This window comes from Solanum lycopersicum, chromosome 9 (genome assembly GCF_036512215.1).
Source record: "Solanum lycopersicum chromosome 9, SLM_r2.1".
NCBI classification, from domain to species: Eukaryota; Viridiplantae; Streptophyta; class Magnoliopsida; order Solanales; family Solanaceae; genus Solanum; species Solanum lycopersicum.
In genome coordinates this window covers 32,607,038-32,751,216 of record NC_090808.1, presented here as the reverse complement: position 1 = coordinate 32,751,216, position 144,179 = coordinate 32,607,038, and the positions used below count along the sequence as shown (strand labels likewise).

The window sequence follows — 144,179 nt, the reverse complement described above, 5'->3', positions numbered from 1 at the left end:
GACATTGGCGCCAATTCTCCTGATTGGAGCCTTGGGAATTCGGTCGAAAACCCACCATTTGATCATTCATCATATAAGAGTCCGCCTCATAGTAATATTTATAATTTGGCGGTGGTGGTTTAGACAAGTAGTTCACCGCATTTACCTTTTCTGCACCCCCAACAACATGTTTCAACACCAAACCAAGATCAGTTCTCATTTGAGACATCTCCTTATGAAGATCATCTAGGACTGAGTTGTGTGTGGATTGGACTACTTAAGTGTTTCTCCTAGTATCTGAATTTCTCATACTCCATGCTTTATTATTTTTGTAGATTTTCTCTAACTTTTTAGCAATTTTAGCATAAAGACACTTCCCATAAGAACCACATGCTATCGTATCCAACACCGCTTTGTTACTATCATCTTGTCCCTAATAGAAATACTCTTCCAGAGACTCATCATCTATGCGGTGATTTGGGACACTTCACAAGAATGAAGTGAACCTATCCCAAGAACTGCTAACTGACTCTCCCGATAGTGCCACAAAGTTGTTCACTTTGTCTTTGTCGTTTAGTTTCTTAGGCACCTAGTAGTTGCGTTCTAAGAAATCATCCCTTTGTTGATTACAACTGAAGATTGAGTTATAGAGAGGGTCAGTAAACCAAATAGCAGCCTCTCCCCTCATTGAGAGAGAAAAAAATCTTAGCCCGATTAAATTCATATTTAAATCGGGCCTCCCTACACAACTTTTAAACACTGCCCTTACCTTAGTGATGTGGGCAGTGAGCATTTGCATCAGACTACTAGTTACCAACAAAGTGTGGCCGTGTGCTAGAGGGGGAAAGACGAGTGGCCCATCAGAGTCAGCGATATTTTCATAGCCCCTATAGTACTCTTGAAGGCGTGGAACAAGAGGTTGTCTCCGTATTTCACATTCCATAGGAATATCAGGTAATAAAAGGTTATGAGCATCGACCAATGGTGGAATATGTGGGTTGACCTCATCACCTTGGATGCCCAAAATTTCTGATTCAAGCTTCTTAATGTATGAACTAGTTCGGGGTTATGTTCAATTACAGGTATTACTCTACTCCGTGTATTTGGCATATAAGGAAGTTAGACCTAAAGGACACAAAAATAAAAATAAAAAGTAAAGTTAGGAAAATGTTAACTAAACTTCGGTAATAAGCTTAAAGTTAAATCTAAAACTCACTTTCCCCTACAGGGACGCTAAAATTTGATACGCTCAAATTTTCTTCTCAAAACGTAGTAAAAGTGGTCGCATCAAGTAAAGAACCAAACTAGTGAGGTTGGGATCATTCCCACAAAAAAATGGTTCAGACTGAACTTAATTCTATTATTTCTTCTATTTAGTCAATTATCTCCCGAAAATAAATACTAAAGGGGAGTTATGATTAATTAAAGCAATTATCCAAATTAAAGTAAACAAGTGATTGGTTCAAGTATTGAAGTTTAATCAAGTAATGAGAGTAACTAGGGCGTAAGTGTTCCCCACGGGCTCCTAACCTACTAATTCTATCTATAACAATCCTTTACTAGTATCTTGCATGTAAAGTTATAAGTTAGGTATCTTTAAATCCATGGTCCAGTATCTAGAGAATTTCACTCCGCACCTTGGTCCGGTTACGTGTGTTGCTTTACTAAACATTATGTTTACCTCATATTAAAAATCATATTAAATATTTGAATAGGTTGTTACTTTGTACCAACCAATAAGAAGACTTCTAACAAAAAAATAATCAATACATGCAAGACACAATTCTAGAATTGTTATTTTAGCTAGTTTTTACCTTGTTATTTACCCATGGTTCCCACAACCCTAGTTATGGAGTTTATTTACACATGTTAAGAATCACACAATTCATAATAATAATGTAAGAATTCATGCACTTACATTGATGAGAATGAACAAAATCTAGAAATTTACTTGAATAAATCACAAAACACGAATAATCAATTCCGAAAAAGTAATTTCAAATCCCAAAATCAAATGTTCAATACTGGAAAATAAAACATAAAATTTTCCAAGAGTCTAACCTTAAAAACAAGGTTTTTCAAAACTATTTATTGTAAACAAAACATTATAAAAGAAGGAAATCTATTTAAGGAAAAATCTGCCAAAAATGCGTCAGAGTCGACTACCCTTGTGACGAACTATCGTGGCTTCCGTTGCTCCATACTTAGCATACATCTATTGAGCTTTCTTTATCAAGTCTCTGTTACCCTCGACAAACAGGTATGACGGACCATTTTGAGCACGACGCTCTGTCGAGGAGTTTTGTTCCACGAGACGTAGAATCTTCTAAAGTTGGGTACTGGGACTACTCTCTTTTAGCATTAACGATTATGCAGGACGGACCATCATGAGCCTCCGTAGTCCCACACTTGGAAGAAATTCCCCAACTTCCTTCAGCAACCATTATTTTCTCACAAAGGTTGACAATTACGGACTGTCACAGTCATGATTGACCATGTGGGGTTCATAGGTGGTCACTTCTACAATTTCAGCTAAAAATCTTCGTGTTCTTATTTTGATAGATTTCCTTGAAATAAATAGACAACTACATCAAAAATCAATACAAAAAGGCTATGACACTCACTAAACTTAAGGCAACGGCATTGAAAATACCGTGAAACCATGATACGTCAAGAACCCTTTCTCGCAACTTGAGTCGTGATATCTTTAACCCGAGTTGTGATGGCATGTGCCCTCTGCATGAAAGCATTCCCGACTTCACCATCGGTCAACCAATCTGGGTTTACCGGCACTTGTTCAGCAAGTTGGGGCTTGATGAGGAGCTTGATTCCCTTCCATAGCTTCTTTCTCAACTCTTCTCGTGTCATTTCTCCTTGTGTTCATTTTCTACACGTATACAAAAGAAGAGAGTTAGATCCTCAAAATTACATAATAAATTTCAATAGGCTCCATGGCACGATAAAGAGTAAAAGAAGGGAGAATTTCCTATGATCGCGTAGTCTCTAAGTCATAATTGTGGCTAGAAACTACGTAACGTGGTTGTATTGAGATTTAGATCCTAGGTAGTTTAATCTAATTCTCTAATACCATGTTTGTAAGTACACAAATTCTGGAATCCGAATCACCATTGACATCGTTGACCTGTCAGAGGTTGTAGACAAGCCTCATCTTGCATTCATCACTTTCATCTAGTTAAATTTGTGGAAAATTTAAAACATGTTATATGTATGAAGATTACGTAGACTTGATATAGTAATTACAAATTTATATCATATAATAAGCTCAACATAAGAGAACAACCATCTACCATAAAGAATCAATTTGAAACTATAAATGAATATATCGTAAGTAGTTTGCCAAACACACCCTTATCACAAAGCTTTGAAATGAAATTACGAAATAAATTCTAGGGACTAAATCCACTAGCTATGTCTAAAACTAAGACTAGACTAAAATTGTATCATCCTCGAAATCAAGAGGACCTACCAAATGGTTTGGAGAAATGCTGAAGTCCAAAACCGTTGCAAGGGTCGTCAATCTTCTCCCTAACCTGCACATAATAAAATATTAAATAGTAGGGGGTTAGTACACCAATCTTACTAAGTATGGTTGTATGCACACATACACATAAGCTATGCAGGATAAATGAAAGCTCTTCCTAAGCAATATGTCATTTCTTGAAAGTGTAGGCATTAGACTCTCCTAATTCGTTAGTTGTGAATTGTGGTATGAATATAATGTATTTTAATGCATTCAAAGCACACAACTCATTTTCTATATGATTACAAGACAATAGTATCATCAATATAATTTTAGAACAACTACAACTAAGATTTGAATTTAGTCTTCGTAACGTGAGAGCTAGTTTTTTGACAGTTAGATATTTTTCAGTCTTTTTCTTATTATTGTTGTTTAGTTAAATTATTCCTTTGTTCCTATTATTTACATACAAGTTCAATGATTTATTATATTCCCATACCCACAATGAATCGATGTAAGTAATCCGAGGACTGAGGAATGATTTCCCTAAATTATGGTAAATCATTCTTTAAACTATATATTCATCAAATTTCATATGCCATTCTCTATTTATCATGCCATTTATTTCATTCCGTTCATGTTAGGGAAGTTATAAGGTATTTATTTAACCTTACGTTTTTACTTCCCTTTATTGCATCATATAAGAAGTCATTATATGCCAATCTTATTGGCTTTGCCCATTATTTCCTTAAACTTCATGAGTAAGATATTCGAACTCGACCTTCCTAAGCTCTTCCTCATTGCTCACTTTGAACATACGTTCCATCATCATCATCATTATCACTTTCATAGTGACATCATTAGGAATAAGATCATGCAACCTTAACATTAAATCCAGTGACTCCACCAAACTGAAAACAGGTAATTCATTGACTGAAATGAATCTAGACCGTTTGAGATACTCATGGAATCTTGTGTCTGTACCACACCAAAAATCGGTGATCCTGTCTAAGGCGAATTAATGTCAAGTGTTCACTCCACAGTGACAATGAGTTGCTCGCGGGTATAGTGAACCATGAACATATCATGAGCATTAACCGACATAGATCATATTATCTAAACATGAAATCCATTGTCTAACCCACACCAAAAAGGAGTGGAATAACCGGTAAAGATTAAACTTAACATGTCTAGGTCCCTTAGGTGGAACCCACTGCTAGTTCCTATATTGGCTAGACATAGTTCGAAGACTAGGGACATAATGAGGCTACTTATCCACCTCGATGGTAGCCTAGTTTCATGATACTTATATGTGTAAGCACATGCTAATAACTAGTCTACCGGTGCTATGCTCAATTTCATTATCTTCTTTATCTTTTAGAGTTGACTGAAGCATTATGGAAGCTTACTTCTCGATTAAGATTTACTTACTCTTTTGATGACTTGTCATCCTTACTTTACGTTGATGAAATGTGAATTTTCCTTATATATCATCCATACTTTACATTGATGAAATGTGAATTGTCCTTACATATCATCCTTAGGTGTTAATCAAACTAGTCCCACACATTCTAACACCTTTATTCGTGAGTATTCTTTTAACATAGTAGCTTTTGTTTACGTAAGACTTGTATCACCTTTTTAACACCCCATTCTGGTCACTTACTTAATTTAGTCCCATTTAGTTATGTTACAACTCACGTTACTTATTTACTTTAGTGTAGTAGCTTTATTTCATCGTTTATGGACGATGAACACTTCTTTCAATGAGTTACGTATGTTCATGGTTCATTCTTGTAGATCATGTTTAGATTTTTCCAAATAAATGTCATTCCCTTGGTTATGGATTTAGTGAGTTACTTTATAATATCATTTGATACTCTAAGTACACAAGATTGACATATGATTAGTATTGGCTAAACATTTGGATATTAAACTTCATGACAATTTTTGTTGGCATATAAAAATTTTACGTAAATTTATATTTAAATTGAATGTGTATAAACCTTTAGCCAATATTTCAATCATTTACATAAGCTCCTAGCCATTAGCATGCATTCGTTTTGACACCAGATAGTCAATTCATTCAAGATGTAATTTCATAGTTGTCTTTTATGCCAATCTTAGTTCATGACTTTAAGGAAACCTTTTTAAGACATATTGGACATCATCATATTAACAATTGATGAGTATAACATCTTCATAAAGTAAAAATCACAACAATACAACATTTGGACAATACATCAACACTTAAATAATTACGGGTGTTACTAACACATCGTCAATTCATGATTCACATTTTAAACACTAAACTTTATACGTTCACAACATCATACGTTAATCGACATTAATAATTAAAGAACATTACCCATAAGATCAGTCAGCACCACATACAAACAATATGATCTCTAACCTACTCAACATAAAATCGAGAAGGATACTAGGGACAAGGAGTTCGATGAGAAAATGGGAACAACCCTAGTTTTCAAGATCTTTGAATCATTGGAAAGAAAAAATAAGTCCATTATAGAAACCCATAGCTTATGTTGATTTGAATCTACAACGATTACTTTACATGAAATCCTTGAAAAGTACTTTTAAATCGCCTAGTATGTTCTTGCGGCTTAGTCATGACTCTCTTTTGAATGAACGTGGTTTATAGGTTTTTGAAACTAATTTTGAATTATTCAACTTTAGGTTAATTTACTTAATTAATAAATTTATTAGTTAATTACTTAGATACCCCTCATAAGTTGACTAGATATAGGAGGACGATTGACTTTGATAAATCCAAAGTTGGCTAGCTGTCTCGGCTGGACCAAGGTTTTAAATTGATTAGTTTGGTATCTTAGTTAATTTATTAAGGGACTTAAGGTGTTACTAAAATACCGCTAATTCATTATGACCACAACTAATAACTCTGGACCATCCTAGGTCAGGTACTAGGTTGTCCCTAAGTTAGTTAGGTGCCACCCGACCATGTCCTAGGTTTTCGGCTGCATTAGGGGGTCGAATTCAGTTAGACCTAGGTTAGCTGTGTAGTAAGAATAGTTGGTTAGGAATTAGAGTTAGTTATGTTGGCTGATCCTACATGGAGGGACCCGACCGTGTGTGTCATGACTAACCGACCTAACCAAATTCGGTTAGGGTAGTTTCGTGGTTCCCTTGGCCGGTTCCTTCACGTGTGATGCCCAAGTGCTTCCACATGGATGTGTTTCACTTTCCTAACTAATCTATATTAATGGATCATTTGGGAATGTTTACTTATGATCCCAAGGATCCCCACTATGTCCTTAGCACTGCTTAATCTACATGATCATTTTAATAGATCAAGTGCCATGATATCTAGGCTTGACACTTGGATGTCTCATACCTTTTGTTAGTTGGACGAAATATATTTTATTATCTTAGGGTCTTCCTTGGAGGTAGATTTTGTAAACATCAATCTTGGATTGGGGCATGACCACCCAAAAGTAAATGTCATATTAGTATATAGAATATTTGGCTAATATCTCTTAGCCAATTTATCTATACTATGCCCAATATTTCTCAATATTGGACATTGGGGTGCCTATGTACCCTAAAACGCTATCCTAAGAGCTTACTGGGCTCTTAATAAGAGATATTATTTTCTGGAATGTTACATAAAAATTCACCTCCATGCGAACGCCCACACTTACCACAAGACTTGTTGTTTCGCTAAGAACCTCTATCATATCCCTTTTTGGGGTCAAAGTTGTTAAATTTTGCATTAAAATTTCCTGAAGGAGCAGAATTACCTGAATGCCTCATGAACTTTGGCCTGTTCTGGACTGCAAATGAGCCCCTACCAGAGCTAGAACTAGTCTGGTTTGTGGCCTTAGACTTCTTGCCTTCATGGATTCGCCTTTTTTGGCGACTCTCCTCTACATGCTGAGCATACACCATCAATCTTCCTAGATCCATATTGTCATGCAACATGGATTCCCGACCATCTTCTACAAGATCCTCCGACACGCCTATCACAAACATGCTCATTTTGTCCCTGCTATTTTCCCCAGGAGAAGAAGCATACTTTAAGAGATTAACAAATTTCAAGGAATACTCCTTGACCGACATACCTCCCTGTCTTAGGTTAATAAACTCTTCAACCTTGGCTTTTCATTGCTCTCTGAGAAAGAATCTGTCCAGAAAAGTAGTCTTCAAAAGGGTCCCAAGTGATAGGTACATCTCCTAATGCTCGACCATTTGTCGATATTGTATACCACACTTGTGCCACATCTTTGAGCTGATATGATGTCAGCTCGTTCTTTGCCTCTTCATCAAATTACATGGCACATAGAATCTTGTGGACCTAATCCACGAACTCCTGGGGATCCTCATTATTATTGGACCCGTAGTAGTCTAGAGAATTCATTGTGGTGAAGTCCCTCAGTCGGCTAGCCATTGTCTTAACATGCGAGTTCTACGTGGGAGCACCATCTTGTGTGGCTTGAGACGTGATGTCTTACCTCTGAGTAGTGATAGCCTGCGAAAGCTGCAGCTATGCTTCCCTTCACCATTTGTCAACACAGCTAGGTTGACAGGTACTTCAACTTTAATAGTTGGGGCAAATGTTGAGGAACTTGGTTTCCTCCAGTAGCTTCTTCACCAACACTCCTATCTACATGAGGAAATAAATTTTCATATTATCATCTAGCATAGCCGAACAATATTCTTCTTTCAAATCATCCTCTCCCGTCACCAAGCGGCTAATCTCATCCCTAAGGTCGGAAACCAAAGAAGGATCATACTTTGGAAATATAGTAAATTTCAAAGAGTAGTAAAGTACACTCATACCTACTTGATGAAGGTTGATTGATTCTTCCACATTGGATTTCCTCTTCTTCCGAGGAAACAACCTACCAAGAAAGGCCTTCTTGAAAATCTCCCATATCACCGGTCCACCCCTCAAACACTTATTGTCTCTCCATTGAATGTACCATGTTTGGGACACATCTTTGAGTAGGTAGGTTGCTAACTCGGCCTTCTTACTAGCAGTCAACCTATAGCATGGAGAATTTTTTAGGTTTCATCAATGAATTCTTGTGGGTGTTCCTCCACTTTGGATCCATAGAAAGTATGGGGGATTTATCCTAGTTAAATCCTTCAAATGGGAGGCCATGGTGCAAACATGTTGGCTTGCTCGGGCTACCACCTCCCGATTAGATTGAGCCGCCATGGCTTGGTATTGAGTAGTAATGTCTTGGGCCATTTGGAGAAAGAATGCCCTTATGTCCCCATCCTTTAATGGCGGAGGATTGGCTGGAGCTTGATCATCAATAGCAACTTTTTCAAGAAGAGGGACTTGATTTCTTCGGGAAGAAACTTCTGCATATGAAATCTCTTCATCAAGTCTTCGAGTTTCTATTTATCCAATATTCATTGCCTAATAATCAGAAAAAATAATTAGATGCTAAGAGCAAATAGATTCAAGAATCTAGAGGTACGATATTGGATTTCTAAGAAAATGAAAATTTCCTAAGAGTCATATTGTTTCCTATTCATATGTTTGGCGTGCTTCACAATTATGCGTAACAATGTACATAGACGCGGCTAAATAAGACATCGACTCTAGAGATATTCAACCTCATGCTCTGATACAAAGTTTATCATATATGGGGAGCACCCGCTGGACATACCGCCATCGTCGTACTCGAGGAGGACTAAGAGTAGCCTCTTAACATTAGATTCATAGGTTAAAAATGCAAAAAACTTAAAACTTTTCTTCTAGTTCTATCATGAGGTTTACATAAACCACTCTCATCCACATGATATATATTCACATCGAGTATACTTAAAACCTTCGTATAAGAGGATTACATAGTCTTCTACGTTTGTGGAACACGCACGCACACACGCCCGCACACACATACACACACACACACACACACACAGATATATATATATATGTATATATATACATATATATATATATATATAAGATACAATATAGTCTTAAGAACTTATGTCTCATATCATAACAATCTAAAAAGAGTATAACAATTGGGCATAGCCCATAAATCAATACAATAAGAGTCACATATAGGCTATACATTCTTATTACTCAAATTAAAGGAAATGAAAATAGTATCTTTAAGACTAATCAACATCCAATGCTAGAAATTGACATAGCCCTCGAAGAGGTAGGGACCTACCCAACTTGAAGAATAAGGATCCAAGTCTTTGTTCAAATGGCCTCAACCTCATCAACGATCAGAACCTTAAATGTTAGGGAAAAGGGAGAGAATGGGGTAAGCACATCATTTTTACTATGTATAGGAACAATGCACACATAACATAGAGTTCATGCGTGAAAATGGACAATGTGTAAAGATATGCCAACTTACTGTAACACCCCACTTTTATGCACAATTAAGAATCATATGAACCAATAACCACATGACCTTCAATACAATATCATATTCAACATAAGACCAACATACTAAGTCAACTCAACAACGGTATAACCAAACAACATCTACATAATATTATAAGCACAATTCATGTATTAGAACTTCATAATATATGAACATATACAAGACCCTTAACCATGAACCCTTATAAGGTATAAATTTCCAATACCCAAGCAAAGCCCCATAACCTAACTTAGACAAGTAAAACAACGAGAACCATAAGCAATGCCTAATCCTCACATAACATAACCTCAAGAGAAAGCATCAACGAGGACCATAAGCAATGCCTAATCCATACATAACATAACACAAAGGGGAAGCATCATCATACTTTAGCAACATCAACCAAAACCATGCTAATAAGTGAAAGTAACATCATATAGGGTCAATAACATGTCAACTTAATATATACATAACATATCCATTATAGAAACACAAGAACCACCTCCTAAGGCTTCCGTCAAGGAAAACTAGTGCAAGACATAAGTAGATTACATACCCCTACCAAGGTTAAGTCCAACCTCTTAAGTCACCCTAGTTATTGTCTACTTTATAACTTTATTTTACATTTGGGAATACTTTCGTTAACCCACATAGTCCATAAGAGCTACATGTGGAATCCGGTGTTGTAAAACCTTACACCGATGGAAGGTGGTATACCGGCCAAAGTATAACCAAACATGAACATAGCATCAGGTGGATCCACAAGCTAGTATTCCTATGGAGGCAACATAGTTCAAGAACTAGGAGATATACTTGGGATCCTGTTTAAGTACATCACATTATAGTCTCCAATATCTTTGAATACAATGGTGAAACCTACCTTCCCTCATTAGGAAAGTGTCAATCTCACATCTACTTCACTCGGTGCTAAGCTAGACTCTTTTTTAAAAAGTCTTTCATTAATAGTAATAACATTGCTTAGGTCATAGGATTCTACTCCTTGTATATCATCATAATTAGATCATTAAGAAATGTATGAGAATCACCTTTCAATACATTACTTATAGTTAGATCAACACTATGTATCATAAATAGTAATGCACACAGATGAATCAACATCATCTTCATATCATTACAACCTTAACATGATCTCAGAATTCATAAGATAAGACATTTTAATACCAACATCATACCATCCTAATAAATTCAATCACAACACATGTACTTCAATATAACTTCATCACTAAACACAAATAATCATAATTTAAGTAAAGGTTTGAGATCACAAGATTTAACCAATATCCATAATAAGCCACCATCCATGGTTTTACCATCAACCAATAAATTCCACCAAACAATAGGCGTAACAACATCATACAATAGTAATATATTCAATAGTAAGTTAATTGTATCATCACCATCTCAATCAAGTTCAATTCATAACCTAGTGTTTGAGGGAGTAGGTTTCATCATGAATACTTCATGAACTAGGTCTAATCCTAACATTACATGTCCCTAGGTAGTTCATAGGTTGAATATGATAGTTACAACAATCAACACATTCATAATTCCCCTTCAATTCATAATAAGAAACAACACTTTAGAAAATTGGGGAAAGGACATGATCTATACCAAATTCCCACAAATAAAATAAATTGCACCATAATCTACACTAATTAGTCATAGGAAATCATAATTATAAACAATTTTGACTTTATAAGAAAACATATTTATAAAGAAAAACCCTAAAAATTTTGGTAATTGAAATTCAAATTTGAGAGGAACTCTTGAAAAAGGAATCCCAATAGTGAAGAACACATGCTTTAATGAAGCATTATTCCCAAAAATTGAGTGAAATCTTAGAGACTTTCTATTTTTACTCAAGCTTTTTGTTTTTTAATGGAGGATGAATGAAAAAAGAGAAAGTAGTGAGAAGTGCGAGTAATTTGGGTTTCAATTTGGGTTTGTGTTTTTGGAGTGGCAAATGAATAAAATTGACCTAACGTCAATATATAGTCTACCCCCAAATACTGAAACTACTCTTTGTTAAGTTGATCTTCCAAAAGTGAAGTCCAACTTCACTTAATTGTGAATCTCTCATCAGTCACCAGGCCGTACTTCACAGTACGTCAAGTTCTCAATAGACCATAGTGATTATCGCTGAGTGGTGAGGCAATACATCCCCCAAGGATCCCCTCTCAATTTTTCCCACCAAGGCAGGTCCATGGAGCACTTTGTTCCCGCCCTTGAAGATGTTCCACTATGCCTTGAAAAATTCTCCACATTTAGCTAAGGCACATTCACGACCCAACCCTCCTTCCGTTAAGTGCACCATGAGTTGTGAAATGACTCCTTGCACCTTGGACAGTGGCAAGGTAATAATATCTTCATTCCCCTATGTCCATGTAACCTTCACGATCTCCCTACTATGGCCGTGGTCATGACCACGAGACATGGTCGTGCTCTTTAAGAGTGAGGCAGTAGCCTTTCTTGTGTAACCTCTTATCTTTTGCTTGCCCTTGAAGGTTGGCACTCCTCACTTGGCCTTGCTTCCATAATCCCCATATTGGAACCTACTTTCACAATTATCACTTCACCAATATTAACCCTGAGTTACTTCCTTAAAACCATTCTGGCACCACACAAGTCCATGTTACAAAGTTCACCGGATGTCGTGGACGTTCCTTCATGTTTTAACTCTTAAGCTACATAAAATGACTTTTGTACATTATTCTAAAATTGAACTGGTGTACATACCCTTAGAAACCCATGTTATGTTCTTATTATATCCTAAACTTTTTGAATGTTACGCATATCGTATGAGGGAGATATGCCTTCTGGAAGCTGGGTTGTTGGAGAGAGAGAAGCCTAATTCTGATTTAACTAAGGGGAAACTTATCTTTTAACCCTTCTATTTCCTAATTCATTTTAATTGTATAATTGGGGTGAAACTAGGCTTGAATTCATATTACAAAAGTATATAGGGCATGGGAGAAAATAGAAGAGAAGAGAAGAAGGAGAACGGAGAAAGAACAATATTTCGACAAGAACGCCAAGGAAATTCTAGTGGAATTATCTGGGGTGTTACCTATTGAGGTATGTTTTTTCCATATTGTGTTAGTTCACACACACACCAACTTGTGATAAGTGAAGTTCTTATAGAACATTGTTGAATTCTTGTAGGCTGATTTGTAACACGCCTTTAGTTTATTTAATTCGTGTTTCTAGGATTTTTTAGTCAAATCTATTGGGTATTGAAGGTTTTAGTTATACTAAATGTTTCAGAAAGAACCATGGAAGTTTAGAAGGTTTAAAGATGGAAAACAGTAAAAGAGAAGTCAGAACTCTCGTTCGTCAGGCCTTAGGTCACCACACAAGCCAGAGCCCCACAAGACAAACTCTATCCTCCGTCCCAGGAGCGCCGCGCCATCTAGATCCCCTCATAATAGACTATTTCTTCAGGCTCATAACCCCACGCCTCTCAAAGTGCGAAGGACGCCTGATGACCCCATTCACTCCCCATATTTTCGTACTAGTTCCTAAGTAATGAACTCACGTTTCTTAGTTGATTCCAACACTCTAAGGTATATATAAACATTATGAAATCATCAACAAACATGAGATCATGAACCTTTAATTTATAATCTAATTCAACAAAAGTTAAGATCACAATTAATGAAATTAAGAGTCAAGTCTAAAAGTTAAGAAACAAGTTAAAGTAAGTTCTTACAATTTTCAAGTGTCTTAAACAAACATTTTAACTTTGTTTTAAATCTAAAGCTAAAAATTATGAAAAGAGTAATGACTTGAGTTAAATTCTCAAAAGTTATAACGTAACTAATTGATCCTAAAGAGTTATGTTACAAGTTAAGAAAAGAGTAAAGAGTTCAGTTCATTTTTCAAAATTTATAAGGGAACTAAGTATTCCCTAAGAGTTACAAATGAATTCACATTTTTTCCAAGTAAGAAAGCTAGACTTCTGACAAAGCCTTTGGTTAGTTTTAAAAAAAAAGAAACTATGATTTCCAAGAAGATCTTTTAAAGTTAACTTTGAGCAATTACCTCAATCTAGAGAAGTTGTTAATAAAACATATGACTTAAGTACTTTAGGAGTAGTATTGAGAACCAATATGGGACGCGAGTTCATATTAACTCAAGACCCTATAAACCATGTATCCAACATGGACAGAAGAAGGGTCATACTTTTTAGATTAATCCTTAGTGTTTTTTAGCATAGACTAGCGGATCCACATACTAGTTCAGATTCTATACTAACGGTAAGGTATAGGAAAATCTCCTGCAACGTGAGGTAAGACAATGTACAATCTCTTAGGCTCATAAAGATGATTGTTGGTTAGAGAATCTTCCAATGAAACTAAATTACTTTCATATATTACTAAATTAAAGTTTGTTATTGTATCTTCTGTAATAAACTTAGTTGTTTTACTTTTAAAAAGCTTTACGTATATCGCATGTGTTTTTAGTTCATGAGTAGAGTAGAGTCAAGGTAAGTTTCTTCTTACTCCTTCAAGCTTAATGTTGTTGTTAGTTTTTCAACTCACATACTCATACGTATAATGTACTGATGCTAGTTGGTCTGTATTGTCTTATGATCAGACATAGGTAACCTAGATCAGCATCCAACACATTGTTGATCAAGTTTGAGCATCCAGAGTCAGTGGTGAGCCTCCTTGCACTGGAGATCTCCTAATTGTTTTATGTGTTTAAATTATTAAAATGTTGTGGGGTTTATGCAAACATTCATCTTAGTATTTAGAAGCTTCATAGAAAGATAATCTTAGCTTCTTGGTCTTTTCATTTCAATTGTAAACGATGAAACTTGGGTTTTCATTTTGGCTAAGTATTAATCTTTATAGTTGTTTTGTGAGTTATCTCTTGTGTTCTGCTAAGTTATGTAAGCCAGACCAAGGGTTAGATTAAGGCCATGAATGATCATTGTGCATCGGCAACGTCCAAGATTTAGGCTCGTGGCGTGAAAGAGGCAATCTAAAATTTTAGTTTTTCAAGACACAATCTATTCCCTATGAGAAATGAGAAGAAACAAGTATAACTTCAATTACTACAAAATGTGGGGGTATCTAGCTAAAAACCAAGTTTCTATTCCTAAAATGATTAAAATACGACCTTAGACAGTTGACTATAAATATAGACTTGAGTAGTCTAGTGAAGGATTTAAAATACCTTGGAAATAAAAAAAATGAGGAATTAGTTAATAAAGAGATTTAGAGGCAAAGTAATATCAATAGACATTTACTTTCTTTGAATATGATTTCATAGCATTTTATATGTCTTGTTAATAGACTCATCCTTTTAAAAAGATGGTGTCAATAATGAGATTTGTTCAATATTTTGCAATCCTCTTGGAAGTTTGTTGATCTTCCAGTAGGAAATAAACCTCTGGATTTAAACTGAATCTTCAAAAGGAAAATAAAAATTAATGGAACTGTTGACAAATATAAAGAAAAAAGTTTTGTTAAAGGATTTAGGCAAAACAAGGTATTGATCTTGTTGACAGATACTCGTCAGTAACAAGAATTACATTAATCAGGATATTAATATTATTAGGTGCATTATTAGACCTCCAAATTCATTGTGAAAACAATTTTCTTAAGTGGAGAAATGAAGGAAGAAATTTATATGGAACAACCTGAGGGTTTTTTGTTTTCTACTCTAGAAAAGAAGTATTAGAACTTTTTAAATCATTTTATAGACTAAAACAAGCACGAAAACAATGACAGAAGAAATTTGACCAAGCCTTGTTGGGAAATGGATTTAAGAGCCATAAAAGTGATAAATGTTTTTACATTAAAAGCACAAGATCATTGTTTGTTTGTATAATGATGACATGTTGATCAGCAATAGAGACACTAATAACATAACTTCTACTAAATGTTTTCTAGAAAGCAAGTTTGATATAAGAAATCTTCGAATTGTTGATGCAATATTAGTTCCAAGAGTCATTAGAACTCTATAATGTTTAACATTCTCACTGTCTCATTGTATTGAAAAGATGTTCGACTAGTTATAATATTTGGATGTCAATATGGCTAAGACTCCAATACGTGTGAGCTTTGTATTTATGAAGAGTGACGGTGAAAGTGACTCACAATTGGATTATTCTAGAGTTTTGGGAAGTATTATGTATTTACGAAGTTCACGCAATCAGATATAGCATGTGTTATTAATAAACAGAGTATATTCATGTGTGATCCGAATGGACTTCATTGGATGACAATGAAATTTTTTGAGGTATTTAAATCATACTAAAAACTATGTCTTGCATTATAACAAATATCCAGTAGTATTGAAAGGATATAGTGATGAAAATTGGATCATCGAAATCAACTGAAGTAAAATCTACGAGTCGATATGTATTTACTCTTTATAGAGGAGAAATCTCTTAGAAAACATCCAAAAATATATGCACCGCTAGCGCTACAATGATCTTTGAGCTAAGTGTTATAGATAAGGCTGGTGAGTAGGTTGAAGGACTCTTAAATTTCTTGATAGATTTGCACTTTTGCCCCAGACCATTGACATCAATATGCATATACTTTGATAGTCAAGATAGAATATGTAGGTCATGGAGCATGATGTATTATGGAAAGTGTCGTCATTTAAGACATAGACATAATACTGTTAGAAAATTATTCTCTACGTAATTATCACAATTTACTATGTAAAGTGTAAGAACTATCGTCGGATCAACTTAAAAAAGGTCTAACTAGAGAGAAAGTTGAAAGATTATCTAAGGGAATGAGTTTACGGCTTAGCATAATTCATTATGACGGTCACTCTATCTAGCAGACTGGACATCCCTAGATCTAGATTCAAAGACAAAAATAAAATTGTGACAGATGGTACGACATTGTCAATAAACTCAATAAATTCTCATGATTAAGACAATGTGATGAGTTAGTTTAAAACACTAATTCTTGTTAAAAAGTTAAAGCTTATAGTTTTTAATGATTTGCTATGTTTGGCAGACTTTACCAAATAGTGTATCTACGCGATAATACAGTTAGAAATCACCTATGTGTGTGTGAAGTGTTAGCTTCTTCAAAGAGTGTTATGGTCGAAAGTGTATTATCTATGCACGCATGAAACCAAGAGGTGTTCATGGCTACACAAACACAATGGTGAAAACCATAAATGGCAAAGGGTTAATTGTGTGACATATAGTATTTTAGGCGTACACTAAAGCTCGTTGGTTCATAGATATCGCATCTACCAATTGACCGAGTATATCCGGCATATGTTCACCACGAAAAAACCAAGGGAAACCCTACTTATCCATATGTAATTATTCTTTATTGTAAAGTATACATAATTTCTATTTATTTGTCTAGGTTCCATTTATGCGAGGGATTGTTGGGTTTTAAAGGTTTTAATGGAAATAAAGATTTTTTACTTTTATGAAGATTTGTGACTTTTATAAAAAAAGTTGCGATTTTTATAAAAACTTGCGACTTTTAAGAAAAGTTTTGACTTTTATGAAGAGTTATGATCTTTACGAAAGATTTGATTTTGTAAAGGTTTGTGACCTTTCCGGCAAGGCATAATGAGAAACTTTTCCTACTACTCTTTGTTTTCTATAAATGGAGGGGTTTACTACTAAATCTAGTATTCTAATGGCTCTATGACACCGTGGTTTTAGGTACCAATGCACTATTGAGTAAGATCATTCTATCCCTTGAGGATATATTCCATTGACCTCGGGTAATTGAGATGAATAATTTCCTTCAAGGAGACACGCTGCATTTAGTGGGCTCAAAATCTTTCTTTGATAAAAATATTTTTGTGGTGTTTCTATTTCTGTTTCTGATTCTATATTCTCTACTAGCTCTATATTTTTTGTTAAAAAATACTCTTTAAAATTTGTTGTTTATTACCAAGTTCTTTAATGTTTTGTTCTAATTATCTTAGGAATACAAGATGAACAACAACTCTATATTTGATTAGAATGTATATCGTTTACATTCATCATTTCATATTATGATATTATTTTTTATTTTCAACGTTATTTTATAGGACAAGACAAAAAAATCCTTCCCAGACCACCCCACCCCTCTAAATTATCACAAAATTGTCAGATACAGAGGGTCTTATTATAGTGGAACTTAACTTTTTTATATAATTATACCCTAAAACTATTCAAGGGTTTATTATCCTTTTAACGTAAGTGTCAAACTTGCAGTTGCATTAAGTTTAGACTGCTAAGTACACTTGCATTTTTTATTTTTTTTTGTATTTATGAAACTACATCACTCATTTTGACATTTAAAACTTACTCTTGATAATTAGCACATGTTTTCTTTATTTTAAAAAATTGTCGTATATTTGTTAAGTTGATACTTTGCCCAAGTTTTTTTAATTTATTTGGTATATAAAACTGGAGTAAAAACTACAGTTAGATAATAAAGCAAATTGACGAATATAATTGAGAGGTTAATATAATATGAAAAACATAATTTATTGGGTAATAGAAACCTCCTATAGTTTAGAAATCTATAAATTAAATAAAAGCTAAATTGAGAGGGATAATAAAATATTTCTATAATTTAAATGTACGTTGAATAAATTTGCGGAACTGCAAGGGAGATTCTTATTCATTAATCCTACTTTATTTTGTACGTTCTAAGTAGTACACACAATTATAGGGTACGCCCTATCCAAAAAGCATGGAATGGTATGACCAAGTGGTTGCTGACCCATTTCGTACACATATCGTTCATCAACATGACGTAATATATATAATTATTATCTCAACTAGCTAGCTAAAATACTAATACGAGTAATTTGTATCTATACTACACAAGATCCATACAGAACAAGCGATTCCTAATAAAAAAACATGATAAATAAATTCTTAGTTTGAGATTATCTGATTAGAAAGACTAATCCCTTCAGGAAAAAACATTAATGATAGTTAAAAGATTGTTATATTTTCTTATTAGTGTAAAAAAATTACTTTCAATATCATTTTTGTGTTAAACAAAAATTCAGGCTATGCATATTTTTAATAGTTACAAACTTTTGAAATCATTCTTACTAATTAAAATTTGTATTTTTGTCAGACTAAAATCCATAAGATGAAAATATTCTAGTTTTCATTTATGTTTTACAAATCTTGAAGCAAAGTACAAAAGGATAGAGCACCTGCTACATGTATATAAGAACATAAATATACTATGTTTCATTACAAATTCATACATTATATTCACTTTTCGCACCAACAGTTATTTTCCATCCCTTATTCATATAATTTTTTTTCTTCTTCTCTGATAAATTTTTTTTTTGTTTATAAATCCTAATTTATAGCATATTGAGGGTAATCTTCATCAACAACAATTTACAAGTCATAGACAATTACTTAACATACCAGGTATAATTTCATAACTGAATTATCTAAGTGGTGGTATTTATACATCTCTAGCCCCACCTTCTGCATGTGTGAATATTATTACAATTGGTTGGGATAGGTTGTTCAAACAATGGAGTCTTATACAACCAACAGATTCCTTCAAATATCTTTCTATAAACCGTATATATAATGGGTATGTATATTACTTACTTTCATATTTTATTAAAATGATATCGTTATTAATTTTCAACACACGTTTATGGGACAAGTCATAAGAATCACCCCCTCCCCCCCCTTCCTTCGAAATATGATAAAAATATCAGGTACGGAAAAATAAGTGTGAGGGTACCATTGTTTTTTATCTAAACTTTTTTATACTATTTATACACCTAAACTGTTTGGGGGTTCTATTTTCCTCTTAATATAATTCTCAAAATTCTACGTGTTATTATGTTTGAACTGTTAAGTTTACTTGTGCACTCATGTTTTTATGAAACTACATGACTCATTTTAATATTTAAAAAATTATTCTTAAGAATTTACAGAAGTTTTTCTTTATTTACGAAATTGGTTTATGTAACTGGAGAAAAAACTACAATTAGCCAACAAAATAAATCAGACCAAAATAATTTAGGGGTTTAAATAATATGAAATAATTAATTTTAGTGTGACATAGCACCCTCATATAATTTAAAAGGGTAAATAATACATAATAGTTAAATTCGGTCTATGAATATTTTTTATTGGACACGATGTTTTAAAATCATTTTGTAGACAATAAAATTCTCGTCGAGAAAACACTAATCAAGAACAGAAAAATGCAGTAACAATCAATTTTATTATTTCAAATGCGAGTGTTACAATCTCTTTAATTCCTCTTCGCCTTTTCAAATAGAAATTCAAGGGCTTTAAAGCTTGTTCTTGAATCTATGATGAATTTGAACTTGAATTTTATCTTAATCTTGACTTTTATAAAAATTCAAGGGCTTCGCGCTTGTTCTTGAATTCGGTGGTCTTGATCTTGATTGTTCTTAAACTTGAATGTTGTTCTTAAGCTTGTAGCTTTGTAGAGAATTAAATGGCGTTTGTACCACGGATTTTCTCTAGCTTCTTGTTTAGAATTTTCTCTGTCCCTTTTCTGAATTATGAAAAACCCTATTTATAGTTTTAAAATAGAGGAGTCGCGATTGAAATAAGATTTCGTTCAGCCAATCAGATTTAAGTGACATGACATATGAGCTTTATGGAGCGGGCTTATTATCTTTGACATATGTCATGCTTCGATTGGTTTTTTTATTTGACTTGGCATGCAACATCATCTGCACAAGTGGCGCCAAGATGGGTTCTAGAATGAGATGGGATTTGTTTTAACAAATTGGGTTCATCCAGTGTAGCCCAAATCAATTAATTTAGACTTTAATTAAATCCGTATTTATTGGACTTAAATATTTAAGTCAATTATAATCCACAATATTTATTTGGATTAATATATTTGTGAATTCAATATAATCCGAATCAGTTTATAAATTTATATTTAATAAATTTTAAATGATTACAAATTCCCCCTACTTCAAGTCTTGTCGAGATATTTTATCTTTTAGAGACTAGGCTTGAAGCATTAATCGGTTACTAAATTAACTTTTGTTAAAGATGAATTATAATTGAATTAACAATTGTAATCCTACTCAATTTTGTATTCCTATATATGGTTTATTGCCCAAACCAAAAAGAAATTACAATTCAATTAGAAATTGTAATCCTACTCAATTTCATATTCATATATATATGTTTTATTGTCCAAGCCAAAAAGAAATTGTAATTGAACTAGGAGAAGGATTTTATCCCACCACATGACATCTATATTTATATACATTGTCTCCACAATTTTATCTTCAATTAAAGATTGTGACACTACGACGAAAAGGGCATACTCAAGGTAAATTTCCTCCATTTTTATTTATTTTCGTCACTTTTTTACAGCTTGACATGTCTGTCGCAAATAAATTTATATCTCATTGTAGAAAGAATAGTTTGATTTTTGAGAAATTAGACTTTTCAATCTCTAACATATTAAAAATTCAAAATTTAATACATTCAGAATCTTTCTAGATGATATTTTGAAATTTAACTCTAGATTCTGTCATGCTAAAAATTCGTCACCTTTTTTACAGCCTGACATGTTCGTCGTAGAAAATTAATATCTCAACGTAGAAATATTAAAATCATGAACCATTTGAATTTTCAGAAACAAGACTATTCGAGCTCTAACATATCCAAAATTCAAAATTTAATACCATAAGAATATTTCTATATGATTTTTTGAAGTTAGCTCTAGATTCTGTCATGCTAAAAATTTGTCACTTTTTTTACAGCCTGACATGTTCGTCGTATAAATTCATATCGCATTGTAGAAAAATAAAAATCATAAGCCGTTTGATTTTTCAGAAACTAGACTTTTAGATCTCTAACATATTTAAAATTCACAATTTAATACAATCAAAATCTTTCTATATGAGTTTTTGAAGTTAGAACTAGATTCTGTCATGCTAAAAACTGTCTGATTTGTGTGACTCACTAAAAATGTCGTGTGTTGACGTAGGAACAATGAAATCACAATTGATAACTCCAAATATAGATATAAAGGTCTACAACCCATCCAAGATTCAAGATTTAGTACCTTTCGAGTCTCAAACATCTTGACGGGTAACAATCTCTCTTTCACTTATATTTTCCTCCTTTTTTTTTTGTAGACCAGCAAAAGAAATTTAGTATTTTACGTAGGCTACACAATATGGAAGGATTTATCACATAAAAATGTGCTTAAGTCAATGCCTTTAACAAAATAAATAAATAATACTCTCAACGTGTTCCATGACCCCGATTACTTAACCAATTTGAAACTTTACTAGAATGTCGTGTAACGCTCCCGCCTTGAAAACAAACTCAAGGTGTTACAAGGTCCCGAGTTTTTAACCAAGAAGCTTTACTAGAATACTGTGTAACACTCCCACCTTGAAAATAAACTCAAGCTGTTACAAAGTCCGGAATGTTTAATTAACTTGAAACTTTACTAGAATATTGTGTAATGTTCCCTCCTTAAAAATAAACTCAAGGTGTTACAAGATCTTGAATGCTTATCCAACTTGAGGATTTTCTAGAATACCGTGTAACACTCCCCCCTTGAAAATAAACTCAAGGTGTTACAAGGTTCCGAATATTAACCAACTTGAAGCTTTAATAGGATACCGTGTAACGCCCCGTCATGAAAATTAACTCAAGGTGTTACAAGGTCCTATTTCTTAACCAACTTGAAGCTTTAATAGGATACCATGTAATGCTCCCGCCTTAAAAATAAACTCAAGGGTTACAAATTTCTGAATGTTTAACCAACTTGATGCTTTAATAGGATACCGTGTAACTCTCCCGCTTTGAAATAAAATTCAAGGTTTTACAAGGTCCTGAATGCTTAAGCAACTTGAAGCTTTAATGGGATACCGTGTGACGCTCCTGCCTTGAAAATAAACTTAAGGTGTTACAAGGTCCTGATTGCTTAACCAACTTGAAGCTTTAATAGGATATCGTGTAACACTCCCTCCTTGAAAATAAACTCAAGGATTACAAGGCCGCGAATGTTTAACCAATTTGAAACTTTACTAGAATTCCGTGTAACGCTCCCACGCCTTGAAAATAAACTCAAGGTGTTGCAAGTTCCTGAATGCTTGACCAACTTTAAACTTTAATAGGATACCGTGTAACGCTCCCTCCTTGAAAATAAACTCAAGGTGTTACAAGTTCCGGAATGCTTAACCAACTTGAGATAGGATAAACCCGTGAAAAGAACAGTTGAAGGTGCAAAGGGACAAATATTGTCCACCTTAAGGAATGGAAATTTAAAGAACCTTTTAAAGATAAATCAGTAGGAACTCTAGCTTAAGGTGCAAAGGGACAAGTTTGTCAACCTTAACGCATAGAAATTTAAAGATTCGTTGAAGGATAAATTTGCAACAAAGCTAGATTAAGGTGAAAAGGGACAAATATCGTCCACCTTAAGGCATGAAAAATTTTAAAGATCTTTTTAAATATACACCCATGAAAAGATCAACTTAAGGCGCAAAGGGACAAATATTGTCCACCTTAAGACATGAAAATTTAAAAATATTTTTTTAAGTAGACACCCGTGAAAAAGGTCTTACTTAAAGTGCTTAGGGACAAACCTCGCGCACCTTTAGGCATGGAATTCAATTACATACTCATTTGGAGACTTCTACATACATACTTGAAGTCTTACCTTCATACTCAGAGGATTTTAATACTTCAACCTGTATACTTAGAGAATTTGGATACTTCAATAATAAACTCGAAGAATATAAAGACTTCAATTTGCATACTTGATCTAATTTAAGGACTTCCATTGTACTAATAACAGATTAATATTTTATTAGCGGTTCCCTTTCCATAGACCCATCAATACTTTGTACAAGTCTAAAGGTTGATGAGACAAGATAAAATACATATATATCACTTTGACTTTTCTTTGAATTTAAGTGGGAACATTTTTATTTTTGACACTCATGCAACTGAATATAGAATATAGTTCTAAGCGCCTACGTACCTCAATAAAGCGGATCGAATCACAACGTAGTTCTAGGGATTTGAGTGATTATTCTTTTTTTTTTGTGGTTGTGCCTTACAAAGTTTATACTCTTGGGGGCTAGGAGTGACATGCAGTTTAGGATTGTACCTTAAAAAGCATCATCTTACTTCAAGGATAGTATTTCTTTAGGAATTTGGCATTAATAGGACCGATCCTTAAGCCATAAACATTAACAAGCTTTTAAGCACCATTTGAATATGCTTCTTGTACGACATATGGTCCATCCCACTTTGAGGTAAATTTGCCCCCACACTTTTGCGAAATAATGATTGGTTTTCTTACCTCAAGAAGTTGATCTCCAACTTGAAAGCACCTCAAGCGAACCTTCTTATTAAAATCACGAGATAGATGAGCTTGATAACATTCAAGGTTTTGTTGGGATTCTAACCTCTTTTCATCAAATGCTTCTAACTCAGCTAGACGCAATTGAGCATTTTCTTCCTTAGTGACCCCTTCTTGTATAGCAAGTCTTAAGGAGGGTATTTGACGCTCGAGTGGCAGGAATACTTCAACTCCAAAAGCAAGTGAATATGGTGTTGCTTGAGGTTGTGTGCGATATGTTGTCCTATATACCCCCAAAGCTTCTTCCATTCTTTCATGCCAATCCCGTTTGGATTTGGGAAAACTTTCTTGAGCAGGTTTCATAGAGTCTTATTGAATGCTTCATCAAGACCAGTAGTGGCAGCATGGTACATAGAAGATTTACGCTGCTTAAAGTAAAAAAGATCACAAATCTTGTTCATTAACTTGTTATCAAATGGTTTGCCATTGTCTGTTATTATATAGAGAGGGATGCCAAAGATATAGATAATATTTACTCGGATAAAATTTGCAACATTCTCTTTCTTCACCTCTTTATTAAGAGCGACAACTTTAGCCCATTTTGAAAAGTAATCAATTGCAGCCAAGATGTACAAGTGTCCACCAGATGAATTTGGTAATGGTCCTACAATATCCAGTCCCCAAGCGTCCAATGGCCAAGATGCGATGGTTGGGTGAAATACTTCTGGTGGCTGATGAATGAAATTCGTATGAAATTGACAAGCATCGCATTTCCTGGCGTAATATAAGCAATCTTTCACCATTGTTGGCTAGTAATACCCCATCCTCTTGATGTGAAAATGATGTTTTGGTCCAGATTGATGTGATCCACATACTCGTGAGTGTGCTTCTTGAAGAGCTTGAATCGCTTCTTCCACTCCCAAACATCGTAATAACATACCCTCAAATGATCTTCTATAAAATGTATCCTTGTAGTAAAGGAAACGAGGTGCATGACGACGTATGTATGTTCTTCTTCTTGGATTTTCTGGAAGTAACCCATAACATAGGTAGTCAATGATGGGTTGTCTCCAATCTTCCTTCGCAGCTTCAACAATGGAGACGCTATGATCAAGCTTATTTTCAATATATTCTTCCTAATTTGACGGTGGTATTATACTTTTGTGACAGACAATTACATGCGATTGATCAGGAAGGGTTAACGTTGAAGCTAGAGTAGTCAATGCATCAGCTTTCTTATTCTCTGTTCGACGCACATGTCGAAGGGTTACATCCCCAAGCCATCTTATCAACTTTTCAGCATAATCAAGATAAGTTCGCAATTCAGGCTTTTATACCTCATAACTTCCTAAGAGTTGATTAATCACCAATTCAGAGTCACAAAAGACCTGTAAATGTAATTGTTTCATGTCAACGGCCATTTAAAGTCTAAGTATTAGTGCTTGATATTCAACGACGTTGTTGGAGAAACATTGTTTTAGAGTAAAAGAGAAACGTAGAATCTCTTTTTGTGAAGTGATGAACACCACGCCAGCACCACCTCCATTGTGATGTGCAGCCCCGTCAACGTACATTTTCCAAGGAGGTTGAACTTCAATTAACATTTCATGTTCATCGGGAAAATCATCAGTTAACTCCCAATCATTTAGTTTAGGATGGTCTGCTAAGAAATCCGCTTGTTCTTGTCCCTTCACGGATTTTTGAGGGATGTACGCAATCTCAAATTGTTGGAATTGGAGGCACCATCTTGCTAGTCGGTCACTAAGGACGGGTTTTGACATAACAAACTTGATAGGATTTTCTCTAGAAATAATACGGACAACATGAGCTTGAAATAATGCTTCATATTTTGAATGAAGAAGACCAGTGCCAAGCATAACTTTTCAATTGGCGAATAATTTAGCTCATCTGGCGTCATCGTTCTACATAAGTAATAAAGAACATTTTCTTTGCTTTCACTATTCTCTTGAGCAAACTGGGCTCCTACAGACCTTTCTTGTGATGCAATGTAGAGTATCAATGGTTTTCCAGGTATAGGGGCTTCCAAAAACAAGAGGTATCACTAGATACGATATGATACTCTTAAAGGCTTCGCTACATGTTTGGTGTCATTTAAAAGGAGCACCTTTCTTCATCAGATGACTGAGTGGTTGACATCTCCCCGCTAGATTTGAGATTAACCTTCTCAAGTAGGCTAACTTTCCTTGGAGACATTTTAACTCATGAATATCTCGAGGTTCAGGCATCTTTGATATTGCATCGACTTTGGCTTGATCAATTTCAATTCCTCTATGTCTCACAATAAAGCCAAGGAACTTGGTGGAAGTAACTCCGAGGGCACATTTCGATGGATTCATCCTTAATTGATATCTTCGGAGTAACTCAAACACCATCCTTCAGTATTTCCAATGATCACTACTCTTCCTCGAGTTTACTACCAAATCATCAACATAACATTCAACATTTTTATGGACCAAGTCATCAAAGATATTTTGCATAGACCTTTGATATGTGGCCCAGCATTCTTTAAACCAAATGACATCACTTTGTAGAAACAAATACCTTTTGGCGTGCGAAATGCAGTGAGTTCTTCATCTTTTGGTGACATGCGAATTTGATTTTATCTAGAAAAACCATCCATGAACGACATTGCCTCATAACCAGTGGTGGCATCAATCATCAACTCTTGAATAGGAAGAGGAAACTTATCTTTAGGCATGAATTATTGAGATCTCTAAAGTCAATGAAAACTCAAATTTGACCAATCTTCTTCCTCACATGAACAATACTTGAAATCCATGTAGGACATTTGACCTCACGAATAAAGCCTGCCTGAATGAGTTTGTTAACTTCATTTTTCTATCAACGGAATCAAGTCTGGTCTAAAACGTATTTGAGCTTGTTTAACTGGATGAGAACCATTTTTGATTGCCAATTGATAGACCGCTACTCTAGGATTCAATTCAGGCATTTCTTTATAACTCCAAGCGAATACATCTCTATATTCTTTGAGTATATTCATGTAAGCGACTTCTTCATCAATTACTAGAAACACACTCAAGTAAGTTTGCTTCGCATCTTCATCAGTGCCAAGGTTAACTTCTTTTAAAGGATCTATTGTGATATTCACGCCTTCTTCAAGTTCTTGTGGAGCATCTTTAGCATCTTTATCTTCCACAGTATTATTGTCATTGACTGATATATGACAACACGAGACAATATCTTCTACCTCTTCCTCAATCCTCATTTGAGGCAAAGAATCGTACTCATTTTAGATTGTAACACGGTTCGAGGAATGTACACTTTCTTCATCTTCCTCGCGCTCTTTGTTGTAAACCACAGTATGAACCTTTGCCTTGAGTTCCTCTTTACAGGAAACCATAAGTTCTCTTGTGCGTTTTGTAGGGAGAGCCATATCTAGCACTTGATCTTGAGCGACTGACTTTTAAGGCAACTTAGAAGACATGTTTATTGCATCAATCTGTCTGATAGGAAGAGTTAGACCTCTTAATGCATTTTCTTCAAGGTTAGATGGTTGATGTTGTTCTTTCTTCGCTTTTGGAACAGAGCAAAATCTAGAAGTCTTCTTCTTCTTTGAATACAGGATCTTCTATTCATTAAGAATGGGACAAGAGTCTTTAGTGTCAATTTTCACCTTTTCGATAGACACATCAATTCTTTTGCTTATGATCTTATAAATATTGATTGATTTTACGTCATTGGATTTGACCCTTTTAACAACATAACTTCTCAAATAGAATTTCGCATCCGCAAAGTGTGTCTCCACTTCGGTGAAAGGATATCATCTGCAACTATCTTTCTTTCAATTCCACCTTCAAGATATTTAAAACATTAATAGTAAGAGGATGAGGCAATTCTATTATCATGTACCCAAGACCTGTCAAGTAATATATTGTATGATGTCTTTGTGTCAATCACATGCATCGATGCGCTTGATCACAAATCTCCCATAAGGATCTCTAATTTTACAGAGCCTATGGACCTCTTCCCGCCTTGATTAAATCCTTGTATGAACAGACGACTTTCACTAAGTTCCCCTGTGCTGATTCCAAGATCCTTCAACGTGTGGATAGACAAAATATTTCCTCCAGATCCTTCATCTATTAATATTCTATTTATCTTCTTCTCTAGCACATGACCCACCATATACAAAGGACGATTGTGTAGTCTTTCACCAAATAGAAGATCGTTATCTATAAATATGATTTTAGTATCACAAACATGTTCTTCTTGGGAAGAAAGTTGAATAGATTTTTCAGAAGATGAAAGAGACATCATTTCTGAGATTTCCCTTGTTTCTTTTTCTTCTTCTCCAGGAGACACTTTTTGTGAGGATTCATTCGTTGTTCCTTCTTTTATAGTAGGAGGCACATTCATTGTTTGTTCTTTATCCACATTGAAACATGATGCCTCGAGATTGCCTTGAGTAGACTTTGTGACGAACGAGCTTGGCAAGAATTCCTCTAGAGTCACAAGACGTCGAGGTTTTTGGTAGTGGTACACTTCAACCTTTTCCCTTTTGGGACTCTTCATTGATTTTTGATTTTCTGATTTCTTCACCATTTTTCTTCTAACCGGTTGCTCGCATAATTCTTTTCTTAAGCTTGACTTGTTACGTCTTCACCTAGTTACAAAAATCCAACCCTCATCACCATCTATGTCAACGTACTGGTCAACTTGATCTTCTTCATGCTTTCCAGACATATATATTTGGACCGGATCCATTGACCCAAACGTGATAGAGGTCTTGTTACAACTAGCCTTCTCATGATCAAGGATAATTTATTTTCGTTAGCCAATCACATCACTCTATCCTTAAAGACAAAACATTTTTCAAGAGGATGAATTAAAAGTCTGTGATACTTGCAATAATTTGGGTCATCAAATTTTCCAGCTTCATCGGGTCTCTTCATCTCTGACAATTTAATGAGCTTTAACTCATGCAATTCATCAAAAATTTCAAAAACGTCAGAATCAAAGAAGGGATACTTTTTCCTTTCATCTTCCTTAGCGTCAACTTTTGGTTTGAACGTTCTTGGAAAGTCGTTCTCGCGTTTTGTTTTACACCCTCATTTGTGGTGAACTTTGCGGGTGACACATTTACACTCATTGATTCTTTGTTGTCATTTCTGGGTAGAAACTTGCTCTGTCGCTTGGGTTCCTGCTTGTCCCTTCCTTTGCGAGGATCACGGACAATAGTCATATCTTTTTTGGCAGATGACATGCTCAACTCCATATCATGAGCGCGAGTAGCTAAATCCTCGAAAGATTTTTCTTTTATTCCTTGCAAGATGTAAAGAAGATCCCAGTGCATTCCTTGAATACACATTTTGATTACAGAAGCTTCATTATACATGTCCTTGCAATTTAGGCTCACGTTCCTCCATCGATTTATGAAATCTATTACCGGTTAATCCTTACTTTGGCGCGTATTCGTGAGTTCTACCATGATCATTGTGTGCCTTGTTCTATAGAAGTGATTGAGAAACTCATATTCTAGTTGCTCCCAACTATCAATAGCGTTAAGTTCGAGATCCGTGTACCAATCAAAGGCATTTCCTTTTAGAGAGCGGACAAACTTTTTCACAAGATAGTCTCCATATGTTCCAGCATTTACATGTCCACGAAGTGCGTGACATGTTGTTTCAGATTTCAAATTTGGGACGCTGATAACCAGCAGGCATTTTAAAGTTACCAATCCTAGCAGTGTATGGCTTATCATATATATGAGAAGACTTAGTGGAGACTTCATACTTATCTTTGATAGTGCCTTCAGTAAACTCCTTCAAGCGCTCGAGTGGGATCATTCCTTCCGAAGAAACTGGGATCTCTTTAACAAACGAGGATTTCTTAGCAAGATCTTTGATTTCTTGAACTTCAATGCCCTTTCAAGGTGCATGGCTCGCATCTCCATCTAAATGTCCTTTATCCTGTCCATCAACTTGTCAATTTGAGATTCTTGGTGTTGTACATTCTTCATCAATCCTTCAACCAACTTCGTCAGATTTGCGAGTTGTTCCTCAGGAGAGGAAGCAGTAGTCACCATCGTTTGCATGATCATCGGAGATGCAGAAGAGTAACATGGATTGTCGCGTAAGTTAATTTTCAGTGGAATTACATTACACGATATACGTGGAGATGTCTCATAATTTGAATCACAGTTCTCTCTCTTGGCAGAGTTCTTAGAACCAGAATTCTCAAGTATAGCCAATGTTTTCTTGATCTTTTGAGCAACACTACTTCCTCCTTCTAGAGCATTTGTGGATGAACTTTCTCCTTTTGGACTCGAAGACCCAAAAATAGGAGTTGATTCAAAAGAAACTTGAAGCATTTGTTGTCCTAGTGTAGCGGCCTTGCTTCTCCTATTAGCTCGAAAACATCAAAAGGTAATACCGAGGATGTCTTAAACTTCAGTAGAGAACTTGGAGCTAGTGACCTTAGAGGCGGTTGATCGAGAGTTGTTTTTCATGGAATTCATCCTGATATTCTTTGACGTTTGAAAAGTTGAGATCAGAGGTAGAGATTGTCCCACTAGGCGTCCCAAAATTTTTAGACAATAAAATTCGCGTCGAGAAAACAATAATCAAGAACAGAAAATTACAGCAACAATCAATTTTATTATTTCAAATGCGAGTGTTACAATATCTATATAATTCCTCTGAATTGGCCATTTCAAATAGAAATTCAAGGACTTTAAAGCTTGTTCTTGAATCTACGATGAACTTGAATTTGAAATTTATCTTGATCTTGACTTTAATTTAAATTCAAGGACTTCTAGCTTGTTCTTGGATTCGGTGGTCTTGATCTTGATTGTTTTTGAACTTGACTGCTGGAATTCTTAAGCTTGTACCTCTGTAGAGAATTAAATGGCGTCTGTACCACGGAGTTTCTCTAGCTGATTGTTTAGAATTTTCTCTGTCCCTTTTCTGAATTATGAGGACCCCTATTTATAGTTTTAGAATAGAGGAGTCGCGATTGGAATAGGATTTCGTTCAGCCAATCAGATTTAAGTGACTTGGCATATGAGTTTTATGGATCAGGCTTGTCATCTTTGACACATGTCATGATTCGATTGGTTTTTTTATTTGACTTGGACTACCAAATCATTTGCACACGTGGCGGCGCCAAGATGGGCTCTAGAATGAGATGGGATTGGTTTTAACAAATTGAGTTCATCCAATGTATCCCATATCAATTAATTTAGACTTTAATTAAATTCGTATTTATTGGACTTAAATATTTAATTAAATTATATCAATCCACAAAATTTATTTGGATTAATATATTTATGAATTCAATATAATCCGAATCAGTTTATAAATTTATATTTAATAAATATTAAATGATTACAATTACTAATTAATTTTGTATTTTGTAACACTAAGATCCATAAAATGAAATAACATTGAAATCAATTCATAATATGCTAGTCTCTCACTTATCTTTTTCAAATCGTTAAACAAAGTATAATATGATAGAGCCCCAGATGCATGTATCTATGAACATATATCTATTATTTTTGCTTACAAATTTATACATTATATTCACATTCTGCACATACTTTTATATTCCTCCCCCTTTCATATAAAAACATTTATTCTCTTATAAAGTATTTTTTATTTATTAATCCTAATTTATACCATATGGAGGGTCATCTTCCTCAACAACAATTTACAAGTTATTTATAACAACATAAAATGCCTGGTATATTTTTACAAGTGAAATATATGAATGGTGGTATGTATACATCCTTAAACCAACATTGTGAAGGAAAAAACTATTAAGTTTTGTGCTGTCTCTAACATAGCTAAGTTCCCAATGACACCCAATTAGAAGTTTGTGATGCACCAGATGCTGAACTGATGAGTTTGCAAGGAGATTCAGATGATGATAATTCAAAAAAATTAATTGTTTTAATGCAAGACGAGATCTGGAGGATTCAAATTTTGAGTTTACACATAGTATGATTTTCAGTTATAGTAAAGAGTTCCAATGGGCAGTGGAAGTGCGTATTGTGATGAAGAAAAATGAAATTATGCGTATTGTGATGAAGAAAAATGAAATTAAGTTTAATAAAAATTAAACTAGTAGGGTGAGGGGAATTTTAAAGGTGTCAAACTGCAAGACGTTCATATATGCATCAAATCCTAATTAAGATGGACCTTTCATGATAAAAACAATAGGCCCTGACAATTCATCTGGAAATCAAAGAGAAAACAAAACTATTGACTCTGGATTTTTTGCTAAGAAATATGTAGATGAGTTCAAAATATGAAAGAATTTCTAGCTAATGTGATAAGGAAGCATAGTTGCACAATTAGTAGGCATCAATCTTATAGGGGAAAAAAGAATTTTTTAGATCAAATCACGAGGACTAAAGAAGAACAATTTGATATATTATGGGACTATCGTGTAGAGTTAAGGAGGAGTAGTCCAAGAACTACATTTATTCTGAAGTTGGATGATTATCCAATAACGATGGTCAAAGATAGAATTTTTTAAAAAGAATTTATGTGTGTTTTGCAGCATGCAAACAAGGATTCTTAACTAGATGTCGACCTATAATAGGGGTTGATGGATACCATTAGAAAGGTTGCCAAAAGGGAGGGTAACTATTGACTGCAGTAGAGTTGATGTTAACAACATGTTTCGTTCTCAATAATGAGAGGTGAATTAAAGGAAACATGGAGCTTGTTTCTTACAATTCTTGACAAGGATCTAGAAATATTACAAAATTCTTTTGCAAAAAGGTTTACTTCCATCAATTGAGGAGATAATGCTAGATGTTGCCACAAATTTCTAATGAGGCATCGACACAATAATTTTAGATTTGATGTTTTGGAGGGCAGACGTTGAAAGAAGTCCTATGGAAAGCTTCTAGGGAAACTAAAGAACCTGAATTTTCCAAGCATATATATATATTCCCTAAGGGGTTCAGTAATAAGCCTCTCATTAAGTGGTTAAGAAGAGCTTTTTTCTCTTCATTCACAAAGTGTGATATCTTATTGAATAGTATGTGTGAGTTATTTAATAGTGTACTTCTTCTGCAAGAGACCAGTCCATTCTTATGATGCTTGAATAAACGAGGATCTATATGATGTAAAGACTTCAAAATAATATAGATAACATGATAAAGCATAGTCACAAAATCTACCCACGGAATTTTATTGAAGCTATATGAAAAAAAGGATAAGGATGCCGAGTCTATCGCCATTGAATTTTATAAATTTTATTATCAAATTTAGGAGCTTCATCTAAGACTGTTCTCTATTAATCTGAAGAAGAGGACATGTTCTTGTAGGATATAGGACTTAACAGGGATGCCTTGTGATCATGTTATCGCAACTATATGGGTTAAGAAGGATTAACATGAAAAATATGTTCATGAATGTGTAAGAGTTATATGAAGAGTTATGATCCAATCATTTTTAAAATTTAAAACTATGAGCAATGGTCTAAGAGTGGCATAAAACCACCACTTTCAGCCATATATAAATCTCAACCAGGCAGACAAAGAAAATTAACAAACAGAGGAAGTCAAGAGACAACTAAAAAAATCATATTCTAGAGAAGGTACCCTTTTAGAAGCATCAAGAAAGGGACAAAAAGAAAGAAATATGGATTATGGGGAAAAATAAGTTATAATAGTAGAAAATATCCTATTCTTACAAGAAACAATCATTTTGAAGTTCAATAACAACATGTTTTCCAAGGAGAAAAGAAGGTTCATCGACACATAATAATAGAACAAAACTATGTTTTCAAAACGAGCTTATTCCCTTGAATGTTTATTAATAATAACAATGCTAAAAATGTTATTTTGATGTAGGTTTTAAGCACTCTTATAGAGAACATGACATCAGTACAATCCGATTCCTCATTTGTGTGTAAACAAATCGTAATAACCTTTCATATAGTATATTCATGTTGTTTGTATTGAACTTTACTAAAATTTTTTTTATGTATTGTATGTCATACAACTTCTCTCAAGCGAGTTGATTATCGGTATGCTTGCTTCGCCAGTAATGATAGATGATCAACCTTAAGTCCCCTTAAGGAGTTCTACATTTATTTTAGAAGAAATTGATGAGCATTCTAGAGAAGGTATAACGCCACATCTCATCAAGAGAATGGGATAAAATTACATCCCGTAGTGAATCTTACAAAAGGATCTTTCGCAAACTAGACTGATAGTAGTAAATAGAGCATATGCTACGAAGAAAAATATTCCATATATTTCTTTCTTGCCAATTAACTTTGAAGTTATTTATGCTTCACCGAGATGTTCTTGTTTAATTACACACAACTTAAACAATTTGATTATGTTCTTGATTTGAACATTTTGCATATGAAAGTAGTAAGATTAGATGCATCACTCCATTAATTTTACAACAAAAAGATTGCTATGTTTCTACATATCCCAAAAACAATATTGAAAGAGCATCGAAGGGAGAGTCACAACCTAAAACGCAGCCCTTCTATGTCTAATTTATCTTCACACATCTACACACCATTCCAGGTGATAAAAAACATATGTAATAATCTTACATCTGTCACGACCCAAAACGAGCCGCGAGTGGCACCCACACTTATCCTACTATGTGAGCGAACCAACCAACCTAAACCCCAACATTTCAATCATAATAAACTGAAAATAATTCGGAAGACTTAAAACTAATTAACGAAATCAATAATTAACTTCTAAAACTCAAAACTTATCATTATCCCCAAAACCTGGAAGTCATCATCACAAGAACATGTATCCTCAAATTACTAAATCTAAGAGTATCTACGAAGCTAAAATAGATAAAAGAGATAGTCCATGTCCGTACTTCAAGACATCAAGACGTGAAAGAAAGAATCCAGTCCGATCTAGGAACAACAGCTCACCCTCAAATATGATTATGCTGAAGTCTGGCTAGAGTTGCGGTTGAGTTGAAGATGACGGTACGTTTACTGCATTCCACAAAAAACAAGGAGAAAACATACAAGTAAGGGTTAGTACAAGCACAAGTACTGAGTAGATATCATCGTCCAACTCAAAATAGAAAGCAATATATATCGAATAATAAGATAAAATCAAACAAAACACTTAATAGGTGACAACAACAAGTACCATAACCATTGGGCACAACCTAAACACATCTATGAGAACTCAAGCCTCCACACCATACATCATTTGGGAAATAGGTTCATTTAATTGAGTATCTATTGACATAATTCAAGATCCATCCTTTTTACTATCCTGGTGTCAGAACGTGACACTCCGATCCACTACTATCCTGGTGTCGGAACGTGACACCCGATCTATTAATACTATCCTGGTGTCGGAACGTGACACCTGATCCATCAATACTATCCTGGTGTCGGAACGTGACACCCGATCCATTAATACTATCCTGGTGTCGGAACGTGACACCCGATCCATTAATACTATCCTGGTGTCGGAATGTGACACCCGATCCACTATTACTATCCTTGTGTCGGAACGTGACACCCGATCCACTAACCTCATTCTTTTAGTTCACCAAGCCTTCTTCAATACCAACGCATCATCATTAACAAAGAGGTTTTTAAGGTTTAAGATTCAACATCCTCATCATGCTTATTTTATCACAATTATCTATAATCACATCATGCAAGCACACAATTAAGCATATAGAAGACTTTACAATACTACCCAATACATATCATTCGCTATTAAGAGTTTACTACGGAATAACATAAACCATAACCTACCTCCACCGAAGAATTCGTGATCAAGAAATCTACTTCTCCAATGCTTTGCTTTCCTCTTCGTTTCTCCCTCTCTCGATCGTTCGTTCTCCCTCTTCTTTTCTTTCTATTTTTCCTTATTCAAGCTCTTATTCTTTTACCCTAATTACCATATAATTAAGTATAAAGATGCTAAAAGTAACACACTATTTATTCCAAGGTTATCTCCTTTAACCCCCAAGTAATTGAATTATTAACATTAAACCCTAACTTTATAATTATAAGCAGGAATAGTCCAAAATGCCCCTTAAAATATTTAACAGAATTCGACCCAGTCCGGGTTACGCAACCTGTGACGGCCCTTCGTGCCTGCGACCGGTCCGTCCTGCTGCTTCCGTCACAAAGTTCAGAGACTGAATTTCACTAAAGGGCCTGTGACGGTCCGTCGTGCCCACGACAGTCCGTCCTGCCATTTTGTCGCGAAGTTCAGAGAGTTGTTCTCAGTATCCAATTTTTCAGAATTCTAAGTGTTTTGGAACGAGACACCCTCGACGGTCCGTCGTGCCCATGACGATCCGTCATGCCCGTGACGGTCCGTCGTGCCCGTGACAATCCGTCATGCCCGTGACGGTCCGTCGTGGGATCCGTCGACCCAAATAGTTATTACCAGAAATAAACTCTACTGCTCAAAACGACTAACAAGTCGTTACAATAGATACCAATTTACCCATCGTTCGTCCCCGAATGATCACAAGAGGAAAAATAAGGGCGAGAAGGAGTACCTGAATCTGTAAACAGGTGTGGGTATTTTTCTTGCATATCAGCCTCCTTTTCCCAAGTGGACTCTTCAACTGGCCGATTCTTCCATTGAACTTTGACAGATGCAATCTCCCTTGACCTCAACTTGCGGACTTCTCTATCTAAAATAGCAACAGGCTCCTCCTCATAAGACAAATTCTCATAGAGAAGAACTGAATCCCAACGAATGATGTAGTTTTCATCGCCATGGTCTCTTTTAAGCATAGACACATGAAATACCGGGTGCACTCCTTAGAGTCCTGGGGGCAAGGCTAATTCATTAGCTACCTCCCCCACGCGCTTCAGAACTTCAAATGGACCAATATACCTCGGACTAAGCTTACCTCGCTTACCAAACCACATCACCCCTTTCATGGGTGAAACCTTCAGTAAGACTTGTTTACCCTCCATAAACTCTAAGTCTCTAACCTTTCGATCTGCATATTCTTTCTGTCTACTTTGAGCCGCTAAAAGCTTTTCTTGAATGCATTTCACTTTATCTAACGATTTCTTCAGAAGGTCAGTACCCCAAGGTCTAACTTCAAATGCATCAAACCACCCAATGTGAGACCTACATCTTCTCCCATACAGTGCCTCAAATGGGGCCATATCAATGCTTGAGTGATAGCTATTTTTGTATGAGAACTCTGCTAAGGGTCAGAAGTTATCCCAATGACAACCAAATTCTATGACATATGCATGAAGCATATCTTCCAACGCCTAAATCGTTCGCTCAGACTGACCATCGGTCTGAGGGTGAAATGCAGTACTAAGATCCAACCTAGTACCTAACTCGGCATGTAATGTTTTCCAAAACATAGAAGTAAACTGCGTACCTCTATCTGATATGATGGAGAGTGGAACTCTATGCAATCGAACAATTTCTGAGATGTAACATTTGGCTAACTTCTCTGCATTGTAAGTCACCTTAACCGGAATGAATTGAGCAGACTTAGTTAATCTGTAAACAATCACCCAAATAGAGTCATACTTACCCATCGTCTTTGGAAGACCAACCACGAAGTCCATTGCAATTCTCTCCCACTTTCATTCAGGAATGGGCATTCTCTGAAGTGTCCCCCCAGGCCTCTGGTGTTCATACTTTACTTGCTGAAAATTTGGGCATTGAGCAACAAAATCAACAATGTCACGCTTCATCCTACTCCACCAAAAATGTTGCTTTAGGTCACGATACATCTTGTTTTCACCAGGATGTATAGAGTACTTTGAACTGTGAGCCTCTGCAAGAATAGTGCGAATCAAATCATCGACGCGGGGTACACATACTCTTCCCTTAATTCTCAAAACACCTTCCTCATCGATTTTTGCTTCTTTAGCCTCTCCTAGCAATACCTTATCTCGAATTCGGATCAGCTTCTCATTGGTAAACTGCTTTCCTTTAATCTTATCAAGAAAGGAAGATCTTGCCTCCACACAGGCCAAAAATCCTCCCTTCTCATTTACTTCTAGCCTCATAAAGCCATTAGCCAGAGTCTGAACCTCTCTAGCCAATGGGCGTCTAGAAACCTGCAAGTGGGCTAGACTTCCCATGCTCCCTGCCTTTCTACTTAAGGGATCTGCCACCACATTAGCCTTTCCCGGATGATACAAGATAGTGATGTCATAGTCCTTCAGTAGTTCCATCCATCTCCTCTGTCTAAAATTCAAATCTTTCTGAGTAAAGATATACTGTAAACTGCGATGATCTGTAAAGACTTCACACTTCACCCCATATAGATAATATCTCCATTGCTTTAATGCAACACTACTGCCGCTAGCTCTAAATCGTGGGTCGGATAATTACGTTCATGCACCTTTAATTGTCTCGAAGCATAAGCAATTACATTCTTCTCTTGCATTAGCACTGCACCCAAATCAGAATAGGATGCATCACAATAAACAGCGAAGTTCTTTCCTTCCACTGGCAAGGTGAGAATTGGTGCAGTAGTCAACAAAGTCTTGAGTTTCTGAAAGCTTTCTTCACACTCGTCCGACCATACAAATGGAACACTCTGCTTAGTCAAGTTTGTCAATTGGGAAGCAATGGAAGAAAATCCCTTGACAAATCGGCGGTAGTAGCTAGCTAAACAAACGAAGCTCCTTACCTCTGTAACATTAGTAGGTCTTATCCAATTCTTCACTGCTTCAATCTTGGAAGGATCCACCATCACTCCGTCCTTAGAAACTACGTGCCCCAAGAAGAATACTGCATCTAGCCAAAACTCACACTTAGAGAATTTGGCATAAAGCTTTTTCTCCCTCAACATTTCCAATACCATTCTCCAGTGCTCCTCATGTTCTTTCTTGCTCTTCGAGTATACCAGTATGTCATCAATGAATACAACGACGAAGAGATCAATATATGTCTTAAAAATCCCCTTTATCAAGCTCATGAAAGCAGCAGGGGCATTCGTAAGACCAAAAGACATTACTAGGAACTCATATTGCCCATACCTGGTCCAAAAACAGTCTTGGGCACATCCGTTATTGATGGTAACCAGATCTCAAATCAATTTTTGAGAAGGTACAAGCACCTTGTAACTGATCGAACAAATAATCGATGCGAGGAAGAGGATACTTGTTCTTAACAGTTACCTTATTCAGTTGTCTGTAGTCAATGCACATCCGAAAACTTCCATCCTTCTTCTTCACAAACAAAACAGGAGCACCCCAAGGGGATGCACTTGGTCTAATAAAGCCCTTGCTTAACAACTCTTGAAGTTTTGCCTTTAACTCTCTTAATTCAGCGGGAACCATCCTATAAGGGGGTATGGAAATGGGACGAGTACCCGGCTCCAGATCAATGAAAAAGTCGATATCCCCATCCGGTGGCATACCAGGAAAGTCTGCAGGAAACACATCAAGAAACTCATATACTATTGAAACCGACTCAATGGAAGGTACTTGGGTAGTATCATCCCTGAGGTGTGCCAACAAAGCTAAAAAAACCCTTTCTAACCATTCTCTTAGCACGAAGGAAGGAGATGATACAAATTGGAGTGGAAGTGTAGTCACCCACCCACACTAACGGATCTGTCCCAGGCTTGGCCAATGTCACAGTTTTGGCATTACAATCTATGATTGCAAAGTTTGGAGAAAGCCAAGTCATACCCAGAATTACATCAAAGTCAACCATTTCTAAGATAACCAAGTCTACATGAGTATTTCTCCCCATAAAAGTCACAAGACAGGACCTATACACCTTTTCGACTATCACAGACTCACCCACCGGAGTAGAAACACGAATAGGCATGTCAAGCAATTCACAATGTAAATTAAGACCAGTAGAAAATGAGGAAGATACATATAAAAATGTGGATCCAGGATCAAACAATACAGAATCTATGCAATCACAAACAAAAAGATTACCTGTGATGACACCATCTGATGTCTCCGCTTCAGATCTCCCAGGGAAAGCATAACAATGGGCCCTATGACCTGTCTGCCCGTTTCCCCTACCATGTTGCTCTGCCGAAGCTCCAGTTTGACCGTCACCCTGTCCGTTTTGGTGACCACCATTACCTCGGCCACCACGTTCTCCCGAATAGCGGCCTCTTCCATGACCACCTCTACCTCTGACTATTGGGGGTTTGTAACTCTGTTTTGGACAACATCTCTTAATATGTCAAGTTTCCCCACATCTGTAACACACTTTGGGTTCAAACATAGGTCTCTGTGAGAATGATGAAGTCTGGGGGTAACCTCCAAACTCAGAGAAATGTTGACCGATCTGCGGTGCACCCCCAGGTACAGCCTGTAGTGACGATTGAATACGTCGGGCTGGGTAACCTCCTGAACTCCGCCCTCTCGAGTAAGAACCATTAAACTCACGTCCTTTATGAAACCTCTTAGATGTCGATGCCATGGTGAAGTCCTCTGGCTTCACTCCCTCCACTTCTATCACGAAATCTACCACCTCCTAAAAGGATTTTGCTGCGGCAGCTACCTATAAGGCTTAAATCCGCAAGTCTGACCTCATCTCTTTCACGAAACGGCAAATCCGCTCTTGTGGACTAAAGAAAAGCTGGGTGGCATACCTAGATAATGCACGAAACTTGGCCTCATATGCAGTAACCGACATCCTGCCTTGCTCTAGGCTCAGGAACTCATCTCTCCTCCTATCCCTCAAAGTCCGGGGTATATACTTCTCCATAAACAAGCTAGAGAATGATGCCCAAGTCATAGGTGGTGACTGTGCTGGTTGACACTCGACATATGACCGCCACCACATTTTGGCGTTCCCCTGAAACTGATAGGTCACAAACTCAACGCCAAATCGTTCCACTATTCCCATCTTATGTAGCAACTCATGATAATCAACCAAAAAGTCATAGGCATCCTCAAATTCAGCACCCTTGAAAACTGGAGGTTTCAACTTCAAGAACATGCTAAAAAGTTCGTGCTAGTCACTTGTCATTATAGGCCCTGTAGTCTACCGAGGAAACGTGCCTATTTCCATTGGGGCATCCATGCTGGGAGCCACAACAGCTGTATGTTGTACTCCCGGAACCTAAGGTGCTGGTGCAGAAAACATGGGAGATGTCTGGCCTTGATCAGATAACCCGCTAAGGTAAGCAAGAACCTAATTAATCATCTCTAGGGTAGGTTGGGGTGGTAATTCCTCATTCTGCACTTGCTCATTCTCCCCTTCCTTCCCCTCTCTTACTACTTCCTCAGTCGGTGGAGGATTCACCGCCCTAGTACTAGATGGTCCAGGTGCTTGTCCTCTTCCTCTAGAGGACGTCCTCCCGCGACCTCTACCACGGCCTCTTGCCACTGCTCCTCTTCGACCTACAATCTCAGTGGCTGGCTCAGGCGCCTCTTGTCTTGCAGGTGGTGGTGTTGGCACGGTTGTTTCTCTAGTTCTAACCATCTGTGAAATAGAGTGAAGATGGTCAGATACCAATTTGTATCACCTAGATACCAATTGGATCCAAGTAATAGCACGAAAGAAGGAAAGAATGGAATTTTCCTTAAGTCTTATAGCCTCTCAAAGAAAAGTAAAGGCGTCCTCCTACCGTTCCTCAAGACTCTACAAGACCCGTTCTTGTGTGATGAGACCAACGAACCAAATGCTCCGATACCACGTTTGTCACGACCCAAAATGAGCCGCGAGTGGCACCCACACTTATCCTACTATGTGAGTGAACCAACCAATCTAAACCCCATACATCATTTGGGAAACAGGTTCATTTAATTGAGTATCTATTGACATAATTTAAGATTCATTCTCTTTGTTCCTCTTGTGTCGGAATGTGACACTCCGATCCCCTAATACTACGTGTCGGTTCGTGACACCAGATCCCCTAATACTATGTGTCGGTTCGTGACACCCGATCCCCTACTACTATGTGTCAGTTCGTGACACCCGATCCACTAATACTATGTGTCGGTTGGTGACACCCGATCCCCTAATGCTACGTGTCAGTTCATGAGACCCGATCCCCTAATACTATGTGTCGGTTCGTGACACCCAATCCCCTAATACTACGTGTCGGTTCGTGACACCCGATCCACTAATACTACGTGTCGGTTCGTGACACCCGATCCCCTAATACTACGTGTCGGTTCGTGACACCCGATCCCCTAATACTATGTGTCGGGTCGTGACACCCGATCCCCTAATACTATGTGTCGGTTCGTGACACCCGATCCCCTAATACTATGTGTCGGTTCGTGACACCCGATCCACTAATACTATGTATCGGTTCGTGACACCCGATCCATTAACCTCATTCTTTTAGTTCATCAAGCCTTTTTTTATACCAAGGCATCATCATTCACAAAGAGGTTTTTAAGGTTTAAGATTCAGCAGCCTCATTATGCTATTTCGTAGTAAAACTCTTAATAGCGAATGATATGTATTGGGTAATTTTGTAAAGTCTTCTATATGCTTAATTGTGTGCTTGCATGATATGATTATGTAATTGTGATGAATTAGGATGATGAGGCTGTTGAATCTTAAACCTTAAAAACCTCTTTGTAAATGATAATGCCTTGGTATAAAAGAAGGCTTGATGAACTAAAAGAATGAGGTTAATGGATCGGGTGTCACGAACCGACACATAGTATTAGTGGACCGGGTCTCACGAACCGACACAAAGTATTAGTGGATCGGGTGTCACGAACCGACACATAGTATTAGGGGATCGGGTGTCTTGAACCGACACATAGTATTAGGGGATCGGGTGTCACGAACCGACACGTAGTATTAGGGGATCGGGTGTCACGAACCGACACGTAGTATTAGTGGATCGGGTGTCACGAACCGACACATAGTATTAGGGGATCAGGTGTCACGAACCGACACATTGTATTAGGGGATCGGGTGTCACGAACCGACACGTAGCAATAGGGGATCGGGTGTCACGAACGGACACATAGTATTAGTGGATCGGGTGTAACGAACCGACATAGTAGTAGGGGATCGGGTGTCACGAACCGACACATAGTATTAGGGGATTGGGTGTCACGAACCGACACGTAGTATTAGGGGATCGGAGTGTCACGTTCTGACACTAGAGGAACAAAGAGAATGAATCTTGAATTATGTCAATAGATACTCAATTAAATGAACCTGTTTCCCAAATGATGTATGGGGTTTAGATTGGTTTGTTCGCTCACATAGTGGATAAGTGTGGGTGCCACTCGCGGCTCGTTTTGGGTCTTGACAACATCAATATAAGTTAATTTTGTTTTCTTCCGAACAACGGGTTTTCTCTTTCTATAAAGAAATTCTAAAGAAAAAGTCCCTCGGACGAGGAAAGAAAGGACTTTTGATCAATATGGAAGCTAGAATCAATTTATTCGAAATCAAACTTTATAAGTCTAATACACAATATCAGAACTTTGAAATGCACATTGTCGTTTCACAATAAAGATGAATAATTTCACTTGAGCACTAAAAGAAATTACAAACTTCACAATTAACCATATTTTACTAATTTTTAGTGAGATAGGACATTTAAATGTTGATAACTATTAGTCACAACATTAACGAATGTGAATTATCAAAAAGAAATAAAATACATTCGCAGACGACATTGAGCCTTGCGAAATCCGAGAGGTAAATCAATTCATTGACTTGCAGGCTCAGACCTTTCATTTCCACCACCTTCAAAAGGAGTCACTGCAATTTTGAAAGGGTAAAATTAAATTTAGGCAAAAGAAACAGTGAATTTCCAAAAAAATAACTTATCACACTCACACTGATCACACCGACTGAAATAGAGTTGTCATCATGAACACATCGATTATACTTTAGAAGAGAATAAAATATTCAAATATCTAAGAAAATTACCTGAATTTGAAATTTAAGAAAAAAATAGTGAAAATGTAGATTTGATGAATAAAAATAATTTGAGGAATCAGTAGATCATGATCGAAAAGACTTAGCTCCTGTCCCAAGTTGGAGAAGAACCGAAAGGAAAACTAACTAAATAAATCGATTCAATTGAAACAAAAATCACACCAATATGAGCTCCACCTTATATTTTCCATTAGTATTGAATCAATATTTTGGGTGTTCTACATTTGATTTCTAAGTGAGAGAAAGAGATAAAGAAAAGAAAAAAGAACACACTTTCCAGTTGTAGTGTCATATGATTCTAAGAGAGAGAAAGAGATAAACAATTAAAAATGAAGGAGAAAGTAAAAGGTAAATGCAATGTATGGTATGGTAGTTTATTAGTACGTCAATCTTGAATAAATTTAAACGATAATTTTTTTTATTATTATACAATAAATAAATTAAGATAGATTTTACAAGAGTTGGCCTTTATATTAATAAGTGATATGTTAACAAAGATAACATTTATTAATAATTTGATTAAATCACTCAATTTAATCAATTCAAGGATAAATGTGCACAGTCAAATATCACAGAGATTAAAAATGGAATTAGACAATAACATAAGGACTAAAAACGCCGTTTTTCCAAGGATAATTTACAACTCGATTAGTAAGAAAATTAATTAAAAACAGTTTATCTTCATAAGGGAAAATTGGATGGTTTTGTTCCTTTTTTAAAATTTGAATCCCTATCCATGCCTTATTAAATAAGATAAAGAAATTTTTTTCAGTTATAAAAATTAAAAAATACTATTTTTCTTGTTTTTTTTTTAAAAAAAAAAGCAGAAACCATATTCTATATAAATAGAAAGAAAGGTAAATCCACGAAAAATTAATAAATAATTGATTTAAAATTTAAATTTAACTGATAACTAACCTTGTACCTAATAATTAAACTTCACAAGTCATATGTCTGAAAAAAATATTACTCTTAACTACATTATCATCTGCATATTCTTAAATCAACTCTTTAAATTATAAATTCAAAAATATGTAACAAAAATCACATTCAAAAAATAACTGATTGCACTTGAAATTAGAAAAGAAAATTTAAAGGGAGTATAGTAGTGTATTTTATGTATATAAGCCTTATTTTGTAATTGTATGCCCTCATTCTTAATTATTTTATGTGAAATTGTTCGATTATGATTGAAGGAAAGGACCACCATTCTCTCTAGAACAAGAAGGAAGAAGAAGAAACTAACGATAAAGAAATGAAAGAATTTTGAAGAATATTATGATAGTTGATCATGTACGTCAATTTAAAATATTTTTGTACATAAATTCCTGCTATGATAATTTTTTCGTTAATTTAATACTTTGCATCACATCTAATATTTTATTTTTGCTTAGTTTAGTATTTCTCTATTCATTTTTTATGCTAAATTAAAATGGTCTCTTTTGAAGCGATTTATTGAATTATGAGACGAATATATAGAGTCTACTCAATTATTATTTAAATTTTGTTGGCGTTCTTTATTTATGTTTTTTTCATATTCTTTTAACGATTCCATATTTGAAAGAATTAAAAGAATATAAATATAAATAATGATGATGATGAAGAAGAACACAATCAATATGCATATTCAAGGAGAAGATAAACGACTTGAGATGATTCAGAAATGAAGATGTCTTCACACCTTAGGTAATTACTGATATAAATTTATTTATTTTTTTAAAAAATCACTTACCTCATTCTTCATCCTTCGCTAATAATAAAAATTATGCTAAAAATTCAGTAAATTTTAATCATAAAAGGTAATACGCTTCATCCACTCTCTAATTCAGATGAGATTATATTCTATAGAGTAATTGAAATTACATTGAATTTAAATGATGAAAGAGTTTTGATAAAAGAAAAAATCTTTCAGATTATTAAATAAAACATCGTATGTTGTCCGAAAAAGTGACGATAGAAGGGAAAAATCCAGAAAAAGAAGTAGGCACGAACAAAAATATTATCATTGTCAAGATCATTTTTTATGAACTCAGCAGTTGGAATAGTTTTTCTTGATATGTTGAATGGAGCAAAAAACTATAAGGAAATTATAGTATTGTTTCGTTTCTTTTTCGGGTTCAGATCCAAAGTAGACTTTCAATGAATTGACAAAATAACAAAAAATTAAGAATTAAATTTGTCAAGAAGAAGAATATACAAGAAGGTATAATTTTCCTAGTGTTTATATGTAGTTCTCTAAGAGACACAATCGAATGGATACAACAGCCTGAAGAAGCGGGCATGAAATTAAAAATAAATTAGGTTTAACAAAACTAAAATTACAAAGGAAAATATAAAAGTAAATACATGAATTCTAAAGGTTTCACGTAGACTTGCTTAAGATTCACATATATATATATATATACGATAATAAAAGATTTACTTGTACAAATATCAAACAGAAGATGAATAAACAAAAAAAAATTTTGGAGGGATATTTTTGTTTTTAAATAGATTAATACTATAATTATCAATCTTATGTTAATAATACCACAAAATAAAAGGTATACGTGATTAATCAATTTGGTGGTATTAGTAACACATGCGATTAGTTATATGTAGAGGCAAAATTCCTACAAAACATAATACTAAAAAGTATCTTACATAAAGCTGGACTATTTTTCTCAATAATCCCTAGCTAGACCTCAATGTATTATTTTTTTATAACTTAATCTATCAATAAGCTCATCTGTTTCCCCCTAAAAAATAAAAATAGAATCTATTGGTCATGGAATCCTACCGCTCGGAGTTCTTAGGATTTTTCATAAAGAAGGAAGGTGTCAACGTATCAGTTAAAACAATTTTCTTAGTTCTCCAGCCTTTCTTCTCTAAAATCGTTTAAGCTTCATCTATTCCTTTATTTTATCACTATTACCATATATTGACAACTGTGAGATGGCGTATGTTTGGTTTGAATAACATAAGGATGCAAGCCGTTCATGAAGAATATGAGTTGAAGCAAATAAAAAAATATGGTTGCGGCTAAAAAGAGATGGAAGGTTTTTTTTCTCCCACTAATGTTCAATTGTTTTAATGATAGTCCAAAAATTTTCTGGTATAATTTGAAATGGCTTCAATTTTACATTTTGTTGCATACAATTATATTAAACTAGGCCTTGAGCAGACCACCCATCTAAGGCTTCCATTTTTCAACATTCCATCTTGTACATCTAGTGCGTGGAAAAATTCATTTTGGGTGCCTAATATCACATGAGATGAGTCATGATCGAATATCATGTTAAATTATGCCTTCGGTTTAATACACAATCCAAATGTTAAAGTAGAGTAGACATGGAGAAGGGTTCTGAAAGAGTTTCTATAGTGACACAGAAATCTATTACTATATATGGAGTTACAAACGAAAGAGTAGCCCCTGGATCTAAAAATCATAAACATCGAAATTAAAGACTCGGAAGTAGTGATACAAAAATAAGGAGAATCCTCCTAATCTTGGAGAGCCTGGAAAGCATACAACATATTCTTGTGTTGACCCCCACATGTACCAAATGAAGTACCCTGGTGAGTTGGGCAACCTTCTGGAAGTGTAGAATGGGAGCTACTATTTTTAACTCTATTTCCCTGTTTAGAAGAAGTACAGTGTCTCAACCTTTGACAAGAGTGGCCAAACAAAAAGCATCCCTTTTCCCTGTTTAGAAGAAGTACAGTCTCTCAACCTTTGACAAGAGTGGCCAAAGAAAAAACATCCTTCTTTTCTTGGAAGATACTCACCCGGTTGGTTTTTACCACACTTTGGACTAGTATGGTAGGTCATGTTACCTTAAGGACTCCGTTGAGACTTAGAGACTGAATCCCTACCTCTGTTATTTCTTATAAAAAGTGACAGCTCTTCGGAAAAGTAACGACACAGCAGAAAAATCGTAACCCTTTGGAAAAGTAAAACTCTTTTGAAAAGTCAAATTCCTTGATTTTGAAAGTGTCTTGTTGTATGATATTATATAATATAAAATAAATAAATTTAAAATATGTACTATATGAGGTATTAAAATCAGTAGATTAAAATTGTGAGCAAACTCCTATATTTATAGCTAACAATGGTCGTACAAACATGTCTGTCTTATAAGAAGAAGATGTATGCTTTTAAGAAATCTTATACAATAAATATTTAAATAAATGCGATAGTATATAAAATATAAATGATATACTAAATTGAATATTTTATGTTTGAGACTTTAGTCTCAAAACACCCTTGATACATTTGCATAGATTTTAGAAAATGCATAAGCCCATAATTTACTTCTTGAGGTTCAAAACCCATTATGAATCATGAATACTTAGAAAACATGCATTGTATATTAATTTAATCATAAATTCATGTAAAACTTGCAAAACATAATTTATTTCATAAAACTCTTATTTTTTAATCAAAATTCGATATCATATGATTCATGTCTTGAAAACATGTGGATTCCATAGGTTTATGGGAAAATCATCATAACATCATAATGTTTCATTAATTCATGCATAATAAATAATAATTTAATAATTTAAATCAACAATAAAAAGAACCCATGATGATTGATGAAAACCCTAACTCAATTATGGTATTCTACCTTAAGAAATAGTGGAATTTGAGAACTCCATGAATGAAAGGAAACCATGGATGAAAAGTATCATACCTTGAGTAGAAATTCTATCCTTTAATGGATTAATTGATACCTTATCTTACAAACCTAGGTCGAATAATTCTTCTTCGAGAAGTTTCTAGAGAGAAATATTTTGAAGAGTTCTTCTTTTGTGAATTTGGAAGAATGAAGTGAATTTGGGGGTTGAAAATACTTATCTAAGGGTCTTAGTGACGGTAAAATGAGGAAGTATAGGAACTAATTAACTAGGAAAAGACCCAACTGCTGCTGGACTTAAGTGTTGAACCTGACACGCAACTCATCACTGACGGACGTGAACTTACCAATGACCCGTCCTACAGACGCGTCGTTTGTGGTGATAGTGTTTTGGCCTGACCTACGGTTCCTCGACCACAGATCGTGGACCCTCTAATTGAACGTTATTATTGTCATGGTCCATAAACTAAAAAACTTATTTCAGTCCTTTCCACGAACCCACCTACGCTCTGTGGTTCATCCCATGGGCCATGGCTGGCCTGTGTGGATAACACCTGTAAGTTCCAGAATTTTTTCTAGGATTCCCTCTTTCAAATATGGTTTCGAATATGAGGTTTTACAATATCTCTTGCTTGGTATTATTCGTTTTCTAAAGAGATTCAAAATGTTTTTAAAAGAGTAACGGAGGAAGCAACAACCCAATCTACCATAGAACTACATCTTATCCATGAAACCAAGGAGTAACTATCGACTACAAGCTAGAATGTTCTCAAAATATCATATGATGGGTTACACTAAGTCTAATAGACCATCATGCATGCATTTCCCAAATGAAGGAGGTAACATCAACTTCAACCTGAACATACTCAATTTATTATAAAGAAGTAGGAACTACATCTAGAAATCCAATATGCATGAAATTTTAAAAACTACTCTTATTAAAGGAGGAACTGCCTTCTCCAAGCTACAAGTGTGCTATACGCAATCTCATAGAGCCTATATGCAATTCGTTCTCAAAAAGCATAGCTAAAACATGTTCATAAATATACCTTATGAAGTCTATAGGCAAATCATACTGAATTCACAATCTGCATAAAGAATCAATCATGTAAACTTACATTCATTAAAAACACACGTTTTTTCTTGAACATTCATCACATAAGAAATCATGGAAACACATAAAACACATGATTCCAAATTAATGAACAAACCATGAGGGACTCCTTACCTCAATGTAGAATAGGAGTAGAAGGAAATAGATGAGGATATATGGACACCATATCGACCTCGGCTTCCCACGTAGCACACTCAACTAACAGATTCCTCTACAACACTTTCACTGAAGCTATTTCTTTATTTCTCAAACTCTTGACTAGTCGATTTAAAATTCCACCCGACTAATTCATTAGAAATATTCTCCTTAACTCCCAAACCTTACGGAAACTATGGATGTCAAATCTCTAACATGTACACTTCTTAATCATAGGGACATCGAAAACTGGATGAATCACTGCAAACTCATTTGTAAAATCTAACTCACAATCAACCTTACCAACACCCTCAAAATCTGATATGGGCCTATATATAGTGGACTAAGCTTCTCTCTTGCCAAACCTCATTGCACCCTTCTAAAACCAATCATTAAAATTAAACTCTAGATTCCTTCTTCTCACATCCACATATGACTTTTGCTGACTTTGAGCTGTTTTTAACCTTTCTCACACAAGTCAAACTTTCTATATGGTCTCATGTACAGCCTCGGGACCTATTAGGGTAACTTTACCCACCTTAAACACTCTTATAGGATATTTGTACCTCCTACAATATAATGTCTCAAATGGAACTATACAAATATTGCAGTGGTAACTATTGTTATAGCCAAACTCCATCTATGGTAAATGGTCATCCCAACTGTTTTTAAAATAGATCATACAAGCTCTTAACATATCCTCAAAAGTTTGGATAGTACTATCTGCTTTACGATAATATTGTAGATCCAATCTGGGCTAAGCTCTTGTAAAAACCCTAAAATTACTATGTTATGTAATGCTTAATTTATATAGAATGCCTACGATTAGATCAGGTTCACACTTATTGATGCGCGTAGAACCAGAACTCTAGACCCTTGAAATAACCAATCTAACTAACTTGGTGATTTAGTTTAGCTATGAAAGGTTGGGTCCAACCATGTAGGGCACCCGAATATGATGATTTACTCGGATGAGTCTTAACCGGACTTAAGAAGTGGTAATCTTAAGTTTGGAGGGTCTAGGGGCACCAATCTACTAATATGTAAATAAGATATTCACCAATAAAAAAAGCATTGAATAGCTTATGTATGGATTTTGTCTATAAGTGTTATGCTACTATACACTATCAAACAAAGGTAGTGAGGTTTCAGTTGCGAAATAAGATATGGTATAAATGGGCAGGGGGTGGACCAATCAAACAAAGCCATATAATTTCAAATCTTAAGTCCAACAAGATGTTAGCTAAGAGATTATATATACTCCTCCTAAGTATGGTTTTATTTAAGAAACTCTAAGTTTTAGTGCAATACTGAACTTGGTGATGTAATCCAATATCGTATGGTAATAATTGCGCTATGTGAGTTTTAATGAATTCATTTATGCATGTCATGTTGTTGTTTTTGTATGCGCACACATGAGTTTATTTTCCTATTGCATGAGTAGTGAGGTGCATCATTTTAATTGCAATTGAGAACGAAGATCCTCAATCTTAAATATGTTGAGTAATATGCACTATCCAGAGTAAGTGTGAAACATAAATAAAAAAAGAGTAAAGTCTCAATTATGTTAAAATATTTTCAAAAATAACCCTCTTATTTTAAAATAATGTGTAGTGACATTTGGAGAAGAATGTTCCTCAGAGGCGGGGGGGGGGGGGTGTGATAATGTAACAACCCTAAAATGACTATGCTAAGTAATGCTTAATGTATCTAGAATGCCTATGATTTGACCAGGTTCACACTGATTGATGCGCGTAGAACGAGCCCTTTGAAACCTTGAAACACCCAAGACAACAAACTTAGTGAGTTAATTGATCTAGTAAAGGTTGGGTCCAGCCATGTAGGTCACTCGAATATGAAGATTTACCCGGATGAGTCTTAACAGGACTTACAAAGGGGTAATCTTATGTTTGGAGGATCAAGGGGTAAAATGGTATTTTCCAGGATAAGGTTAGTATTTCAATTACCCTAAATATTTAATAACTAATTAATTAATATGGTGGAGGGGCAATTCTGGTAGGAAGGGCCGAAATTTACCCTTTGAGCGAAATCTTTCTCCACCCGCGTTCGAACGTTGGTGGAAGCAATGATTTAATTGATTTATTGTATTTAATGAATTGGTTAAATTAATTAATATTTAATTTGCTGATTTAATTAGAGGAAAATATGATTTTTTATAAAATAATAATAACAGTATTAATAAATAATGGGCAGTCCTAGTTTGACTAAGTCTCCACAAAACTCTCATAATCGTAATCCTCTCATTTTCACGTATCTCACTCTCATTCTTATGTTTTCTATCAGTTAAAGAATTGAAAATAATATTTCTTGAATCTTGAAGAACTTAAACACAAAAACTCAAACGAAAAGCTAAGCTAAAAAAAGAAAATCAACAACATTCTTCTCGACAGATTCTGTTTTTGATTTTGGTGGTGAAGCAGTGGTGTTGTGGGAATAGGCAGCATTAAAACAAGTGTTGAACAACATTTAGGTATGGGATTTCTTCTATCTTGTCCCCTTTCCCAAAAACCCTTAAGGTTTAGTTTTATCGCAATTGAAAAACTAAGGTTGTCCCCTTGCATGCCCCTGTCATTAGATCCTTTGAAAGATTCAAAGCATGCGTTGGTATTTCTTCTTGTAGATAATTTTATGTCTGGCTGTGATTATGTATTGAATGTGTATTTGGAAATTATGTAAGTAATGAAAGATGTATTATGGAAAAGTGTTTTATGTTAATTGTTCGAACATGGGTGTGCTGTAAATTAACTATGAACCTGCCTAAAATATGCATGTTAAAAATATTTTGTTTACGTATATGAAAATGTTAAACGTGTGATGCTCATATAAGGGTAATGTTGCTGGAAAATTGCAACCTAAATTACTCAAAGTATAAACATAAAAACAAGAGAGAAAGACGAATTAAAAGAGACCAAATCTCCAGCTTGCTGGAAATGTTGGTCTTGGCCAAAAATTTCAAAATTTAGCGTTGTTCTAATTTCTTAAAAAAATTGTGAGGTCATTGGGGATTGAACCCAATACCTCAACAAATGCAAATTACATAAAATTTTTATTAGAAAAATTAAAGGAAAAATAAAATGAGGTGAGTGGGGATTGAACCCAAAACCTCTAGAATAAATGAGAGAGTTAGGAGAAAAATAAAATGAGGTGAGTGGGGATTGAACCCACAACCTTTTGAATAGATGAGAGAGTTCAGAGAAAAATAAAGGAGAAATATAAAATGAGTTGACTAGGGATTGAACCCACAACCTCTTGAATAGAGGAGAGAGTTAGGAGAAAAATAAAGGAGAAAAATAAAATTAGGTGGGTGGGGATTGAACCCACAACCTGTTTAATAGATGAGAGAGTTAAAAAAAAATTAGGTGAGTGGGGATTGAAGTCAGGACCTCTTGGATAGGTGAAAAAATTAAGAGAAAAAGAATGATCTTGTGGGGGATTGATTCCACAACCTCTTTGCCTTAACCGAGAAAGAGAGGAGGGAAAAGAAAGAAAATATTAAGGGGGTGATGGGGATCGACCTAAGGTACCCAAAATCCAAAAAATGCAAGTACCAAGTTTAATATAATATCCGTATTAACACCTAAGTCGTACGTGAACAAATAAATAATGAATGTTGTCTCTAAGGATCAAAATCAAGATGTTGGCGTACCAACATGATGCATAAGTTTTGTACCACATAATCATGGGTAAGTATGAGTACTTAGACGAATTATGAATGAAGCCTAATGGCTTGTACGTATGAATCTATAAGTCCAACATACGTTTAAAGGTAAGCAAACCTAAGTTATATGTATTGAAATGATATGAACCTAGGAGCTTTAAGTAAGAGTCTGAAAGAGATAAAAAAGGTCACGTGCATTTGCATATGACCTAATGAACATTCACGTAAGGGGAGTAAAGAATGATGTAAAGTCAAATCTCAAGAATACTCCAAAAAGAAAGTGTTAAGAATGAATTCATAGTTAATATGTAAAGAAAAGAATGGATTCATGACTCTTATCTAGTGAAAGTGAGACAAGTTGCATATATGCCTAAAATTAATGTCACTAAATGAAATAAATAAGAGAGTATATTTATGCTAAAAGATGAACAAGATATGAAATAGTGTCTACATGATGATTGGCTAGTAAAAGTTAGACAAGTTGTATCTACATGTACAATCAATGCGCCTCAGTATAAACTTCAAGAGAGCATATGTATGTTATACGATAAGCAAATAATGAAAGGTGACTAAAGATAAAATGATAATATGTTTAAAAAAGAGCATGGCGGCATCAAAATATAAGGCTAGTACAAGTGAGACAAGTTGTATCTACGCCAAATATAAGGTCAACAAAAGTACTCACCTAAGAGAGTGTTGAAAATTAAGAGGCAAGTGTCAATCACATTCTATATGTCAGTGTAAGGACAATTCAACTTAATACATAATGATGAGATGAGAAATCATTTAATGAGCTATGATGCCTCATGCTAGAAGCAAACTTCTATGATGTATGAGATGAATCTAATGGAACTTTATACTGAGCGCTGATAGGCTAGATATGAGTCGTGATTCCTTCTTTCGTGAATGAAGAGGTTTGCATAATTCTCATGAGATGAGACTGTCCGTTTAAATGGGTATGAGTCTCCTTATATCTCCTTGTATTTGAACCTATACTGCCAATATAGGGTTCTAGCAGGTTTTGATTCCTTATATATGCTAGTATGTTTTGGTTCACTTCGGCCGGTTATTCCACCTCTTTTTGGTGTGGGGTTAAACACTGGATTTCATGATGCTCACATGATCTACGTCGGTTAAGGTTAAAGTTCCGAAAGAAAGAATGAGTCCAACCTAAAGTAATGCACATAATGAAATGAACGATACCAAAGGTGTTAGGATAGGAAAATTAAGAGGTGAGATAGTCTTAAGTAATGACACTAGGTCATTCTTGGTCATTGAACAGTGAACCCGATGAATGTCTTATACTACATCCTAGATATGGCAGTGTTTACACTATCTTACAAAATAATGAAAATGAAGTACGTATGAATGAATGAAAAAGACTCTATGTTTGCTCAAGAAGGATCCCTAGTTGAGGTCCCATATGTTGAGGCCTCATTTTGGGAAGTCCAAATGTCAAGTCCATGATTCCAAGGTCTCATGGCATATGGATGAATGATATGAAATATGTTATGTGCTAATAAGCATTATGTTATGTGTTGTGCGCAATATATTACATATGATTATTCATGTTACTCTCAAAGAATGACTTTCCTATTCCGATTTTTGCAAGTCTACTAACTTGACTTTTCATAATTCCTATCGTTATGAGAGAGATCTTCTTAACCATGCATGTCCTTGGTGTGTGCTTGAATGTACCCATACTTAATACAAGTGTGTACTAATCACATAGAACTCTCTACTTTTAGGTGCATGTGCAGGTGAACGCTAGAGCATTATGAGACTACGCTGAATTTATCCGGACGTGGAGTATTCATCCGAATATGGTAGGCCCTCTTTATTTCAAGGATGCCTATCTTTTATACTCTAGCATAGATGTAGGCATGAACTAGTGGAGGATGTTCCACTAGCATTTTTTTCTCACTTGTTTCAGACATTGTATTGGTGCCATTTTGGAAAGTATACATTTTGTGCAGTTATGAACTATTTAATTCATTTGAGTATCTTGGTATTAGATGGTTTTTTTGAAAGATTATGAAATTATGTAGATAATTTTATTCGATACGATGTTTCCTATTGTGATGTCTAAGTATATTTAAACTGAACAAAAAGTTCAAATTTTCTGCTAAAATTTATCTAGATGTTGTAACAATAATGTATGTAGGATTGTCTGCAACCTCTGAGACGTCAATGAAGTATGTCTTGTAAGAAGTCTAGACTTTTGGGCGTGACAAAGTTGGTATCAGAGCGTTAGGTTAAATATTCTGAGTATAATAAGTTCACATCAACCACATTGAGTAGTTTTTAAGTCATGGTAGTGAAGTGCACCTCTATCCTAATTTAGAGACTGCATGATGCGTAGGAAAATTCACTTCTTCTGATCTTGTCATGCGTTCTCTATGGTTTGATTTCATTGTGTTAAGAGCGTATCTAAAATTTATTCTTGAGATTCAGCAAGATGAATACGAGGAGAAAGCACGCGGAGAGATTGGAGGAGCACTTTCTGGGGTAAATCTAGTTCCTCCCTAGGCTCCAGCTGTCTGAATGGAGATGCATGTTAACCCCAATGGGTTGAAAGGTGGAGAAGTTAGAACAACCTTGGTAATGATGGACAAATACTTCACTTTACAAGTTCAGGCTATGACAGCCTAGGCAAAGCAACAAGGTGTTCCCAGGGAGAACCTACCTAGCTGCACCATGGCTAACAGGTTAAAGGACTTCATGAGGATCAATCCTCCCATTTACACTGGATCTAAGATTGTTGAGGATCTCGAGGAGAAGTATAGCGAATCTATGTTTCATGATAGCATGGACCTTTCCATACTAATGGAACATGCCCAAAAAGTGGGAAAAAACATGAAGAGGAAGCACACTAGGGCAGGGAACAGGTCAAGGCATGATGAGGAGAATTTTTCAAGGAAGAGTAGAATGAAAATCAGAGATAAGCCTAGTTTTATAAAGGGACTCTCCCACCAAGGGGAGTCAAGTTCATTCAAGGTTTGCTATGATAGGGATTTCAAGCCTAGAAAAAAAAAGAAACAGTGAAGTAGATAAACCTCCGGAGAGTCCACCTTGTATGAAGTGTGGCAAACTTCATGGAGGAGAGTGTAGGAGGGGCTCTAACACTTGTTACAGTTGTAGCAAACCGTGTGTTACGATAAAGGATTGTACGTATATAAGAGGTTGAGAAAAAGGGAAGGAGAAGTTCAACCGAATGGTTCAAGTGAAGAGGCTCTAAGGAGGCAATGATTCTTCGCACTCAAGTCTAGGGGTGTCACGACCCAAAAACAGACGTTATTGAACTCATCCTATCCCACCAAGGCAAGTAAACCTAACCCATTAATTTCGATAAAATGTAGAAATAAAACCAAAGTATGATAACGATTACTAATACAGAAACAATTCAACTTATTTCAATTCCCAAGACCTGGTAGTGACGTGCACAAGCCTCTAATGTAAATACTAGAATTGAAATAAAGATACGAGTCTAACATTAAGTTGCCTTTCAAGAAAAAACAAAGTCATATACTGGAGTAGGAAAGTTCTCTAAGATGACAAGCAGCTACCTCACAATCCTCCACAATATGCCTCGGAAACAAAGAGAATGGAAGGTATCACAAAAATCCGGGCTCATAACCTACAAAAATTTGTAGACGCAAGGGGTGAGTACCAAACCACGGGGTACGCAACAAGCAAACCTCTTAAAATAAGAAAATGGAATAAAATATGTGTACTCCTTACACCCTATCTGAACCTCCTTACTATAAAAAACCCATAGTTTACCAAACACACAACTCAATAGCCTCACTCTATTAGTTTAAATATTCTCAATAACAGCTCAATATTAAACAATAACAATTTTCAAAAAGAAACACTAACACGATCAACAAACCACGTATTCAAGTTCATCAATAATCGAAATGTGTAATGCCAGAGATGCAATGTCAAGTATAGCGATGAATGTCTTCCCTAAAGATACATACCCGTAGTCTCTCAGTTTTGGACCCATGGGGACATATCTGTCCATGCATCTGTTGTGGTGCACGACACGACCCTTGATAATAGTAACCATCACGTTGCACGATACGTACCTCAAAATATTATATCCATCACGGTGTGCGATACGACCCTCGATATGGTACATTCTCTTACCACAACCATGTCTTTGATACAATACAAATGACATGCTCAAATAAAAATGAGGAGATAACCATTTTGATAACAAATCACAATTTACAACAAGGAATATAACACCAACAAATAAGCAACAAGTCTCCAAGTCATTCTCAACACCACACAAGGAAATAAATGAATTTCATACGCTTAACAAGAGTTTAGAAATCCACTTGCCTTAGTCAATCAAATAATTACTATTGGACTTGAGCCTTCCCTTTCCGTTGAGCTTCTTAACAAATTGAATATATTCAAGTATATATTAACAATAAGTTTTCAAAACTAACAACACTCACACTTTTATGTATTTAATCTTAACCTTAAAAATTCACCCAAATTTATAATCAAGTTTGTAGTTCTTGATGCCAATTAACATTTCAACTATCAAAACCCCAAATGATATTTGTTTAATAGGATAGATCTAATATTTAATTACCAATCTTAATATACCAAAACTTAACTCATAATGTTTAAATTTAATAATCTATCATCCATAGAAAAACACAACCTTGAGCCTAAGACTACTTCTGTCCTCACTATATCTCCAAATTTTAATTCCTAATTACTAACCACAGATAATATAGAAATCACTATCCAAGGATTTGCATTAAATTTAGTCATAAAATTTTTCCAGGAGTCACGTTCATGAGAAAACCATTAATTTCCTCACATTAAAGCATGTATGACATTTTTTTGTCTTTTTCTTTAATTGTTTTTTTTCCGCAAAATACACACTAAATAATTTATAAAATCAAAGAAACCAAATAATCACAATTAAGTATTAAATACCTACTAACAACGGATGCAAATGTTTTTAAAATTTTCAACTATTCATGTGATTTTTAATCAATTTTTTTAGACTCAACTATGCAATCTATCACTTATTATTATATACATATATATAATTACCTATATAATATTTCTAAATAACACATATATGTGCAAAAATTGAGGAACTAGAGGCAAAGGAAACTTACATTAAACAATTCATAAGCCCCAAGTGCAGAAACCCTTCGCCTTTTTTGTCTTTTCCCTATTTTTTCTTTGAATTATTTAAGTACTAAAAGTAATAGATTTTACCCACATATTTTATTAAATATAGGCTAAAGGTTATAGGGTCTTAAATAAATTACCACTTTAGCCCATAAACTATCGATTAATTATCTTAAGTTAAAAAATATTAAAAAATTCTAAAGAGGAGCTTTTGGGTTATTACAAGGGGGGTAGGAGAAGACACCTCTAGTGATCTCTCAGGTGCGTAGCCTAAATTAATTTTTCATGTGTATGGTTTTATGCACTAGTATGAAGTTAATATGTTTGAGTCATCAAGTTTGTTGTTGACTTATGTGACTTATTTGTTTATTTATGTTGTATGCTTTGATAAGACTAGTTTAGGATGGAGTTCCTTAGTTTATTAATGGGAAACTGCTAGTAGGTTTCAAGGATGTGCACGAATCTACTAATATGTAAATCAGATATTCACCAATAAAAAAAGCATTGAATAGCTTAGGTATGGATTTTCTCTATAAGTGTTATGCTACGATAAACTATCAAACTCGGGTAGTGAGGTTTCAGTTGCGAAATGAGATACGACGATACAAATGGGCTGGGCGTGGACCAATCCAACAAAGCCATATAATTTCAAATCTTAAGGCCAACAAGATGTTATCCAAGGGGTTATATATACTCTACTTAAGTCTTATTTTGTCTAAGAAACTCTATGTTTTAGTGCAACAATCAACTTGGTTTTGTAATCCAATATCGTATAAGTAATAATTGCGCTATGTGAGTTATAATGAATTCATGTATGCATGTTATGTTGCTGTTTTTTTATGCGTGCACATGAGTTTTTTTTCCTGTTGCATGAGTGGTGAGGTGCATCAAGTTAAGTGCAATTGAGAACGAAGATCCTTAATCTTAAATAGGAACTTCAGATAAGCTTGAGTAATATGCACTATCCAAAGTAAGTGTGAAACATAAATTAACAAATAGTAAAGTCTCAAGTATGTAAAAATATTTTTGAAAATCACCCTCTTTATTTTAAAATGATGAGTAGAAACATTTTGTGAAGAATGTTCCTAAGGGGGGGGGGGATAATGTAACAACCCTAAAATGACTATCATAAGTAATGCTTAATGTATCTAGAATGCCTATAATTAGACCAGGTTCGCACGGATCGATGCGCGTAAAGCCAGATCTCTGAGCCCTTGAAATACCCAAGACAACTAACATAGTGAGTTAGTTGATCTAGTACAGGTTGGGTCCAACCATGTAGGTCACCCAAATACGAAGATTTACCCGGATGAGTCTTAACCAAAATTAAAGAGGGGTAATCTTAAGTTTGGAGGGTCTAGGGGTGAAATGGTATTTTCCAGGATAATGGTAGTTTTGTAATTACCCTAAAAATTTATTTAATTAATTAATTAATGTGGTGGAGGGGCAATTCGTATAGGAAGGACCAAAATTGGCCCTTTGAGTGAAATCTTTCTCCACCCGCGTTCGAACCTTAGTGGAAGCAATGATTTAATTTATTTATTATATTTTGTGAATTAGTTAAATTAATTAATATTTAATTTGCTGATTTAATTAAAGGAAAACTAGATTTTTAACAAAATAATAATAATAATAAGAATATTTAATACTGGGGAGTCCTAGGTTTACTAAGTCTCCACCTAACTCTCCTAATCCTAATAGTCTCATTCTCAGGTATCTCACTCTCATTCTCACGTTTTCTATCAGTTAAAGAACTGAAAATAATAGTTCTTCACTCTTGAAGAACTTACACACAAAACCTCAAACGAAAAGCTAAGCTAAAAATGAAAATCAACAACATTCTTCTCGACGGATTGTGTTTTAGATTTGGTGGTGACGCAGTGGTCTAGTGGTAATAGGCATCATTGTAACAAGTTTTGAACAAAATTAAGGTATGGGTTTTCTTCTCTATTGTCCCCTTTCCCAAGAAACCCTTAAGGTTCAGTGTAATAGCAAATTAAAAACTAAGGTTGTCCCTATTGCATGACCCTGTCGTTAGATCCTTTGAATGATTCAAAGAATGTATTGGTATGTCTTCTCTAAGATGTAATCTGGAAAATTTTGAGCAAGGGTGTGCTGTAAATTAATTATGTTGCTACATGAAATTTGCATGTTAAAAATGTTCTATTTTCGTGTATGAAAATATTAAATGAGTGATGATAATATAAGGGTAATTTTTCTATAAAAATGTCACCCGAATTACTCCAAGAATCAACATAAAAACTTAAGAGAAAGATGGATTGAAAGAGACCGAATTTCTAGCTTGCTGGAAATGTTTGTCTTGGCCATAAACTTTTGAATTTATCTATGTGTTAAAAAAATTAAAAATGTTAGGTCATTGAGGATTGAACCCAAGACCTCTGCAAATGCAAATGACATAAAAATTTCATGAGCAAAACAAAAGGAAAAATAAAATGAGGTGAGTGGGGATTGAACCCACAACCTCTTGAATAGATGAGACAGTTAGGAGAAAAATAAAATTAGGTGAGTGGGGATTGAACTTACAACCTCTTGAATAGATGAGAGAGTTACGAGAAAAATAAACGAGAAAAATAAAATGAGGTGAGTGCCGATTAAACCCAACACCTATTGAATAGATGAGAGAGTTAGGAGAAAAATAAAGGAGAAAAATAAAATGAGGTCAGTGGGGATTGAACCCGCAACCTCTTGATTAGATGAGAGATTTAATAGAAAAATTAAGAGAAAAAGAATGAGCTTGTAGGGGATTGATGCCACAACCTCTTTTCCTTAAATGAGAAAGAACGGAGGGAAAGCAAAGAAAATATTATGGGGGTGATGGGGATCGACCTAGGGTCCAAAAATCTGAAAAAATGCAAGTACCATGTTTAATATAGTAATAAGTGTTGGTCAATGGATTCGAAATTGGGTTCCCCTGACAAATTTCATATTGACATATAAGTATGACGTGAACAAATAAATAATGAATGTTTCCTCTAAGGATAAAAATCAATATCTTTGCGTACCAACAAGATGAATAAGTCTTGTATCACATAATCTTGGATAAGTATGAGTAACTTTGACGAATTATGAATGAAGCCTCATGGCTTGTACGTATAAATCCATAAGTCCAACATACGTTTAAAAGTAAGTAAACCTACGATATATGTATTGAAATTATGTGAACCTATGAGGTTTAAGTAAGAGTGTGAAACATACAACAAGGCCAAGTGCATTGTGAGATGACGAAATGAACATTCACCTAAGGGGAGTGTAGAATGATGTAAAGTCAAATCTCAAGCATACTCCAAAAAAAAGTGTGAAGAATAAATTCATAGTTAATATGTTAAGATAAGAGTGACTTCATGACTATAGGCTAGTGCAAGTGAGACGAGCTACATATACGCCTAAAATGAATGTGGCTAAATGAAATGACTAAGAGAGAATATTTATGATAAACAATGAACAAGCAAAGAAAGAGTGGCTACATGAGAATAGGCTAGTACAAGTTAGAAAAGTTGTATCTACGTCTAGAATCAATGTCCCTCAATGTTAACTTCAAGAGAGCATATGTATGTTATACGATAAACAAATAATGAAAGGTGAGTGAAGATGAAATGAAAATATGTTACAAAAGATCAGGGTGGCATCACAAAGAGAGGCTAGTGAAAGTGAGACAAGTTGTACCTACGCAAAATCTAAGGTCACCAAAAGTACTCACCTAAGAGTGTTGAAAATAAAGAGGCAAGCCTCAGTCAAACTCTATATGTAAGTGTTAGGAAAATTCACACTTAATACGTAATGATGGAATGAGAAATCATCTAATGTGTTATGATGCCTCATGCTAGAAGCCAACTTCTATGATATATGAGAGGAATGTAACTGATTTTTATATTGAGCACTGATAAGGTAGCTATGAGTCGTGATTCCTTCTTTCGGGAAGGCAAAGATTACTGTAGTTCTCATGAGGTTATCCGTCAAGATGGGTATGGATCTCCTTATATCACCTAGTATTTGAACCTGTACTTCCAATATAGGGTTCTAGCAGGGTTCTATTCCCTATATACGCTAGCATGTTTTGGTTCACGTTGGCCGGTGATTCCACCTCTTTTTGGTGTAGGGTTAAACACGATATTTCATGATGCTCACATGATCTATGTCGGTTAAGGTTAAACACCCCAAAGAAAGAATGAGGCCAGCCTTAAGTAATGAACATAATAAAATGAACGATACTGAAGGTGTTAAGATAGGATAATCAAGAGGTGGGAGATAGACTTAAGTAATGACACTAGGTCATTCTTGTTCTCTGCGCAGTGAACCCGATGAAAGTCTTAAAATACATCCTAGGTATGGTTGGTGTTTAAACTAGATAATGAACAAATGAAAATAAAGTACGTATGAACGAATGAAGTAGAATCTATGTTTGCTAAAGAGTACTCCCTTGTTGAGGTCCTAAATGTTGAGCCCTCATTTTGGAAAGTCCTAATGTCAAGTCAAAGATTCCAAGGAATCATGGAATATGGATGAATGACATGAAACATGTTATGTGCTAATTTGTAATATGTTATGTGCTATGTGCAATATCTTACGTATGATTATGCATGTTACTCTCCTAGCAGGACTTCCCTAATCCGATTTTTGCAAGGCCACATAGTTGACTTTCCATAATTCATATTGTTTGGAGAGAGAGATTATTAATCATGCATGTCCTTTGTGTGTGCTTGATATATTCCCATGCTTAGTACAAGTGTGTAATAATCCCATACAACTCTCTACTTTTAGGTGTAGGTGCAGGTTAAAGCTTAAGCATTACGATACTACGCTGAAGTTATCTGGACGTGGAGCATTCATCCGGACTTGGTAGGCCCTCTTGCTTTCAAGGATGCCTATCTTTAATATTCTAGCTTATATGTAGGCATGAGCTTGTGGAGTATGTTCCACTAGCTTTTCTTTGTCACTTGTTTCAGACATCCTATTGGTGCTATTTTGGCAAGAATACATTTAGTGCAGTTATGAACTATTTAATTCATTAGAATATCTTGTATTAGATGGTTGTTGCGAATGATGATGAAATTATGTATATGATCTTATTATAATATGATGTTTCCTTTTATGAAGTCTAAGTATACTTACACCAAACTAAAAGTTTAAACTTTCCGCTAAAATTTATCTAGAATATGTAACAATGACATATGTAGGATTGTCTGCAACCTCTGAGAGGTCAATGACGCCGGTCTCGTCTGGGGTCTAGACTCCGATTGTGACAGCTTGTCTTTAGTAAAAATACCCTTTTGGAATTACTTCTGAGATTTATAAGTGAATTTAGTACCATGATTAGAAATAATGGACAATGGCACTTTTTGTAACCTTACTATTTCTCTAAAGTAAAACTTGGAATAGTCTTTCGTCGTACAAGAAACATTAACGGGAAGGAAATTTTGTCTATATCATCATCATATCTAATATAACTCAAATTGAATCATGTTGCAACCGGGTGCAAGGCAAAATTATAAAGTCCATATTAATGTATTACAACTTCCATTTAGGAATGCTAATGTGTTGAGATACACCTTCGAATTTTTGATTCTTAACTTTCACTTCTTTTTAATAAGGACACTTGGTCAAAAAATCCGCAATATCGTTCTTCATCCCCATTCCACCGATAGACCTCCCACAAATCATGGTACATCTTTGGTGTCTCCTTGGTGAATGGAATTCTGCAAACTATGGGAATATGTCAAAATTTGTTCCCTTAAGTCATCAACATTCAGAATACATAAACGACATTGATATCTGAGCACTCCATATACACCTCGGGAGAAATCAATATGGATTTCTTCATTACCACCTCTTTCAATTCTACCAAAACCGGATCCGGCTTATGCAAGATTACAATGTTCTTTTAAGGCTTGTTATTGGACTGAGGATAAGGATATGTTCATTTTTGTTTAGTGAATCAACCTTCATGAAGAATGGATGAAATTTTTCTTTTCTGTGATTCATTTTATATTCACAACTCATCCTTGGCCTATTCATAGCACACACAATTTATTTAGCTTACCGAGTACATCTTTATTTTCACAACAATGCAAAATGAATGCATATAATTTATTTCTTTAATTTGTTTTATTTTTTATATATATAGAGGGGTCCCCAACTTTTTCACCACATGCATCCAAGGACTAATTTTACAAAAAAACTTCTCGATTTCATTTCTCATTCTTTCCACACAAAAACATAGATTCGAGGGGTATTTAGACAAATCAATGCTTCACGAAGGTTATAGGTGGGAAAGGACACGACAATTTCATAACTAGTTTACACATTTGTGCTCATGTTTCATCTAGCAAAAATGTTTGGCTCAAATGTTACCAAGTATAATTCACACACTCATTAGGTGGTCAAACAAAGGTATAAAAATTAGGTTCACACAAAAAATTAATTCCTAAGATCATTTCATCCATTCTCCGAAGCCAATTAATTGGAACAACGGAGCAAGTTCTAGGTATCCTCATGCACACTTTTAGAGTTAACCTCATAACATATGGAACCCAAACAAAATCATTGATCATAGCTCTAAAATTTAAGATGACGTGCAATGTTCATTGCAATATTCACAGTTGAGATAATAGAAGTCACAAAGATATTATATGTAACACATCGGTCTTCGAAAAAATATGATTTTGAAATAACTAAATTTGAAAGAGTTTTATTGAGATTGGTAAAATTATTCTTCAATCATGACTTATAGATCAATTTTAAATGATCATAACTTTAAGAAATGGATGAGTTAGGTGGCCCATGAAATATCAAAGTTGCAATAACACTATCACTACAATCATCAACTATAGTTTAAACTCTACAACTATTTTTCAAGAAAACATAGAGAGATGAACTATAATTATATTTTCATCTGCATTTAACCAATTAAAACTCAAACTATTAATTAAACCAACTTCAAATCAATAGTAAAATCACTAAATATTAACACTCAACAGCTAATTGAAACATTCAACAACATATTAACACACCAAGAATGGGGGGAGGGGTTAACAAACCGAATAAATAATAATAAATCGTTACCAACTATATTTTCCATCTTGTTGGGAAATGATCAACAAGTCTCCAAATGCTTAAATTGAATTAAAAAATAAAACAAAACCTAATCTCCACCCAAAATGTGTAATGCAATGTGTGGAAAAAACCCAGAACTGGAAAATATGAGAACTCTTTTTCTTCTTTTAAAAATTTAATTTATATGTTCCCCAAATTTCAGCTTCTCAGTCACGCGACGAAGTAAGTCAGGCTTGTCCAACCTGATTGGCGATGCGTCGAGTTCCCCTTTTAACTACTTTTTGGTCTGTATATTTAACTTTTATTTGTTGTAAATTTGGTAAATCTAGGTCGGGCTCCCGAACTAGTGTGTGACGCTCCAAATGCTCATCTTCTCACCTTTAGGCCTTTCCATTTCACCAATTTCTATGTAATTTTTTGCGGCCTAAACTGGCTTCATAGAACTTTCTTTTAATCACCAATACACCCATCTTATGACCAAGTTGTTTTTCCATGGGCTGTCCTGCTGGAACTTTTTTGACTCATTTTGTGGCTCTGGCGAGTACCAACCTTGCTTTCTGTCAACTTCTTCAACTTTTTTGCTTCTTTTTGCCTATAATGCCCTTGCCTAGCTCTTTTGCCTTCATTGTTGGAAATTAACATAGTAACATAAAATATGAGAAGAAAATAGGTGTTGAGCACACTAAATCCTTAAATATTAAGCCTTTAATGTGTTGAAATCCATGACTCGTCAGTTGATAAATGAGTCAGTGATACACCGATTGAAAATCCATATCATCATTTTTCTGTTTCATCTTTTTAATGTCGACTTCTTAATTGGAGAACATGATTAATATCACCTAATGATTTCACATACCCGGTGTTTATAACATCTGTTACTAATTGGAGTTGATATCCTTCTCTAGTTCTTCTGTTCATTTTGGCGATCTAAGTCGAGATCACCATTTTATTCGACAATGTACCTTTTTCTCTTTAGTTCTCTGAGTTTGTTTGACTCATGAGCCAAACTTGATGGATAATTTTTCAATCAAACAACTCGCATGGAGAGTCTATGGGTGAATTTTGCGAGCTATTATTATATGCAAACTTAATCAAATTCAAATGATCGTCCCAATTAACCTTGAATTCAATGACACAAGATCTCAACTTATATACCAATGTTTTGATATTATTCTCCGCTTTCTATGAACTTCAGAATAAAAGGTTTTACTACGCTTAAAATGAATTTCAAGTCACTTTTGAAAGATTTCCAAAACTTGGAATAAAATCGGCTGCCATGATCATAGATACTGGATAGGGGAACTACATTAAACCTAACAATATCCCTTATAAACAACTTAGCATAGTCTTCCACCGAATAAAAAACATTTAGGAGAATGAAATTAGTTGTCTTTGTTATACAGTCAACTATAACCCAAATCGAGTTATTGTCTTCATGTGCGGGGTATACAAATAATCAATTCCATATTCAAATTTTCCAACTTCCAAGAAGGAATGCAAATATCTTAAGAAAAGTCTACCAACTTTTGATGTTGAAGTTTCACTTGCTTACAATTATGACACTTAGCTACAAATTTCGTAATATTCTTTTCCATCCCATTAATCCAATAAACCTCCTGCAAGTCTCATAAATCAATGTGGTTCCTAGGTTACAGAATATCGACAACTATAAACAGATGATAATATTTTATCTCTCAAATTATAAATACTGGGAACACATAAAAGACCTTGATATAAAAGCATGCCATTTCCCCATTGGGAGAAGACTCAAAGGATATTCCAAGCATCAATTCATTCAACTCAATAAAATCAAGCAAATCCCGTTGCTTTGATCACACATCCCCCATAAAAGCAGATTCTGAACAATAACACAAAACTTTTGTGGAGTTAAATAACCGATCACCCAACCGGGCCTATATCAAAACATCACAAACCAATTCGGTTTTATCTTGTTCCACATGGGAAGAACTACCCATTATTAATTAACTACCATATTTGCCTTACTGGGGTAATTATCGACATGGTTATTCTTAATAATTGAGTAAGTCAACATGTCATCAATGAACAAGATATTAAACATATCAAGGTATCACTTGAACACCTTATTCATTAAGTCAATAAATATGGCCAGAGTATTGGTCAATAAAATGACATTACTAAAAAATCGTCATGGCCATATTGAGTTTGAAATATTATATTTAGGATATCACCTTCCTTCATCCTCAATTGGTGATAAACTGAAAAAAAGTTAATCTTAATGAAGTAGTTCTCTCCGTGGAGTCGATTATATAAATCATCGATGCTCCTAATAGGTTACTTGTTCTGGATGGCTACTTTTTTCAACATATGCTACTAAATTCACATAAGAAGGAAATCTTCCATCTTACAAACAAGACCAGACCATTCATGTACCACAAGTTTATGTTATTATTGATACGTTTTACTCAAGAATTGTGAGTTTTGGTAGTTATTTCTTGTGAGTTTTACGTTTGTCTGTTGTTTATTTGGAAAATAAACTCAGGCACGAGGATTTGAGGAGAGATATGAGGAAAATGTTGAAAAGATATACCTATAAAGGCACCTATGAGCCATGGAATGACTTATGGTCCACAGGTGAGGGGCGTGAGATTGCTATTTAAAGGCAGTGTGAAATTTCAAGGAAATCTTACTAAATATGGAACCACAATGGTGACTTACGAATCGTAGAATAACTTATGGTCCATATTGCAGCTCTGTGGGAGTGATTTGAGAAGTGGTTCTTGTACTTGAGGCTGAAATAATATGTGTATGGAGTGACAAACTCGACTCACGGACCATTCTCTAACTTATGGTCTGTACTGCCAGATCATATGAGTTGTCTGAGAAAGTTTAGATAGAAAAAGATAGAGAATTTTCTATGGAGGGTGCTACATCATTAACCTACAGACTATAACTCAACTTATGGACCGTAGTTCTGCCTTATAAATTGAAGACACATCGTGTAGTTTTTATTCAATATTTTTATTCCCTTTTTTAATTCAGTATTTGTTTTAAATAAATAGGGATGTAAAACTCATTTTTGGGGGTGAGAAACTATTACATTCTTTTGAGTTCTTTCTTTGTGATTTATTTTTTGCAAGTTTAGCAAATTATAGATTTTTGGGTTTTATTTTGAGATTTTGGTTTTAATTCAAGTTGGATTTCAGGGTTTATCATTCTTATTACGTTATTTACTTGATTTACTCATCTATCAACATGAATTATGTTCTTGCTAACATTGGTAACTAAATCCACAACTAGGATTTTGAGAACCATGTGATATTAACAAAGTATGAATAGCAATTAAACAATTCTTGAATAATAACTTTTTACATGCATTTATAATTCGTTCATTTAGAAATATTTTTAACAAGTGCATGCATTAGAACTTGCCTTGTTACTACTTGCCGAACCAAGGAGGTTATTAATAAGAAAAGAATAATCAATAAAAATTTAGTGTGATACTATATAATAGTCTACCATTGATTGGTGAAAAGTAATAACTAAGACATACATCGATTATAATGTCTAATCTGAGGTTAAGGTAAGGTTTAATCAATTATAAACATGTAGCCAGATAAAGGTGTGACGTGAAATTATTTGAATGTCGAACAAAGGATTTAGAGATACATAATATCATTTTTCATGAAATACACTAGGAAGGGATAACTATTGTTAGAATTATTCTGTTATGATCTTGTAGTAAACACCTATACTTTCGTTCTTCTATTATCTTGTTAACAACAGACAGTAGCTTTTACTTATTAAACACTTGCATGATTTCTGTAGTTTTTTTCACAATCCCTCTTTACTTATTTATTTCAGATTTACCTTGACTAAAAAGATGCAATCTCAAGTTAAAGCTTAGTCTAAGCCATAGTCCTCGTGGGATCGACTCCAACCTAGTGGTTGAATTCTTTCATTGATAACGATCACTTATTCTTCTTTGGAGAGGTGTAATTTAAGCGTATCAAATTTTGTCTCTCTTAGGGTCTTACTCAAAGGTATGACAAGTACACAGAGAAGCGGCCACTCACTCCAAACAATACATAATTGGGCAGAACCTTGCGAACAATGAATAATATAGTACCCCCTGTTAATCCTATTAGAGGAGGTGATTGAGTAGGGATGCTACCCCCATTGATTGTAGAAAGGAAACACATGGTTCTACTTAATAATAGAGTGGGACCTCCTTTTAGGTCTAAAGACTCTCAAGGAGTACAAATGAATAATAATGGTAGGTTCGACATGAATATCACCGAGTCTCATAGACCTCTAGTCATACAACCGCTCATATCAGGGCATACTTTTGTGGTTACTAGTACCTTGATGCAGATGTTGACAGCGAGAGGTTTATTTCCATTGTTTCTAGTTGAAGATCCACATGCTCACATAGATAAATTGAACTTTGTCTTCAAGAGTTGCATAGGTCGACCATATTGGGATATTAATGTTATCTGGCTGAGGGTGTTCCCCGAGATGCTGCAGTATGGTTCAATGAGCTGCCTTACAACTCTATTGATACATTAGAGAGGCTGAGCGATGCATTCTTGGAAAGACATTTTTGAGTGTACAATAAGTCAAATAAAAAGGACAAGCTCAACTATTTTCTGGCTCAACCAAGAGAGTCTGTAACTGGCTCTTGGGATAGATTCACTGCATTTATGTGAAGTGTCCCAAACAACTGTATTGATGATGATTCATTGAAAAAGTACTTCTATCAGGGACAAGATGTCAATGTTGCCAATGACAATGGTAAGGGAGTTCTTGATACTATTGCAGGAGGGTCATATGGCATATGGACATGGGCACAAATCAATGAGAAAATGCAAAAGTTATCTCATAACAACAAGGCTTGGAGTACTAGAATGTTGTACAGTACGCGGAATATCTTCGCTGTTCAAGATACAAACATTTCAACCACAGATAATATTCATGAAAAGATGGTGTTGATAACGACCGAGTTAGGGTTTGTCTTTAAGCATGTGAGCATGGACACAGAAGGAGAATGCAGTGAACTATTTGACTAGAAATCATTCATCGACAGAACAGTATTACTATTACGAGGATTCATATGCATTAAATGATTATACGAAAGGTTTATGACTAAACTACCTAGTTTCCAATGCATATAATTGGCGCAAAAGTAAATGAAACCAAAGTCAGAACTATTGTAAATACAACGGAGAGGATCAATATGTCCGAGATGGGAACTACAATCACAAAAACAACTTCATCCAGAACAAATATGGTAACAAGAACCATAAGGTTGGGCCATATGTTCCTCCTAAAAATCAATAATATACTATATGCAAGGTCAAAGTAAGGTGCCGCATATTGAGGATGTGATATAGAAAATGAGTAGGAGGTTTGACGCAACTGATGAGAATGTTTAGGAAGTAAGAAATGACTTGTATCGTATTGGAGAAAAGGTTGATTCACATGTAGTTTCGATAAAGCATATTGAGCTACATATGAATCACTTGTCAACTATACTGTACCCGTGCAAATCAGACACTCTTCCAAGGAACACTATCCATAACCTAAGGAAGGATGGGCATTGCATGACATGCACTACTCAAGGTGTCGAGCAAACTATTGATCAACCTATGCTCTCTATGGTGGAGATTTATAATAAAAAAAATATTGAGGTGAGAGAGGTCAAGAGAGAGTCTACGACTGTGATGGAGAAGAAAGTAAAATTTACGTAGAAAGCTGTCCCTATTCCTAGACCTTTACCTCCATTACCACAAACGTTAGTCAAGAAGGCTGAAGAAGAAAATACCACATGTTTATAAGTATGTTGAAGAAGTTATCCATCAACGTCCCGTTGATAGAATCTTTAGATAAAATACCTGGGTATGGAAAATTCATGAAGAACATGGTGACAAACAAGAGGGTGGTGACTTTATAAGATGATGATAGATCGGAACACTGTAGTGCTATTGCTACAAGATCCTTAGTGCATAAGAAAGAGGATACTAGCGCCTTCACTATTCGAAGTACTATTGGGTTGTTACACTCTGCTAAAGCATTGTGTGATCTCTATGCTAGGGTAAATCACATGACCATGTCCATTTATATGAAACTAGGACTGGGGAATCTAAAGCCCATTGCGATGTGACTATTGATGGTTGATCGAACTATAAAGAGACCAATTGGTGTACTCCACAATGTTTTAGTGAAAGTTGATTCATTCATCATTCCGGTGGATTTTTTCATCCTTCATGTTTAGGTAGACTTGGAGGTTTGCATCATACTTGGGAGACCATTCCTTGCTAGTAGGCGTGGAGTAATTTATATGGATAAGGGGTAGATTAAATTCATTGTAAATAATAAAGAAAGAACATTTGATAGTTGTAGATGAACGAAGCAAAGTGGTGAAGTTCAATCGGTGTCCGCGGTAACCTACAGAGTTGACACTGTGTCTTAGGTGCAAATTGAAGAAAGGTTGGTTTTGAGTCACTCGTAGTAGTTAAGATTAAATTCGAGAGTAATGGCAGAGAGGATTATTATGATGGGTTGCTGCATTCTAGATATTTGAGTACTAGTCAAAATTGAAGAGGTTATTGCTAGACATAATGAATCGTCAATCCCTACCCGCAAAGCCATCTATTGAGGAATCACCAAAATTGGAGCTTAAGTCTCTACCACCGCATTTGAGTATTTGGAATGAATGAGACACTCCAGCCATTATTGCGGTAGATCTTAATGGGGGACAAGTCGAGTGTTTCGTACCCATGCTAAATAGGTTTAAGCGGTCTATTGAGTTGACTATTGCAGATATTATTGGAATTCCTCCCTTTATTTGTTCTCACAAGATTCAACTTATACCGAATCATAAGCCTAATATTAAGCATCATATAAGATTAAATAGGCCTATGCACGAGGTAGTAAAGAAGGATATTATTAAATGATTGGATGAAGGAGTCATTTCTCCCATCCTAGATAATAGTTAGGTATGTCGTGTTTAGTCTGCGCCTAAAATGGATTGTATCAGTGTCATCCAAATGAAAGGAACAAGCTTATTCCGATTTGATTGGTGACAGTGACAGGATGGAGAATTTGTATAAATAACCGGAAGTTGAACGTTTGGACGGAAAAAGACCATTTTCCCATACCTTTTATGGACCATATATTTGATAGAATTGAATGTAATGGATGTTATTGCTTTCTTGATGGGTATTTGGGCTACAATAGAATCTCAATCGCCCAGAAGAACAAGAAAAGACCATTTTAACATTCCCTTATGGGACTTTTACATTCGAATAATTCCATTTGGGTTATGCAATGCACTTGCCACTTCTGAGTGTTGTATGATATCGATCTTTCCTAACATGGTGGAGGCAACTATTTGGGTTTTCATGGATGACTTTTCTATCGCGGGAGACTCCTTTGATTGTTTATTAAAATATTTACCATAGTACTTAAAAGATGCAAAGATTGCAATTTAATAATAAATTGGGAGAAGTGACACTTCATGGTGAAAAAATTTGTTGTGTTAGATCACAAAATCTTTAGTAAGGGTATTCATGTTTATAAAGAAAAAGTTGAGATGATATAATGGTTTTACCACCCATTTCCATAAAGGGTGTTTGAATTTATCTTAGGCACGATGGGTTATATATAAGGTTGATAAAAGATTTCTCAAAAATACACTTTCTTAGCGCAAGTTGCTTTAAATGAAGAGTATATTCGACATTGATGATGCTTGTCTGAAAGCATTTGAAAAGTAGAAGAAGAAGTTGGTCTCCGCCCCTGTTATTATTGCTCCAAATTAGGGGGAACCGTCTGAAGTCATGCGTGATGCTAGTGGGGTGGCACTTTGTGTAGTATTGGGGAAAAATCGTAAAAAGATGATTCACCCTATTTACTATGAAATCAAAGCCCTAAATGCAGCCCAAAAGAGTTACACGGTTAAAGATCAAGAGCTTCTTGCGGTGGTATTTTCTTTCAAGAAATTTTGTTCTTTTTTTCTTGGGACATAGGTGATAGTTCACACTGAACATTCAACGTTGATATATTTGATGGCCAAGAGGGATGCTAAACCTCGACTTTTTTAGATGGGTGTTGTTGTTGCAAAAATTTGATTTTGTGGAGAAAGACTAGAAGGGCATAGAGAACCAAGTTTCCAATCACTTATCTATAATGGAAGTGAATATTTACTCGAGCTTGGTGAAAAGAATCATACAAACGATATATTTTCAGATGAAAAATATTGGCTGCGTCGCATGTTACATCCCTAAAACAAACTAGGTTGAACTAGACCTTCACATGTGTGTCACGAGTTAAATTGTTTTAGAATGGTTATTAATGTTGTTTTGAGGGAGTGTCTAAAGTTTGGTGATGTTTAGAGAGGACCCCAACACTCAGACATAATCTTCCAAGAACTGGGCAGTCGACGCCCTAAATCAATAGATGGTCATCCTAGTTTCACCCCATCATCTTGGAGTGTAGATAAACTCTTAGTTGTAGATGTTTAGACTCAATGAAATAGATATCTGATGAAAATGACGCCCTAGCAGGATCGACCGTCGAGCAAACGATGCCCAGTAAGTAGGGGTTGTCCTTTGGCACCTTTAAAACTGTATAGAGAATCTGCTAGGCTTGGGGTGTTTTAGTAAATTCACCCCAAATATTTTATGAATCATGACTGATTATTCTAGGTTTTTAAAAGTATTTTAAGTTGTTTTAAAGTCCTACACCTAGATAATACCTCATTTTTTTAAAAAATATTTAAAACCCATCCCTCAAGAAAAAAACTCTAAAGACACCATTGAAGCTAGGAGTCAAGGTTGAGATAGGGTTGAAGGATTTGGAGGTTTTATTATTCAAAATTTCGTGGTTACTTCTAATTTAGTAAGGTATTAGTCCTTGAACCTTGTTTAATTCAAGGAGCCCCTTCTACGAGATTTCAAAAAGGGTTTTTATGCTCCAACTTATTCTATCAAACGTGGGTATTCACATGAAAACGTCTTGATGATTCAAATATGATTTTTTAGTATTAGTTTATGATTTTAATGTCAAAAACTCAATGAACCCATGCTTATGGATATTTCCAACTTTTAGTTTATGAAATGATTTTAATGAACATGATTAGATAATGTTAGAGCTATGGTTTATTTAAGGTTATATTGTGATTAGCTACTACATTAAGGGATATTTTTATGATGAATTATTGGAGGAACTGAGAATAGGTGACGGAAGCTTTGATGAACAATAATTTTGTTATACTGATTGGTTCTTATTCTGAAATTCTATGGATATATATATATATGTGTGTGTGTGTGTGTGTGTGTGTGTGTGTATATATATATATATATATATATATATATATATATTTATTTATTTATTTATTTGTGTGTGTGTGTGCGCGCATGTGTATTTTGATTATGTCAATGAAGGCATAGTATGTGAAGTAAAGTAATGATGTATATGATGTTCATATTGATATTCTTTATGAAGTATGAATTATATGTATTGTAGAGATCATGTAAATGAAGTACGTGTATATGCTAAGCATGCTAGGGTATGAAATATGATGAATGAAGGTGTAATAATTTTTATAAGTCAATTTTATGAAAATGGTGATTATGTTAAGATGTACTCACATATACTCTCACACACACCCTTTCACTGAATGTATGAAGTTAATGATTATGAATGGGGTATTTTAGGGTGGACACCCATCGTGAGTATATATGAAGTGTCTATACCACCGCTACTATTCCTATCGTATGAAGAAGGGGAGTTTTGGGGTGGACACTCTTCGTGAGTTGAGATGAAGTGTTTAGTAGCAACCTCACTATTCCCAAGAGCTTTCTAAGATGGTTTGGATGATGGAAGCCATTTGTGAGTTGAGATTTGGTGTCCAATAGTTATTTCTTAACCTTTAGTAATGAAAATTTAAGAATAATTGGGTGAGTTATGCTTAGGACCAAGAGTATATGAAGAAGGGGTTATCACTTTGTGAGATGAGATTTTATATCCAATGTACCAGTTGAGATGATTACTCCTCATTAGTAGAGAATGAGTTACATAGAAGAAATCTCCTTTTCCATTAACTATGTGCCCACATAGGTGTAGCTATTGGAGAATCCATATAAATGCAAAGAGAATGATCCTACAGTCACATCCTGGTTTACCCCCTTGACGTACCTTCGTCGTCGTCCTCTTTGAGTACTAAGACTAACCCTTTGGTTTTCATCATCTCATTCACAAGTAAAATAAATGGAACAATTTAAACCTTTTAAATATATCTCAATGGAGGTTTACATAAACCTCTCATAGATGTAATAGTATTAATATCGAGTATACATAGATCATTCGTATAAGAGGATTACTTAGTGTGCTACTTTTATTTCACATACATATATATGATAGAATAGAGTCAAAATATATCTCATCACATAACCATCTATAATGACAATATCAACTTGGGCATACCCCTAAAACAAGAAAAGTAAGCCACATATAGGCTTTATACAACTTGTTCTCAAATGAAAGATACTGTAAACATAAGTGTCTTAAAATCTAATAAAATTTGTAGGTAGAATATTGGCATCATCCTTGGGTAAATGAGGACCTACCACTTGGATGATAAGAGTATCCAAGCCTCCTTCTAAATCACCTCTAACCAAACTTCAACAACCGCAACCTAAAATATTTGGGACAAAGGGAAAAAATGGGATTACTATGCCACATGTAGTAAGTATGAGACCATATACACATATAACAACCAAACATTCTAAAAATGGACTTTTAGTTAAATCATGTTATTTATCCTATTTAAGGACTTATTCACAATCAACAAACTCTACCAACCATTTAAACTTGTTCAACACACCAAATAAGCTATATGCATATCAACATACTTGAACTCATAATCTCATATAACTCTATCACCTAGTAATAACATCAATAGTATGAACAAGAGTTCATAATGTAAATATCAAAGCAAGACAACTAATCATAATCCTCATTAAGTCAACAAGTGCAATGACCAAGCAAATCCCCATAAGCTTACTCAATCAAGTAACATTATAAAAACATAATTAGTAAATCACTTCACATAACATAGCCTCCAAGTACACATAATTTCATACTTTAACAATAAATACCAATCACATGTTCATAAACATTATAATCATAATATAAGATAAGTCATATTTATCATCATCAACATACATGATATGAACCTCCTAAATTTCTTATCAAGGCAAACTAGTGCAAGGCATATATAGAGTCTCATACCCCTACCACTGCTAAGTCAAACCCATCAAGTCACTCTAGTTAGTTTATACATAATTATTTCATTTTAGTTTAGGGAACACTTGCCTTAACAGACATAGACCACATAAGCTAATGTGAAATCCATTTTCGTAAAACTTACACCGGTGGAAGGTTATATACCGACAAAAGTAAAACCAAACATAAACGTATTTTCAAGGTAGATCCATTTGCTAGTCTTCTTATGGGGGAAAAATAGTTCAAGAACTAAGAAATATGTATTTTCCTCTTCATACCATAGGTAATAGGGGACTCATCTCATGGAAATTAATGAAATGAGTATCCCTCAAAGGGGACTCAACATCAAATATTGAACTATAGGGTAACACTTCCTCTATTGGAAAGCCATCACCTCCCATTGTCAAGTTCACTCGGTGCTAAATTAAGTCCCTTATTGAATTTTCATTAGTCTTTATTTGACAATCATAACTTAGTTTAGGTCATAGGTTCTAGACCTTGTATAATCATCATCATAAAAACTCAATAGGTTATGCATGAGTATAATCCTTTAATCACAATTCTCCTAAGTAGGGTTAACACATTACATACTATTTGATAATAAGGCACATTGGTAATCACCATCATCCTTATAAATTTACATCTCAATCAATCTCACAACCATAAGCAAGATATTTCAATTCAACATTATACCACCCTATCAATCCTAAACAAGGAATACTCCAACACAATCATTATGACTTAATCGCAATTAATCATAATTGAAGTAAATTATAGGGATCACAAGACTTACCAAGTCTCCATCACAATCCACATCATGGTATTAACTTAAGCCTTAGTTCTGTCACATCTGGGTTTACCCCTAGATGTAACAAACGTCATCGTCCTATTTGAGGACTAAGACTAGCCCCTTAATTATCATCATCGCATTATTATCGAGTATACATAGACCCTTTGTATAAGAAGATTACTCAGCCTTCTACTTCTATTTCACATACATATATATACAAGATAATTTCAGAGTCATGAAATCTGTCACATCTCATAACCACCTAGAATTCAATATCAACTTGGGAATAGCCCTAAAATAATAAAAATAATCCACATATAGGCTTTATACGACTTGTCTTCAAGTTAAAGATAGAGTAACATAAGTATCTTAATATCTATGCAAATCCATCGGTAGAATGTCGGCATCATCCTCGGAAAAAAAACGACCTGCCACTTGGATGATAAGAGTATCCAAGCCTTCTTATTAATCTCCTCGAACCAAACCTCAATGACGGGAACCTAAGTTGTTTGCAAAAATGGAGAAAATGGGGTTAGTACACAACATGTACTAAGTGTGAGACCATATGCACATATAACAACCAAACATGCTAAAAAGGATAATTTAGTTAAATCGGGCCATTTTACCTCTTTATGCACAACTAACAAACTATACAAATCATCAAGACATGTCTAAGCAAGTCAAAGTATCCATATGCATATCAGATACTTTAACCCACGATCTCATACAACCCTATCACCAATAATCACATCACAAGAATGAATAAGAGTTTATCATGTAAATAGAAAAGCAAGACAACCAATTATAATCCTTATAAAGTAACAAGTGCAATGACCAAGCAAAGTCCCAAACCAAACTTAATCAAGTAAACAATAAGAATCATAAATAGTAAATCACTTCACATAACTTAGCCTTCATCACAGATAAGTTGATACTTTAACAATAAAGACTATTTACATGTTCATAAGCATCATAATAATCATATAAGGTAATATAAATTTAAAATCATTTCTAAACATAATATTGAACTCCTAAAACTCATACCAAGGCAAACTAGAGAAAGACATAAGTAGAATCTCATACCACTACCTAAGCTAAGTCAAACCCCTCAAGTCACATTAGTTAGTCTATACATCAGTACTTTATTTTAGTTTAGCGAAGACTTGCCTTAACCGACATATACCACATTAGCTAATGTTAAATCCGGTGTCGTAAATCCTTACACAGATGAAAAGTGGTCTACCGTCCAAGATAGAACCTAAAATGAAACGTATCATAAAGGTGGATCCACTAGCTAGTATTCCTTTGGTGGAAACATAGTTACGGAACTTGGGGAAATATTTGAAACATCACTCTACACTCTATTTAGATCATGAGACTATCCGCCTCATGAGAACCATAGTGAACTCTACTTTCCCTATGTGGGAAAGTGTCACCCTCTCACATACAAGATCACTCGATGCTAAGCTAAATCGCTTAATGAAATATATTTAATCTTTATTTATCCATCATAACTTTGTTTAGGTCATAGGGTCTAGCCCTTATATAATAATCATTATAACAACTCAATAGGACTTGCATAAGTATAATCCTTTCATAACAATCCACATAACTAAGGTTAACCCAATACAAACTTTTTCATCATAAGGCATATTAGAAATCGCCATCATACTTATATTTTTTAACCTTAATCAACCTTACCACAATAAGCAAGACATTTAAATTCTATGTTATACCACCCTATCAATCCTAAACAAGGAATACACCAACACAATCATCACGACTTAATCACAATCAAACATAAGTGAACAAAAGAATTTTAATAACAAGACTTACCAAGTGTTCTTCACAATTCATAATCATGAAGGTCTTACCATAAATCCTTAGTTCGACTCAATAAGGTCATTGAATAACACTAATTCAATAACCAATGTAATCCCAAGTCTAGAAGAAAAACTACATCATAATTCAATAATATATCTAAGCTTATGAATACGTCAATTAATCATATCCTAGGTCATTTACCAAGAACAAGCATGACCAACTATGTATCCCCCTAGTTCATTCATAATTAGCATAAAAACATCATCTAGTAGTAATTCAACCCTTAACAAGGCCATTTGAATGAACAATTTGCAATATAAATCAAGATCACAACCTAGGGTTAGGGACTTAGGGTCATGTTCTTCAATTTAGGAAAAACCATTAACACTTACTATAATCAAGTTAAAATGCATGTTAATCTAGTCAATATTAACCTAATAACACATTAGCAACTCAATTCATAACTTGAAATTCGTAATTGGATGTAACCCATTCGAAAACTCAAGATTTGAAAACGCTTTGAATGAACCCTTTTAGAAAAGAGGTCTCAAAGGTTAAGAGATCTCAAACCTCAAAGTTTTGACAACGATTTGAAGATGAATTTGTCCCTTTCCATCCCCCAAATCCCTTTCTTAGCTTAGTCTTCAATGGTGTCTTACAATAAAGAGAGAAAGAAGAGAGAAGATAGAGTAATAGGTTTTTGAGTTCTAATTAGATTAATGGGGCTGGGGACTTTATATGCGTGACTAAATAACTAGAACCCTTAATACCTTAATTGACCACCCAAACCCTAAATAATTGATGGAACTTCAATTAATAACATGAAGGAAATATAAGCCCTCATAAAAAGAAGCCCGTCGATAGGCCATTTCTAAGTCGAAAAACCCATACACTCTCGTCTTGCACATCCGTTGATGAGTTCAGAGACTTGTGAAGGCAAGGGATTCCGCCAGTTGGATAAGTGTGGGTCGACGGTTCATCGATGCCCCGTCAGTCCACACATTGACCGTAGCCTCCTCTATCAATGCAGACTGGCTAGGCAGTGTTGCCTCAACTTGTAGGGGCCCTCCTCAAGGGCACTTGGTTAGTCCCTGGGGAGTCGTACCTAGACATTTTAACCATGAAACATCTTAAACACGTTTTCCACACATTCTCAATAAATTTCATTAATTTTCGACTCTTAAAAACTAGTCAAATAAGACAAGGCACACTAGTACCTCTTTGGACCAACTTTCGAACGTCATGGACATTTTGGTTCTAATACTTCCTAAATGACCTATATTTATTAAACTAACCTTAAAAACAGTGTCTAGACTCCAGTACACCTATGCTAGACTTAGCGACATGTCTTAAATTTTTGAAGTGTTACATTATCCCCCCTTAGAAACATTCCTCCCCGGATGACACTAAAATTCTTCTAAAGGAAGGAATAGACTCAAGACTAGCAACACAACCAACATCAATGCAATACAACATTATACCGATCATTTCAGTCAAGGAAGTTCAAAACATCAATTACCAAATATAAGACTCAAACATTACTTCATGAGGCATTTCCTTCTTACAAAAAAAACATGAGCTCAACATGACACACAAGAGTCAATTATAAGCAAGTTCAACTTATCAACATGATATACGCTAATTCATAAGGACTCAACATGTCAAAATACACAACATAACCCAAAACATGCCAAAAGCACAAATTTCAAATTTAAGGGCAAAAATACTATAACCTCACTATAAGAATTTCAAAAATGCAACTTTTGCATGTTTTCGCCAAAAAATAAAGAAACATCAATTTCTAGTCATATTTATATTATTAAAAAGAATTACTAACATTAATTATCAAAAAGATTAGGGTAATGGGACTTCATGTCAGCCTCGACCTCCCATGTTGCACCCTCAACTAGGTGATTTTTCCATAACACTTTTACGGATACCTCGTCTTTGTTGCTCAACCTTTTCACTTGCCTATCAAGGATTTGAATCGGAACCTCCTCAAGGATAGGTAATCCTTGACATCTAGACCCTCAATAGGGAGAATGGACTCGGGATTACCGACACGCTTCTTAAGCATGGAAACATGAATAATCGGATGAACCAAAGCTAATTCACTAGGTAACCTCAACCCATAATAACCCTGACAAACCCTTTGAAAGAATTCATAGGGACCCACAAAAGAAGAACTCAACTTCCCTTTCTTGCCAAATCTTACAACCCCCTTCACAGGTGAAATTTTCTAAAACATCTTATCACCTTCTTCAAACTCAAGATCCCACCTCCTCTGATCGGCATAAGACTTTTGCCGACTATAGGCTATGTTAAAGCGATTTCTTATGATATGTACTTTTTGCAAAGTCTTATAAATCAAATAGGGCCCAACGATTAAAGACTCACCGACTTCAAACCATCCAATAGGAGACCTACACCACTTACCATAAAAGGGTTCATAACGAGCCATGGAAATGGATGAATTGAAACTATTTTTATAAGAAAACTCTACCAAAGGAAAGTGTCTATCCCAACTCCCTCTAAAATCGATGATACAAACATTCCGATTGACCATCCATTTGGGGATAAAAAGTAGTACTCAACATCACCTTAGTACCCAACCCTTCTTGAAACGACTTCCAAAACCTAGATTTGAATTGTGCACCCCTATCCGATATGATTGATAAAGAAATACGGTGGAAACATACATACTCATCTGTGATAATCTTAGCATAATCCTCCACCGAATAACTAGACATAACGGGAATAAACAACCTATCAACCACAACCCATATGGAGTCATATTGCTTTTGGGTCTTGGGCAAACCTACCACAAAATCCATATAGATGTCTTCCCAATTCCAAGTCAAAATTTGGATTTATTGAAGTAAGCCATCCGATTTTAGATGCTCGGCTTTTACTTGTTGGTTATTTTGACACTTAGCAACAAACTCTGTTATGTCCCTTTTCAAACCTTCCCACAAATACACCTCCCTAAGATCATGATACATCTTTGTTGTCCCAGGATGAATGGAATAGTCGAACCCATGATCTTCCTCAAGAATACGATTCCTGAAATCGTCAACATTAGGAACACATAACTGCCATTGATATCTCAAAACACCATCCACCCCTAAGGAGAATGACTCATTTCAGTTGCCATCAACTGATTCATTCAACTCCATTAATGGTCTATCAAGGTGTTATTTAGACTTCACCTCAACAACGAAAGATGATTAGGAGTTATGATGGACCATCACACAACCATTTGGAGAACTTTCCAATCTCACACCTAACCTAGCCAACCTATGAACATCCTTCAGTCGGTCCTTTTTGTCTTCTTCAATCTGAGACACACTACCCATAGTCAAACGGCTTAGAGAATCCGCTACAACATTGGACTTGCAAAAGAGATAGAGAACACTCATATCATAGTGCTTGAAAAACTCTAGCCTTCTTCTTTTTTGGAGATTCAACTTCTTTTGGGTAAAAACATATTGGAGAACTTTATGATTGATAAATACATCAACATGGGCACCATACAAATAAAGTATCCAAAATTTCAAAGCAAACACCACGGTCGCTATAGTGCCTCTCAAGTACCTTAAGTTTCTTAGAATCACAGGCTATTACCTTCCCGTGTTTCATAAGACCACCCCAAACCCACACATGATGCATCAAAATAAGCCACTAAGCCCTTTGTAACTCTGGTATGTCAACAAAGAAGCGGAATTAAGCCTATCTTTAAAAATTTGGAAGCTCTGTTTACATGCTTCTGACATTCAAACTTCTTACTCTTTTCTGTCAACGCAGTCAAGGGAGATTCAATGGATGCAAAACTATCCACAAACCTCTGATAATAACCTGCAAGACCCAAGAAGCTTCTAATGTCAGTTGGAGTCAATGGTCTCGACCAATTTCTCACTGCCTCCATTTTCCATTGATCAACCTCAACTCTTTTACTAGAGATGATGTTGCCAAGAAATGCCACCAACCTCAACAAAAACTCATATTTTCTATACTTGGCAAATAATTGATGCTCTTTAAGGGTTTTGAATACCATCCTCAAATGAAGAATGTGATCACTGTCATTTTTTGAATATAACAAGATGCCGTCAATGTACACAATGACAAAAGAATATAGGTAACTTCGACACATCCTATTCATTTAGGTCCATAAATGTTGTCGAAAAATTTGTGTGACCAAAGGACATAACTAAGAACTCATAGTGCCCATATCTAGTTTGAAATGCCGTCTTTGGGTATGCCCTCACCTCTTACCCTAAGTTGATGATACCCCGATCTCAAGTCAATTTTGGAAAAGTCGCTTGCCACTTAGAGTTTATCAAACAAGTCATCAATCCGAGGGAGAGGATTCTTATTCTTAATTGTGAGATTGTTGAGTTGGCAATATTTAATACACATTCTCAAGGACCCATCCTATTTATTCACAAATAAGACCGGAGCACCCCATGGAGAAATACTAGGCCTTATAACGCCCTTGCCTAGTAAATCTTTAAGTTGTGATTTCAATTCCTTCAATTCGGACGATGCCATCCGATAAGAAAAAATCAAAATAAGGTTTGTTTCAGGGAGAAAATCAATACGAAAATCAAGTTCCCATTTAGGAGGAATACCGGGAAGGTCATTAGGAAAGACTTCGGAAATTCACTCACTATGGAGACCGACTAATTGGGAGGAATTTCGCAGTCAAGATCTTGGACTCTCACTATATGATATAGACAGCCCTTAGAGATGATTTTACAAGCTTTTAAAATGAAATGATACAACCTCTAGGAATAGAACTTCCCCCCTTCCACTAAACATTGGGTTCATTTGGGAAATTAAACCTCACCACACTTGTCCTTCAATCAACAGTGGCAAAACAATAATGCAATCAACCACACCAAAATAATGTCAATATCAAGCATATCTAGTTTTACTAGATAAACATTAGAAACTCTATTGGGCAACATGATAGGACAAATTCTATATTCCCTCTTTGCAACAATCGAGTCACACACCGGTGTAGCAACTAAGAAAGGCTCATGCAAGATATAGGATAAATTGTTGAAATTTTTAGCTACAAGAGGTGTAAGAAAATACAACGTAGCACTCGGATCAAGTAAAGAATAAACATTTATAGAAAAGAATTTTAACATACCGGTTACCGCATTAGAGAGGTCTCTTGCTAACCCTTAGTACGAAGAGCATAGAAGAGGTTCATCTTTGGAGCATCACTAGAACAACTTGCTAGACCACTCTTCTCTTGCCCCTTCATCCGAGTGAAGTCCCTTAGGCGAGATGCCATGGTAGAGACTTGTTGAGGGGCACTGGCTTGGGCCGTCATAACTTGAGATTTAAGAGTAGAGGCTTGGGCCAATAGGAGAAGGAAAGCCCTTATGTCTTCATCCATCCAGGGTGGAGGATTAGCCGAAACTTGTTCAACATTAACCTCCTCTTCGAGTTGAGGATCTTGATCACCATGGGGAGGAGCAATCTCCTCCTCAATCCTTCTTACCCCATTCCACCGAGTATTCAATTCCTATAACAAAAATATAAGGTTTTGGTGAAATCAATTAATAGTTACTCTAGTGGCACGACTTTGGATTTCCAATAAAAAGAGATTCCTAATCTTCACATAAATTCATATTCAGAAGTGTGACACGCTTCACAATTATAAATATAAATCTTCATAGACGTTGTTGAGAGATACATTGTTAACAAGGATATTTAGCCTCATACTCTAATACCAAGTTTGTCACATCTGGGTTTGCCCCCTAGACATAACCTGCGTCGATGTCCTCTTTGAGGATTAAGATTAGCCCCTTAATTATCATCATCACATTCACAAGTCAAAAAGTACGGAAAACTTAAAAAAATTAATTATAACTAATTGGTGGTTTACATAGACCTCTACATACACATAATTGTATTATTATCGAGTATACATAGAACCTTCATATAATAAGATTACTTAGTCTTTGACTTTTATTTCACATACATATATATAAGATAGAAATAAACAGTGATCAAATCAGTCTCATCTCATAACCATCTATAATGACAATATCAACTTGGGAATAGCCCAATAACAATAAAAGTAAGTCACATATATGCATTATACAACTTGTCTTCTAATGAAAGATAGAGTCAACATAAGTGTCTTTAATATCTAAGCTAATCCAACAGTAGAATATCGACATCATCCTCACGAAAATGAGGACCTACCAGTTTGATTATAAGAGTATCCAAGCCTCCTTCTCAATAGCCTCGAACCAAACCTTAATGAACGGAACGTATGTTGTTTGGGAAAAAGGAGAAAATGGGGTTAGTACGCCACATGTACTAAGCATGAGACCATATGCACAAATAACAACCACACATGCTATAAAGGGACATTTAGTTAAATTGTGCCATTTTAACTCTTTCTGCACAATCAACAAACTATACAAATCATTAGGACATGTTCAATCAAGTGAAAGAAACCGTATGTATATCACATACTTGAACCCATAATTTCATAGAACCCTCTCACTAAGTAATCACATCACAAGCATGAATAAGAGTTTATCATGTAAATAGCAAATCAAGAAAACCAATCATAATCCTTATAAAGTCACAAGTGCAATGACCAAGCAAATCCCCATAACCCTACATAATCAATTAACCAAATAAGAATCCTAAATAGTAACTCACTTAAAATAACTTAGCCTTCAACACACGTAAGTTCATACTTTAACAATAAACACCATTAACATGTTCAATCATCATAATCATGATATAAGGTCATCTACCATTATAATCATTTATAAACATAATATTGACCTCCTAAAGCTCATATCAAGGAAAACTAGTGCAAGGAATAGGTAGAGACCGATGCCTCTACCTAAGCTAACTCAAACCCCTCAAATCACTTTTGTTAGTCGATACATCATAACTTCATTTTACTTTAGGGAAAACTTTTCTTAACTGACATAGAACACATGAGCTAATGTGGAATCCGGTGTTGTAAAACCTTACCTCGATTTAAGGTGGTCTATCAACCAAGATAGGACCTAACATGAAACGTAGCATCTAGGTGGATCCACTAGCTAGTATTCCTATGGTGGCAACATAGTTACAGAACTTGGGAGTCATTGGAAACGTCACTCTACAACCTATTTGGATCATCAGGCTATCCACCCCGTGACAACCATGGTGAACCCTACTTTCCCTATGTGGGAAAGTGTTACTCTCTCACATACATGTTCACTTGGTGATAAGCTAAGTCCCTTATCGAAATGTCTTTAATCTCTATTTATAAATCATAACTTAGTTTAAGTCATAGGGTCTAGCCCTTGCATAATCATCATCATAATAGCTCAATAGGAATTGCATGAGTATAATCCTTTCATTACAATTCACATACGTAAGGTTAACACATTACATACTCTTTTATAATAAGGCATATTGGAAATTATTATCATCCTTGTAACTTTACAACTGAATCAACCTAACAACCATAATCAAGACATTTAAATTCAATATTGTACAACCCTATTAATCATAAACAAGGCATACTCCAACATAATCATCATAACTTTATCACAATTAACAATAAGTGAAGCAAATAATAGGAATGACAAGACATACCAAGTCTTCTTCACAATTCATCTTCATCCAGGTCTTCCAATAAACCCTTCGTTCAACTCAATTAGGGCATCAAATAACCATTATTCAATAACTAATGTAATAACAAGTCTACAAGAACCACTACATCATACTTCAATAATAGTTCAAAGCTTATGATTAAGTGAATTTATCATACCCTAGATCACCGATCAAAAACCATCTTTAACGACTATACATCACCCTAATTTATTAAAAATTAGTATATCAACATCATATAATAGTAATTTGACCCTTAACAAGGTCAATTGAATGAACAATGTAAAATATAAGTCAAGATCACAACCTAGGGTTAGGGACTTTAAATCGTCTTCTTCAATTTAGGAAAACCATAAACAATTACTATAATAAAGTTAAAATAAATGTTAATCTAGTCAATATAACCTAAATAAGAAATCAATAACTCAATTCATAATTTAAGATTCGTAATTGGATGAAACAGATTTGAAAACTCTAGATTTGAAAACACTGTGAATGAACCGTTTGAGGAAAGAGTTATCAAAGGTAAGGAGATTCCATACCTCAACATTTTGACAAAGATTTTAATATGAATTCCTTTCTTTCATCCCCCAAAGCACTTCCTTAGCATTGTCTTCAATGGTGTCTTCCAATAGAGAGAGAAAGAAGAAAGAAGATAGAGTAATTGGTTTTTGAGTTCTAATTATATTTATGGGGTTGGGGACATTATATTGGTGAGTAACTAACTTATTTAGAACCCCTTAATCCCTTAATCAACTGCCTAACTCCTATCTAATTAATGGAACTAAAATAAAAAACGTGCAGGAAATATAAGCCCTCATAACCTATATCACTTCTCAAGAACTAGTATGAAAGACTATACATCACCCTAGTTCATTCTTAATTAGAATAACAACATCATCTAGTAGTAATTCAACCCTTAACCATGTCAGTTGAATGAACGATATACAATATAAGTCATGATCACAACCTAGCGTTAGGGACTTAGGATCATGTTTTTCAATTAAGGCTAGACCATCAACAATTGCCACAATAAAGTTAAAATACATGTTAATCTATTCAACATAACCTAAATAAAATATCAACCACTCAATTCATAACTTCAAATTCGTAATTGGATGTAACCCATTTAAAAACTCTAGATTAGAAAACACTTTGAATGAACCATTTGAGGAATGAGGTCTCAAAAGTGAAGAGATCCCATACGTAAAAGTTTTGGTGAATATTGGGAGATGATATCACCATTTTCCATCCCCTAATGTGCTTCCTATACTTAGCCTTCAATGGAGTCTTCCAATAGTGAGATAAAGAAGTGAGGATAGAGAAAATCTTTTAGGAGTTCTATTTAGTTTAATAGGGTTGGGTACTTCTTTATGGGAGGTTAACTAACTTAATTATTCCCCCTTAATCCCCTAATTAACAACTTAAACCCTTAACTAATTAATCAAATCTTATTAAAAGCATGAACGAATTCAAGAGCCCGCACAGATGGAACCCCATCGAAAGGTCATCTATGAGTCGACGCACGGACCCCTCTCTCGTCCTGCACATCCGTAGGTAAGTTTAGAGACTTGTGTAGGTGAGGGATTCCACCAGTTTTCCAAGTGTGGGAAGACGGAGGCATCGACGGACCGCCTTTCCACACACAAACTGTACCATGTCCCGTCGATGCACACTACCCAGGCAATGTTGCCTCGACCTACATGGGTCCTCCTCATGGGCCCTTGGTTGTTCCTTGGGTAGTTCTACCCAAACTTTTTGAACTTGAAACAACTCTAAAACGTGTTATAAATATTTTCACCAAATTTCATATATTCTCGACTCTTAAAATCTTGTCAAATAGGCTAAGGCACACTAGTATCTCTTTGAACCAACTTTCGAACGTCCTGGACGTTCTTGGACGTTTTGATTTCTAAACCTTCTACATGACCTATACATATTAATATAACCTTAAAAAAATATCTACATTTCATGACACCTATGTTAGTCTTTACGACACATCTTGAATTTCAGAAGTGTTACATTATCCCCTCCTTAGGAACATTTTCCCCCAAGTGACACTAAAACACTTTTAAGGATGGAATAGACTCAAGAATAGCACCCCAACCAACATCAATGCAATAAAACATAATACATATAATGTCAATCAAGGAAATTTAAAACTTCAATTACCAAATATAAAACTCAAAGATTACTTCATGAGGCATTTTCTTCAAATAACAACAATATGAGCTCACCATAACCCACGTGAGTCAATTAGATGAAGTTTAACCTATCAACGTACCATATATCATTACATAAAGACTCACCATTTAAAAATTCACAACATACTCAAAACAAGCCAAAAAAACAAATTTCAAGTTGAAGGCACAATCAATGTAGCTTCACTGTGATGTTTCCAAAAATGCACATTTTGCAAAACTTCACCTAAAAATAAAGAAACTTCAATTTCTAGTCATATTTATATCATTAAAAATAATGACTAAATTTAATCACAAAAAATATGAGGGTAACGAAACTTCATGTCGGCCTCGGTCCCCCATGTTCCACCCTCAACTATGTGATTTTTCCATAACACTTTTACGGATACCACCTCTTTTTTCCTTAACTTTTTCACATTCCTTTTCTGCCATATCTAACCACTCCCTTCGTAGGTGAAATTTTTAAATACACTTGATCATCTTCTTTGAACTCAAGATCCCTCCTCTTATGATCGGTATAAGACTTTTACAAACTGTAGGCCGTTTTCAAGAGATTTCTTATAATATGAACTTTTTCCAAAGTCTTGTAAAAAAAATTGGGACCAATAGTTGAAGAATCACCGACTTCAAACCACCCAATAGGAGACCTGCACCTCCTACCATACAAGGCTTCATAGGGATACATGGAAATGTATTAATGTTAACAATTATTATAATCAAACACTACCAAAAAAAGTGTTTATTCCAACTCCCTTTGAAATCAATGACTTGAGCTCTAAGCATGTCCTCAAGGGTTTGAATTGTAAGACCCCAAAACGAGATAGAGTGTATAGAGACTAACATATTTTTCTTAAGGTTATAAGGTACTTATTGACTGATAATATGGTTTGGAGGCAGTGTATAAAGCTTGAAGTGATTTGGAAGTCGAACGTCTAGGGACGATTAAAACGTTCGAGGACTAATCACCTATGTGCCTCATGTGTCTATGCAAGATTATATTTGTGTTTAATGAGCATTTGAATACTCTAAGTGATTCATAATTATGTTTATTTATGGTATATGAAGTTTCTAGAAGTTTGGAGGTGAAACGTCCAAGGCATTCGAATGATAGCCCTTAAGACGTTCAACGTGTGTCTTGACGGGGCTTGGCCTGTTTGGTCGTCTTGTAGGTGTTTCTTTTGAATTAAATTTATGTGGAAGGTCTATACTTGGTTAAGGGATGTAATCATGTTTAAAACGTCCTGGTACAACTTATAATAGGGCCCCACAAGAGGCCTAAATGAAGGACCCAAGGCTTGTCAAGAGAATGCCTTGGCATTGTCTATTGCCGGACCCAACGATGGATCATTGGCCCCCCAACGGTCCGTAGAGAAAGTATTGTCAACTGTGACTTGACTGGTGCAGGTCACAAGCCACGAATTTTGCTAAATGCTAGGTGAAGGAAGCAAGGCACGGACCGTCGACAGCACAACACCTCGTCATTCCCTTTGTCATTAGTTCACTATAAGTTGCAGGTAGCGTCTGTGTTTATTAAAGGGGTGAATGGGAAATTCACCCCACATACTAACCTTGCTATAATAGGTTTATTTAGTTAATTTTAGGTGTATATAACTAATCTAAAACGTGATCAACCCATTCAAAAATATACTCACATGTTTTTGAGTTCTTCCCTCCAAAAATGTTCTTTCTGAAACCACCAGTGTGGATAAAGCTCAAGAACATGATTAAGCTGGGTTTTCAATAGATGAATCATCAATTATATGAGGTTTTCAACTAGACAAAGGTATGGTTATTTTCATCTCTAGTTATCTTTTCATCTAGAGAGCAATTCTCATAGATTTCAAAAGAGAAAAATATGATGAAACACTTTCTTCTTAAATCTACCATGTGTTCTTTTTTAAACTGATTTCAAAGGAATAATATGAATGTATTGATGATTATCTACTGACATGGAAGTTTTTTTTTAAATACAATGTCATGAGAACTCATACTCCATCACCAAAACGATTTAGCCTTGCATAGGCTTTATGATTTCAATATGTTATAGGTTCGTTACAGTGGTTGTACCTACTGTTAGTTACATTTATTGATCATGATTTAATCATGAAGGATTCATATGGATATATGGATTAAGAATTGAACATGCCTAGCTTACAATTCTAGAAATTCACTAAAACATGGCCCTTTTTATAATTAAATGTTGAACTAGATTTTGTTGTGGTTCATGTAGCTATTGTTTTAGGTCAATATTATGTTGATATAAATCTTGTATATAAATATAAAAAAAGTTTGGTTTGAACTAATATAGGTTCTTCTAGTCTATAGAGTTTTAACTTGTGATCTATAGGTGCTTCCTAAAACGAAATATAAGGATTTTATATATGTAATGATCACAATATGGGTCAATTCATGATATTTTAACTAGCATTAAGCTTTGTAAACTTACCTTGTATGAACTCCTTATATGAAGTATGTTTGTCTTGACCTTAATGGCAATTGTAGTAGTGTCTCATTCAGATTATGATTTCATTAACTACTGACTAACATGTACATTATTCCTAAAATATGATTGATGATCAAGACTTTATATATTCAATAGTGTTGGTTAATTCCCCTCTATACCCTTACGAATTGACAAGTCTTACACCTATGTTGTAGCATGATCTTGAAGTGCTTAAGCATGTTTTCATTTTGACTAAGTGTAGGATTAGATACTGCCTTAAAGTGATATGGTTCATGAAATATGATCTATTATCCATATAAAATGAATTGGCTAATGGTCTATGTTCTTCTATTTCATCGTACATGTAAGATGCCTTGTATTATGTTATAGAATGATTTTATAGCGACTTGTACATGGTTTCTTCTATTATTAAAGAAAATTTACATACTTCCCTATATATTAAATGTATATGAACAAGGTGTATTGATAAATGATGATCAAATGGTTAGAAATGTGTAAGAATGCTTATCTCTTCTACTTTACGTACATTATGGTAGTTGGCAAAGCCTTGTATGGCATTGTCTTGTATGATCCTCTTATTGTGGATGTTTAAATTATTTTCAAATATATATATGTTTTGACCATTTCCATGAATACAAATTGATTAATATCTGAGTATGTGATTATGATGATACTATCTGAAGCTTATGCCTACTTTCCTAGTCAAGTTGTGATTTAGGTTGTATGGCTATTGTATAAGCATGTAAATATCCATGTTAGGGTGAAGTATAGGTGCTACCATTGATGAGTAAAAATGGGTAAATAATCCCTTATCTATGTTAACTATGTGAATGCATAAATGGCACAATTTAAGAGTCTTAAGTGTAATATGAAGTTGGCTTGTCTCCTATGCTATTGAGTGTTGTGTGATTTATGCTTGAAGGTATGGTGTAATAGGGTGACTGCCTACCTATGTTGTTGATATACATTATGTGATCATGTTGACCAATGTACAAACACACTCACTCATATGCATGTTACAAGTAGTATAGGTCATGGTGTCTAAATGACAGGTTGTTCTCATATTCACTAATGTCTACTACTATGCATGTAAAGTATATGTATGTGAAGTATGTTATGTATTCCTTACTAGGGTGACTTGATAGGTGTACTATTATGATCAAGGGTGTGGGACTTTGCCTATGCATTGCACATGTGTACCTTGATGGGATAGTTCTAGGTTTCGTTTCTATATGTATGAATATGTATATATGACTTGGAAAACCACAATGCCTCAATGGGAATAAGTAGGGTTTCCATAAGTGAATAACTAAAATGCCTAATATTTGCAAAAAGATGGTTTTCACATGTACCTCCATGTTCCATAACTATGTTTCCACCATAGGACACTACCAAGTTGATCCATATAGAAAGCTATGTTGCATTTGTTTCTACTCTGGAAGGTAGACCACCTCTTTTCTATGTGCGGTGCTATGACAACGAACTTGATGCTTAGGATCAAATGGTCTATGTCGGTTAAGGTTATAGTTACCCTAATGTAAAACGGACAATGGAAGTGAAATGACTAGGACCCCAAATAGAATGACTTAAGAGAGGTTTCTTAGGATAGGTAGAAGTAATGAACCCATCGAGACATTGCACAAGTAGCTCCTTAGGAAGTTCTAGGAAGGTCTTCTAATGTATGTCACTATGTATGGGTTCCCATGCATGACGTTGTAGTATTCGTCTACTTGTTATGAAGATGTCCATGACATGAGTCTTTATGCATGATGTTGATCTTGTTGACTATATGATGAAGGTCTTTACTTACCTACGTCTATGTGGTATTATAATTCTATGATGGTATGAATTGTCTTGTGTAGATGATATGTATGATTTTCTTTGTGGTACTAAGGTAATACATGGCACCAAGTATCCCTAAATGATTACTTGGGCGACTAATGAATTAAAAGAAATAGTTCACTGTCAAGAGAAATGAGCTCACTGTAAAGTGACCTCAAATAGGACTTAAATTATAAATGTGTTTTTCTATGATGTTTGGCCTTTGGTTGTGTTTCAATGAAGTATGAAAATGATGTAAATATTATTCTTTCATGTTTTTATAAGGATTTACTCAAAAAGGCATGAAATATGATTTTCAAGAAAAAGGTCCCTTTTAAATACATATTTTTGCATGGTTGTCATACTTAGTGAATTCTTGTACTAATCCCATTCTTCTATACTTTTTACACAAAGTGTAGGTGATGGATGCTTAAAGGATGTCTTGAATGGTGAAGTGATTTATAGGTGATTCCCAAGCTCAGGGAAAGGAATCATTAAGTCCAATGATGTCGTCATGTGTAGTTATTGTAATGTTTTTTAATATTGTATTGTTATGTAATGTGTCTTATGGTCCGCGTCCCTAATGTATTCTAAATTTTTGAGTCTATGATGGTTAAAGTATAACATATTAGGCCTACTGACACACTGAATCTGAGTAACGCTTGTAAAGTATTGTCTAAAATATATTTGGGAACTCTTTTAAAGTGTAGCCTAAAATTTTTACTTTTGGCATCAATAATATTGGTAATTCTTAAAAAGTGCACCCTTTAATGGTGTAGGTTACACTTCATAAGTGTTGTCATAGTGTGAAATAAATGGCAACAACTATTTACATATATGGCCACACATTTAAAGTGTACTATTTTTATAATTGAAAAAACAACACCTTAAAAGTGTGGCCTAAAACTTTTCACTAATATATCATATTGCCTCAAAAATTTTAAACTCTTCCTCCCATTTTTATTGTTCAAACGAAAAATTAATAAAATATTAACAAAAAATATTCCTTACGCACTCTTTCTCTCTCACTTTTCTCGCTCTTTGTTATTTTCTATATCCAGAACACTAGCGCAACTTCACTCTTTGTCTCTCACTTTTCTCGCTCTTCGTTCTTTCCTAGCTCCATAACTGAAGACTTGAGATAAAGACCCGAAGAATGGAAGAACTAACCTCCATAAATCGAATTTCATCAAGTCGAATTTCTCAAAGAGATGAAGAGATAAAGATAAAGAGGTCGGGATGGAAGAAATAAAGAGTGGAAGCTGAAGAACTCAAATGCTGAGATTTTGTGAAGGTAAGAACGAATTTTGTACAACCGAGATTCCTCTTTATTCTCTAGTAACCTGTCGATTTGCAAATAGTCAATTGGTTGAATTTTCATTTTGTGTGTCGAAGAAACTGATTACATTGGGGTTTTTACAGCTAAAATTCAAAGTAGGGAAAGAAACTGTCAAAAATCGAACGTCAAGCTAATTAGTAGGTTTCAAGACACATACATGTAAGCTACCAACATCTCTGAAGTATTCTTCAATATGAGTTACACCAGAAATATCTTTCCTGCAATAAAAGTAGAGAATTACACTAGCTGTCGAAGGAAAGTAAAATTCTTGAAATCTCTAAGCACACCAAGGTTTTTGGTTTTTTAGTAATTGGAGAACACCAGGATAGTAATAAACTATAAAAATCACTACACATCGAGATGTGTCTAATATCTATTCCATGTGCAAAGGGTGAGCTGCAATCTTCATGCTGTAAAATTAAAATAGATCAGCCTAACTTGTCCATGCCATATCGAGTTTTTTTTAATGCATGCACATCTCGATAACTGAAAAATAGTTAATCTAGTTAATCAAACATTTTCAGTATCTACTAATTCTGGTACTATTCAACAATATATTTTTCTCCTATATATCATTGAAGTCTTAATTGATGTTACCTTGCAAGTTGAAACTGTGAAGCAAAAGATACACAAACTTTGAAATTCATACCCTGCCTGCTATTGAAATTAATTGCATGAATGCATGAGCTATACATTAGATTACGAAAAAATACGAGTCAAAGAGAAGCATATATGAGAAAGGAAGCTTTGCAACCTTCTCTATGCGGTTTACTTTCAAAGTGCCACCAAGTTCATGGGGATTTTGTTTTGCAATTCCTGATTGGTCCTCTTCTCTGTTTTATGGAAAGTATCTGCAATATCATGCTTTAGTATATTTTTTTTCTTAAATGTGTGGCTTTACCAACATCTATTCCATGTTACAATATTCATGGTGTTACTGAGCTCTCTTAAGTGTTATGCCATCAATTTGTGTATTTTGTAATGGGTGATTCTCACATATTTCATAAATGTTGAATTTTTATTTTATCATGATGCATAACTAATGTTATTGGTTCTTGTTATTTTACGAGGATCAACATGTGTTTCTATGATATAATGTTGATTTTGTTAATTGTTAAATTTTTTAATTTTGTGTCATTTCTTGATGAAACAAATTTGTTTACTAGAGGAATAGATATTCAAACAGTTAATGTTGTTATCCATTTTGATTACCCTAAGAACTCAGAAACGTATTTGCATAGGGTATGTATAAGAGATGTTTGATTCTTCTTATTGAATTATATATTGTCTTTGGTATTTCATCATTTGTAATTTGTTTTGTAGGTTGGACGATCAGGGAGATTTGTGAATCTTGGTTTAGTTGTTAGCCATGTTACTTTGACGATCACTTCACTTTGTATGTATTAATTATGTTCATTTGTTTTATCCTAGATCATTAAGCTCAATGTGTTTTTTTTTGCTACTAGATAGTATCTATTTGATTATGAGGTATATACTTGAACAAGAACTAGGAAAAGAGAACAAGAAAATCCCTTCATAGATATATAAAGCTATATATAGAGTCTTCTCTTTTAGCTCCCCTTATTTTTCTGAATGATTTTTTGATGAAGTAAATTGCGTTGTCTAGTAGTCCTTGTAGGTTATGATTATAGGGTGAGTCATGGCAGTTAACTACAGCAAATAAGAAAACTTAAAAGAACACACTCTGTATGCCAGCTGCTACTTAACAGTGCAAAAATAGATGCTTATCACTCTCCAACATTGTCTGATGGCACATATAACATTCATCAATGAATGTTTTTCCTTATGTAAAATGCAATAAATTTTAGACTTAAAAGCTAGTTCAACTTGCTTGCTTTAAATTGTTTTAATGATTTTCTTCCATTTATAGATTTGGGAATGATGCACAACAGTTTAAGTAAAATTAATGAACTCTTTAAAATCAGGGTTTCAGTAGACCTTATCACAGGATTCTTTTAATCATTGAAAACTTCAAGATTCTTGAAAAATTTACTTATTCTTGATTAGTTCATTAAATTTTGTCTATCCGATTAATTCTTTTTCTTTCTTAATTCTTTCTATCCTATTAAATTTTACATATCTTTCCTTAGAAGTATAATATTCAAAGTTTTATTTGGCATAACAAAAGCGTCACGACTGCATAAGAAACTATTATCATTTCATAACACCTGATTTTGGTAAATTATTCATGACTTTAATGATTGTTATTGAAATATAAAATATTGATTTCTACCTATATGGATTAAAATTTCTCATCCAAGGATTGGATGAATTTAGAAAGGTATAGCAAACCCTATATTGATGGTGTGGAATCATTCCTAGATTTTGCTTACTCTTATGGAAATCCTCACGGATAGGAAATTCAGTGTTGCTGTGCAAAATGTTGTAATATTCACTTGAAGTGAAGGAATGTAATGTATGATCATCTAATGTTCTATAGATTTATTAAAGGTTGTACTAGATGGATCAATCACGGAGAATGGCATATCAAGTTTAATGTTGAAGATGATATGGATTGCTCGCGTGATGATATTGGTGGATTGTTGAATGATCAATTTAGAGATGTTGCACATGCAGCAATAGCTTATAATGGTGCAAATGAAGATTCTAAGAAATACTATAACTTAGTTGAAGAGGCAAGCCAAGAATTATATCATAGTTGTACAAGATTCTCTAAATTATCATTCACACTTCGTTTATATTTATTGAATTGTCTACACGGGTGGATGAATAAATCATTCACTTCTATATTAGAGTTATTAAAAGAGGAGATGTCCGAGTTGAACATTCCTCCCTCTTACTATAAAACCAAGTCTGAGGTTAAGAATCTCGGCATTTATAATGATAAAATTGATGCATGTTCAAATGATTGCATGTTGTTTAGGAATGATTATAAGTATAATGAATTTTGTCATACTTGCGGACCTTCACAATATATTAAAAATTCAGAAGTTGATGGTGAGGTTGAGTATGCTAAAAAAATAATATAGAGTTTCAACAAAGACTTTGAGACACTTTCCATTAATTCCTAGATTCAAAAGGTTATTTTGTGCTAAAAGACGGCAGATTCTTTGAGGCGTCATGACGAGGAGCATTCAAAAGATGGAGAGTTAAGGAATCCCACTAATGGTCATGCATTGATTAATTTTGATAGGTTTCATCCAAATATTGCACTAGAATCTCGCAATGTGAGACTTGGATTAGCAAGTGATGGGTTCAATACATTTCGAACCATGAGTATATCACATAGCACATGGACAATTATGTTGATGACGTACAATATGCCGCCTTCAATGTGCATGAAATCTAAATATTCTATTTTTTCTTTACTTATACCTGGGCCACGATCACCTTGAAATGATATTGATGTTTACTTACAACCATTGATAGATGAGTGAAAATTGTTGTGGAATTATGATGTTGAAATATATGATGCCTCAAGAAATCAATGATTTTCCTGCATATGCTATGTTGTCTTGATGGAGTACAAAAGGAATGTTTGCTTGCCTTTGGTGTAACTATAACACTAATTCTTACTATCTTAAGCATAGTTGGAAAATGTGTTATATGGATCATAGTGTTTATCTACCCATGGATCATCCATGGAGATCAAACAAAATATATTTCAATGGAAAAACTTATTTATGACCTCCTCCAACTTTATTTAAGGGAACTGATGTGCTTCATAACCTACAAGATTTTGAAAATGTGCTTGGAAAGAAGAGAAAGATATCAAATGAATGCCCATGGGAAAAAAGGTAAAAAAATTTATTGCCTTACTGGCAGCACAACTTTTTATGACACAACCTTGATGTAATGCACATAGAGAAGAACATTGTTGATAGCATTCTTGATACTCTTTTGTATATTCCTGGCAAAACAAATGATCATGCAAAATCCCGTTATGATTTGAAACAGATGGAAATTAGAAAGAATATTCATCCAAAAGATACCGGAGATGAGAAGAGAACAAACATTGCAAAACCTTGCTTCTCAATGATAAATGGAGAGAAATAAGTTTTTTGTGGAGTTTTAAGGACAGCCATGTTACCTGATGAAAGTGCCTCCAATATATCTAGTTGTGTGCAACTGGAATAAAGGAAATTCTCTGGTTATATGACCCATGATGCTCATTACGTGTTACATTACTTGCTTCCAATACACATTAAAAGCATCCTTCAAGATCATGTGGCTATTCCTTTGATTCGTCTATGTTCCTTCTTCTAGCATTTGTGTCAAAAAGTTATCACATTGGAGGAATTAGATTGCTTAGAAGTAGAGATAAGGGAAATAACAAATCATTGGAACGAATTTTTCCTCCATCATTTTTTGATATAATGATTCATCTGCCTATTCATTTGGCGAATGAAGTCAGATTAGGTTGTCCAATTCTCAACCGCTGGATGTATTCCCCTGAAAGAGAACTGGGTTCATTTAAGTCAAATATCCACAACATACGTTATCCAGAAGGTTGCATAGAAGAGGCACGTGTGGGAATAGATTGTATGAATTTATTTTGAAGATATGTAAATGGGGCTGTACAAACAAGTTTTAATAAAAAAATCGAAATAATGATGAATGTGACCCAACTGATGCAGAAACAATAAGTTTGTTTCCTATAAAGAGATGTCCTATAGGAGCAAAGAAAACTGATCCATTTGTTTTAGATAACAAATCACTAAGTCACGCAGATTAATATGGTATTTTCATTTGAATAATTAATTTTTGACATTTATCATTTTAACAAAAACATACAAGTTGTGTAGAGAGCATAAGCAAGATGTTAATAATAATCCGCGAAGATCAAAATGGAGCAAGGCAAATGATCATTTTCAAAACTTCTCTCAATGGTTTGAAACTCGTGCTTTGCAAGAATATGTGCCTGATTTGATAAAACAATTGTTTATAGGACCAAATGTTGTTTCTACAAGATACTTTGGCTTTATCATCAGTGGATATAGATTCAATATAAGGTAGCGTGATGCAAGACACAAAACACAAAATGGTGGTGTTACACTTCTTGCCTCAACTACAAGCTTTGCAAGCTCAAAAACAAAAAACCGATTGCTGCAGATTTGACTTATTATGGTAGAATAGTTTATAAAGTTGAGTTAGACTATTATAGTCATTTTAAGGTTGTTCTCTTAATGTGCGATCGGTATGATGTTGAGAAAGATATGTATGGCCTTACTTATGTCTATTTTAACACGAGATGCTCTTTGGAACATCCTTTTATGCCTGCATATCAAGTACATCAATGGTTCTATGTGCAAGATCCATATGATCACGATATATATTATGTTATGAATATTGTTCCAAGAGACTTGTTTAACATGAGTGATCAATTTGAATCTGATCTCCAACAAAATTATGAAAATGAGTTGTTTGAACACTTGAGGGGACCATCCATACCAGAAGATGATAATGAAGTTCTTTTACTAAGGACTGATATACCAGAAACTATTATTGATGTGCCTTCGGAGGAATTTAATACTCAACAACTTGAGGTCGAGTATGAAAAGGGTTTCAAGATGAGTCTGAAGAAGAGTTTGAAGATGAGTCTAAAGAAGAGTGTGAAGACGAGTCTAAAAATGAGTATGTAGATGATTTCGAAGATGCGTCTGATGAATTTGAAGACATGTTTGAAGATGACAGTACACCATGAGTATTCTATTTTTTATGTTGACCATATAGTGCTAACTTACTTTGTTTTGTTATTTAACTGTTTTTGTACAAACTCCTTAAGATGTTTATGTATGATATTGGCTTTTTTTATGCGTCTGATTGTTGTTTGGTAGATAATTTATGTTGACCTCTTTAATTTATGTAATTACTATTTTGTTAATGAACCTGTAGTTCTAACAAACTGCTATTTTATTTTATTGTATGTTGGCACAAATTGTATAACTAAGGTTAGTAATATCTGGAGTATTCATGTTACATTTATCAAATCACTTGCTGATTAGTAAATGTGAATTGTTGTCATCTAAATTCTTACTTTTTCCTATTACTATTAGGTATTGGACATTATAGGCATCACACTCAAGGAACTGAAGGCAACATCATGAAATCAGTCCTCTGTATGTACTACTTCCTTAACTTTCTGGAAGATAAAGATTGGTTCCCTACTCGTTCTAATTAGCACAGTGAAACTAGTCCTCTTTTCTTTGTAGGTTTTCTCTTTCTATTTTACAATAACATAATTAATTTTTTAGGTTAACTTGCTGTTGGGAAAGAAAATAAAGATATTGAAAGAAAGCAGAAATAATGAGTCAATCAGCAGCACTAATGAAAAAGGGTTCGAATTCGAACAAAGCTCAAAGCCCATTGAAGAATATGAACATTGATATGCAATAACAATCACTACTGAATTGGCAATCCTATGCAATATTAAGAGAGAACAACTTGCTAACGAACACAATGATAAAGCTAAGAAAGAGCATGTACCAATAGCGCATAAAAGAACGAATTCTGAAGATTTCATTCTACAACAAGAAAAGAGCAAATTGCTTGACATTAAATCAGCAATTTAATCGTCTTCTAGAGAATATTTTGGTACCTCACATATAGTTTTTGGGAAACGACAAAATAAGAAGAGCTTATTTCAATCTGGAGTGTCCATTCAAGACAAAAGAATTAAATTTCCTATGCAAAACTTTAGGTTCGAAACGTCAGACAAGTAAGGTGTTACTTATTCAGTGTATCTGACTTGGAAAACATTTGGTAATGCAGAGGTAAAACGTGGTATTAAGGATCAATTAAACTTCAAGCAAGTCAAGAGAAAGTTTGCCATACCGGACACAAATCTTGATCAATTTCTAGAAGAACAACGTCTACTGAAAAAGAGAAAGTTGTTCATACCAGCTGCTAGTCTTAAACCGTTTCCAAAACAAAATCGATACACATAGGCGATGAAACAAAAGCAGATAACAACACAGTAGCTGATGATCATGTGTATCAAGAACAAATCGACAGGGATGAGTGTGCTATAGATGAGGAAATTAGCATTGATTGTAGTACGGAAGGTATGTGTTAAACATTATAAGACTTATTACAAATATATATAAAAAAATTCTTATTTACTTACTGTTACATAAATCAAGGAATATTGGAGGAGAAAAAAGTCCGAGGAAAAACAATACGTAAGGATATTCATGCAAGAAATTTGGAAGAAAGAAAGAAGCTTACATTTGATAAACGGAAAGTAGTTGGACCAACTTGTAAAATAGTGTCCGAATTCACTAACTTTATAGGAAAAATTTCAACGAATCCTAGGTTCATCAATTTGATGCACACTAGTTGGCATGCAGTGCTAGAAGATACTAAAAAGTGCATGTGCGAATATATCAGTGTAAGAACAATCAATTTTAAATTTGCATATTTATTGTTTGATTTTACATACTGAAGCTAACTATATTCGATTTTACATAGTCCAAATTCTTTATTCCAATATAAGGAAAAGCGTGGGTGATGACTAGTTTTCGGGATGCTTGGAAGAGATACAAACAAAAAATTAAAGAGGGAATTTTTTATAAAAATAGTATTGTTGAGGACATGCTAGCAAAACGTCCTACTGACATTGTAGAAGATGAATTTCTTCAATTGGTTGATATTGGAAAGACCAAATTGTTCAAGTAAGGCTAAAAAAGTGCATTTGTACTCTTCAACTTATTTTGGATTATATCGATTCTATTTTTATTTTATTTATTAATTCAAACGTAACTTTTTATATTCTTATAGGCCATGTGTGAGATGAATTCTCAAAACAGGAAAAAGAAAAAATGGAGGCATCGAATGGGACATATTAGTTTTGCAAGAGTACACGTGACATTGGTAATACGTAGCATCTTCGGCCATATACTTTTAATCCATTTGTATTCCTCCAATAGATTGATACGTTTCTAACTATCTTTTTATATAATTTGTAGCGTGCAACAAAAGAAAACAATGAGGAACCATCAATCTGAATTGTTTATTGCAACTCGTACAAAGACTTGAAAGGACCTTCAGACAGATGCTCAAAATGCAAATGATGAATTTAATTCAGGTTTAAAAATTTTATATTGTTTGGATGGCGATAAGTAATTTTGATATGCTTGAGCCGCTGCGCAGTTTACTTGCAAGGGATGTCAATTGAATGTAACTTAATGAACCATAAACTCATTTAAGCTAGAGAGAAATTATAAGTACTTGCATTTAATATGGATGTCAATTTTATTTAATAGTCTGAGCTTCAGAATCGCCAAAATTCAGGGGAAACTTAAGATGATGCTTTTACGATATTGTTTGGTAAGGAGCAGCTTCTTCGACTTAGATATTATGGTAGATCAATGACAAAAAGTTCTTTGAACAGAGATGAGGAATGTAGCAACCTAAAACAAAATCATGCCAATGAAATCACTTCTCTGAAAGAAGAAATGAATGAAATGAGAGAAGAAATGCGACATTTTCTTAGTCAATTGCTTCAAAACAACCCTAGATTGAATGTTTGAGGTATTGAAGGGTGTTTTGTATCTAACATTGCTTAACCCTCTTGATGCGAGTAGTGCACAAGCTGTAAAAGGCAAAAATCCTCAACAATCATCCGGGTGAACTCATGATCCAATTCTTCAAAAGGTAATTAGTACTTTTTCAAATTCGTCCTCTCAATTTCTCATAAAATGTTATTTTGTAATTGGCGTATTGATTAAGTTCATGGTTGAATCATTCAAACTAGATTCAAATATGTTCTAGTCTAACAGTGATCCTCCAATGATGTAAAATCCGCGTCGAAGTAGAAAAAGAGGTATTTCCATAAGTCCAGGCTGCAAAGGTATGTGATTAGTTGACTTTTATCAAGTTATATCCCAGTGAATTACGTTCCTCTCTGAATACTTGAAATAAGTGCATTAACTTCCATATATAAAGATCTCAATTAAAATTTTGTTACTTTTTTCCTCGCTTTGATGAGTATTAAGTAACTCTGAACTTCTTATGTATTCTTGATATGGTTTTGAATATTGTTGAATGGTGGTGAAACACTCTAAATGCGACTGAGTTTTCTATTATTAGGTATTGTTAGTGGCTTTGGTTTGAATTGAGCTAAGCTTTTCCTTCTCTTGTTTTACTGTTCATTTTGCTTGTTTGGTATGGTTGGAATCTAGTTTTTCTATGTGATATTTTGTTTCCTTTGTTTGATCATGTGGATCATATTAACTACACAAGGAAACTAATCTAATTTTTTTAATTGTTGTTGCTGCTATAATCTAAAATTTGGACTTTTCTCTCTTTAGTTGTTGTTAATGTATTTGGTTTGGATTGATCTAAGGTTTTGCTTCTCTTGTTTAACTGTTTTTTTAGGAATTTGTATAGAACATTACAACATGCTATAGGTCTTTACTAACTTGCAAACTTAGGATGTTCTACCTTTGGAATTACAACAATCATAGTCGCGTTATCTGATTAAGGAGTTGCCCATTCGCTAAGATTCAAGTATAGCAGTAGTTACCTCCTCTAGTATAATTTTCCACGATGATTTGTTCAACGGAAAGAAATACCTTAGAATCTGTAATCTCCAAATACCTTATAATAACCTAATGAAAAGAAATACCTTAGAATAACCTCTCATTCGAATGGTCTGTCTAAACCTCTGCAAATAAACTTATGCAAGGTATGGAATCTGCAATCTGAAGATTTGATATTTTCTTGAACTGCTACTGCAAAATGTAGATTTGTCGTTGTTACTGTTTTCTGTAATTGCTGCTGCAATCTATAGATATGTTGATTACATGCTCTATACAAGTTCTTGGGTTGTTCTCATTATTAACAGAACTTAAAGAATCTTTTGGACAAAACTATCTATTTTCTGTATGGATGCATTGCAGTACTCTTAAAATTCACATGCCAAATCACTATGTCTTTTGTGCTTGTATATAAAAATATTTCTGTTAGTAAAGTCATTATTTTCTTTCTTACTAAATAGAATATCCATGTTATTACCCATAAATTTTGACATCCTAGTAGAAGGCATGTTTTCATAACTACAAACGAAGAGACAAATATTTATTAGGAGAATCTAATTGTTTGTGTCTCCTCATTTTTTTTAGTGTACGTGTTAGTTCGCATGCATCATGGTTATTGTATAATACCAAATATTTTATATTGTTTCTTATGAAATTTTAAATCTACTGCAATTATTCATTGTTGTTGAACTCATTTGAAATTCTAGACACCTAAGGGAAGATCATGTACTTTGAACATCAAAAGACAAGTAGGCATCTACTTTGAACTTTAAAAGTTGCAATCTAATTTTCTATAACTTCTGGGCTTCTTGCCTCTCTATATTATTGCAATCTGAATTTTTTACCTCTTCTATATAACTACCAATATCTTATTTGCGTAGGGAAATGGAGGTGATCAAATTTGAAGTTGATGATGAAGAGTTTTTGAACTATTGTAAATGTTTGAATACATTATATCTGAACTATTGTGTACACATTTAGAATATTGATGTATAAGTATGTATGTACATGTACACAACACATACTATCTTCTGATGTACATTATGGGAAATCTATAAATTTGAATTACTTATTAGCATTAAAGATTATTTCTTGCAATATAATACTGGAGTATTTAAATTAGAAATTGTGGCATAGGACTGTATATTGTGTATGCACGTGGGTACTTCAAACTGTGGTCATACATTAGATAGAAAAAGCAACACTTGGTAAATGTAGGCAATATGGTAGCATAGGCCACACTTCAAAGTGTACCTAATAAGGCAACACTATTAAATGTAGCATCAAAAGTGTGGCTTTTTTACTTTTAGGCTACGCTTGAAAGTGCAGTTTATAAGGCAACACTTTTAAGCGTAGCTATAAAGAGTGGCCTTTTTGATTTTTAGGCTACGCTTAAAAGTGTAGCTTATAAGGTAACACTTTTAAGAGTTGGTACAAAGTGTGGCCTTTTTGAATTTGAGGCTATGCTTAAAAGTGTAGCTCTTACGGAAAAACTTTTAAGGGTAGGTACAAAGCGTGGACGTTTTCCTTTTGGATACGCTTTTAAGCTCAACTTATACGGCAGCGCTTTTAAAGCAATGCTTAAACTTTAAGGTTACGCTGCTTTTTGCCACATCTAGAAAACTGTGGCTTAAAAGTGTGGTCATTTACCAAATGCCACACTTTTTCATAGTTTAGGCCACACTTCTCTAGGGTGGTTGGAGACATAATATGTTGTGGTTCAAAGAGACTTAGAGTGTGTTTGGTATGAAGGAAAACATTGTCTGGAAAATGTTTTCCAATTTTCCCATGTTTGGTTGGGACAAAAATTTCGGAAAATGTTTTCCAAATCAACTTATTTTCCTCAAAATTAAGGAAAATGACTTCCCTTCAAAAATTAAGGAAAACATTTTCCATGACTCTCCTCCAATTTCAAATTACATTTTTTTTGGGAAAAACATCAATTTAAATAAATATTTTCAATTTCAAAATTTTATTTTTTCACCTGATCCTTGACCCTCCCCCCCCCCCCGGCCAGCCTCCCCCCCAACCCCAACCCCTCCCCAAAAAATTAATTATACTTTTTAAAAATATTTTTAACTTCAAAATTTTATTTTTAAACTCATACCTCTCCCCCCCTCCTGGCCAGCCCGCGTACCAGCCCCCACGCACCCCAATCCCCAAACAATTTATTTTTGGTTTTTAAAAATACTATCAACTTCAAATATTCATTTTTTCACTCCTATCCCCTCCCATCCCCCCTCCCCCCGCCCCCACCCCCACCCTACCACCGACCACCACCCAAAAAATAATGATTTTGATTTTGAAAAATATTTTCAATGTCATAAATTAATTTTTACTCTAGTAAAAATAAAAGATGTCTCTCGAAAACATTTTTCATTCATAAATCAAACACTAAAAATCATTTCCAAAAATATTTTCTACTCACCAACCAAACATGAGAATAAAAGTCAAAAATTTACTTGTTTTTCAGGATATCATTTTCTAGGAAAACATTTTCCTCCATACCAAACACACCCTTAGAGTCTATATGTGTATTACAACTTAAATTTTATATGCATATGAAGTAAAGTTTCTAGCATATGAGGTACTATGAAAAGTTTTGAATTTTCTGCTAAATTTAGTATGTCGATATGATGAATGATGACTATGGACTTGTATAAGACCTCCGAGAGATCAAGTACGCCATGTTACTTCTAGGGGGTGCTCTTCGGTTGTGACATGAATAGTACGTTCCTATTGACCATTCGTTTGGGGAGGAAAAGCGGTAATCAACTTCACCTTAGTACCCAACCCTTCTTGAAACGACCTCAAAGACCTAGATGTGAATTGTGCACCCCTATCCGATATGATGGATAACGAAATACCATAGAGACACACAATCTAATATTTTATGAAGATCATAGCATAATCTTTCACCGAATAAGTAGGCCTGATGGGAATAAAGTGAGAGGACTTGGTCAACCTATCAACCACTACCCTTATGGAGTCATATTGCCTTTAAGTCTTAGGTAAACCTACCACAAAATTCATATTGATGTCTTCCCAATTCGATGCAGTAATTGGATTTCTTGTAGTAAGCCACCCGATTTTAGATGCTTGGCTCTGACTTGTTGGAAATTTGGACACTTGGAAACAAACTCCGCTATGTGCCTTTTTAAACCTTCCCACCAATACACCTCTTTATGGTCATGATAAATCTTTATTGGCCCTGGATGAATAGAATAGTGAGATCCATAAGCTTCCTCAAGGATACAATTCCTCAAATCATCAACATTAGGAACATAAAACCGCCCTTGATATCTCAAAACACCATTCCCCCTAAGTTGAATTACTCATAAAACTTGCCAAGAACCAACTCTGTCAACTCCACTAATGATTTATCAAGGTATTGTTTAGACTTCACCTAAACAACCAAAGATGATTCGGAGTTATGATGGACCATCACACCACCATTTGGATAACATTCAAATGTCACACCCAATCTAGAAAACCTCTGATCATCTTTCACTAGGTCCTTTTAGGCTTCTTCAATATGAGACACACTACCCATAGTAAAACATCTTAGAGCATGCCCTACCACATTGGCCTTGTCGGTGAGATAGAGATCACTCATATCATAGTCTTTAAGCAACTCTAGCCATCTTCTTTATTGGAGATTCAACTTTTTTGGGGTAAACACATATTTAAGACTTTTATGATCGGTAAATACATCAAAATTGACATGATACAAATAATGCCTCCAAATTTTCAAAGCAAACAAAACGGCCGCTAACTCAAGATCATGACTGACATAGTTCCTCGCATGCACCTTCTGATTCCTAGAAGCATAGGCAATCGCCTTCCCATGTTGCATAAGCACACACCCTAAGCCTTCACGGGATGCATCACTATACATAACGACACCGTTTGTGCCCTCTAGTAAAGTAAACACCGGAGCGGATGTAAGCCTATCTTTAAAGATTCGACCACTTAAACTTTTGAATCTTTTGGGTCAAAGTAGTCAAGGGAGATGAAATGGACGCAAAATATCCACAAACCTACCGTAATAACCATATAGACCCAAGAAACTCCTAATGTTTGTTTGAGTCAATGGTCTAGGCCAATTTCTTACCGCCTTTGTTTTCCTTGGATCAACCTCAACTCCGTCACTAGGGATGATAAGACCACGAAATGCCATAAACCTTAACCGAAATTCACATTAGCTATACTTGGCAAATAATTGATGCACTTTAAGGGTTTGAAATACCACCCTCAAATGACCCATGTGATCACTCACATTTTTTGAATATACTAAGAAATCGTTAACCAACACAATGACAAAATAATCTAGGTAACTTTGAAACACACTATTCATTAGGTCCATAAATGCCTCCGGAGCATTATTAAGATCAAAACAAATAACTAAAACTCATTAGTGCCCATATGTATTTCAGAATGCCGTCTTTGGTATATCCTCATCTCTCACCCTAAGTTGGTGATACCCCAATCTCTAGTATATTTTGGAAAAGTAGCTTGCCTTTTGGAGTTGATCAAACAATTCCTCAATCAAATGGAGAGGATATTTATCATCAATTGTGACTTTGTTTAGTTGGATATAATCAATATAAATTCTCAAGAAGCTGTCCTTCTTATTCACAAAAAAGAACTGAGCACCCCATGGAGAAATACTAGGCCTTATAATGCCCTTGTCTAGTAAATAATTAAGATGTGCCTTCAACTCTTTCAATTTGGTCAGAGCCATCCGATAAGGATGAATTAAAATGGGGTTTGATTCTGGTAGCAAATCGATACGAAAACCAATTTCCTATTCAAGAGAAATACTGGGAAGGTCATTAGGGAAGACCTCCAAAAATTCACTCACTACAGGGTCCGACTCAATGGGCGGAATTTCGGAGTCAAGATGTTGGACTCTCACTTTATTATATAGGCATCCCTTAGAGATCATTTTTTAAGCTTTAAAACAAGAAATGATACGACCTCTAGGAATAGAACTTCTCCCTTTCCACTGAATAACGGTTTCATTTGGGAAATTAAATCTCATAAATCTTGTCCTACAACTAATAGTAGCAAAAAAGAATTCAACCAATCAATACCCAAAATAATAAAAAAATCAAGAATATCTAGTTCTACTATATCAACATTGGAAACTCTATTGGGCAACATGATAGGACAATTCCTATGTACCTTTTTTTTGATAATCGACTCACCCGCTGGAGTACACACTAGAAAGGGTTTATGCTAAATATCGTGTAAAGTATTAAACTTTTTAGTTACAAGAGGTGTACCAGAAGAAAAAACTAGTATCTGGGTCAAGTAAATCATAAATATCAAAAGACAATACTTGTAACATACCTGTCACCACATCCGAGAGATATGTTGCTAACTTTTAGTACGAAGAGCATAGAAGTGGTTCTTGTTTGGAGCATCACTAGAACCACTTGCTTGACCACTCTTCTCTTGACCCTTCATGTTAGGACAATATCTTACCTTGTGGATACTCTTTCCACAACACAAACAATTCCCTGTTCCAACCAATCATTCACCGAAATGATCATTTCCACACTTGACACATGTAGGCTTCTCATTAGGTGAGTTCCAAATGTTCCCTTTTTGAACTCTAGGTTTTTCCACCTTTTCATCACGAGCCTTAGGGAACTTGTATGGAACTTGATTAGAAAATCTCTTTTTGAACATAGGCTTGTGTTGAATTTAACTCTTGGAAGAACAACCTTTAATGGACCTTTCCCTCTTAGCATCCCTACTCTTCCTCCTAGACCTTTCCTCCTTAACATGTCCATCATGCACCATAAGATGGGAAATGTTCATGTTATCATGTAGAATAACCTAATGACACTCTTCTTTCATATCATCCGACACCCCTGTAACAAAGTGACTCATATCATCTTTTGGATCAGAAACCCAAGAAGGAGCATATTTTTACAATTGAGTAAATTTTATAGATTACTAAAGAACTCTTATACCTTATTGACAAAGGTTGATGAACTCCACAACTTTAGCATCCCTCATCTCCCTAGTAAAAAATAGGTCACGAAATTCCTTCTTGAAAATCTCCCAATTCACTACTCCACCCCGAAGACGCCTATTGTCCCTCTATTGGACATACCAAGTTTGAGCCACATCTTTGAGGTGATATGTGTCTATTTCGGCTTTCTCACTAGTGCTTAACCCCATTGCAAATAGTGTCTTTCAAACATCATCGATGAACTTTAAGTTGTATTCATCCACCCTAGACCCATAGAAAGTAAATGGGTTCATCCAAGTGAAGTCCCTTAGACGAGATGCCATGGTAGAGACTTGTTGGTTGGCTCTAGGTACTACCTCCCGATTAGCTTGGGCCGTCATAAATTGAGCTTGAAGAGTAGCTACTTTATCTTGAGTAGTAACGGCTTGGTACATTTTGAGAAGGGAAAACCTTATATCGTCATCTATCAAGGGATGAGGATTGGCCGAAACATGTTCAACATTAACCTCCTCTTCAAGTGAAGGATCTTGATCACCACGAGGAGAAGATCCCTCATTAGCAACCTCTTACTCAATCTACGAGCCGCATTCCACCGAGTATTCATTTCCTATAAAAAAAATACAATGTTTAGGTGAAAGAACATAATAGTTACTCTAGAGGCACGACTTGGACTTTCAAGAAAGAGAGATTCCTAAGCATCATATAGATTCCTATTCATAAGTGTGGCGCGCTTTACAATTATGAGTATAAGTCTACATACACAGGGTTGAGAGACATCCTGATCTATGATAATTAACCTCACACTCTTATACCAAGTTTGTCAGATCCGTGGTTACCCCTTAGACGTAACCAGCGTCATCATCCTCTTTGAGGACTAAGACTATCCCCTTAGTTTCCATCATCTCATTCACAAGTCAAAATATGGAAGAATTTAAAACTTTTAACTATATCTAAATGGGAGTTTATATAGACCTCTACATACATGTAATAGTATTAATATCGAGTATAAATAGACCCTACGTATAAGAAAAATACTTAGTCTTCTACTTTTATTTCACATACAAATATAAGATATAATAAAGTCATAAAATCTGTCACATCACATAGCCATCTAGAATGACAATATCAACTTGGGCATAGCTCTACAACAATAAAAGTATGCCACATATAGGATTTATTCAACTTTTTCTCATATGAAAGATAAAGTAAACATAAGTGCCTTAAAATCTAATAAAATCCATAGATAGAATATCGGCATCATCCTCGAGAAAATGAGGACCTACCAGTTGGATGATAAGAGTATCCAAGCCTTTTTCTAGATCGCCTCTAACCAAACCTCAATGACCGGAACCTAAAATATTTGGGACACAGGGAGAAAATGGGGTTAGTATGCCACATGTACTAAGTACGAAACCATATTCACATATAACAACCAAATATGCTAAAAAGGGACATTTAGTTAAATCATGCCATTTTTACTTATTTAAGGACTGATGCATAATCAACGAACTATACCAACTATTTAGACATGTTAAACGAACCAAATAAGCTATATGCATATTACATGCTTGAACCCTTAATCTCATATAACTCAATCACCTAGTAATAACATCACAAGCATGAATAAGAGTTCATCATGTAAATAGAAAAGCAAGACAACTAACCATAATCCTCATAAAGTCAACAAATCCAATGACCAAGCAAAGATCCATAGCCTTACTCAATAAAATAACTCCATAAAACAATAATTAGTAACTCACTTCACATAACATAGCCTCCAAGTACACATAAGTTCATACTTTAACAATAAACACCAATTGCATGTCGATAATCATTATATTATATATTTTACATTTATCATAATTTCCATGCATAATATTAACCTCCTAAATCTCCTATGAAGGAAAATTAGTGCAAGGCATAGATAGTGTCCCATACCCCTACCTAAGCTAAGTCAAACCCCTCAAGTCACTATAGTTAGTTTATACATCATTACTTCATTTTAGTTTAGGGAACACTTGCCTTAACCGAAATGGACCACATGATCTAATGTGGAATCCGGTGTTTTAAAACCTTACACAAATGGAAGGTTGTCTAACATCAAAAGTAAAGAAAAAACATAAACATAGCTCTCTAGGTGAATCCACTAGCTAGTCCTCCTATAAGGGCAACATAGTTCAAGAACTAAGAGATAGGTATTTCCCTCTACAAACCACTGTGTTGTTGGGGCCTCATATAATGGGATTAAATTAAATGAGCATTCCTAAAATTAGAGTAACCATCACATATAGAACTATAGGCTAACACTTTCTCTATTGGAAAGTCATCACCTCCCGTTGTCAAATTCACTCGATGCTAAGCTAATGTAAGACCCCCAAAGTGAGTTAGGATGTATAGATACTAAAAAGTTTGTATTAATGTTATAAGGTCTTAAAATTACTAATAATATGGTTTAGATTCAGTGTATAAAGTTTGAGGTTATTTGGAAGTCAAACGTCAAGGGTCGACTAAAACGTTAGACGACTAAGTCACCTAAATGCCTCGTACGTGGTTGTATGTGATTATGTATGATTAATGATATTAAGAAGTACTAAATTAGTTTATAATGATGTAAAATGGTATTATATTATGTTTCGTAAAGTTTGGAAATCAAAAGTCCCAGAACGTCGAAGACGTTTGAAATATAGCCTAGAGACATGCATGTGTGTGTCTAGATGGGGCCTTGCTTGTTTGGACGAGTTGCAGGGGTTCTTTTTGGGTAATAATTTTGTTAAATGTCTACAACTTCTTAATGGTTGTTTTTACATTGTAAATTTCCATGTACAAACACTAAGGGTCCCAACAAAAGGTCCCAGAAAATGGACCCAAAGTTGGACGAGACACTACCTTGGAAGTGTCAATCGACGAACTAAACGATGGCCTATTGGTCAACCAACGTCCCGTAATTTAGATGTCGTCTATTGGAACTTACCTTTAGCAGGTCTCAAGCCAAAATTTTTCTAATTACCAAAAGACGGAACCCCAGGCACGACCTGTCCTGTCCTGTGACCTACGACCAGTAGGTAGGTCCATCGATAGTGGCCTCTGAGCTAAAGCATGTATCCTGTTTCATTAAAGGGCTGAATGTGAAATTCAAACAACGTGCTATCGTTACCCTACACGATTTATTTAACTGATTTTTGGTGTATATAATTCATTTAAAACGTCATCAATTCATTCCCAACCCGATACACATGTAAGAATTCTCTCTAAAAATCTTCTCCCTAGAAACTACCATTGATTGTGAATCTCAAGAGCTGCTCTATTTTGGAACTGTGGATGAATCATCAGATTTTAGAGGTATTCATGAATATTAAGGTGTGGTGATCTTCATCTGTAGTTATCTTTTCATCTAGAGAGCCATTCTCAAAGATTTCAAAGACGAAAAATACAATCAAACAATGACTTCTTTAATTTGCCATGGGTTCTTTCTAAAATTGTTTTGAACAATTGAATAATGATTAACTGAAGTTAATACAGTAGTTTTAACGTGATTTTTACTCCAATTCCATGATGAACCCATGATGCTTCACCAAAACATTTTAGCCTTGCATGGGCTTTGTGATCTTTAATTCCTATCGATTGAATTATGATTCTATCAAATTGAAGTAATTGTATATATTTTTATTTACATGAATTTATGTTTAATTGATGTTGACACATCCATGAGGATCAATGCATGAAGATTTTATCATGATTTCTCTTTGACTAATTATTGTATTATCTACTACCTTAGATTGATATTTTTGATGAAATTTGATCTATAATCCATGTAAGTGAAATTGGCTAATGGTCTATCTCCTTGTACTTTCTAGTATGCTAAGGTTTTGTGCTACTTGTAGTATGACCTTGTAGTATCTTGTAATTGAATTCATGTATGATTATGGAACTTAAGCTACTGCCATGTACTTGATTATCTATCAAAGAGTAGTAATGGTCAAAGATTATCAAAGGCTAATGGATTTTAAAGAATTGTTCTACTCTTATACTTTACTATTCTTCTATAATAATGTTAATAAAGCCTTGTATGGAATTGTGTGGTATGGTCAACTTATGGTGGCGGTGTTTACTTTATGTCATTATATATGTGTTGACAATAGCCTTGAAGGTAAATTTGATGAATATATGAAGGACTGGTTGTGATAATCAGATTATGTGTAGCTTGTGTCTCGTCTTCTATTTCAAATGTGAATCCAGGTTATGCTACTTTTATGAGCATGTAAAGGGTTATGTAATATCATGTGTAGGTGCTGCCATGTATTAGGTGCTAATGGTTGATGACCAGTAGCCATGTACCCCTATGTGAATGTGTGAATAGCTAATGATAGGAGTGTTAAAGTGTTCAATGAACTTAACTTGCCTCCAATGCTATTATGTGTTGTATGTTCTAAGCTTGAAGAATATTGTGGTCTAAGAGGATGGCTGCCTAGATATGTTGTTGATTGCCATTATGTGATCAAGCGACAAATGTACACATACTCACACTTTATGCGTGGTTATAGGTAGTAAAGGTTCATAGTGTTTAATAATGGTAGTTCTCATATTCACTAATGTCTGCTACTATGCATGTTAAGATGACGCTTATGAATTTATGATACATGTTACCTTAACTAGGATGATTTGATAGGTGTACTAGTTTAGGCAAGCATATGCGACTTTGTCTATGAATTGTACATGTGTATCTTGATAGGATAGTTCTTATTTTGTTTTCTATATGCATGAATATGAGGTCTGAACATGTGTTACTTAATCTGTTATGTGAAAGGTTTTCTCACATATATGTATACAGACACACACATATATAACATATTCTAGTCAATAGAGGAGCCTTGAAATGTGTTCTCAAGTGTATCCTTAACAAGATAGTGCAAATACATATGTTATGCCATGTGAAAGGGTTTTTCACATGAGCTAGGTTGATGAAATCTCATCTATGACCTATGATCTAATCATATGAGGGGATGAATTCTACTAACCCTATTTTTTATGAATAAATGATAATAAAGTCTTTTTCAATAAAGTGAACTTAGCTTAGAACCGTGTGAACATCGACATGAGGGGGTGAAACTTTTCCAACATAGGGAAAGTAGGGGTTCACTACAGTCCTCATGAGAGGGTGACACTTATTCTACAAAGAAATTGTAGGGGTTCACTACGGTTCTCACGGGATGGATAGCCTCATGACCCAACAAATGTGTAGAGTTAATATTTCCATGATTGCCTAAAATTCCATACACTATGCTACCCACATAGGCAAGAAAAGTGAAGTCACTTATAATACTAAAATATATGTTAATGTTCTACCTTTGCTAGGTAGGAGGAACTTCCATTTGTGTAAGTCTCTACAACACCAAATTTATCCATGGCCTTAGTGTCGGTTGAGGCTATAGTTTCCCTAAACTAAAATGGAAAATGGAATTAATTGACTAGGACCCTAACTAGAATGACTTAAGGGATGTTACTTATGATAGGTGGAAGTAATGAAACCATCTAGAAATTGCACAAATATCTCCTTAGGAAGTTCTACGAAGGTGTTCAAATACATGTGTCTATGCATATGATTCTTTATGTATGACTTTGTATTATTGGACTACTTTGTATAAAGATGTTCGTGGTATGAGTCTATATGTATGATGTTGGTCTAAATAACTATATGATGAGATCTTTTATTGACATGATTGAAGTTGTCTTTACTTGCTATATTGATGTATGAATTGAATGTTAAGGTTTATGGTCTCATGAAGAATTAAGCAAGAATATGTGTTGTTATGGTGCTTCACATGTACATTGCACTAGTAGCATAAGTTTGGGGTCATGAACAACGTTTAATAATGAAGTGTATGCAAATAAGTAAATGTATGTGTGACTTGATGTGATTTATCGTAATGTCATAAGGTTTTGATTTAAATGTGTGTTTGATGTGTTATGATTCTTTTATGGTATGTGTTGTCTTGTATAGATTGTATGTATGTTTTCCTTGTGGTCTTAGGGTAGTGCATTACACCTAGTATAAGTAGAGGTTACTTGGAAGGTTGATGAGTTAAAGGAAAAAGGGTTCACTGTTAGGGTAAAGATCGCTTACTGTAAAGTGACTTTAAAATGTTATAAATACTATATATGATCTTACGTAATGTTTGGACTTTGAATATGTTTATATGATGCATGTGAATAATATAAATGCTATTGGTTAAAGGTATTATGATGATTTACTCAAATAGCATCAAGTATGATTTGAAGAAAATATCCCTTTTAAATGCATGTTTTTGCATGGTTGGCATGCTTAGTACATTCTTATTCTAATCCCATTCTTCTCTATTTTTTACACAAAGTGTAGGTTATGGATTCTTAAAGGATGTGTTGAATGGTAAAGAGCTTGCTAGATGATTCCAAAGCTCAATGAAAGGAATCCTTAAAGTTCAAGGATCTTCTACTTATGTTTTTAATGTAAAGTCTTTAAATATTGTATTGTTATGTAATGTGTCTAATGTGTCGTGTCCCTAATGTACACTAATGTTGTTGAGTCTAAAATGACAAATAGACTTAAGGTCTATAAAGGTATTATGACTTATGCTTTGTCTATTTATGAGATGAAGTTTCTAGCATATTATATGCTATGAAAAGTTATAAATTTTCTGCTTAATTTACTATTTCAATGCGATGAATGATGAGTATGGGCTTCTATAAGACCTTCGAGATGTCAAGTATGCTATGTTACTTCTAGTGGGTGATCCCAGAATGTGACAGATGTGGTATCAGAGCATGAGGTTTATAAAGTGATTTTTGGTTAAAGAAAGTCTCATAATGCCACATCTAGTAGAGTCTCGTAGCATTGACGGTGAGTCGCGATACATCAAATGCTACGTTAGGCTATATGACTAAAGAGAGTCCCTTCTTCATCATTCTCATATTATGCGATAGAACATAACTCTATATGATATATATCTTATCTTTTCTTGTTTGGTGGTCATTTTGATGTGATTGCTTGGATGAGATTGTCTCTATGCTTGAGGAAAAAAAGGTCAGTTAATGTTTAACTATGTTTTATGGTTGGATGAGTATGTTTGAAGGAGTGTTTTTAACATGTTTTGATGATATGATGCCATTTATGGCTATGTAAGAGACTTATGTGAAATGGCATGTTATGTTGAAGAATTCATGTTATGATATAGTTAAAGTATGTTAGATGTTATTATGATTAACATGAGTTTCTTTTAAAAAGGTGTTTTACTATATGGTTTTACATGGTGTCTTACTATGATCATTTGAACTTAAAATGCTTAGTGATTACCTATGAAGGCATGTTACCTTAAGAATATGTTTTTAAGGTGTTCATTATGTCCCTTTGAATATATGCATGATGTTTCAAATATTACCTTAGTTGGGATGTGTGAACATTCGTTATTACCTAATATGGATTGGAAAACTGTGTCTATACTTGATCCTAGGTGTAAAGATAGATTGCATTACTTTGTAAGGTGGTGATGTGTGTTTTAGTGACCTAGAAATAACCTTACTGTGATGTTTTAGAGAAAATAAGAACTATTATGGCTAAGTCTCCTTGGTTTTTCCCCTAATATCGTACTGACCTTTGTGTCTATTGTATTGTATAAAACTCGTATATGGTTGAATAATATGACCTGACATGATGACTAGGGAGAAATTGCCTTGGTGATAAAGTATAGAACACCTTAGGAGCCCTTATAGTATGTTATTATGATTCCTTCTAATGTGATAATCTCTTTTAAGTGTTAAAATATGAATGTTGTTAAGTTAGTATCCCCTTAGAGTTGGGTTAAGTTAGTCTTAATTGGGTTTACCCTAAGTGGGGATCCTAGTGTAATCGTAATGTTATAGGAATTTACTACCTTGACCTTCTATTTTTGCTTCATCTTGATTTTAATGAAGTCTTGATTAGCTTTTTTAAGAATAGAGTATTGCATAAAGTATGAATTGCATGAACTTTATATGTTTTGTATGTATTTTTTGACATCATCTTAAAGATCTTATGAATCTTCCAAAGTGCATGAATGGAAATTTTGATTAAATACATGTTTCTCATGAGTTTTGTACATCCTAACATGCAAATGGTACACCTGACTTCATGAGATAGGTAGGAAACATGATTTTTAGTCACTCGTGATATGCAAGGTTTATCCTTATAATGAAAAGTTGAGTCTCTTTAAAATGAAATGTGTGGAGTCCCTTGAAAACTATGTGACTTGTATGGTTTTTAAAGCATGATTTTTAGGTTCACTCTTGAAAAGTGAAAATATTTAGTTTAGTATTCATGTATGTGCCTATAATTAGTACTAATTTTTCTAAACGATGCTTACTGTGAAGGTGAGTACTATGTTATGAATTGACATTTTGTGAAATATTTTCCTATTTGTCGTGATGTGTTTGGTGTGATTTACCATCTAGACTTCACTACGAAGAAATCATGATCATGTCCTAGTTTAAAGAATTAGAAAATCTCATATTACCGTAATGATAGACTTTGTGCAATTGTTTGGGTGTGAGATCACGATACATGCAAATGTGTTGAGGAGATGGAAATTCATCCATGGACACAACTAAACATGGTATGGTTGAGTATGACCCTCATAGAACTAGGCATAACTTATAAGAATCAATTGTCAACCTATCTTACTCAATTCTATGTGCATTGAAATATAAGTGCTTAAATGGCTTTTGAGTATATGTTGTAACCTGCATATCTGTGGCCTTGCCACATGATGTCTTAATGAATTGAAGTGTTGACGATGTTATGATTAGGATAATGTTGTTCCTCCCATGAACATGATAAGAGTTTTGTGATTGATGCATTAAGGAGTGAGTGAATTGAAGTTTTGCTTGCTTGTATGCATTCAGTGCTTAATGATGTTAAGTTGTGTTCCTTCTGATTTTGGTGCATTAACTTATATGTTAAGATTTAATGAATAAGATGAAATACCCTATGATTCATTGAAGTCCTTGTTGTGATTAAAGTGTTCTAAGTGTCATTCGAGGACGAACGTTCCCAAGTGGGGGATATTGAAAGACCCCAAAAATGAGTTAGGGTGTGTAGAGCCTAATGTGTTGGTATTAATGTTCTAAGGTCCTAAAACTACTTATAATATTGTAAAGAGGCAGTGTATAGAGTTTGACATAATTTGGAAGTCTAACGTCAAGGGTCAACCGAAATGTTCGATGACTAAGTCACCTAAAAGCCTCATATGTGGTTCTATGTGATTATGTGTGATGAATGATCTTATAAAGTCTTAAAATTGTTTATAATGATGTCACATGGTAGTATATGAAGTTTTGTGAAGTTTGGAGGTCAAACATTCAAGAACGTCTAACACGTTCGAAAGATAGCCTAGAGACATACATGTTGTATCTCGATGGGGCCTTGCTTGTTTTGACGAGTTGCAGGTGTTTGTATTGGGTGAAACTTTTGTGTAATGTCTAAAACTTGTTAATGGTGGTATTTAATTTGGAAATTTACAGGTACAACCTCTAAAGGTCCACGCAAAAGGTCCCACAAGAAGGACCCAAAGTTGGCCGAGACTGTGCCTTGGAAGTGTCAATTGACGGACCAAACAATGGCCAGTATGTCAACCAACAGCCTGTAAGTGAGGTATCATCAATTGGCACTTAGATAGGGCAGGTCTCAAGAAAAACATTTGGCTAAGTACCAAACGACGGAACCCCAGGCATGGCCCTCGACCGACCTACATACAGTAGGTAGGTCCGTCGATGGTGGCCTGTGAGCTGAAGCTTGCACGCTGTTTCATTAAAGTGGTGAATGGGAAATTCATCCCACGTGATAACCTGACCCTACACAATTAATTTAATTGATTTTGGGTGTATATAAGTCGTTAAAAACGTCATCAACCCATTCCAAAACCCATAGGCACTTAAGAATCTTCTCTCTAAAAATCTTCTCCCTAGAAACCACCATTTATAGTGAAGCTCAAGATTGCTTGGAGTTTTGATTTCCCTGGGTGAATCATCAGGTTTTAGAAGTATTGATAATGTTTAAGGTGTGGTGATATTCATCTCTAGTTATCTTTTCATCTGGAGAATCATTCTCAAGAATTTCAAAGAAGAAATATATGATCAAGCAATGTCTTCTTCAATCTGCCATGGCGTCTTTCTAAAAAGATTTTGAACGATTGAATCATGATTAATTGAATTTAATACAGAGGTTTTAACATGATTTTAGTCCAATTGCATTTTGAAGCCATGCTACTTCACCCAAATGTTTTAGCCTTGCATAGGCTTTGTGATCTTGAATTCTATTGATTGAATGATGATTCTATTATGTTGAAGTGATTCTATATACTGCTATTTACATAAATTTATGTTGATTGATGTTGAAGGATCCATGACAATCAATGAATGAAGATTTGAGTATGTTTAGCCTAGTTTCCATGGTTCACTCAAACATTGGCTTTTAAATGATTTAATGTGGATTTCGATTATGTTAGGTTGGTTGTATCTGATGTTTTGGGTTAGTATCATGATATAATTATGAATACGAATCTTGTGTAATTGAATTAAGTATCCCTTATGTGTATTAACCTAGTCTTCTAGTCTATTGATAAAACTATGTATATGATGATATCTTTAATTGTAGACAGATGAAGCATAATTTCCTTTGATAGTGATACATCTAGCTGCTTCCTAGCATGTACATTATTGTTAAAATATGATTGATAATCAATGCCTTAGATAATCAATAGTGTTTGTTAATTCGTCTCCACACTCTAGCTAATTGAAAAGTCTAATACCTATGTTGTAGCATGATCTTGAAGTTCTTTCAGCATGATTTATTTATGACTAAGTGAAGAATTGGATACTGCCTTATATTAATATTATTGATGAAATATGATATGTAATCTATATAAGAGAAACTTGCTAATGGTCTATGTTCTTCGACCTTCTAGTATGATAAGGTGTTGTGCTAGTTGTAGCATGACCTTGTAGTAGCTTGTATCATGTATGATTATGGGACTTAAGCTACTACCCTATACTTGATTATGTATGAAAGAGTAGTAATGGTCAAAGATGATCAAAGGCTAAAGGATTGGTAATACTTGTTCTACTCTTCTACTTCTCTATACTTATATAATAATGTTGATGAAGCCTTGTATGGCATTGTGTGGTATCATCCACTTATGGGAGTGGCATTTACCTTATGTCATTTTATATGTCTTAACCATAGCATTCAAAGCAAATTTAATGTATATATGAAGGAGTGGTTATGATGATCACTCTATGTGTAGCTTGTGCATAGTCTTTTATTTGAGTTATGAATCTAGGTAATGTTACTACTGTTATGAGCATATAAGGGTTGGCACAAATCTTTTTGGTTCTTAAAAAGAAACATGTAAAATCAGGTGTAGGTGCTGCAATTTCTTAGGTGCTAATGGTTTATGACCTCTACCCATGTACCCCTATGTGAATGTGTGAATATCTAATGATAGGAGGCTTAATGTATTCTATAAAGTTAACTTGTCTCCTATGTTATTATGTGTTGTATGGTCTAAGCTTCAAGAGTATTGTTGTCTAAGAGGGTGGATGCCTCAATATGTTGTTGATAGACATTGTGTGATCATGTGTCAAATGTACACAAACTCACACTTTATGCATGCTTATAGGTAGTAAAGATTCATAGTGTCTAATGAAAAGTAGTTCTTATATTCACTAGTATCAACTACCATGCATGTTAAGATGACATTTATGAAAGTATGATATGTGTTTCCTTAACTAGGATGATTTGATAGGTATGGGACTTTGTCTATGCATGGCACATGTACACCTTGATAATATAGTTCTAGTTTTGGTTTCTATATATATGAATATGAGGTATGAACATGTGTGACTTAATGTGTTATGTGAAAAGTTTCATTACATAGGATCTAGAAAAGTGAATTAACTTAAGTTGCTAGGATATATGTTAATGTTGTAATTTTTTTAGGTAGGAGGACCTTACATTGGTGCAAGGCTCTACAACACCGAATTTCATGTTTAGCACCCATGGTCTTAGTGTCGGTTGCGGCTATAGTTTAGCTAATGTAAAATGGATAATGTAAGTAATTGACTAGGACCCTAACTAGAATGATTTAATGTATGTTACATAGCATAGGTTGAAGTAATGAACCCATCTAAACATTGCACAAGTATCTCCTTAGGAATTTCTAGGAAAGTGTTCTAATGCATGTGTCTATGCATATGATTCTTTATGTTTGACTTTGTAGTATTGGACTACTTGTTATAAAGTTCATGATACGAGTCTACATGTATGATGTTGGTCTAAATGACAATATGATGAGGTTCTTGTATTGACATGATTGAATTTGTCTTTACTTGCAATATTTATGTATGAATTGAATGTTAAGGTTTATGGTCTCATGAAGAGTTAACTAAGTATATGTGTGGTTATGGGGCTTCACATGTACATTGCACTAGTAGCTAAGATTGGGGTCATAAACAAGGTTTAATAATGAAGTATATGCAAAAAAGTAAATGTATGTATGACGTGATGTGGTTTACAATATTGTCCTAAGGTTTTGATTTAAATGTGTCTTTGATGTATTATGTTTCCATGATTGTATGTGTTGCCTTATATAGATTGTATGTAAGTTTTGCTTGTGGACTTACGGTTTTTCATTGCACCTAGTATCACTAGGGGTTACTTGGAAGGTTGATGAGTTAAAAGAAAAACGGTTCACTGTTAAGGTAAAGATAGCTTACTGTAAAGTGGCTTTAAAATGTTATAAATACGATATGCGATCTTATGTAATGTTTGACCTATGAATATGTTTATATGATGTATGTGAATAACATAATTGCTATTGGTTAAAGGTTTTATGAAGTTTAACTGAAAAAGCATGAAGTATGATTTTTAAGAAAATGTCCCTTTTAAATGAATGTTTTTGCATGGTTTCCATACTTAGTACATTCATGTGCTAATACCATTCTTCTATACTTTTTACACAAAGTGTAGGTTATTTATGCTTAAAGGATGTCTTGAATGGTAAAGAGCTGGCTAGATGATTCCCAAGCTCAATGAAAGAAACCTTAAAGTTCAAGGATCTCGTACTTATGTCTTTAATGTAAAGTCTTTTAATATTGTATAGTTATGTAATGTGTCTTATGGTCCGTGTCCCTATTGTAATCTAATGTTGTTGAGTTTAAGATGTCAAATAGACTTAAGGTCTATATATGTATTATGACTTAAGTTTTGTCTATATATGAGATAAATTTTTAGCATATGATGTGCTATGAAAAGTTTTATGTTTTTCGCTAAATTTACTATGTCAATGCGTTGCATGATGACTATGGGCTTGTATAATACCCCCGAGAGGATCATAACTTATTTTAGGTCATAGCGTCTAGACCTTTTATAATAATCATAATAATAGCTCAATAGGAATTACATGAGTATAATCTTTTCATCACAATTCTCATGAGTAAGGTTAACACATTACATACTATTTTATAATAAGGGACATTGTTAATCACAATCATCCTTATTAATTTAAATCTTAATCAACCTCACAACCATAACCAAGACATTTCAATTCAATATTATAGCACCCTATCAATCCTAAACAAGGCATAATACAACACAATCATAATCACTTAATTACAATTAACCATAATTGAAGCAAAGTATAGGGATCACAACACTTATCAAGTATCCTTAACAATACTCATTAAGATGTTACCCTTCACCCTTTGTTCAACTCAATTAGTTCATCAAATCACAATAATTAAATAACAAATATAATCACACACCACATCACAATTCAATAATACATAAAAACATAGGATTAATTCAACTTATCATAAGATAGATCACTTCTCAAGAACTAGTATGAAATACTATACATCAAAGTAATTCAATCATAATTAGCATAACAACATCATCTAGTAGTAATTCAACCCTTAACAAATTTAATGAACAATATATAATGTAAGTCAAGATCACAACCTACGGTTAGGGATTTAGGATCATTTCTTCAAATTAGGCAAGACCCTCAACAATTACCATAATCAAGTTAAAACAAATGTTAATCTATTCAATATAACCTAAAAAAATATCAACAAATCAATTCATCACTTCAAGTATGTAATTGGATGAAAGAAATTTGAACACTCTAGATTTGATAAAACTTTGAATTAACCCTTTAAGAAATGACGTCTCAAAGGTGAAGAGATCTCATACGTCAACGTTTTGGTGAAGATTTGGATATGAAATAACCCTTTTATATCAACCAATCGCTTCCTAGACTTAGTCTTCAATGGAGTTTTCCAATAGAGAGAGAAAGAAAAGAAAAGATAGAGGAATTGTTTTAGGAGTTCTAATTGGTTTAATGGGGATTGGAACTTTATATGGGAAGTTAACTAACTTATTTAGGACACCTTAATACCCTAATTAAAAACCTAAAACCTTAACCAATTAAATGAAACCAATTAAAAACGTGCAGGAACTCAAGAACCCTCAAACACAGAACCCTGTTGACGGGCCATCGATGAGTCAACGGAAGAACCCCTCTCTCGTCCTGCGCATCCGTAGGTATGTTCAGAGACATGTACATGCGAGGGATTCCTCCAGTTGTCAAAGTGTGGGAATACGGTGGAATCTAAGACCCTTTAGTCCACACACGGACCGTAGCCTGTCCCGTATATGCACACTGCCAAGGAAGCGTTACCGCAATATGTAAGGGTCCTTCTCAAAGGCCTTCGGTTGGTCCTTGGGGAGTCGTACCGGAAATTTTCTACCATGACATATATCTAACACGTGTTACACACATTTTCACCAGATTTCATAAATTTCACACTCTTAAACACTAGTCAAATAGGCTAAGTCACACTTGTTCCTTTTTGAACAAACTTCCACACGTAACAGATGTTTCAGTTTCTAAACTTCCAAAATGACCTTTATTCATTAGAATAATCTTAATATATGTTTCTAGACTTCATGACTCCTATATTTGGCTTTACAACACGCCTTGGATTTCCGAAGTGTTACACCTACTCTAGGAAAGTGGGGATCCCTCATTCGATAGGGGTTAATTTGGGATTCCATGTCTAGTTCTAGATCGCATGGTCTATGTCGGTTAAATATAGACCCCACAAAAGAATGTAATGAACTAAGTCTCCTAAAAAGTGTACTACTTCGGGTAGGTTGTTGTATGATACACTATCTATCCATTGCACAAGTAGGAACTTGAAAGGGGAGTCTTAGTGTGTGTTTATATGCAATGTATGAATGGGTCATTATGTAATGAAAATGAATATATATGACTAAACTTTTAATGCTAACAAATTATGTTAAGGTTATTTTGGATGATGAAGTTTATGAATCATGAATGTGGTGTACTTAATCTATAAGAATTCCCAAGGAGCACCTTGTGGGAGTAGTAGTATGGGATGCTACTTTCACATTGAACTTTGTGTAACTTTGATGTTGTCTTAGAGATGGGAAATTATGTGAAGTACTTAACTATAAGTACGTTTATCTACTATCCAGTTAAAGAATGTGGACTTGTTACCTATGAGAAGTAACCCTATATACGGATCATATGGGCAGTTTCTTCATGTCTGACGTTAGTGAGTCTTTGGACAACCTTGGTTAGGGAAAATTCAAAGGAAATGACTTCAATGTAAGTTGAAATTAAATGAGTTCACTGTCAGTTGAAATGAAATGAGTTCCCTATAAGGTTTTCTTGAGTTCACTGGTAAGTGCATCTTTTTGCCAAAATTATGGAAGTTCAATCCTATGTACTAAATGATAATTTATACATACATATTCATGAGGGTTTTACTTAATTGGCAAGAAAGATTTATTTCTACTAAACTCTCCCCTTATTACATGTTTCTTCATAATGTCATACTTTGTAAAAGATTTGTACTAACCCCATATTTCTCTATGCTCTATAAGTATAGGTTGGAGTCAAGTGAAAGATTAGAAGGCAAGCTTGGGAATTGATTCTCTCAATACATGGTATGTTCTCATAAATCTGAAAGCATAGTATATGTTTCTTCGGTTCACCTTAAAGACTTGTATAAGACTTATTACGTATTTTTTTTAATGTAAAGGGTTGTGTATCTAAGATATTTAATTGTGTAATTAAGTGTTCTTTTGACGATGAGACTACTCTTTAGTAATTCATAAAATATCTTTCCTTATTATTTTTAATGTTGTGAAAACTATTAATTACGAACTGCTTTTCATGTCTTATGAAATTAATGGTTGCTAAGAGGCTAGTACACGACCTTTGAAGGTTCAAGTACGCCTTGTGATGACTCAGGAGAGCTCCCTTCTTCTAACGTGTACTTTTGGGTCGTTACATCAAATGACCTCATTTCTTTGTATGCTAACTTTGCATATTACATAGAAAGCAATTTCGTAACAACGAATTAGTTGTCGCACCAAAGTAAAAAGTTCATGCATGATGTGAAAAAGTTCTTTTGGGATGAGAAATACTTGTATCGTAGTCGTGCCGATGGGAATATTTGTTGATGCGTGACTGAGTTTGAGATATTCGGTGTTTTATAGTCGTGTTATTCATCACCTATTGGTGGGCATCACAATGGTGTTCGTACTGCTCACAAAATATTGTTGTGTGGATACTATTGGTAAACCATTCCTCAAGAATCTCATGATTTTTCCATGTTATGTGACCATTGACAGAGACAAAGTGGAATTGAAAAGAGGCAAGAGCTTCCTATGAACCCAATCAGGGTTGATAAGTTATTTGATGTATGGGGCATTGACTTTATGGGGAAATTTTTGAGTTCTTATGGGAATAAGTATATATTCTTGTTGCGATTGACTATGTATCGAAGTGGGTGGAAGCAATTGCTCTCTCAAACAATGAAGGCAAGAGTGTCACCACATTCTTGAAGAAGAATATCTTTTAAAGATTCGGCATCCAAAGGGCAATAATTTGTGATGGAAGTTCCCATTTTGCCGATAAGTTGTTTAAACATTGCTTGAGAAATATGGTGTCCGCCACAACGTAGGTAATTCTTACCATCCACAGACTAGTTGGCAAGTCGAAGTGTCCAACTAAAAGATAAAGCAATTTTTTAGAAGACTCTTAATGCCAATAGAATTAATTGCTAAAGGAAGATAGATAATGCGTTATGGCATAGTTTTCACATCCGAGTTCGCCCCCCAGACGTAACTGGTGTCATTGTCCTCTTTAAGGACTAGGATTAGCCTCTTAGTCTTACATCATCACATACATCGATTGAAAATATGGATATGCATATCCACATACTGTACCCATAATCTCATATAACTCTATCACCAAGCAATAACGTCACAAGCATGAATAAGAGTTCATCATAAAAATATCAAAGTAATAAAACTAATCATAAATCCTCATAAAGTTAACAAGTGCAATGACCCAATAAATTCACATAACCTTTGTCAATCAACTAACCCAACAAGAACCATAAATTGTATCTCACCTCAAATAACACAGTCTTCAAGTACACATGAGTTCCTACATTAACTATAAATACCAATTGCATGTTCATATGCATCATTTTCAACATATAAACTCATTTACCTTTATCATCATTTATATACATAATACTAACTTCCTAAAGATCCTACCAAGGAAAACTAGAGCAAGGCATAGGTAGAGTCACATACCCCTACCTAAGATAAGTCAAACCCCTCAAGTCACTTTAGTTAAATTATAAATCATTACTTAATTTTAGTTTAGGGAACACTTGTCGTAACCGACATAGACCATATGAGATAAATGTGGATTCCAGTGTCATAAGACCTTACACCGATGGAAGGTGGTCTACCGGCCAAGGTAAAACCTTATATAAACATTTCTTCCTAGGTGGATACACTAGCTAGTATCCTATAGTGGAAACATAGTTTATGGAGCATTGGGGAATCATGGAAATATCAAATCTTTACCCAATGTTGGGTCATGAGGCTATCTACCCTGTGAGGATCGCAATGAACCCTACCTTTCCTACATGGGAAAGTGTCACACCCTAACCTAAAAGATTACTTGGTTCTAATATAGGTCCCTTTATTGAAATGTCTTTGATTCTTTATTAACAATCATAACTTAGTTTAGCTCATAGGGTCTAGCCCTTGTATAAGCATCATCATCATATCTCAATAAGAATTGCATGAATAATAATTCTTTCATCAAAATTCATATAAGTGAGGTTAACACTATACATATCACATCATAATAGGGCACATTTATACACTTCACCATCGTTATAACATGTACACCCTAAGCAACCTCACAACTAAAGTTAAGACATTTCGATTCAATCATAATACCATCCTATCAATCCTAGATAAGTCACACTCAAACACAACATCATAACTTAATAATAATTTAAATAAAAGTTGAAGTAAGATATAGGAATTAAAACATTTACAAAGCCTTCTCCATAGTTCATTATAAGATCCTTATCATCAGGCCACAACTCAACCCAATTAGTTCATCTCATCAATGTAATTCAATAACCAACATGATAATATAGTTAGAAGAGTCACTAAACAATAATTTAATAATAAACCAAATGTTTAAACAATATACTTGGGATAATCTTCTTAACATATATCCTGACTAAAGAATTATATTAAAGACTACAATTCATCACAACTTGTTTATGATAAGTGTAATTATAAGATCTCAAAAATGACATAGGTTAAGCTCGAGCCTAACGTGGTTTTCATGGTGGTATAATGTCCAAATACGATCAATAAAGTGATACTGAGGCATTAGTTAAGATTTTAGGTGCATTGGAGGTCAAACACTCAAGAACGTCCATGATGTTTGAAAGATGTGCTTTCAAATGACCTTGTGTGTATAAGCATGTTTCGTTGAGTTTTACATGTTCGTTTTGGATGAAACTCATGTGGTAGTTCCTAAACTTGTATACAAACATTTTCAATCTGTAAACGTCCGGTTAGGACTCAACATAGGATCCACAAAGAGGCCCTAGAGGAGGACACCAACATTGAAGCTCAACACTACCAGGAAGTGGCAATAGATGACCCAAATGATGGCCAGTCGACAGGTTAACGACAACTCAACGGGTCTCATCTATGGATACATTTTTAATTGAGGTTGTGGAGTTTCCGGTTCAACCCACGAGAATCAAATGGCGGGGAGTGTGTGAGACCACTGTTCGTTGATGCTTTCATCGATGGGTACGTGTATCTGTTGCCAGTTTTCTGTTAAGTTATGGGGTGATGTTGTAAATTCACCCCATGACTCTATAACTATTTTGACGGTTGTTTTGAATTTTTATGGTTATTTTATGAGTATAAAAGTCATTAAACTCTCAATTAAACGTCAACCATAAAATCAAAATATGTTCCCTCCAAAAGTTCTTCCAAAAACCTTCATGAGAGTTCAAAGTGAAGATGAAGCTTGAAGATGCATCTTCAATGGAGTTTTTCTTAATTTAAAATTTTGTTTAAATAAGGTATGGTATTTTTCATCCAAGGTTTGTTATCACCTTAGATCCAATACTAGAGATGTTTTCGAAGGATTTCAAAAAGATGAAAAAGTTCAATTTCTACTCTAAGTCTTAGGTTCTTGAAGGAAAGGTTATCAAATGTTAAGATGTCATGTTATTGATGATTTATTGATGATTTCCAATGAAATTCTCCATTAGCCCTTGGTCTTCTCAATTCTTTAATTTTACTAAAATATGGGAGAATTGATTATGCTTTGAGATTTATGAATTCATGTCTCGATTGTTATGGGCTTTTGATTCATGTATAGATTATTTATGTATGATTTATAGTCTGTTTCAATTTGATTATTGACAAATCAATATTATTAGATCTATTGACTATTAGTCTTATTGTTTGATATGGACTTAATACTTATAGATTCTAGTGTAGTTTCCTATGGGCTTTCTAATGATGTAAGAATTGTAAATTGAAATCTAATTGGTCTTAGAATGGTAAATCAATATCGAATTGAATTATAATTATTGAGTATTATCATTTATGCTTGGATCGATGTTCATGGCCATGGGTAAGGGCCTTATGTTATTGATTTAGATGATTTAGCTTGGGATTGAAGTGGGGAGTTCAAGTGGGTGGTATGCTGACCTAACTCTCTCACAATTTTGTATAGATATTGTTAATTAGATCTTGGATTATGTCTAATTGTTATGGTCCACTTACAATGGGGGTGTTATGTGAATTGATGTGGCCTTGTCAGTGTTATTTTTATGTATATTGATGATCATGTCCTTGTCGAAACTACTTGAAGAAATATGTTTATTTATGTAGTTGAATATGTGAAGTATGATCATATATACCTATATATGAAGTAATGTAAAAGTATGTGTTCTCTTATTGAAGTTATTAGGTGATCATGTTATTATATGTGTATGTGCATATATGTGTAGTCTTAGAGTTGATACATGGTTGTTCCGAATTTGGCTATAATAGTATATAATGATTATGTTTATGATGTTAAGGTAATGAATATTGAATAAATGATGTTAAGGGTCATTCCTAAGTGAATAAATAATGTATGTTATATGTGCTAAAGTGAAGTATAGTGTGTCTTGTTTAGGTAGACTTGTGTGCCTTACTTTATACTTGTATGAATATGAATATGTGATATCTTAACTTAGGAACTAAAGAGTCTTACTCTTGAATGTATGAATGTTATGTAAGACCATGAATGATGACAAGAAGGCCATTTATGTGAAACCTTGAACCTAGTAGTTTATGAAACTTCAAGTCGAAAGACATAATGGTATCCTTAATGTAATAAATGATTTGAATTAAGGTTGATTAGTTTGAATATCATCATATCATACCTTCGGAAAGTCATGATAATCTTCTTGTCGCCATAGTGAGATAGCCCTAGTGGACCTTGCTTTGGTAGGGTAAATGTAATTAGGTCATGAACTTGATATGTGGTCCATTTGTATGAACCTTAATGTGAAATTAATCTATGAGAACAAAGGCTATCACCGAGTGAGTGTGGTAATAGAAGTAGTTCTAGTTAAGTGTGCGACTAGAATACAAAGAAACCCTTCATATTCCTTTACCATGTGTCTACATGGGATGTGTCTATGTTATACCATTCGCAAGTAGATAACCTCATCGGAGTTGAATAGAACTCTGGATTCCATGGTTTGCTACCATGGTCTATGTTGGTTATTTCCTATTCTCATCATATGGGATACATACTAGTATTAGAGAAGTTCTATGAAGTTTAGGTGGTGGTATGGGACTCTATCTAAACATTGCACAATAGGCTTTGAAGATGTTAGCAAGAGTCCCAAGGTCTTATTTAAGACCATTACACGAATGTCATTATGTGATGAATGTGTCTTAAATAAACTAAGTAATGTAATGACTTAATTAAACAAAGAATGTTTAATGAATAAGTACTTATCTAGAGTAATTAAGGGTTGTCTAGTAAAGCTATAAAGGGGTCAAGGTAACGGTCACTTCATCTCTTACTTAGATAAGTCTTAGTAATGATTCTAGTTAAGGAAATTAATTGATTATGTGGAGATGATCCTAACGTAGGTAAGTATAAGGATTACATAGGTAACCTTGAATAGGTCAATTGTGGACTTTCTTTTTTGGGTTACTTGAGTAGGTCTTTTGATAACCTTTGAAATAATATTGTTATGTATGATGTATGCTATTGTATTAAGTGAGAATAATTCTATCATCGGGGGTTTATAGGATCCCTTGTGTGTGTGATAGGGATTTTATGGGCGGTCGCTCCACAGTTACTCAAGTGAACCTTGGAATCACCTTTGGTAGGAGGATCTGATGTCTTGTGTGTTTATGTATTGTAGGTGTGTATGTGTCTCATTATGAGTAATCTTAAGGATCATTTAATCACATCTAGAGAGGGTGTATAGACAATCTCTCTTTGTGTGACTTCAGTGAATCTTTTGATAGATTTAGTGAAAAGACTACATGCCATGAAAGGTTAAAAGTAAACGTAATGTATTTCACTATAATAGTGAAACAATTCATTGTACAGTGAATAGGGGTTACTGTGAAGTGGCTTCTTAAATTGTGACAATTTCTTAAATGATTTCTTTATTTATTTCTAAAGTGATAAATGTTGTTCATCTTATTATAATATGATGTTTTAATCAAAATTCATGGAAATCATGGTATTGGCTAATTTTCCCTTATTCATTGTTTTTGCATTGCTTCCATACTAATTTTGTCTAATGTTCTAACCCCTTCTTTTCCCTTTTTGACTAAAGTGTAGGAAATTGGAAGTATTGATTTTCCATGAGGGATGGATAGGTTTCTAAGGGTTGAAGATGATGTATTGGTGAGTCCTCATCGATTTGAGGATAATATCCACATGATACGTTATTTCTTAACTCTTTACTTTATGTCTTGTATGGGCTTAGTCCCAAGTATTGCATACTCTAATTTTAGATGGTTCAAAGGGTTATTATAAAGGTTTAATATTTTAATGAAAGTCTTCCTCTTGAGTATGGTTTATTAAAAGAGTTCTTCGTGTGTAAAGAATGTTTTAAATTCTTACTCATTTTAATATATTATCATGCAATGAATGATACGAGAGGCTTCGATTAGACTTCTTGAAGTCTCATTAGCCGTGTGACTAACATAAGGATACTCCAACTTCTAGGGTGTTCTTGAAGTTCGTGACACTAAAAACATCATCTATTAGTGATTTAACCAATAATCAAGTCAACTGAATGAATCCCAACATAATTCACATCAAGATGAAGCCTAGGGTTAGGGGTTAAAGTCCATACTCTACAATCTTGACCAACCCATTTCAATTCATCATAATAAAGTTAAAATTAATGATAATCTACTCATTATCTCCTAAATAAAACATAAACAACTCAATTCATGACATCAAATTCGTAATTGAATGAAACTCATTCGAAAACTCAACTTTTGGAAAACCTATGAAGGAACCTTTGAGGAAAGAAGTCTCAAAGGTGAAGAGATACTATACCTTAACATTTAGACGAGAATTTGAAGATGAATTCACCCTTATCAAGACCCAAGTTATCTTCCATAGCAAAGACTTCAATGGTGTCTTCCACCAGACAGAGAAAGTAGATTGAAGATAGAGAGTTTGATTTTTGAGTTCTAGTTAGATAAAATGGGATTGGGTATTTTATATGGGTTTTAATTTAGTTAATTAGTCTCCCCTTAATCCCCATATATCCCCTAAACAACTTAATTAATTAGATGAATTAATAACTAAATGTGCAGAAAACTCACAATTCGGAACCCCGTCAACAGGCCGTCTGTGAACCTACGGACCCTCACCCTCTCGTCCTACACTCCGTCGATGAGTTCACAGACTGTACAGGCAAGGAGCTTCCTCACCATGGATAAGTGTGGGACAAAGGTAGCATCGACACCCGTTTGTCCATACACGGGCCGTCACTTGCTCGGTCGATGCACACTGCCAGGCAGTGTTGCTTAAAATGTTAGGATCCTTCTCCAAGGCCCTTGGTTGGACCTTGGGGAGTCACGCCCGCATATTTCAACCCTGAAACGACTAAAAACACCTATTTTCTACCTTTTTACCATTTTTCATATGTTTCCGACTCCTAAAAACTAGTCACACACTAGTACCCTTTTGTACCAACTTCCAAATGTCATGGACATTCTTGAACGTCTTGGTTATTACACTTCTTAATTAACCTGAATTCATTAAAATGGACTTAAAACAGCACTTAGACCTCATTATCTATATGTTAGTCTTTACAACAAATCTTGAAATTTTGAAATGTTACATTATCCCCCGTTAGGAACATTCGTCCCCGAATGACACTAAACATTCTTCTGAAGAAAGGAATAGACTCAAGACTAGCAGCCCAACCAATAACCAATATACAATAAACATAAATCATATCATTTCACCAAGGCAATTCAAGAACTCCAATTACAACACATAAGGCTCAAGCATTTAATCATGAGGTACTTTTCCTTCTCACCACACACATGAGCTCAATATACATTTCATTAGTCAATTAACACAAAATTCATCTTATAAACATGCTACATATAGTTTTAATAAGACTCACCATATCAAAATGCATAAAATAACTCAAAACAAGCAGAAAGCAAAATTGTAAGTTTTCAAAGGCAATATTACAGTAACCTCACTTTAAAGCTCTCAAAAATACATACTTCGCAAAACTTCACCCTAAAATTAATAAACTTCAATTTCTAGTCATATCCATATTATAAAAAAGAATGAATAACCTTAATTCTCAAAAAGATGAGGGTAATGGGACTTCATGCAGGCCCCGACCTCCCATGTTGCACCCTTAACTAGGTGATTTTCCATAACACTTTTATGGAAACCACCTCTTTATTCCTTAATTCCATGACTTGCCTATCAAGAATTTGGACTGGAACTTCCTCATAAGAGAGGTTATCCTTGACACCAACACCCTCAATAGGAAGAATGGACTCGGGATCACCAATACACTTTTTCAACATAGAAACATGGAAACCAGATGAACCGAACCCAATTCACTAGGGAGTCCCAATTCATAGGACACCTTACAAAACCTTTATAAAATTTTATAGTGCCCCACATAACAAGACATAGTTTCCCTTTCTTGCCAAGTCTAACCACTCCATTCAGTGGTGAAATCTTCAAGTACACCTTATCACCCTTTTCAAGCTCCAAATCTCTCATCCTATCATCGGTATAAGACTTTTTGCCGACTAAAGGCCGTCTGCAACCGGTTCCTTATGATATGAACCTTCTTAAAGGTATTGTATATCAAATCGGGATCAAGAAGCTAAGTCTAACCTACTTCAAACCAACCTAAAGGAGACCTACATATTCTACTATAAAGTCTTCCGAGGGAGCCATGAATATAGATGCATGAAGGCTATTGTTATAAGAAAACTCCACCAAATGCAAGTTCTTATCCAAATTTCCCTTAAAATGAATAATTCAATCCCTAATCATATCATCAAGGGTTTAAATAATGCATTTTGCTTGACCATCCGTTTGACGATAAAAACAGATACTCAACATCACCTTAGTACCCAACCCTCTTTGTAAAGACCTCCAAAACCTTGATGTGAATTGTGCACCCTTATTCGATATGATGGATAATGTAATACCATGATGACACACAATAACATCTATGAAGATCTTTGCGTAATCCTCCGCCAATTAAGTGGACTTGACATGAATGAAATGAGCGTAATTTTTCTATATATCCACAACCACTCATATAGAATTATATGACTTTTGAATCCGAGGCAACCCTGCTACAATGTCCATATTAATTTCCTCCCATTTCCAAGTACGAATTTGGATCTCTTGTAGTAAGCAAAAACACTTTGATGGTTGGCCTTTACTTGTTTGCAATTTGGACACCTAGAAACAAACTCTGCTATGTGCCTCTTTAAACCTTCCCACCAATATATATCCCTTAGGTTGTGGTATATCTTAGTCGAACCCAGATGAATGAAGTAGCTGGACCCATGGGCTTCTTCAGGGATCCTGTCCCTCAACCAATCTACATCAGGAACACACGATCTCATTTGGTACCTCAACACACCATCCCCCCTACGGAGAATGACTCATTCTTGTCAACAACCAATTCTTTCAACTCCATTAAGGGGTGATCAAGGTGTTGTTTGGACTTCACCTAAACAACCAAAGATGAATTGGAGATGTGATTAACTACAACACCACCATTTAGAGAAACTTCCAATATCACACCCAACCTAGCCAACCTATTAATATCTTCAATAGGTATCTCTTGGCTTTATCTATGTGTGACACACCACCTATAGTCATACGACTTAGAGCATCCGCAACCACATTGGGCTTTCCAGGGTGATGTAGGAAACTCATATCGTAATCTTTCAACAATTCTAACCACCTTGTTTGCTGGGGATTCAACTACTTTTCGGTAACACATATTAGAGACCCTTGTGGTCGGTAAAGACATCAACATGTTCCCCATACAAGTAATGCCTCCATATTTTAAAAGCAAACACCACGGCCGCGAACTCAAGTTCATGAGTGAGATAGTTTCTCTCATGCACCTTAAGTTTCCTAGAAGCATAGGCAATCACCTTCCCGTGTTGCATAAGCAAACACTCCAAACCCACATGGGATGCATTACAATACACAACAAACCCCTTGAACCCTCCGATAAAGTCAACATCAAAGAGGAAGTAAGCTTATCTTTAAACAATTGGAAGCTTTTCTCACAAACCTCCGACCACTCAAACTTCTTATAGTTTTTAGTCAAGGTTGTCAAAGAAGATGCAATGGATGCAAAGGCATCCACAAACCTCCGATAGTAACTCGCTAGACCCAAGAATCTCCTAATTTCGGTCAGAGTAAATTGTCTAGGCCAATTTTTCACCACATCCGTGTTCCTTGGGTCCACGTCAACTCTGACACTAGAGATGATCTGCACAAGAAACACCACCGACCTCAACAAAAACTCACATTTACTATATTTTGCAAATAATTGGTGTTCTTATAGGATTTGTAATACCACCCTCAAATAACCCATATGATCTCCCTCATTCGTAGAATATACTAAGATGTCTTCAAAAAACACAATAACAAATGAATCTAGGTAATCTCAAAACAACCTATTCGTTAGGTCTATAAACATCGCCAGAGCATTAGTGAGACCGAAACACATCACCAAGAAATCATAGTATCAATACCTTGTCTGAAAGGTCGTCTTTAGGACATACTCACCTCTAACCCTAAGTTGGTGATACCCCAACCTCAAATCTATTTTTTAAAAGTAGCTCGCCCCTTGGTGTTGATCAAACAACTCATCAATATGAGGAAGAGGGTACTTATTCTTAATAGTAACCTTGTTAAGTTGGTGGTAGTCAATACACATTCTCAAGGATCCATCTTTCTTTTTGACAAATATCACTAGAGCACCCCATGGAGAAATACTAGGTCTTATAAATCCTTTTTCAAGCAAATCATTGAGGTGAGCCTTCAACTCCTTTAATCTAGACGAAGCCATCCGGTAAGGAGGAATTTAGTTGGGATTCATTTCTGGTAGAAAATCAATACAAAATTAAATTCCCCATTCGGGAGGAATACTGGGAAGGATATTAGGTAAGACCTTCAGATATTCACTCATTATGGGGACCGACTCAATAGGAGAAATTTTGGAATCTAAATCTTGGACTCTTACTATGAGATTAAGACAATATTTTTAGATCATTTTACATGCTTTTAGACAGGATATGATGCGACCTCTAGGAATAAAATTACCACCCTTCCATTCCACAATGGGTTCATTTGGGATATTAAACCTCACAACTCTTTTCCTACAATTAATAATAGGGAAACTAGCATGCAACCAATCCATACCAAAAATGATACCAAAATCAAGCTTATCTAGTTCAACTAGATCCACATTGCAATCTCTATTGGGCAATGTGATAGGGCAATTTCTATATACCCTTTTTTCAACTGTCGACTCAACCACCAGTGTAGACACAAGAAATTCATTCAAAGTATTGTGTAAAGTATCATACTTTTTAGCCACTAGAGGTGTAACAAATGACAAGGTGGCACCTGGATCAAGTAAAGAATATACAGCAACAGTAAAGATTTTTAACACAATGGTCACCACATCTAGAGAGGGCTCTTACTCTCCCCTAGAAACAAGAACATCGAAATTGTTCTTCTTGGGAGCATCACTAGAACCACTTTGCTGTACACTCTTCTTTTGTCCCTTAGCATTAGTACAATCTATCACTTTGTGTCCAATCTTCCCACAACCAAAACATTTGTAAAACCCAAGAAGGAAAGCACCAAAGTGCTTCTTTCCACATTCATTACAAGATGGCTTCTCAATCGGCTAATATCCACTCTTCTCTTTATGGACTCTCAACTTAGGAACCTTTTCATCCGTAGTCTTAGGAAATTTGGATGGAACTTCATTTGAGAACCTCTTCTTAATCTAGGCTTGTCTTGGATCTCAATCCTTATATTTGTACTTCCACCCTCAGAAGGCCTTGCTCTCTTTGTATCCCTATCCTTCTTGTTAGGTGTAGCCTCCTCCACGCTCCTAGCATGCACCATAAGTTGGGAAATATTCATATTGTCATGAAGCATCACCGAATGACATTCTTCATGCAAGTCATCTCATACACCCGTCATAAAGACACTCATATCGTCTGTAGGATTGGAGACCAAGGAAGGAGCATATTTTGAAAATTGAATGAACATCAAAGAGTAGCCATGAACACACATATCTCCTGGCCGAAGTTTAACGAATTCCACCACCTTAGCCTATCTTATTTCCCTAGAGAAAAACCGGTCATGAAATGCCTCCTTGAAGATCTCCAAAGTCACTATCCCACCTCTAAGAGGCTTATTATCCCTTCATTTCACATACCAAGTTTGAGCTACATCCTTGACTTTTTATGTGGCCAACTCAGCCTTCCCACTTTTAGACACCCCCATAGCATATTGTATCTTGTAGACCTCGTCAATAAATTTTTGGGGGTCTTCATTAACCTTAGGCCCATATAAGATAGAAGGATTCATCAGAGTGAAGTCCCTATGTCATGAATCCATAGTAGAGACTTGTTGATGAACCCGGGTGCAACCTCCCGATTGGCTTTGGAGGTCATAGTTTGGGCTTGAACTGTTGCATCTTGGGCCAGTTAGATAAGTTCATCCCGTATATCTTCAATTGACAAAGGTGAAGGGTTTGTCGGCTTGATCATCAAAATATTCTGCTTAAGAGGAGGAACTTAATCACTATGAAGAGGAGCTCCCACATTAGCAATCTCCTTCTAAAGCCTCCTAGCCGCATTCCTCCGAGTATTCATTTCCTATAACAAAAAAATACAAGGTTTAGGTCAAATAATATAATATATACACTCTATAGGTAGGATAATGGATTTCCAGTTGAGAGTGATTCCTAAGCATCACATAGGTTACTATTCATAAGTGTGCCGCACTTCAAAAATATCAATACAACCAAAATAGATGTGGTAGAGAGAGACATCAACATAAAAGATATTAAACCACATGCTCTAACACAACTTTTGTAATATCCGGGTTTAACCCTCAATTGTAACTAACATCGTCGTCCTCTTTAAGAATTAGGACTATCCTCTTAGTCTTACATCATCACATTTCTCAATAGAAATTACTGAAAAATTAGAAATTTTTTGGTAATATCTACTTGCAGGTTTACATTGAACTCTACATACACATAATATATATTCATATCAAGTATACATTGACCCTAGGGGTAGGATAGTTACATAGCCTACTACTTTTATTGAACATATATATATATATGTGCGTGTGTGTGTTTGTGTGTGTTAGGATCGAATCCACACACACACTTGATGAATGAAGAACACAAAAACTTTCTAAAGAGAGATGAGAGACCTAGAGAGAGAAACATAGAAACCAATATTTCATTGTAACACCCCGTGTGTAAACTTCCACAGTGGTGGGTCCATATATATATTAATAATTCAGAGTATTTTAGGTTACACAGAATAAAGGTTAATTTGATATATGACAGTACATAAAATATTCATCAGGCTCCACCACCTAACAATTCTTTTACTTGGAGACTGATTCAGTCATCCAAAAAATACATTCTAAAAAAGAATCTGTTCATCATCAACATCTTTACCGAACAGCACCATCTATAGAAACAACTACAGAAGATCAACCGAGGTTTTGCATAACCCAGTTTCCCAACAACAACACATTTCATCACGCGTTCTTTACACCCCCTATCTTCTCCAAGCACATATCACCATCCTATACTGCCCTGCGAGTGAAATCGTACCACCTTGTGATGTGCATTGTCTTTGACTGATAGACTAGATTTTTAACCAACTCTATGGCACTGAGGATATCTGAGTAAAGAATCTTCTCGCTCTGCTTCTTGCCCAATTCCTCCAGATAATCTGCCAGCCATATCATTTCTTTCCCAGCTTTAGCTATTGACACATACTCAGCTTCAGTATATGAAAAAGAAACACACTTCTTAAGCCTGGATGTCCAACACACTGATGTTCCACCTATGGAGTAAATGTACCCGGATGTACTCTTGATCGAGTCCACATCCCCACGAAGATCAGCATCAACATAACACCTTGCCTTTGCAAAAACAAAGTGAAGTACTGGATGTACCACTAATATATCTCAAAAGCCACTTCACAACTTCCCAATGTTCTTTCCCAGAGTTCGTCATATACCTGCTAAAAACTCCCACTGCATGTGCTATAACAGGTATAGTGCAGACCATACAATACATCATACTCCCAACTGCTGAAGCATATGGAACAAGTGCCATATGCTAAGGCTCCTCGGCTGTCTTGGGTGCCTTCTCCTTTGACAATTTAAAGTGGTTTGCCATGGATTAGTCCTGGGTTAAGCATCATTGACCCTGAATCTTCTCAATACCTTATCAATGTACAACTCCTTAGATAGAATTTAAAGTGCCAACATATCTATCCCGAGAAATCCTAATCCCCAAAATCTGCTTCGTTGGACCCAAATCTTTCATCTCAAACATTGCAGACAACTTTGACTTCAGATTATTAATCTTCCTCATAATAGATCCTTCAATCAACATATCATCCACATACAAGAGTAGAAAGGCATATGAATCAGTTCATTTCTTTAAGTAACAACACTATCCTTTTAAGATTTGCAGAATCCACTCTTGGTCATGAAGGACTCAAAGTTCTTGTACCACTGCCTTGATGCTTGCTTTAGTCCATACAAGGTCTTGGTGAACTTTCACACCATGTGTTCCTTACCTGGAACCACAAATCTTTCTGGTTGCTGCATGTACATCTCTTTGTCCAGATCACCATGTAAAACGCTGGTTTTACATCCATTTGCTCTAAATGCAAATTCTCCGATCCAAGAATACTCAACAGAATTCGAATAGAGGTTAATTTCACAACAGGAGAAAATATTTCAGCATAATTGACATTTCCTTTTTTGAATATCCTTTAACCACTAAAGGAGCCTTGAACCTTATTTTTCCATCTGGTTCAGTCGATTGAATACCCACTTGTTCAGCAAAGCTCTCTTCCCTGCAGGAAACTCAGTAAACACCCATGTGTCGTCTTTCTCAAGTCACCTCATCTCATTATCCATGGATTGCTCCCACTTGATCGAATCCTCCACCTATAGGGCCTCATGAAAAGACTTTGGTTCCCCCTGATCAGTCAGCAATAGATAGTGTAATGAAGGTGAGTACCTATCCGGTGTCGTGATGGTTTTGAATGATCTCCTTAACACCTGCTCAGGTGTACCCTTCTCCAATTTATATTCTTCAGTAGGAGTTGGTTGAGTATCTGCCTCGACATCTCTGGGGTTGCTCTTCTCGAACTCAACCTCAACTCCCACTTGCTTTGTAATCTCTATAACCTTCTGCTCTTTGTCCTTGTATAGGACAGACTCATCAAATGTCACGTTACAATATCTCAAGATCTTTCGACTCTTGTCATCCCAAAACCTTTAACCAAACAAATCAAAACCATAGCCTATGAAGTAACACTTCACAGCCTGTGCATCAAGCTTGTCTCTCTTTTCTGGATCAACATAAACATAAGCAGTGCAACCAAAAGTCCTCAAGTGTGAGCACTTATGTTCTTTTCCTGTACACACCTCCTCTAGAATCTTGAACCCTAAAAGAACTGATGGTCCCTTGTTGATCAAGTATGCAACTGTGTTCATCGTATCCGCCCAAAATGTTTTAGGTAGCCCATAGTGTATCCTCATTCTTCTTGCACGCTCATTCAATGTTATGTTCATCCTCCTAGAAATTCCATTCTGTCTTGCCTTAACAGGAACTGTTCTCATCAATTTGATTCTGTCAGCTGCATAGAATGCCTTGAACTGTTATTTGTCATAATCTCCTCCATTATCAGGCCTTAGGCATTTGACATTTAAACAAGTCTGATTCTCAACTTCAGCTATCCACTTCTTGAAAGTTGCAAACATATCTAACTTATTATTCAAGAAGTAAACCCATACCTTCCTGCTGAAATCATCAATTTAGCATACTTTTTTTTGTTTGCCCATAACAAAGCTCTCACAAAGACCCATACCAACAGACTTCAGACCCTCAAATGCTCTTTTTGCGAACACATCTTCATTCCTTTAGCACTCACGTGTCAAAGTCTATTTTGCCACAGACATGAAGCGGAAACACCTTCATCAACAGTGGCAATGTTAATACACCCTGCAGTTGTGTACAAGGTTCCAGATTTGGTGCCACGATCTACTACCATAGCACCTTTCACAATCTTCCATGAACCTTTCCCAAACTCTGCTGCATATCCCGCGCTATCAAACGGACCAACAAAAATCAGATTTTTCTTGAGCCCATGAATATATCTGACATTCCAATGTACACTATTTTCAGAGGTGGTCTTTATGTAAACAATTCCCTTTCCTTCAATCTCTATGGCTTTATTGTCAGCAAGATACACCTTTCCAAAATTTCCAGATTTCAAATTTTGGAACGACTCCTTGCTAGGAGACGAATGGAAAGATGCACAAGAGTCAAAAATCCATGATTCAACTGGGTTGTTCACACTAAGGATTAGAGCATCCCTAATGTCCTCTACTGAATTTTTAGAATCATTATGATCTCCAGATTTTTGATTCTGTTTCTTCTTTGGCTATGCACAGCTCATCCAAAAGTGCCCTTTTTCTCCATAGTTTAAAGAAGTCACATTTGATCTATTCGAAGATTTTCCTAGATATTTTAATTTTTATCGACCATGTTGATTGTGGCCTTTCGTCTTACTTCTCCCTCTTCGGTCAACAGTGACAGCACTGCCCGATGAATCTCCCACTTCTCGTTTATGAATACTTTTGCTAAGAGCAACATCATGTATTTCATCAAACTTCAGTTTCTCAGATCCACAGGGACTTCTAATCGCAGCAACAACTGTATCCCAAGAATCGGGTAGAGCTGACATCAAAATCAACGCCTTAATTTCATCTTCGAAATTAATATCCACATATATGAGTTGACTCACAATCATATTGAACTCTTTATATGATCAGAAATAGATCCATTCGCAGACATCTGTAAATTGAACAATCTACGCATAAAATATACCTTTTTCATCATTGATGGTTTTTCATACATGATTGATAGTGCCTTTAACTGATGTTAAGTAGTCTTCTCCTTCACGATGTTGAATGCCACGTTTCTTGACAAAGTCAACCGGATTAACCCTAGAGCCTGGAAATCCTTGAGCTTACACTTCTCCTCCATCATGGATTACAGCTTCATCTCGGTCACCGATTCCTGAAGATCATTCTGGTACAGATAATCTTCGATCTGCATCTTAAAGAAACTAAAATCGAATCCATCAAACTTCTCGATTCAAAGCTTCGAAAAATCAATCTTTAGTGATCGTGTTGAATCTCCTTAGCTCTGATACCAGTTGTTAGGATTGAATCCACACACATACACTT

At 34.9% G+C, this 144,179-nt stretch overlaps 2 protein-coding genes across 2 annotated transcripts; both read right to left on the bottom strand.

Annotated features, from left to right (window-relative positions):
* Nucleotides 1-24,056: 24,056 nt before the first annotated feature.
* On the bottom strand, nt 24,057-24,467 carry LOC138338476 (uncharacterized). Its single transcript, XM_069289441.1, has one exon. The coding sequence runs from the start codon at nt 24,465-24,467 to the stop codon at nt 24,057-24,059; it is 411 nt and encodes a 136-aa protein (XP_069145542.1).
* A 58,067-nt stretch (nt 24,468-82,534) lies between these two features.
* LOC138338475 (uncharacterized) lies at nt 82,535-138,794 on the bottom strand. Its single transcript, XM_069289440.1, has 7 exons — nt 138,644-138,794; nt 138,151-138,266; nt 136,924-137,124; nt 84,852-85,200; nt 83,451-83,519; nt 82,953-83,043; nt 82,535-82,727 (listed from the first exon to the last, which is right to left on the bottom strand). The coding sequence occupies exons 1-7, from the start codon at nt 138,792-138,794 to the stop codon at nt 82,535-82,537; spliced, it is 1,170 nt and encodes a 389-aa protein (XP_069145541.1).
* Between the last annotated feature and the right edge of the window lie 5,385 nt (nt 138,795-144,179).

Coding starts and splice junctions, on each gene's coding strand:
- LOC138338476 (XM_069289441.1), bottom strand. CDS start 24,467: ATGGAAGAAGCTTTGGGGGTATATAGGACAACATATCGCACACAACCT.
- LOC138338475 (XM_069289440.1), bottom strand. CDS start 138,794: ATGAATATTTCCCAACTTATGGTGCATGCTAGGAGCGTGGAGGAGGCT. Junction 137,125..138,150: donor AGTCGACAGTTGAAAAAAGG/GTATATAGAAAT, acceptor TTTCTTGTGCAG/ATCATCTCTAGTGTCAGAGT. Junction 83,044..83,450: donor GACTGCGTTGACAGAAAAGA/GTAAGAAGTTTG, acceptor CCAATGTTGTAG/CGGATTCTCTAAGCCGTTTG.